The sequence below is a fragment of the Hakea prostrata genome, chromosome 2 (genome assembly GCF_041222555.1).
Source record: "Hakea prostrata isolate BN-2017 chromosome 2, UWA_Hpros_2, whole genome shotgun sequence".
Lineage (NCBI taxonomy): Eukaryota > Viridiplantae > Streptophyta > Magnoliopsida > Proteales > Proteaceae > Hakea > Hakea prostrata.
Window position 1 is genome coordinate 811883 of NC_142601.1, and position 134831 is coordinate 946713.

General features: G+C 38.1%; 3 protein-coding genes and 1 pseudogene across 17 annotated transcripts; 2 read left to right on the plus strand and 2 right to left on the minus strand.

Moving 5' to 3' along the window:
* The first annotated feature begins 3669 nt into the window (after positions 1-3669).
* On the plus strand, positions 3670-14100 carry WTF9 (Ubiquitin carboxyl-terminal hydrolase family protein). Of its 12 annotated transcripts, none has more exons than XR_016171494.1 (6): positions 3670-3946; positions 4058-5535; positions 6397-8089; positions 8202-8324; positions 9458-9545; positions 9728-14099. XR_016171494.1 is itself a non-coding variant. In XM_089143724.1 (3 exons), exon 2 carries the CDS (start codon positions 6812-6814, stop codon positions 8045-8047), a length of 1236 nt encoding a protein of 411 aa, XP_088999850.1. In that variant the 5' UTR covers positions 3670-5535; positions 6397-6811; the 3' UTR covers positions 8048-8089; positions 8202-9439. The 12 variants fall into 12 exon arrangements, 1 of the variants encoding a protein (XP_088999850.1); XR_016171488.1 differs by having other exon boundaries at positions 3670-5535; positions 9728-9815; positions 13326-14038; XR_016171495.1 differs by having other exon boundaries at positions 3670-5535; positions 9757-9815; positions 13326-14038.
* Positions 14101-18612: 4512 nt separating this feature from the next.
* LOC149023170 (protein WHAT'S THIS FACTOR 9, mitochondrial pseudogene) lies at positions 18613-20022 on the plus strand (annotated as a pseudogene).
* Positions 20023-23062: 3040 nt separating this feature from the next.
* On the minus strand, positions 23063-43700 carry LOC149023171 (Auxin efflux carrier family protein). The gene is made up of 12 exons (XM_089143725.1): positions 43386-43700; positions 43025-43106; positions 42586-42803; positions 41357-41436; positions 37104-37228; positions 36164-36285; positions 34152-34337; positions 32295-32369; positions 28838-28938; positions 23882-23934; positions 23486-23674; positions 23063-23380 (listed from the first exon to the last, which is right to left on the minus strand). Exons 3-12 carry the CDS (start codon positions 42766-42768, stop codon positions 23259-23261), a joined length of 1236 nt encoding a protein of 411 aa, XP_088999851.1. The 5' UTR covers positions 42769-42803; positions 43025-43106; positions 43386-43700; the 3' UTR covers positions 23063-23258.
* A 6127-nt stretch (positions 43701-49827) lies between these two features.
* LOC149023172 (Tetratricopeptide repeat (TPR)-like superfamily protein) lies at positions 49828-114602 on the minus strand. 4 transcript variants are annotated; one of them, XM_089143730.1, is made up of 14 exons: positions 114250-114602; positions 109513-109664; positions 98391-98532; positions 97695-97811; positions 89135-89636; positions 76826-76864; positions 74971-75092; positions 71024-71170; positions 70267-70356; positions 70045-70169; positions 56170-56390; positions 55095-55219; positions 52609-52644; positions 49956-50036 (listed from the first exon to the last, which is right to left on the minus strand). In XM_089143730.1, exons 1-13 carry the CDS (start codon positions 114460-114462, stop codon positions 52615-52617), a joined length of 2025 nt encoding a protein of 674 aa, XP_088999856.1. In that variant the 5' UTR covers positions 114463-114602; the 3' UTR covers positions 49956-50036; positions 52609-52614. The 4 variants fall into 4 exon arrangements, with proteins under 4 accessions (XP_088999853.1, XP_088999852.1, XP_088999856.1 ...); XM_089143728.1 differs by having other exon boundaries at positions 52609-52687; XM_089143727.1 differs by lacking the exon at positions 52609-52644 and having other exon boundaries at positions 49828-50036; positions 56170-56375; positions 114250-114599.
* Between the last annotated feature and the right edge of the window lie 20229 nt (positions 114603-134831).

The window sequence follows — 134831 nt, forward strand, 5'->3', positions numbered from 1 at the left end:
TTTGGTAGTGGTTGCTGAAGCAACTAAACATGTTAACTATTCTATGTTTCAATCCCCCATGCTCCAGAAAATTTATGATAATCTAGCACAGGTAGCGTCTAACAATCGTCTTGTATGTTTAGAGCTACAAACTCTAATATGTCAATATTCTTAAGTAATGCTTTTCTTTTAATCATCAAAAATATTGGTTTTCAACCTTTAAAAATATTAACGGATGGGAATTTTCTAAAGAGAACTATTACTTATACCATTTGAGAGAGTCTAAATTGACCTCTTCACTAAGAGGTGTTTGTCATTTTCAACTAAACAACCTTTGTGATGGCAATTTGCTTCTAAACCAATATGTTTTTGTGGGGTGTCATTGGTATTCCATTGCACTAAGTGCTATCCCACATTAGTATGCATGGAAGCATCAACAAAATGGAACTTTTTATTTGATAAGAGGTGGGTGTCATTCTCCTCCGAGGATATCACTCTAATAATGACATTTATTTAAGAACTAGATAAGTTGAAGAAAGAAAACAAAAAAGGCAAAAGTGTATCTTGGTCATAAAAATGTTGGTTTATCCTTAGTTGTTCTTATTTAGATAACACATAGGAGATAAGTGCAAAATATCATATTTTTCTATTGAAAATGACTTAGGTCAAATCTCAAGGGGGTCAAATGAAAATTACCATTTCTTTAATCAAAAAAAAGAAAAAGAAAATGAGAACAAAGTTGTAAAACTTATTATAAAAAAGAAGGGAGAGATTATACTCTAGAAGAGAGGAGTCAATTAAACAAGGGAGAGAGTAGAGACTCGTATTTGGCAACCGTTTAGAAGTCCTTGATTTTTCCGTTGTTGTTGTTGTTGTTGTTTAGCTTGATTGATATATATATGCCCTTTGAAAAGTATAGATTTCCTAGGTTCTAGTAGTGTCTTTATAAATCGAAAATAAAGTAAATATTACTAACTTCCCCTCGTAACTGAACAAATAGCACTTAGACCATCTCTTAATTGGATAATGTCACTTACCACCCCTCTTACCTAGCAAATATATCAAACACCTATCTCAGTTAACTTTATCGGTTAAATTTAATTTTTACCGTAAAATATTTTTTTGAAACCCCAAACTACCTTTGCTCGAAAATTTTTTTCAATTTAAACACTAAATTACGGTAACCATCCTAGCATTTAAAATACAAAATTATCCTAAATTAAAATAGTTGTTCAAAATTAAAATTTCATAGTTAAAACCCAAATTATCTTAAATTATTAAAATCCCAACCTTCTTCTTTATTTTTTATTTCATTTTATCAAACAACTAAAAAAAAATGTACTAGTTGATATCAAAGTGCAATTTCAATATAAAAAAAAAAAAAAAAAAGAGAGAAAAATTGCATTTTGACATTAAGTGTGACGTGTTTTTTTTAGTTGTTTGATAAAAAAAAAAGAAAAAAGGGTACGATGAATTTTAATAATTAAATATAATTTGAGTTTTAAGTATAATATTTCAGTTTTTAGCAATTATTTTAATCAAGGGTAATTTAATTATTTAACTACTATAATCAATATAGTATCGAAACCGTTTAACCATACCATACTATACCGTTATGTACCGAAACCATTTTTTGGAATTCGGTACTCTACGTTTTCGGTTTCAGACTGTATACCATCGATAAATACCGTATACTGTGCCGAATTACCTAACACTGAACAATACCGAATACTGGTTTTCGTACTGTTTTCATTATTTCATATAATATTTAAGGTTATTTTTGTAATTTCAGTTTAGACTTTAAACCTTAATACTCTTTAATAAATTTAGGGCTGCAACTGGGCCAGGCTGGGTCGGGCTTTTGCAATCCCAAGCCCAGCCCTATATGTTCTAATATGAGCCCATTCCCGCCCTGACCCTAGTTCAAGGCCAATGATTATTTTCCCTGGTCCTAAGCCCTACAGGGCCAAACCAAGCCCATTCCCATCCTAATTGGCCCTAATTGGGCTGGGTTGGGATGGGTTGGCCCTAGCCCTAGCCTTGACCCTGATTGGCCCTGTCCCTGGCCCTAATTGTCCCTGACCTTGATTAGCCTTGTCCTTGGCCCTGATTGACCCTATCTTGGCCCAAGCCTTAATTGGTCATATCCTTTGACCTAAAACATCAAATGTAAATTCATAAAATAATAATAATAATAATAATAATAATAATAATAATAATAATAATAATAATAATAATAATAATAATATAATATAATAATAAAATAATAATAAAATAATAATAATAATAATAATAATAATAATAATAATAATAATAATATAATAATAATAATAATAATAATAATAATAATAAATCATAAAAAACTAAAAATAAAATTCATAGAAATATAAGATGATTCAAGCTCATACAAAATGATCAAATAATTAATAAGTTGATAATGTTGTTTTAAACATAAATAAATTCATACTCCATAATTCTATATTGATCTCTAAAGTCTCTCATTGCTTTGATGATAGAAATTGAACCATTACTTTGGTGATGGAAATTGAAAACCCCTCCCATTGATATCCTTATTCAAAAAAAATAAATAAATAAATAAATAAAAAAAAAAAAATAAAATAAAAAAAATTATTGTTAACAAGTAAATCAACGATAATTTAGTATTGATATATTTTTCGTAGTTAAAGAAAATTATATTTTAGTTACAAACATAGTTATCCGTCTTTAATATATATTTTTTCCCCTTATTCAGAAATATCACATTGGAGGCAAAAGAAATATGTCAATATTCATGATAAGAAGTTGGGGTGTAGATTTGTTAGATATTAATTCTCTATATATTAGCTTTTATTATTTATAATATATTATCTCCCCTTGGTAAAAAAAAAAAAAACCAATAATTTTTTGGAACTAAAAATGACTTAGTTAAAAAAATTTTTTATTTAAAAAATAATATAAAAAGTGAATTCATAGTCTAATATGATCAAAATGATTGAAGGTCAAAGTCAAGACTTATAGTTATATTAATGTTAATGTGAAGATTATGGTAAAAATCTAATACATGATCAGGGTCAAATTAACATCAAGACTAGAGCCAAAATTAAGGTCAGAATTGGGCCAAAATCAGGTGGATGCTTACTACATTGGTAATGAAAATATAATTTATTTGTATTAATTTTTTTACAAAATATGATCATGTTTTTAAAATTTTACACGTGTCAAATATTCACCCATATGGATTATATAATTCCTCTCCATATGGATGGAGGGGGTCCAGATTCAAATCATGGCCAAAATCATGGGCCTAGATCAAGGCCAATATTAGGGCCCTGGATTAGGGCCAAGATCAGGGCCAGAATCAGGGCAAAAATCAAGGCCAGAATCAGAATCAAAATCGGGGCCAAAATTAGGGCTAGAATCATGCCAGAATAAATGCCAAAATCAGGGCCAAAATCAGGGACAAGCTGAGATGGATTGGGTGGGCCAAAGAGTAATCCGAGGCCCGCCCTTGGCCCTAGTTCAAGACTAGAATATTTTGGCCCTAACCCGCCTTAGGCCAAAATCTTCAGCCCAAGCCCTTTTTGAGTTATTCACTCAGGGCGGGTTTGGGGCGGTAAGTGCCGCCAGGCCAAACTTGCACACCTATTAATAATCCTAAATCCCGATGTTCGTTACTTCGTTCCTCTCAGGCTCTCACCTCTCTGCGACTCTTGAGCCTTCTTCAAGCTTTAGCCTTCTTCAAGCTTCAGCCTTCTTCAAGCTTCAGCAGTTCAGTCTTCATTTCGAGACTTCGAGTTCAAGCTTCAGCCTTCAGTTCGAGTTCTCTGGTCGTTCGTCTCTGGCTCTCTGTGACTGCGACTCTGCGAGTTGAAGCTTCAATAGTTAAAGCTTTAGTTCGAGATCTGATTCGTAACAATTCTCTGAAGGATCTCAAAAGCACTTGTGGATTTGTCCTATGGAATAATCGGTAGGGATCTGAATCGCAAGTTTTGGAGTTCTCTTTCCTTGTTACTTTATGTTTTTGTGAACTGTGTTACATCTCATCTCAATCACCTTTTGATTTATTTTTCTTGTACAGCCTGTGATGTTTAATTACTTGCTATGGGGAAATTAGGCGTTCTCCGGATCCTCTGTTTTAACTTTATTGACCTAGAAAGGGAAAGAGACTGAAAGAGGTTCTGTTTCTGTTAGATCCTCTGTTCCTCGATTTTTCAGTTTCTGCAACTCTTAAAACACTCACAATTCTCTTGGAAAAAGGCTGCTGCGGCACATAATTAATCTTTGAATTGACAAAGAGAAGAAGAATTATGTCAATGTTTGATTCTTGTATCCAAAATTTTCTTATTTATGAATTGAGGCAATGATCTGAGAGAACAAGGCAGAGTTTAAACAGAAACTTATTGTGCATCTTAAGAGTATCATGCTTACTGGTAGAGCTTCAATTCTGCCATTAATTTTTTGAAGCTCAACCACTGCTGCTCATAATGTGAGAAGCATAGATTAGAATTGTTTTAACAAAATTAGAATCTTTTTTCTAATTGAGTGAACTTTCTACCTATCCATAATCCATCCAACCGGCCCAAAATGCTTCAAAACCCCGTTGGAGAGTTCTGACTCTTAGTCTCTTAAGAATTGTTTTAATGAAACTCAACTATGGGTGCATTGCTTTGCTAAATCAGAGTGTATGAAACCTTTTCTCGAGCCTCTTTATCCCAATCCTGCAACTCATTAATGTTAGGTTTTTCTTCTATTTCATCTGAATTTATCTGGATATTTTAAAACGTGATTTTTATTTATTTATTATTCTAAACCAAAATCTTATCCCGAGCAAACATACCAAACACAGCAAAGTGTTTCACAATATTCAAAAGGATTACATAAGAAATAAAAGAAAAACTGTTATTTGGGCATAAATGCCCTTCTAAATTAGGATTCATTAGCAAAGTGATATGATTTTATACCGAATTCATAACATACCATATACCGAACCGTTCCATTTTTGTCGGACCGATTTCAAACCGAAATGTACTGAACCGTTTTTAAAATACGGTTTTCATACTGTACCGTAAAAATTTGGTACGGTACGGTTTTGGTTTGATGGTTTGAAATGCGGTACGGTACTATACTGTACCAAATTACTGATACCGAACCATATTGACACCCTTATTGTGCACAGTAGAGTTGTATGAGTCAACGCTAGTCATCCCACTTACCCAAGTTCGGTGTTACCCTAATAGTAAATCGTTCTCGTTCTCTAAGAGGAAAAAGAACACCAGGTCCAAAAAGAAAGCTATCATTCTTCAACCCTAACTGCTTTACCAGCGGCAAGTGCGTGCTAGCCTGGCTTGTGTATCCTCCATTAAAGCCAAAGTGTCCCTCATTTGTCTTTTCTGTCTTCTTGTTGGATTCAACCCACCAGGATCTTCTTCATCTTCTCCATCTCCTTGCATCGTTTCTTCACTTCCATTTCTTTTATGATATTTTAAATACTACTTGTCAAAGTGTTAAAAATCTCCAATAGCTGGCAAACTTTTGTTGGTGACGACAACACATGAGGTGAGGTCTTTGTTTCTCTTACCCTCTTTATCATCAAAATGTTTTTCTACTGCATTTGTTTTGGGTTAATTAATTATGGAATGGCGACTTTGTAATGATTTCCTGCTTCAAAAGTTTTAACTCATCTGCTAAAAGCCTTAAAAATTTTTGTCATTGCATCCATCTTCCCCGTCTGCTCTTGTCTAGGCAATGGGCTAGTTGAAGCAGTTATTTGTTAATTGCCAATCTTCTGTACCTATTTGTGATGTGTTTAAGAGTTATACACCGTCTCCTGCAACCTCTGATTATCTTATTCACGATGTGATTAGCTTAAAGTAAAAGGGAAAGGTTGGGCTTATTATATCTTACGAAAAGAGATTAACACACTTTTAGGTTCGCAAGGTAATTCAAGACGGCTCTGCTTAGAAGTTTAGCTTCGGCAGGTTCAACATTTAGTTATAAATATGTCAGGGGCTTCCTGACGACTTTAGCAGTGGCCGGTGACCTATCTGCTTGTTACTATTCTGGTGACCTATCTGCTTGTTTCAAATGTAGTAGGAACTTGTAGCATTTCTTTGCTTATGATCTTGCATTCACAATGTGGGATATTAGGAGATATCTAGGGATAATTGAATTCAATAGTAAAGTTGTTTTCAAAAGATTGTCACTTCAAAATAAAAGAAATTTCTTGTTCAAATCTATTGTTGGTTTTATCCTCTAGTGAATACCTGAATTTTTAACCTCTTTTAGTTCATGACACCAAAAAGACGAAGCTGAATAGATGATTAACTATTAATTTTGCAGATAATGCTATTTGGTGTATTGCATAAAATTTATGTTTTGGGGTTTACCATTCCTCTCTTTTATTTTTGTTCTTTGCAGTATTAATAAACCTTTACTGGCATTTTGCAACTTTACATAGTTGCAAAGAGCTAATCATACATAGACAAGATGACCACCTAGTTGATGTTGCCCATGCTCTTCATTGGCCTATGCAGGTTCAAGGGCACGGAGAACCCTTGCCGGGGTACTATTTCATAGTTGCAATTAACTGGGCAATACGCGGAAGAATCTATAGTGGCATTGTTAGAAGATCGTAGAGGGTAGGGTTTGGAAAGATACAGCTTGAGAGGTGAAGTGGCTGAGTGGTGGCCACATGTTTGGAAATGGGCATTGTGGATAGGGATGGTTGGGTGCATAGGGATGCATACTTTGAATCATCTGTTTAGGTGACAATTGGTTGTAGTCACTCCCAATTACTGGTGGTTCTTTGTGCGTTGTTAAAGCATCACCATCCATGGTTTTCAATCAATCACACCTCAGGAAGCTGAAAAGACTACTTTTTGCTTCTCAACGATCACTGATTCTCTATGAAGAACAAACCAGTTTCAGTTTCATCCAAAAATCCAACTACGTAGATGTGAAGATGAGGTGGAAGAAGGACACCTTTTATGACTCCATTGAAATTGTTCACAGTTCCCCAGAACTCAAACCTCTTATCACCATAAAAAACTGCATTGCTGAAGAGCCCTATCAGCAGATCCCAATCTCTGCCATCTCCAAAAGCGGATTTAAATTGGGGGTTCGAGGTAAAATTTCAAGCTTTCTCAGGCGATACCCATCTGTTTTCGAAGAATTTGCAGGACCAAATTACAATCTTCCGTGGTTTAGATTGACCCAAGAAGCCATAGATCTTGACAGAGAAGAGCGTGTGGTTTATAGAGATCAAAGGGCTAATATTATTGCCAGGCTAAAGAAGTTGTTGTTGATGAGTAAGGAGAAGAGGCTTCCAATGAATGTAATTCGAGGGCTTCAATGGTATCTTGGGGTGCCAGATGAGTTCCTGAAGAACCCAGAAGAGACTCTTGGTTCCTCTTTCAAATTAGTGGACATGGGTGATGGGCTTCAAGGGTTGAATGTCGAGCCGGATGGAGAAACGATGCTTTCTGTAATGCAGAAGAATGCCATTATGAGAGGTGAGAGTACAGAGGTGATTTCCTACCCTCTTTTCCCTTCCAAGGGGTTGAGACTGAAGAGGAAGATCTCAAACTGGTTAGACGAATTTCAGAAGCTTCCATATGTGTCTCCGTATGATGACACCTCTAATTTGAATCCAAATAGTGATATCTCTGAAAAACGAGTTGTGGGTGTCCTTCATGAATTGTTGAGCCTCTTTGTTGATCATTCTGTCCAAAGAAAGATGCTTTTTTGTCTTCGCCCATACATGTATTTGCCCCAAAAATTCTACAAGGCGTTTGAACGCCATCCCCACTTGTTTTACCTATCTTTGAGGAACAAGACTTGCACTGTGATTCTCAAGGAACCCTATAATGATGATTCAGCAATGGAAACTCATCCCGTCTTGGAAGTGAGGAAGAAGTATGCCAGATTGATGAAGGAATCTGATTTTATTTTGAAGAACAGAAGATATGAGAAGCAGTTCTTAGAGGCTGGAGATGTGAACTTACACGATGGCATGGGTTCTGATGCTAGGGAGACTAAAGTGGGACCTAAGTCCCATCTAAGAATCTAGTGGTAATCATTAATCCTCAGATGAACCTGAACCTTTGATGCTGTAAGTAGACACTTTTGAATTTGCCTTGAACAGTTTAGTGTTTCCTTTTTGTCCTTCAATGTTTTTTCCTTGGTGCACTTACACTTCTTCCATGTTCAAATTTAATGCCCAGGTGCTGGTTCTTGTTCCTTTCTGTGCTGATGTTGGACGGTGGAGTTTGGCGAAACTGCTAGATGCTTTGAGGATGAAGAAGATCAACAAGAAATGTAACTGCTGGAAGATGAAGGACAAAGAGGTGCTTCTTAGTCTTAAGAAACTGTTGTGTATGTTCTCTGATTGTTAATTTGACATAATTATATGGTTTCAGCGTCATATTTTCTTTTAGACTCCAAGCAATGATAGGATTTTGTGCTGTTTTCGTCTATCTTTTGAATGTTAGGAGTTGAATATTGCTAATATTGCTATCCTTATCTATTTACTTTCATGATTTGAAGTATCTCACTTTTGGGGCCTTATTTTTTCATGGTCGTTGTTGATTGTGGGAGGTCAGCAATGAATTAATTGAGAATGCGAAAACAGATTAAAAAACAACCAAGATAGAGAGACAAAGTATACACTGTGGTATCATCCCCTTTGTGCAATACATAACCTATTCACTGGACGTGCTTATTGCTGTAAACTGTACTCTTCTGATTTGTACGACACATGTTACAACTTACTGGCTTTAGCCTTTGGTCAAACACCTTACAAATGTTAATGCAACCATATGGAGACTGTTTTATAGCTAGTTTCTTCATTTGTGTCTTCACTTCCCTTTTTTCTCCATCAAATTTCACCACTACAATGCTCACTACAAGAAAAATGACAATTAGTGACATTTAATTAGTGGCGGTTTATAAACCGCCACTAATAATACACATTTAGCGGCAGTTTATAATCCACAAACCCCGCCCTATCCTGATGGAAGGATGAAGGAGGAATGAAAGAACTAGGATTTAGTGGCGGTTTTTGGAAACCGTCGGTAATTGTCAACATATTAGTGGCGTTTTTTCGGAAAGCGTCGGTAACGTAATTAGTGGCATTTTCCTTCGTAACGCCATTGAGTATACGGATATTTGGAGCGGTTTGTTGAGAACCGCTGGAGATAACCCTATTGTGTGTCGGTTTTGTGAAACCGCCAGCATATACCCGAACATATACCGCCACTTTTGCCCAATTTCTTCCCGCCCAACCCTGCGCGGCTGTGCCTATTTTCACCTATTTTCACTTCGATTTTGGGAAGACGAAGAGTTGAAGGAACCTATGCTTCTCTGTTTCTCTTCGGTTTTCATTTAAGCTGCTTCTTTGCTTCTCTTCGATTTTCTCTATGGTTCTTGTCTTCTGGTTATCAAGGCATTTTCGGCTTTCAATCTTCTCTACTGGTTTCAGATTGGTGAAGTATTGTCTGCAACTTTTGAGCGTTAATGGAGCTTTTGATCGTATGGTGAAGTCTTATCTCTTCGGACTCTGGAAATAGGTAATAATCTGTCTCATATTTTCACCTGATTCAATTATTTTTCCTCATTCCCTCAAGATCTGTTATCTTTCCTGCGTCTCTCTCTCTCTCTCTCTCTCTCTCTCTCTCTCTCTCTTTACTGCGTTTTCCACTTCACCATTTAAGGTTTTAATAGATCTTATGAGATGATTAGGGTCTGACAGGTACAAGTTGATTTTTTCCCCTTTCCTAGAGCGTGCTGGGGCAGAAGTTATTGAATGTGCATGCGTGATTGAACTACCAGATTTAAAGGTTCGTGTGCATCATATTCTCCTTACTCATTTTCGTTAGGTTTACAGTTTGGATTTCTGATTGCTGCTGCAACTGATCAGTCCTTGGCTGCATCATTGTCATCAATTTTTGTTTTTAAGATTTCTAGTTTCTGAAGTTGCTAAAGAGGACCAATCACCTTTGCTGGATTTATTTTAACCATGTCAATCCCCTTAAACTACATAGCACACACAGGTTTACTACACAACACTTGTGCTTTTGTTTTTCACTCAGGTTCTCTCTATGATATTAAGAGCTAAAGTCTGTTCATGTGTTAAGGTTTGTTTGTTTACATGAAGGTTTCCATTATGATACTTTGGCTTGTTTGTTTTCATGTAGTATTAGTCTTTTCTGATTCTAGATTCCAAAGATTTTGCTCTCATAATGGAAAATAATTTTATTTTCATTAGGATTTTGTAAATTTTATATAATTACTCAAAACAGTATTTGTTTCAAGGAAGTAGTGAAGTCACTATAGAAAGGCTAAGGTTAAATTCTTCTTGGGACTTCCCTTTGTTCTTTCAATTCAGTTTCATCTTGCTTGTTGCTGAATTTCTGCCTAGTTATGTAGCTTATGGTTTCAAATTAACAATATACTTGACTTCGAGATATGATATTTAACTGCAAGTATGGGTTTTTGGGCTTTGCAGCATCACTGAACAGATTTTATTGCTGGAAGGGGGTACTAGAAGAGGGAGGTGCCCCAGGTCCCCTGCCCCCTTTGCTGAGTGGAATGATGCAGATTCTCACTGAAGTAGGCTTGTTTTATTAGGAATATTCTAGGTTTGGGGTCTATAAATGTTGTGCTTCTGATTCCGTGGATTTTCTATGTAATAGGTCATTTACCTGAAGTATGCATATTAAGGTTAGCATACAGGATTAGTTAGTTTATTTCTTTCTTATGTGGTTTATTTTAGGTTGTTTATGGGTTCAGTCCCAGTTCTGTGGTGTTAAAATTCAGGTTAAAATTAATTGTTAGTTAGTGTTCCAGTGCAGCTGGATTAGCATTCTATAAGTCTAGTTGTACTTTAGGTTTGTTTCCCTTGTTATATAAGGCTCTTAGGGGTGCAAGCATTGAACATGAACTTTTATGATATAAGGGCTTTTTGCTGCTTGCTTCTAGATTTGTCTTGTGTCTGATCAAGGCCGGTGGGGTCAATGTTTAATCCGTTTGACACATTGTTGGGTGTTTTGTTTGGTTACTGTATTGCATCTTTTACAAATGTTCTTCAAATATGAAGGTTCTTATCAGCTTGCTACTGTTTAACTTGTAAGTACAAACTTTTCAACCTCCAACTAGGATCATTTCTCTTACAAGATCAAATGCAAGGTGGTTTTTGAGATCTACCAGCCATCTGATTGATATTAGTTTTTTCACCAACCTCCATTAATCCTAATTTGGGAAGTGATCCAAATTTATAGGGAGAAAATAAGGAATGCCAGATTTACATGCTTGTTTTCTCCAGATTTTTATTATCATCAACGGATTCTCATTGGTTGCCATGGTTTGGTGGAGTTGGGATCCAATAATTTTGAAATTATTCAGAAAACTTACTTTCTTAATTGGATTTTGTGGGAACTTCCATTCAAGTGTTACTGCTTTGCTACTGTAGTGACAGAGGGTGGAAGGTTGCAACAGAATCGTACCGATGAAAGTAGTTCTGGTTTTGGTTTGTAGATCAGATTGAGTAGGACTTTGAGATAATGTTGGAGAGGTGAAATTTGATTGTTTGGTGCCATCATTTGTTTTTATTATATTGAAGTTCATAGATTGAAAGTTTCATGTAATATGTTGGATGGCAGACATGCCCAGTTCTGCAGATCACTACCTTTGAGTAAGAACTCTTTCTAAATATCAAACAAGTTCTGATGCATTTTGTTGTTATACAAGTTATCCTAATATGCATTCCGCCAATAACTATTAGGTGCAAATTTTTAATTTGGGTAAAAATACACCTTTCTTGAAGAAAAAGTAATTGAGTTGGACCAAGATCTCAGTCGAGTTTTGGTATTTTTTGGGTCTTGCTCTAATCTCGACTCTACATCTTGGAAAATCATGGGTTTCATGATTGAATTAGAATCGGAGTCCATATCTGCACATATTTAACCATCAAGAAGATTTAGTTTTGAATGGAAATTTCTGAGTATTGTGAAGCTGTTATTTGCTTGTTGCTTGTGAGTTGTTTTTGGTTAAGCTTCAAGGCTGCTTGACTGGCTCTCTCCTTTTCCCCCTCTTGGCTGGCTTTAAGTCTGAGTTTGCTTTCGTGCAAGAAATATCCAACTATTCCTCCTTTCTTGTCTATTCCACCTTTTTCCTTTGTTATACCTTTCCTGTTTATATGTATGGTGGAACCCCTGTTCTTTGGTTGACTTTCTGTTACTTTAGTCTTTCAAATCTCTTACTACTGGCTGGTTCAGTTTAAGTTTGGTGGTTGGCTTTCTGTCTTCATTAAAATCTATTACTCGTTCAAGTCTAGTTGATGTAGTAGTGCTTGGTTGGGTAAATATGACCAATTTTGGAGACCTAAACCTAGATGGAACCAGTCCAACCTAGGTTGCTGGTCCATATGGAAGCTGGCTAGTTATTTATTTTGGAATTCTATTTAGTTTTAGAGCTGGTTGACAACTTGGCTTCAGTCGTAGAATCCTACATTAGAAGAGTTAAGATACAACATTGCCATCACAATAGAGGACCATATCCACGACCACCTTTTTTTTTGAAATATTTTTGCTTGAAAAAGCATGTTAGTTGGGTGATGGGCTTTGTGCTTTGGAGATATTGGACTGGCTCAATAATATGCTCTTACTAAAAAATCTCAATAATGCAACTGAGATTTCTTTTTACGTTCAATGATTAGAAAACAGGACAGATGATGTTTGGTATTAAGAACTTTAGGATGTGATGTTCATGATAAACTGGTTGAACCACCACATGATTTGCCAAAAATGAACCCAACTTGAGCTTCAAGTCACTTCCACTGAAGTTTCAACCAAATGGAAGGCTACAGGCCTAAAGGGAGCTTTGATCCTAGTGGGGGTTCATCTGCTTTCTGTTCTGTGTATGTAATTAATAAAATCTTCAGTTTTTCAGGGATATCATACTCTGTGCAATAAACCCATGTTTGACATGGAAAATCTTTATAAAAGATTGAATCATAAACCCATGTTTGACATGTAAAATCTTTATATTTTCGATCTCCTTCTTCTCTTTTGTGGCTCTTGTACTACCTGTTGCGACCGTTTTCTCTTCTCATTCTGTAGCACTGCTGCTTTACGTGAATCAGGAAAGCAAAACTAGCAGTATTTATTATCTATATGGTTGAACTAATTGGTATCTCTTACCCAGCAAATTAAGCTCCATGTTAGAAACTGCTTAGAATACTATTATCTTTGGTATGCATTTATGTATAAGATTAATGTTTGCATGAATGATATGATATGATATTGGAGTCTTTAGTGGGCTAACTTGGTTGATAAATGTTTAATGATCAGAGAGCGATAAATGAAGAGTTGGCTAATTTGCCTAAAGAGAATCGAAATGACGTTCCAGTCCTCGAAAGTATCTTCACCACTCATTTGGGACCAGATACCCATGGTCGGGTACATTTGTTAGGAGCGGGAGTAAGTCCAAAAGATTTAGGGCTAACAAAAACCCAACAAAACAAGTAGTTGGATGGTGGACTTGCAGAGTTGATTAAAAAAGAGAAGAGGAAAAGAGATAAAGAGAGGAAAGAGAAGAGGAAAAGAGACAAAGAGAAGAAGAAAGGAAATGAAATGCTCAAAAGTATGATGCATTGCAGGTTTTTGCCAAGCATGAGTTTGATTTCAGAGATACTAGTGGATGAGGGTTCCATTGGAGGATTTGGAGCTTGATTTGACTACTATTTTGAGGCAGGAATTTTATAGGATATTGATGCCTTGGTTATTAAACTCTTCATTTGATTTTTTTGTTCTTAAATGTTGTATATTTGTACATAAGTTGATTTGATTAATATGTATTTGGTATTAGTTTTCTTAAATTTTGTTCTTTAATATTTTTAGCTTTCTTGAAATTTCTTTCTATTTATGTATTTGTACTGTCTTACAGGAATAAATGCAAAAACATGGGACATTTAAAAAAAAAAAAAATTAACCTATTTGGTGGCTGTAAACACAAAACCGCCACTAATTGGGAGTAATTTACCAGCGGTTGTCACATGTAATGTCACTAAATATGACTTGGTAAAATATGTAGAATTAGTGGCGGTTCCAAACATTTTGCAACTAAATATTGATAATTAGTGATGGTTTTTGTGAGATCTGCCACTAAATAACAACAATTGTGGCAGTTAGCCGTTTTAAATATCAGACTATTAGTGGTGAGTGCTTTGTTGTATACCACCACTAAATATCACAATATTAGTGGCGGTTTTTGTATACTGCCACTAAAAACCGCCACTATTTGCTTTAGAAAACCGCCACTAAACAAATGGTGGCGGTTTTTGCCACTAAAAGTAATTTTTTTTAGTGGGTACATGCTTCATTGCTGTTTATTCAGCTAAGCTCTGTTTGAATGGGTCATAAATATTTCAGGTGTCTAGGTCATCATTGTTTTGAGACCACATTGTCTGCCTTGCAACCAGTCACTGATGATTGAGTTGTCTTCTATTGAGGTTCCATTGAGCTCTTGGATAGAAATGTCGAAAAGCAATGTCCAATCCTCTGAGTTTCATCAAGATCAACTCAGATGCTGCTAGTGATATAAATCATTATAAAGTTAATTAAAGCTGCAGTTGGATACGGAGCAATAGTTGTGAAGTACATGCTTGAGTTGCAGTATCTAAAGGATGGAGCAGACATGTTTTGAAGTGATTCTCGGCAGCTTACTTTTACATATTGCAATTATCAATGCTGAAATAAGCTCATTTGATGTTGATGTCAAATATCTCCTTAAGTTGGTAATGGACAAAAGAACAACGTTTCCTAATGCCTCGTCTGACAGGCCTTCCTCACTTCAGGTAAAGGAATTCTTATGTGTTGCCGCCTGGTTAGATGATGTTTTGCTCGAAGTGGGGAAACCCTTTCATGTACATACCCTTCAAATAAATAAAATTTCATTCTGAGAAGGAAAAAAAAAAAAAAAAAAAAAGAGTAATTGCCAAGACAGTAGAATGGATCATGTCAATGTAGGACGTTCAAGACATTCCAGAAGTCAATAAATGGAGTTTCTTTAGGGAATCCATGGTGGGATGGATTTCATACTCAACAGAAAGAGTTGGTTTGGCTTTTGAAGGGTCTTGGAGAACTTGATTTAGGCTCAATACATTCTGGCATTAGTAACATTACTCAATTCAAACAATCCGGTGGGGATACAACTAAGTGGCTGTGACTTATTTCTCTTTCAATTATAAATCCTTACGAGGTATGAGAGATTGGTTCATGGATGGTGCTTTTAGATTTGGTAATTGAGATTAATAGTGTTAATAATAGGGGTTTCTAACTAATAAATTAGGTAACTCTGGGCGACATTAATATTAGGGCGTAACTCGAGGGTGGGTGGGATTGATTGAAAATTTCCCATTATCCTATCTACATTCCTTGGAATAATTTTTGGTATAAATGAAGTCTTGTACTTAAAATTGATAGTTGTAACGAGAAAAGCAAAGCCAGGAGGAAAAACAAACAAGACGACAACAGAAGGCCCTAGGGCATGCGGTCCACGCAAGAGCAGGGAGACAGCACGACGAGATCTGGACCACATGCAACAGTGAGATTGAAAATGAACGAGACGAACCGAGACGAGACCGGCGAAGGCAAGCGCAAGACGAAGCCGACCCCAGGAGCCACCAGGTAGCAGACACAGCCCCAATCTAAGGCACGACACCAGCAACCCGCCAGGGACCAGGGACCAGCACAGATGAGAGGCAAACGGCAAAGAACCCCAAGAACGGAGGAAAACCCGAAGGAAAGAGGACCACACCCAAGCAAAACAGGGGCAGAAAGGTTGGAATACAATGAAGAAAGGAGGTGGCCGGCCAAAGCACACAACCCACGCAAGCAAAGGAAATAGAATGTCAGCGAAAGCCCGGACCACACAGGCAACGGGAAGAGAGGAAAAGGAACACCACAGGAGAAGGGAGGAAAGGGTGGGACACAGGATAACCCAAGAGAAGCCAACCGGACCACAAGCACTAGCAAGTAACGGGAAAACCAAAAGGAAACCCACAGGGTGGCAAGAGAGCCAGGGAGCCGGGGAGGACACATGAAAAAACAGCAAGAATACACCCAAAGCCAACAAGACGGGCCACGAGGGAGAGAAACAGAGGTAAAAAAGCCAAAGCCACCAAGACCCGTGGAAGGTCAAAGGACAACACGCAAACCACAGGAGCAGGAAGAGAACAGGAGACACCAACGGATCCAGAAGAAGGTGAACACCCTAGGAAAGAAAAATGATGCACAAAGGAGAAACCGCGAACAATGGAGAGTCCAAGTCAAACAGACGACGGTGCCTGAGAGATAGCAAAAACAAAGAGATAGTAGGGCACAACAGAGAAGACAACAGCACCAGTCCGACTAGATGACCCAGGGCCAAGGAAAGCCTAGACCCCATTGGCCCAGAACACGAATTGGAAAGGGGAAACAAACAGAGGACGGGCTAGGGGAGGAAACTCAACAAGGATAAATGGATAGTGAACGATGGAGGGCAAGCACGGAAGGGTCAGTGGAATAACGGACACAGTGGACTAGGGATGAAGCGGAGTGGCGGCCCGAGCTGGGAGGGGCAGCCCAAGCGACCACACGCACGTGGATCTAGCAGACGCAACCAGAGGAGGGACCAGGGAAAGCACAGAAGGGGAGGAACCAACAGCAAAGAAACCCAGCCACCAGAGTGGAAAAGAAGAGACAGAAGAGGCAAAGAGGGAACGCAGCGAAACAAAGGAGCCAATGGCTGATACAACCGGAACAACAGAAGAGGAGGAGGGGACCACGAGGGAAGCGAGCCCAAAAGTCCAAAGAACGGGGCATGGAGACAGATATGAGATACCATAACCACACCAGGAGGAGAAGAAAAAAAACCAAAGATGCCTAGAAAGGCAACAAGCAGAGAGCGAAGGAGCAGGACGCCAGAACACGATGATGGTGGGTCCTCCCCAGAGGCGCTCAGGCTCCAGGGATGCTGAAACGCACGGGGAAAATAGAAAGAAAGCGGGAACAACCGCCCCGAAACGGGCGCTGGCCAGGAGGAACCGCAGGGACGGGAAGGCGGGACAGATGGAGCATGGGATGCCAAATTGAATGAGACAGAGAGGAACCCAGGCCCCACTCAAGCCAAAAATGACAAAGGTTAAACAATATACGAAGGAGTCAGCAAGCCCCAACAAGGACGCACCGCAACGGAGAAAGGATCCAAGAGTATCCACAAAGAGAAGAAAGGGGACATAGAAGACCAGGCGAAAACGACCAGAGAAGGCCACGATAGGAGTAGAGAAGATCAAAAGCAGCACCACAAAGGTGAGGAAAGCGCACCACCAGGACGAGAGGAAGGTAAGCACGAGAGAGACCAACAGGGAGCGGGAGACCCCCCCCCAAGCAGCATAGAGACCACCAAAGAAGGATGCAGACAAGAGGTGGAAGCCAAAAGTGGGAAAAGAGAGAACCAAAGCCGCAGCGAGTGGCGCCCGGAGACCCCAAGCAAGGGAGGTGGCCGGCCAGACAAGGACCAGGAAGCAAGGGAGGAAAAACACGACCCCAAGAAGTAACAAAGGGAGCAGAGAGCCCCGGAAGAAAACAGAAAAAGGAAAGCACGGGCAAGAGCAAGAGAGAATGCAGGAGACAAGAAGAGGAAGGACGGGCAATGGAAGGAGAGAGGAAACCCAAGGGGACCCAACAATAAACGTCGCCCCAGGGGAAAAGAACACCAGGAACAAAGAAACCACCAACCCAGCACACCAGCGCAAGGGCCGCGACCCCAAAAGCCAAAGTGCCCAGCCGCCCGACAACCCACCAGGACCACCCCACCCCACGCCACCCACAGATAAAACACCAAAGGAAAACCCAAACGGCAAAACGGACGATAACACAGAGGTGAGGGCACACACAGGCGCGCAGGGAAAAACGGAAGGGACGAAGACCCAAAAGAACCACCAAAAGCCGAAACGACACACCCCCGCCCAGGCAAAAAAGCAGAAAGCCAACCGACCAAGAGGAGAGTAACCCGCCAACCCGAACACACGAGATAACAAGAAAAGGAAAGGGGCAATACACGAAAAGAGATCAACACACTGGGTCGAAGGAATCAAGAGTCCTAGGTTAGCGGCAGGTTCAACCCAAACAGGCGTAGCTATAGTAAATATGTCGGGGTCGCGCTTAGCGTGGGGGTGACCTATCTGTGTTCTTTCTACCTGTTTCAATGTGTAGGACTTGTAGCTTTTTGCTTATGATCTTGCATTCACAATGTGGGATATTAGGGGATATCTAGGAATAATTGAATTCAATAGCAACGTTGTTTTCAAAAGATTGTCACTTCAAAAATAAAAGAAATTTTTTGTTCAAATCTATTGTTGGTTTTATCCTCTAGTGAATACCTGAATTTTTAACCTCTTTGAGTTCATGATATCAAAAAGACGAAGCTGAATAGATGATTAACTATTAATTTTGCAGATAATGCTATTTGGTGTAATGCATAAAATTTATGTTTTGGGGTTTACCATTCCTCTCTTCTATTTTTGTTCTTTGCAGTAATGCATTTTGCGACCTTACACAGTTGCAAAGAGCTAATCATACAGAGACAAGATGACCACCTAGTTGATGTTGCCCATGCTCTTCATTGGCCTATGCAGGTTCAAGGGCACGGAGAACCCTTGCCGGGGTACTATTTCATAGTTGCAATCATATTACTGGGCAATACGCGGAAGAATCTATAGTGGCATTGTTAGAAGATCGTAGAGGGTAGGGTTTGGAAAGATACAGCTTGAGAGGCGAAGTGGTTGAGTGGTGGTCACATGTTTGGAAATGGGCATTGTGGATAGGGATGGTTGGGTGCATAGGGATGCATACTTTGAATCATCTGTTTAGGTGACAATTGGTTGTAGTCACTCCCAGTTACTGGTGGTTCTTCGTGCGTTGTTAAAGCATCACGTACCATCCATGGTTTTCAATCAATCACACCTAAGGAAGCTGAGAAGACTACTTTTTGCTTCTCAACGATCACTGATTCTCTATGAAGAACAAACCAGCTTCAGTTTCATCCAAAAATCCAACTACGTAGATGTGAAGATGAGGTGGAAGAAGGACACCTTCTATGACTACATTGAAATTGTTCACAAATCCCCAGAACTCAAACCTCTTATCACCATAAAAAACTGCATTGCTGAAGAGCCCTATTGGCAGATCTCAATCTCTGCCATCTCCAAAAGCGGATTTAAATTGGGGGGTTCGAGGTAAAATTTCAAGCTTCCTCAGGCGATACCCATCTGTTTTAGAAGAATTTGTAGGACCAAATTACAATCTTCCCTGGTTTAGATTGACCCAAGAAGCCATAGATCTTGACAGAGAAGAGCGTGTGGTTTATAGAGATCAAAGGGCTAATATTACTACCAGGCTAAAGAAGCTGCTATTGATGAGTAAGGAGAAAAGGCTTCCAATGAATGTAATTCAAGGGCTTCAATGGTATCTCGGGGTGCCAGATGAGTTCCTGAAGAACCCAGAAGAGACTCTTGGTTCCTCTTTCAGATTAGTGGACATGGGTGATGGGCTTCAAGGGTTGAATGTTGAGCCGGATGGAGAAACGATGCTTTCTGAAATGCAGAAGAATGCCATTATGAGAGGTGAGAGTACAGTGGTGATTTCCTACCCTCTTCTCCCCAGATGAACCTGAACCTTCGATGCTATAAGTAGACACCTTTGAATTTGCCTTGAATAGTTTAGTGGTTCTTTTTTGTCCTTCAATGTTTTTTCCTTGGTGCACTTCCACTTCTTCCATGTTCAAATTTAATGCCCAGGTGCCGGTTTTTGTTCCTTCCTGTGCTGATGTTGGACGGTGGAGTTTGGCAAAACTGCTAGATGCTTTGAAGATGAAGAAGATCAACAAGAAATGTAACTGCTGGAAGATGAAGGACAAAGAGGTGCTTCTTAGTCTTAAGCAATTGTTGTGTATGTTCTCTTGATTGTTAATTTGATATAATTATATGGTTTCAGCGTCATTTTTTTCTTTTAGCCAAACCGAACAAAACGAAAGGGGCCAACCCAAAAAGCGTCCTTATTCCCGTTGTTTGTTTGATTTAAGAAACAAACAAAAAAAAAAAAAAAACTCCAAGCAATGATAGGATTTTGTGAATATTTCTATTATTATCTATTTACTTTCATGATTTGAAGTATCTCACTTTTGGGGCCTTATTTCCTCATGGTCGTTGTTGATTGTGGGAGGTCAGCAATGAATTAATTGAGAATGCAAAAACAAATTAAAAAACAATCAAGATAGAGAGACAAAAGTATACACTATGGTATCATGTCCTTTGTGCAATACATAACCTATTCACTAGACGTGCTTATTGCTGTAAACTGTACTAATCTGATTTGTACGACACATGTTACAACTTACTGGCTTTAGCCTTTGGTCAAACACCTCACAAATGTTAATGTAACCATATGGAGATTGATTTATAGCTATTTTCTTCATTTGTGTCCTCACTTCCCTTTTTTCTCCATCAAATTTCACCACTACAATGCTCACTACAAGAAAAATGACAATTAACGACGTTTAATTAGTGGTGATTTTGTTTATAATAAACCGTCACTAATAATACACATTTATAAACCGCCACTAATTAATAAAAACTCATGAACCCCGCGCGATCTTGATGGAAGATGAAAGAAGAATGAAGGAGGAATGAAAGAACTAGGAATTTAGTGACGGTTTTTGGAAACCATCGGTAACTGTCAACATATTAGTGGCGTTTTTTCGGAAATTGTCGGTAACATTCAAGTGGCGTTTTCCTTCGTAACGCCACTGAATATACGGATATTTGGAGCAGTTTGTTGAGAACCACTGCAGATAACCCAATTGCGTGTCGGTTTTGGGAATGTAACAGTGCATTGATCACCATGAAAATATATTAGTTGGATTCCTTTTGAACGATGTTATGAAAGATATTTTAGAATAGTCGCCATATCAGACTTAATATATAAATTCAATCAGATAAGATCCCCATGCTGAATGTGCATGAGCAGCAGTTCCATAGAATTTCAGCATATCCCATTTAATGGTATTTTTGTTTTCTTTTAAGTACATACCTGACTTGCCACGGGACACTTTAGGCATGTTATCCATAGGATATACAGCCAAGGCATATGCCTATGATGGCATTCTTTTTCTTAATAATAATAATAAAATGTTTTTGTGGAGGAATTGTATATGTGCAACCAACAACTTTCAAACAAAAGAAATGTTGTTGAGTTTTTTAAGTGTCACTCATTGAAACTCTTGTTGCTTCTCTTAAGTGGAAAAAAGTACATGTAACTAACTCACTCTAATATTTCTACAAAAAAAAACTCACTCTAATATTACATGGAATTTACACATAATCCAGTTAGTCTTAGTTAAGTCCCAAAATGAAATGATTGAAGTACCCTCTTAATATTAATTTACTAAACAACCCTTGTGTCTCATCTTATACTCAACCCTTATGTGGTTGAAGGGTTCTCCCTTCATCGATATTCTTCCTACACTTGCCGAAAACTACCAAACGCCTCCCTCTGCATGTAACCAACCCTCCCTCCCGGTTAGCCGGAAATACAGAGAAAGCATTTCGTTGACACACAGAGGTTGCCACCCAATCACAAATCAAACAAAATCTAGCATACTTGCCCAATAAACACAAATATCCCCTTTATAAAACAGAACACCGAACTAAATAACACAAACCCAAGTGGTTCTTTCTACTTAGGAATATTTTTTTTTGGGTTTAAACTAAAATTTTCAATTGTGTATTTCGGGGTTTTAGGAAAATGTTTAACGGTAAAAGTAAACTTAATGAAAAAAATTAACAGAAGGGAGGTTTTTTATACCTTTGCTAGATAAGAGAGGATGTAAGTAATATTGTCCAATTAAAAGGGGTTCAAGCAATCAACTAAGAGGGGAGTAAGTGATATTTACTACTATTTTTATAAAAGATTGGAAACCATCAGTGTTCATTTTTTTTAGAGTTTGAGATAAATAGGAGTAAAATTGAGAATTTAAGAAAAACAATACATCGTGACTAGTCACTTAACCATAATTCTAAGAGTAGGTAACAGTTATTATATAGTTCAAAATAAAAGATGTATAAATGTAATAAAATAAATTTTATAGAATTTAAACATTGTTTACGAACCAGGGGTGTAAATGAAATTTACTCTCTTTTAAGTATTATATATATGTATGTTTTTTTTTTTGAAAAATATATATATATGTTTAAACATCTTTAACAGCACATATATACCAAATGATTGGTTGAAAAAAATAAAATAAATACAAAACTACTGAAGATTAAAAAAAAAAAGAATTTAGAATTTAAAATTAAAATTTTAATTTCAGCAAATCATTTGCACTATCATGATTATGATAATTTAAAGTTTAAACTAAAAAATATTTTGTAATTTGGAGTTTTTAGAAAATATTTGACAGTAAAATTTAAATTTAATCGAAAAAGTTAATGAAATGTTTTTGATATATTTATTAGGTAAGAGGGAAAATAAGTGACAATATCCACTAAAAGGAAAAATAAATGACAATATCCAACTGAAAGAAGGTCTAAGTGGTATTTATTCAGCTAAGAGGGGTGTAAATAATATTTACCCTTGAAAATATGATAATATGAACTTATAAAAAATAAAAAATAAAAAATAATATCATGAAAAATAAATTTTATTAAAAAAGAATAATTTGTCCAATGAAAATTTGCCACAAACGAAAATATGCATTTTTATATAATAGTAATATATAAAATAAAATAATTATTTTAATTTTTAACAAAATATTACTGATGATATATTCGTCCTTTTCTCTAATTCAATTTACCATCCTTACAGAAAAGACAGTTACCATTTTTAAGAAATATTTGAAGAGTGCCTGACAATTAAATATATTTTTGGGGTCTATGATTTTCACTATTTATTTAGGAGTATCCTGAAATTTTCTCCCTTTTTTTTTTTTTGGTTGTTTTTTTGTTTTTCCTGAAGTGGGGCCTCTTCAAAATTCCACTCGACATGGCTCAACAAGACAACAACACCCCTTTTCTTTTATAAAGAGTACACAGCTCAAAGCCCCTTCAGAGGCTCGCAAGTTCTACTATACAACACTGGAAGAATAAAACACCTCTGATCACCGGATTCTCAACAATGCTATCAGCATAAATTAACGTCAGACCAGAACAACAAATGCTATCCGGCGCCATTGAACCTCTTGAATCAGAATAGAATGCTCAGATACAGAACAATCCACCCAGCCATTGAGAAGACTGCAAATATGTGAACCCAAAACAGTACAGCAGCAGCTTCCTTTCCACACCCCCTTAAACTAGCAACAGCTCCTGTAAAACCATAATAACAAATAATAGGTAACTACCATTCCGATGCTATATACTGTATTTACTCAAGCGTGCTTTGTGCTAGTGTCTGGGGGATGTTTAATTTACCAGAAAGCACAGATGTTGGCATTGTATGCTGGAGGAGGAGAACAAATCGGAACATCTTATCACCAGGTGGGAGGAACCCAAGCTTATCAGCCAACATAACAATGCCTAGCCCAGCAGGAGGGACCAACACCAACCGAGCAAAAACAATGGCAGCAGTTGTTCTGAATCCAAGCTTTGAACTACCTGGTCCTACAAGAAGGAAACAACAATATGTCATTTAGGTGTGCAGCCCACTGCCAAGGTGTTTTTGATGAATTCAAGACTCCATACTGAGGCAAAACATCTCAGAAGAGGTGTCTGTATGTTGTGTCTTATACATGTCTCTGAAATCTGGTATCTCATAGATACAAAACAAAAAGTTAATAGTCATAAGAAGATGGGTAATAAAGAACATACCATCCACAAGATTACCTCCCAAAGCTAGTAAAATGCATGGTATCATTGCATCCCTGTAGCCACATGCCGAAGTGAGAGAATCAATAGAAGTTGAAATATGCTTATCTGAGCTTTAAAAGCACAAGTCACTTAAACAAATTGGGTACAGTCCACTCATATGTGTGTTTACACAGAAATGTTCAATTAAATAAGCTGATAAATGATGAATCAAAGAAATAAACAGAGAATGTGTTCCCAATGGGGCCAAAATTCCCCTCTCCTCCCTCCAACCACCGCTGCTCCACCCCCCTCTCCACCCTCTTCCTCTTGGTCTTCTGTCTTCACCTTGCCTTCCCAATCACCCAAACTTGGTTACCCTCTGCTGCATTTGATTCCCCCCTGCCATTATCGAGGGTCAGATCATCGTGTTCTTTCCAGATGGTGTAATGTAAACCCAATTTTAGGGTGCCCAGAATCTTCCAGCAAAGAGAACTAATATTCTGAGATGTTTAGGGTGGGTATTGCGGTTCTCAAGGATTTGATAGGGGTCTAGGAAGGTTCGGCCAGGTTTAGGGTAAGAGGGGAGACGGTTTTATAACTGGAGATCTTCCCGTAATGCTGATTCCAGATCTGATTTTAACAAGAGAGGTTTGAAAAATAGGGATTTACGGTTTCGGTTGGGTGGGAGAATGAGACTGTTATTGCTGTTTTTGTAATTTTAGGTTTATTCCTAATTGATTTAGAGTGTTGGTGAGGGTTTAGGCAGAGCTAGGGTTTAGGTCTAGAGGTTGAAGATGAGTTGTAGAAATTTAATGAAGAAGATGAAGTGTAGATTTTTAGAAGTGTTAGGTTGTTTGGTTTTAGATGGAATTAAGGGTAAGGATGGGAGGAGGCGTAATAATCCAAATAGGAGGGAAAGGAAGGCAAGGGGGTGGGGATTAGAGACTTAACATGGGAGAGATACTACTGCTGCCAGCTTGCTGCAGGGAAAAAGAAACAAAGAGAGAGAGAGAGAGAGAGAGAGGGCTGAGAGAGTTGGGGAAGGCAGGGTAGGAGGGCTTGTGCACAACAGGGGAGGGGCTAGGGAATGGTTAGGGTGTCATAAGGATGGAGGGGCCTGGAATGTCTACAGGGGGTGGGGAAGGCTGCTGCTAGGTCATGGCAGCAAGGGGGGAGGGGAACTAGGGTTGCACAGGGCAGGGGGTGGGGGTGAAGGGGAAGGGGTGGAGATGCCATGCATGGGTAGGCAAGAGAGGGGGAGGGCTGTGGTTGCTTTACCTACTTGGATACTTGAAGAACACTTGCCAGAAATTCAGAATGGTGCTGAAAATTGAAGAAGAGCTTTACTAAAATCCGCCGAGGCTCCCTCAACAGGAACCCAGTCCTCTAACTCAGTAAACTTTTCATTCAATAATCAAACTTCAAAATTACAATAAGCAATGAGGCATATTTATAGCCTTTACTTCAAAAGAAGAACTTGACTAAAACTCAACTAAGATTTAGAGACCAACTAAACTAGGGTTTCCCCTATAAGCTAAGAGACCAACTAATTAACAACCACCTAAATCAAAGGAATTCTTCTTGAAATAAAAGACTAACTTGTCTATAAAAGTCCTCTTTTAAGGACTCCTTACCTAAGTAAATCACAACAACTAATAAAGACAAATTCAACATAAAAAAAAAAAAAAAAAAACTCCAAAAAGATAGGAACTAGTCTTGTAGAAAAGAGTCTTATCTTAAGTTCTTAACTACAACTTAACCAATGAAACCAACTGAATCACAACTCAAATAAAGAATTTACAAGGGACAAGGACTGCTAGAATTCTGGAATTTGGATCCCAGAATTGCAAAAGGGCCTAAAATGCCCAAAATACCCTTGTACTAGGGTTCGGCCAGCTTGCTTGGGTGAGCCTCAGCGCCTACTTTAGGTTTTGCCCCTAAAATGCCCAAAATACCTCCATACTAGGATTTGGCTGGCTTGCTTGGTGGGCCTCGGGGCCTAATTTAGGTTTGTCCCTGAGAGGGGGGGGGTCGATCTATGATTGCATCATGGTGTTCTAGATGAAGAAGCCTCAAAGTGGAGCACGTCCCTTGTAGGCCACTTAGGTTCGAGACCCCCTTTCCACATTGTCAAGACCAACCTTGGTAGCTAAGGAATGGAAGCCCTCTGGCTCATTGGATACCATCCTACTCAATCAGACCTTCTTCCTATTCTAATTTTCTGATGAAGAAGACCTATATAGGGCCCTTTGAACATGGGGCATGGGTAGTCAGTAAGAGACCTCTCTTCCTCAAGAAATGGCATTGCAAGCTGCTTCTTTCTCAAGAAAGCCACATCTCCCCACTGCTTTGGGTCTCCCTCCCATGCTTACCCCTCGACTACTTGAATGCTGAGGGACTGAGTATTTGGATTCCGCCCTAGGAACCCCACTCTTCTTTGATGCCGAAACCATGTGGAAAGAAAGGCTTGCGTTTGCATGGCTGTGCATTGATGTCTCTGCTAATGCTCCTCTCCTACTTCCATCTCCATTACTGAAGACAATGGCCACTGCTTAAAACAGGTCGTGGAATTCAACTGGACACTTCCCTTGTGTTTATCCTAAAGATCCTTCGGGCACCAATCCAACTCAAAAAATTCTCAACTAGCTGTTGTTGCCCCCTTGCCTGTTCCTTGCGCTTGCTCTAGTTTGCAAAATTCTCTAGTGATGTTGATGGTGTGGCAGATTGCAGCTGTGGCATTCCAAGCTTTCCCAGTGCCGTAAAAGCATTCCCGCCCACTCTTCCGCCATCTTTCCCGGTGCTCCCCCTCCTCTCTACCTTTCACCCAAGTAACCCATCCATAGTTTTTGACATAGCCCTTTTCCCATTGAACCCCAATTGCTTTGTAACCCTTCTCCCATCGAAGATTCTGCTGCCTCTATCTTTTACCTAGTCCTCATTGCCCCCCCCCCCTCTTCCCCCTTGCCATCTCCCTACCTCCCATTGCCCCCTTCCTCTTGTCACCTCCTATTCCTATGCCCTAGCCGTCTATCCCCTTGATCATCCTCCCCTTCCTCTGTGTTCTCCCCTGACCTGTCATCTCTTTTATCTTTCCCTTGGTTGAGTCTGAGGCCATCCTTAACCATTCTCTACCTAGGCTCACCCCCATTTTACTGCCCTCCCCCTCTCTCTCCCTTAACTTTACTACCTCGTTCCATTCCATCCCACGCTTGGCTCATTCTCCTCATAGCCAGTGTTGGCGCATCTCTTGCTTTACCCATTTTCTTCCTTTCACTCCTTTAACTCAACCCTCCCCTTGGGCCCAACATCCGCCTCACCATCTCTCCTCAAACTATTCTTTCTAAGAAATGAGGGAATGCATCTAAGGACTCCTAGGTAGTTAAGTGAGACGGGGAATGGAGACCGGTAAATGAATCTGTTTTGATGAATTACCATAAAATCGTTGGAGACTAACCCACACTAGACTTTATGTAAAATGCGCTTTCCCAACCATCCCATTTTCTTCCTAGTCTGACAAAGCCATCGGGAGCCCATTAGCCTTAGTTCTTCTACCAGCCTAATCTAAGCCCCCTTAACCCCTTTGTCTCCCACCCTGTCCATCCATCTCCTTCTCTTCCCCCCTTGACCCTCTCTCCCCTCTACCCAACATGTAAGCGCCCCCCCCTTTTGGCTCCTCGTTTTCCCCTAGACCATCCATTCTTATTCCCTCGTAGGCCTCCTCAGGCTCTATTCCCAACTCCTTTTCCCAGCTTGCTTGCCTTTCTCCACTCGCAAGGTGCTCTGGTCATTGTGCTTGCCTTCTATTCCTCATGGACCTCATCAATAGAGGGGTTTGGTAAACATTAATTAAAAACTCAGGTTTAAGTTGGCTTTTTACCAGGATTTTACTTTTCCTAAAAAAGGAAAGGAGAGATTTGGGGAATAAGGATCAGAAGGGACTTGACAGAGATGTTCCCGTTCTTTTTTCTTCTCTTGTTTGTCTTCTGATATCAATTGCTAACAGTGAACATTTTACTTGAGTGTCTAATATCTAATCTAATATCAAGATATTTTAACGGCTGGATTATTATGGGTTAAATTTTCATACCTAACGGATGAATCAGATAATGGGTTCGTTCAAGTGGGTCGATTAAGGCTAGGGGCTATATCCAAACCACATTCATCATTCCATACTTCTAATTATGGGTAATCTATTCTAAGGTGGGAGACGGAAGCTGAGAACTGAGGCTTGAATTTGACACCTCCTAGCAGGGTGGGCTTTTTACACACCCTACAAATTGCCGTCCCCATTTGTTCTCCCACCATTCCATCCTGTTTAGTGGCAGTCAATAACAAAGCACCAAGTGTAACTCAACAACAGGAGGCCCAAAATATCAGCTAATCACCTGGCCAATATTTGAATCCAATAAACCCAAGGTAAATCCAATATTTGAGCACACTGCAAACCAGTAGTGAAAGGAAAAGTACCCATCTTGAGGCCCCAAATAATCCAAAACTATAGATCTATGCTCATTATATGTACAATGTACCCCTTTGGAGCTTTTTAGCATACTCTGCTTCCACCACTAGACAGAAGCTTTTCTCTTCCCAGAATCCCACCTGTGACTGCTACTGGGATCCCCACGTTCCCTTGCCAGCCACTTACCAAAATCAATTGAAGTTGTCCTTCCAGCCTTGCCATATGTAGAGATAAGGGAGGAGGAAGAAAGAGTTAGAAAAAACCATTCCACCCACACTTCTGCTCCCCTCTACAGGTGCACATCAAACCCCCCCACCCCCACGCCAAACAACAGCCACCCGGAAAAAAAAAAAAAAAAAAAAAAAAAAAAAAAAAAAAAAAAAAAAAAAAAAAAAAAGGGAAAAAAAGGGGAAGAAGAAGAAGAGAGGAAAACCCGAAGAAAGCAATTGCCCTTAAGTTAGTGTTACGGGACTAATCACAAAAGTAATAGTCATTAGCACCAAGAGAATACAACATACCCCAGAATAATGCAGCTGTCTGTGAAGAAGAAGAGTGGTGCATCATCAGTAAGGATCAAATGCTTCAAGAATGGTATGGTACCCATTATCATTGCAAAGATCTGCACCAAAGGACAAAAATTGCTTGAACCTTCTCAGCGGGGAAAAAAAGTAAGTTATCTGTATATTATATTAACAATTATATAAGGATATCTCTCAGGTAAAAACTTACTACCACAAAAAGATAAGTGTAAAAAGGCATCTGAGTGGTATGGTCATTCATTCACATAATAATAAGCTGTCTAATCAGTAAGTTGGTCCACTACATGGCTGTTTTCGGCAATTCTTTTGGACATTTGGGTTTATCTGTCAAGGAAGTAAAATCAGGAAATTCCATGAATCATACCGAAACAAGACAATACCAGCTATAAGATGTGGTTCGATTGGAACTGCCCCACTCTCCTCTCTCCATCTCTTCTTTTTTTTTTTTTTAGGGGGGTGGGGGTTGTGGGTTTGATCTGGACATGTAACTGCCTAAAATGAATGAAATCAATCTAGGCACTTTTCCCCAACCAGGCAGTAGTTTGAAACACTCAAACACTAACTATTTTTCCTTTTTCCTGATTTTAATAACTATTAATCCTTCTTTCAAAACAATTGCTTGATCAGTCAAAATCAGCTCCTTAATTTTTTGATATAGCTCTGGTGGTTGTATAAGCTTCGCTAAGAGTTTTTAACAAATTAACCAAGCCTCTCTGTCTCTTGGCTCCAAGCCTAGTGCTTAGAACAAAATTTTCTCCAACGGGAACATTCTGAAAGAATTTAGGAAACATATGATCCAGTAAGCATAAGCAACTTGCTTTAATTAATTTTTTAAGGTAAGATGATTCAAAAAGCATGGTCCAAACGCTGAATATGACAAGCAAACATTACCCCCCTTGAGCAGGACACATCCCTTGGAAGAAGAGTTTTTTTGTTTTCTTTTTTAAATTTTTTTAGGGATAATTACCATGGTCCCCCTGTACTATAGCTTAATTACTAATTTATCCCTTGTACTTTTTGAAATTACTAATTCAACCTTCAACATTGCTTCTAATTACTATTCCCCCCTTACTGTTCAACTTCGTTAGTTAAATGATGACATGGCATATTTTATTTATTTTAAAATCCCAAATTAACCCTATAGTATTATCTTACTTATTTATACTTTATCAAATGACATTACTATCCTCAGTAATTAGGGAAAACTTCAACCTAATTAAACAATCTTCTTTTCTAGTCAAAAGAAAGAGAGAAAATCAAGGGAAACTCATTTTCAAATTTATATATGTACTTTTCAATTTGGTAATAAGAAATTAGTAATTCCTAATTTTTTTTTTAACTTTCTAATTTAATGTTATCAATTTAAGAAGTTTCTACTTCCAATAGATTGTTATTTATTTATTTATTGTCTAATTTGACATTAACAATTTTAGAAAGTCCCACTACCAATAGGGTGTTTATTTTTTTATTTCTTTTAATTTAAAATAATTAAAATACACATGTAAAATTATTTCATATGAGTTTTTTCTAAATGAAGATAACATTTTCTTTGGTATTCTTAATTATAAAAGGGCAAAATAGACATTAAACATTCAACCTTAATGCTCACTTAACACTATTAGAACTGAGGGGGGCAACAGTAATTTCATAAAGAGTAGGGTTCTTTTTAGTAAAAAAGCCATAATACAGGGGGCAACAGTAATTATCCCTTTTTTATATTTTTTTTCTGCTTTTTGTTTTTTATGTGTTTGTGGGGAGGGATTTGGAATGGTTCATTTTTTAAGTCAAGTTGACCCCGTGGTTCAATAAATGGGGCCCAAATTTAAGCTCCCAATGGGTTACGGGTCATAGGCAAAGTAATTCCGAGTTTTTAGATAACTGGGCCATCCTATAAGCCCCATATTATGGATTTATTGGCTACATGAGACTAAGCAGTTTTTCTAAAGCTTCCCCCAGCCCCTCCTCATGAATGGACACCTGACATAACTTCTTTCATCTATATCTATCTGTGATGTTTGGATTTCTCAAAACCCCTGAACATGCAGAAGAGAAATGGTATTCCAATTTCCAACACAGACAGAGACAAATAATACCAATGGTCATTGTTCCGTGTAATGAGTTGGTGACAGGGAGAATGTTATTGAAGCCTGTATGATAAAAGAGAAGCCAGTCTGATAAGAGAAAGAAGTATTAGTCAGACACTTTTGAGAGTATATTGGTGAACTAATTTGGCTTTATGTTAGGTAGATTCATGGCAAAAGCTATTTACTTATTGAATAGGCTCATGGAAAGGTATAAAGATAGCAGGATCTACATATGGTCTTTATTGACCTACATAAAGCCTATGGTTGAGTGCCTAAAGATTTGCTCCACCATGTTCTAGTGGAAAGGGGTATCAAACAATATGTGGATGTAATTTATGTGATGTATGAGGTCGCGAAGACTTCTGTGGCGTCTATTGGTCAGGTTATGCAACAACGTACAAACGGTTCCTTGATGTTGGCCAGGTAAATTTTGAAACCTTGCCTTGGGAGTAAAAGGGATCTATAACCTCCTAATTGATCCCTTTTTATGGTATATGAAATGGGGTACTTCTCTAACTGCAACCAAGAGCTTTCAAGACGAGATTCCATGATGCGTGTTCTTTGCTGATGATACCATTTTGGTGGATGAGACAAGCAAATGTTGACACTAAACCAAAGCTATGGATGTCAACCTTGGAACTAAGAGACTTTAAAATCAGTTGAGTGAAGATAAAATTTAAGATGTTTAATTTAGTCACACTATAAAGGACACAAAAACATGGGGTGGGTTGAGGAAAAAGAGAAACAACAAGGTGCATCCTTTAGATATCTGACATTAATCATGAATTGAAAGAAAGACAACATAGAAGACGAAGTTACATAGAGGATTGAAGTGATACAAATGAAGTGAAGAAGTGCATGATCGAAATATTGCTTCACAGATTAAATAAAATTCTATAGGAAAGCCATACAATCGAATGTATAGCCAGTGTATTAGGCAGTTAGGAGGTTTCATATTGAGAAGCCACATGTAGAGGCGTTAAAATAGACGTGAGGAAAACTAGGAAGGAAACTAGGGGATGATATTAGAGCTGGTTCGAGAGTCACACCCAATCCACAATAAGCTTCTAGAGAGTGGATTGAGTGGAAGGGTCGTCTCCATGCCTCAAATTTTGTTAGAGTAACAGAGTAAAATTGATGGAGACTACCGTCATGTGGTGAAATAACTCTATTTGCATGAAAATGCCAATGCAGATTACTGTCATACCATTCACAGCTGAAACAAAAAATTACAACCACAGGAGCAGGAGCAGCAACAAGAAACCACCATTCTCAAATATACCCAAAAAAAAAAAAAAAGATCTATTCCCTAAAAAATTGGTCATATTGTCAAATTAAAACTTTAAACTTACAGAAGCAATGATAGGTGGCTGAAGAATTTGTTTGAGCTTCAACTTTTCATATAGGAAACACAAGAACTTTTTAATCTGCATAAAAAAGCACAGCATGTCAATCAATAGATTTCACTGTAGTGTTAACTGTTAAGTGGTCACAAGTTTAAAAAGAAATATGGCAAATCCATAGTTCAAATCATCCAAAAGTTGACCAATCATGTGTCCAGATAAGCATATGCGCAAAGTATAAACTTATAGGCCATTATTTGAAATAGAGATTTTCATTCTCACCCTCTCCCCCCACTCCCACCCCAAAAAAAAAAAAAGAAAAAAAAAAGGGAGAAAAGAGAGAGGATATCCATGTGCTATCTCATGGAATTGTGAAATACTGGAAGGAATACAAGTTCAATGACTACACCTCATTACTCATTACTCATTAGTTGAATTGCATTACAAAACAAAAGACAAGCAAAGAGACCATAACCTCATTCAGACATCTGCTTTATTGGTCTAATTGCATCATAACATAAAAGATGAGCAAGAGAACGTAATTTCAATCAGGTATCTGGTTTATTAGTCGAATTGCATCTTCACATAAAAGATAAGCAAGAGCCCATAATTAAATCAAGTGTTTCAAATTGCGGAAATGATGATCGAAAGCACGGGATGCCTTGATCTGCAAGTGATCCTAGTCCACTAAACCTATGGTGCAGTCACAGGGATGGCTGGCTGTAGCTGACTATTGTTCAGTGCAACAACAACCAAGAGGATTATTAGAGCCACTCCCCATACCAGAGAGACTATGGGAGAGTGGCTCCACGGACTTCATCACTGCCCTACCCAAGTAGAAGGATGGGGGTAGATAATGGTGGTTGTTGACAGATTTTCAGTGATGGGGGAAGGGATGTAGACGCTTTGTCTTTTTCAGTCGTTTTAGTAGTTAATGAAAATCATTATCAGAATAAAAGGAAGTCAGCCAGCCAGGGGCTACCTCGTCATGGATTCAGAAATTTCTACCTGAGGGGTATCAGCCCTTACACAGTTCTACCAACCAAAAGAGAAGTGTATGAAAGAAAAGGGAGAGAGAACACCCCGGGGGGGGGTCTACACGCGCACGTGCACACTCTTTTATCTTTTCTCTCTAAGGTTTAAAATTTTGACTTGTTTCGGTGTTTCAATCCTATTGTGATGACTGGAAATATAAAAAATTTGTGAGATCCCGCTAAAATTAGTATTTATCTGCCAAGATTCACTGGGTCATTTCAGTTGGTTTAAGGCCAAAATAATAAGTTATATTAACACATTCAAATGGCTAACAAGACTTTATCCCCAAAAAAGAATACTAACAAAACTCTAATTACTTGCCACCTAATCTAGACAACAAAATTTAACTTCATAAAATAAGCCTTATCTAGAAGGAATTTTGTAATTAGATTCCAACTAGGGTTTCCGCAAGACTAGGACTCTCACATAATTAGACTTTGACTCAACTAAACAAGGAAAGAAGATAAACCCCTACGAGGCAAATGGAAAATTATCAAAATACCCCGAGGGCCTTCGGCCAGCTGTTGCTGCTGCATGGGCTCAATTTGTGGGCTTCGCTAGGCCTTTACTGGTGGTTCTTGGCAGGGCTGGGCCTGATTACATCATAGACTCACTTCAACTATTCTAAGAATACATTACACATGCTCGTAGTTCATATTACAAAGTTCAAATGATAATCCAATCATCAAAAATTATAGCTTGAGAGTTGAGACTTGAGATTCTATGCCAAGCACATTGTCTTGTTTCGAAGATTTTGAGGGATATTCTACCATGCACACTTCAAAAAATATGAGATGATGGAAGATAATGAATCAAAATGTTGTTCCATACCGTTCCTTTATTCAAGCCACTTGAATCTGTTGACTCAGGCTCCCGTGCCAGCAAGGGAATTTGCTCAGGTGTGCCATTCTTTGGAGGTCCCTTGATAGGGAGATTTCTGTCCTCAATGTCAAAAGTACCTTCAGGTGGAGGTGCAAGCATATTGAATACATATGTGTATAAGACAATAGCACCAACCTAAAAAGACATCATTTCCAAGTCAAGTCATCAAAAATCAACATTAAACTACATGAAATCAATAAAAAAACAACATTAAGTTACATCAAGTCGTCAAAAATAAAAATCAGACCAAAATCATCAAAACTCAATATTAAGCCACATTAGGTCAACAAAAAAACAACAGAACTAGGAAAAAGCAATGATGCAAAACCAAGTTATTGGAAGTTTGGAACAATATAAAATTCATTTAGCTTATATTGATCTTGGAATTGGTCGCTGCCCCTGTATACATAACCTCACAGTTGGTTTATTATGTTCTTAGACAAATGATTATCATCTATAACTAAACTGCTGTTGATCTAGAGAAATGTTTTGCTTTTTAAAGAATGTTGACTAGTCAAATGACTTTATTTTACAAGACCTATTTTGGTACCTAGATTCTAGAAGACCACAAAATCAAATTTCCAACAAATCCAAGATTGCTTTGACTGATCCATATTGAAGGATTTATGTTCTGGTCAACCTTTATTTGGTGTATGCAAATGCTGTGAAAATCACTCAAAAATGTTAACACTTTTGCATTATCAAACCAAATGAATTTTACCATCCTTTGGCTTTTATCAAAGTTTGCCGATGAACTTTTATAGCTTTTTCCTCTTGAATTGGGGATTGCCCATCCTTGTGGATGATCTTTTACCTACTTTTTGGGATCCAAATAGCAGAATGTTTTCCAGTGCATAGTAATATCTTGTGTAAATCAAATAACAAATGCAAAAACATTTGCTTAAATGTTATTTGGATTAAAAAGGATCAAACCTCAGTCAATACCACTAAAGCAACCATCGTTTATACATATCTGCTTGGGCCCCGTACATTGACACCTATGCAGTGCCGTATCACATATGATTAAGACCCTCTCCTTTGACCCCACTGTAGTAGGAGTCTTGTGCATGGCTATGCCCTTTTTGGAGTTGTATAAGGGATCAGCTTTAAGCTCATATATTTTTGCACTTATAATAGCTGATTTAACCAAAGACATTCAGATGAGGTATTGTTGCTTGGACTTTGGAGTACCAATAAGGCTGCATTAGCTTCAGCACTCATATCATATCTTTTTGGGTTCACAAAGTCATCCAGTTAGGCAACATAGAAATTCAACTCAATATGGAAGAGCAATAGAAAGTTCTACAAAGTCTATGAAATATCACCAGACTTGAGGAGACCTGAGCTTTTTGTCCATTGGAAACCCAAACTATTTTTATCATTCTCGCATTCAAAGAGTTAGGAGCAAGCTTCATGCAATTCTAATCTAAGAAGAGAAAAGGGAGTTCTAGAACATAGATCAGCTATAACTCTACCATCAGAAATGGGGTATCTACTCTCTCCCTATTTTCTTCAACTTAGTTCCCTTGAGTTTTTGGATCTAAACCTTTATCTCTTAGTTTTTGTTGTCATGTAACAGCGCATTAGGAAGTTCATTCCAGCCACAAATGAAACCCAACAGGCTCCCAACACATTCTTTTGAGATAATTGAATTTTTTTCTGATTTTCTCCGCTTGTAGCTCCAGTATTGAGTAATCTGTGGCAAGAGAAAAGAAAAGGAGCAGCAGATAATATTGGGGGGGGGGGACAAATTGCTTCTTAAATGAACACCATCCAAACTATTAACCTCAGAAGCATGTTCCTCAAAAGTATCACCATAAAGGGTATAACCTAAACTGATAGGTGAGGAATAACAGAGATTTATGTATGATAAATCATTTAATAATTAAAGCAATACAAAAAAGTGAAACCAAATGTAAGTAATGAACTAAAGGAGTGTATGAGAATGATTTAAGACCTACCCATTGGCCAAAAGAAATATAGGCATTCCCATCTTGGGTACATTTGGTTGAGTCTCCAAATGGGTTTGATTTATCTCTACATAAAGCAGCAATCAGGACAAGCGGCACATTTCCAATGTTCCCTGAATTTAAGTTGGAGTTATCAATAACAATATCTTGATTACATATACATGGTTAACTACAAATTATCATAAGGTGGAGACTAAAGCAGCACACACTGTTCTACAGGAAATTAGGCCACACCAGAACTTTGTTTTGTGACTTAGTAAAGTCTATGAGGTATCTCATGTAGAAAACAAATGCAACTTAAGATATGAGATCTCCTTCCTGATATGAGAATGCACCACAACTCACAACTTCTACTAAATAAAGAAGCAACTCATAAAAAGCAAAACTAAAAAATAAATAAATAAATAAATTTCATGAGGCTGTAAAGAAAATAGTGCAGTAAGATGTGTCAAAAAAAGAATTAGTTATTCAAATCACCTTCTTATGTCAATAGATTTAAATACGTTTACATGCTGCTGCCACCGTAATCCCCATGCCCCACGTTTACATACAGTGAAATCCTTATTTATCATCCTATTTTGATCACCTCATTCCAATCTAATGTTTTGCTAATCCGTATCCTAAACCACTTCATCTTTTTCAGCCCGAAACTTAACCACTCATTATATAAGTTTTATCTTTAATAACCTCAACAGATCCCTAATCCCTAAGATGGATAAAAGCCAAACTTGAATATAGAGCTAAACCAATAAGAAGATAAAGAAAATTAATGGTAAGATCTTTCAGTCAAAACTTTCAAGATTACAAGAACTTTGAATCATAAGAAAAGCACTGGGGACAGAGAAAATTTCTAAATACTTGAAATGTTGAACAACAAAACTTCAGGGCATAATTCAAATTGACAACACTTGCATTTCCACAATAGACTTACCAATTCCAATGTGTATAATAGTAAACTTGAAATAAGGGTATGGTGGCCGGATGATTGATGCAACTACTAAACCAATTAGTGAACCTGATATGGTAGCTAAAACTACATTGACAGGGATAAACCACCTGCAATAGAAAAATATAATCATGTGTGTCACATTATTCAACACACAGTAATAATGAACTGAAAGATAGTATTTGCCAAAACTGGAGACTAAAATAAATAAATTACTAGAAACTACTAAAAGAATGGCAAAGAAGGCCATGCTTGGCTTATTGCACTTGACCGCTTTGTTACTGGTTCACATGCTGGAAACAGGGGGATGGCTGCATACAAAGTTGACTGACCCTGCTAAACGTGAGAGCCTCATGCACTGGGTACAGCCTTCTAGAAGAAGAATGGAAATGCAAAGACACCTCCTGTACCCCCACAACAACCACCTCTCTTCTCGCCCACCCCCCCCCCCCCCCCCAAAAAAAAAAAAAAAAAAAAAACAGAAGGAAAAATAAATCAAATAACAGCACTGTCCTCCAGTACAAAACACTGCCAGAATGTGCTGGGCACTCAACTATGCTTAAGAACTGCAAGTATAGCCACCAACTTATGTGCATAAATCCTAGGCAATCTATTGTGGCATGGTATTACCAAAGTAACCCAGGATGTGATCAACAGAAAATAAAGAAAAGATCAATGAAGCAGTAAGAAAATCACATATAATTACACTTCTAATACATCATTCCGATTACAACAGTTGGCATGAAAAAGGTATGTCTGCTTAAGCAACAAGATAAGCTTTTGTACATTTACTTGATAAGTTAAAGCAGGCAGGGTACAACAAAAACAAGAAGAAGAAGAAGCCTTGTCCCAACTAAATGGAGTCGGCTACATGGATCTTTACCTTCCAATCAGCTCTGTTAGAGCCTTATTGGATATAAGGCCTAAGCTATGCATATCCTTTCTCACCACTTCACATAAGGTTATCTTAGGCCTTCCCCTAGTTCTAATTCCTCAATCTGGATTAAATCACTTCTCTGTACAAGGACATTTAAAGGCCTCCGTTGAGCTTTACAGGAATACACTGATCACACGAGACCTTGGATGCACCTCTCCTCTTCATTCACCCTATTTTAATTCTTTAGGATACACCATCCTCTATATCATCTTTTTTTATTTATGATATGATTGAGCCAACATATCTAAAATACTTGCTTTGTGGAATCTCCTTCCCATCAAGTTTCACCACCTTATCATCCATCTAATTACAGGAAAAAATTACACACTAGATATTCCCTCTACGTTCTAGTTAGTTTAAATCCTTTTGATACCAAAGTTAAAAGCCAAAGAAACAACTCACTAGCAATTTCGGTAGAGCTCATAAACTAGTATCTTTTGTCTGCATCAATAGCCTACTCTGTCTTTCTAAAAAAAGAAAGAGGTCAGAAATTTAATTCTGTCAGCCAAAATTTGGTCTCCAGATAACCCAAATCTTCAAGCTAACACTTTACATCACTGTTCACACAAATAGTGCTAGGGTCATTTTAGTCCCCCTGTTATGTTTGTTAATGAAACATATATGTGTATATATATATAGGGAGGGGCCCGCAGATACCTAGTTAACTCTAGCCACAACCAATCTCCATGATATTAGCTGGTTGGTCTAATTGCAGATACTTAGATTTGTAACATGGTATTTAAAGGTGTCAATCGGTACGGTTTCCGTACGGTACCAACTTTGAATACCAAAAATCAGAACCGTACCGTACCAAATTTACACAATATGGTACGATTTTGGTATTTGCAAAAACAGCTTCAGTATTAAATCAGTGCGGAAAAACGGTTTAAACACGGTATCTAGTGCGGTAAACTTTTGGTACGAACAAACCCATACCACTTTTGTTATTAGTTCATTAAGATTCTAATGAAACTACAACCAAACAATTGATATAATTTGATATTAATAGAGACAAAGCAAATAAATCTAAGAAGAGGAGTGAAGGACGAAACGAAAAACTGAAATAGGGAATTATGGATAGGGTAAAGGTAAAGTGTTTTCATTGTAAAATTACATTTATATCCCTTAATTTGGCATTGTACCAATTTGGTACGGTTTTGATACATACCGACGGTATGAGTACCTAAAACAAGAACCGTACCGAAGGAAGGGATCTCTACAAAAAGGCCAGTATTGACTCTATTATTTGTATAAAGGGATCTCTACAAAAACAAAAGGCAAAGTTGTAATATTGAGGTGAAAATGGAAACACAATGAGGAATTAAAATTGAAGGAAGGGAGGGTAAACTTGGAATGAGTAAGTGCTAGCCTTCCTCAAAATTCTTGCTAACCAAATGAGCTACACCAACATCCCTATCCCTTAGGTATGATGCTAATACCTGAAAGCAATTAGAAAGATCTGACTTTAAGTGCCAGCTGTAGAATAAAAAAGAACGAAGGGAAAATTTGAAAGTAAAAAAAAACTCTGAAATAGAGAAAAGAGGTACTGTGAGTTACCAAGTCCCTATCCGGATTGTCCTACTCCTACAGAAAGCAGCAGACTTCAATTGGAGTTGGGAACCGAAGGAGAAAGAACGAATGAGCATTGAGGATGGAAATGGAATACTCAGATGGGGCATGAAAGTTGTACTCTGATCTTCAACCAATCGCAGGTGCCTAAGCTTTTCACCTTTAGAACCCTTCGCAGCCTTGGATCTCCAACTCCCAATTGACAAACCAGAACTTACAAACACACACAAGGAATTACTCAAAGTGCTTCTTTATTCAATATTCAAATCTCTCTTCTAACCATAAAGTGGAGGGGTCTATTTATGCATAATACGCTAGAGTCTTAAGCTGATTTGCACTCCAAGTTGGTCTTTAACTCGAAATCGGAAACTAAATCAATTACACTGGGACACTTTAAACTAAAATAAGAGCATACAGAAAAGACAATTATGCCTTTATAACATATGTTGGACAGGATTTACATTATTGGATCAGTTAAATTAATTAATTAACCTCCTTTCGTACTTAGCCTGGATACTAAATTTGTGGGTCCATAAAATAGGACCATGACCACATAAACATAATAAAGAAAAAACCAATACCCAGATCTTTCAACCCTAGGTTGATTCCAAAGGACAATAGGCTAAATCGGTGTTAGATCTGCATCAATTAAAGTAGATTGATGACATAGAACCTGGGTAGGACTGAACCACCTTCAATTGGACAAATTGGACCAGGTCAAATCATCCTATCTGGTGTTCTAGAAGGGCCAGAAATATTGAGCATGTGAACTGTAACTGTAACATGAACAATAACAAACCCTTTTTTGGCCTTGGGGGAATATTATTTAAAGATTTTCATAAGGCCTAGCTTAAGAATTGGAGTACACTCTTTTAGAGTTGAAGATTTTATTTGTTTCTATTTTCATTGAGTTCTAGTTGCCATTAAGTTGTTTCCTTTTTTTAGAGCTGAGATTTGAGAACCAGTTGCAGTTCTCAACAAATTTAGTTTCTGTTATAGAATTTATAGAATTAGTAGTTTCAATTTTTCTACATAACCTGGAGAGCAAGTACTAGGGCTCTACAAATATGCATGGTTGTACTCAGCCCCCTTATCAATGATGATTTGAACATTTATTAGAAAATCTTTGTTTTGAGTATGTTATCTTCTTTTCCAACTTGTGTTATTAGAAGGGCTAGAGCCTTGCTGTCACAGATAAGCTCCTATGCGTGATGTATATGCTCCAGCCAGAGGGCAGTGTAAGTTTAGGAGTGTTTTAAGGGGACTTTTGGTCTTATGGCTGATGGCGCCATTCACATCACTGTTCGAGTGAACAGTGTCGTGAATGTAAATGTGAACAGTGTTAGGGATAATTTTGTTCTCATGCTATGTTTATCAATAAAGATGTATAAATATGGAGGAGGGACCTGCAATTAGGTAATTAATTCCAGCTGCAGCCAACCTCCATGTCCATGATATTGGCTGCTCTCTCTTTTCTCTTCCCTTCCTTTTATATTTCCTTCGGTTTGATTGCAGGAAACTGGTTTCGTAACAGTATCCATACAAATATGTGTCCCCAAGAACACCATCAAGGTAAGAGCAAAATTTGCATTATACACAATAAAAATAAGCTTTAACACTATACACAAAATATAAATTTCACAAAAATAATGTTCAAGAAAGTTACAGTCACAATATGGGCTAGCTTTACTTTAATATAAAGAAATATGAGTAGAAAAGGACAGACTCTTACCACTCCAGCATCTTCTGTAAAGAGATGGCCCGTCCAAGTTGAGAGAATATCAAACATGGAAGCAAAAGTGAGAAGACCAACTGCATTGTACATTAAAAAGATGCTGTTAATTGTAAACATTATAATAAAAACCTAAAAGAGGCTATTCAGACGTTGTCAGACCTCAAAAAAAAAAAATTTTGTGGGGGCGGGGGGGGGGGGGTGAATTAAACACTGTTTTACTGTGTGCTAACAACTACCTAGTCATGTTTAAGCTACAAGTACCCGAAGCCACTATCAGCTTTGCACCTTTCTCTTAGTTGCTTACTGCTCATGTAAGTACTAGAAAAGTTACTAAAACAAGCATTTCCATAAAAATACTATGAATCCTATCTTCAATTCACCAGTTTGGGTGGTTAAACTCAACAGAAGAGAAAGCTAATCTACTCCCCTATTCTGTTTCTTTCGCTTGATAATCACCAGGACTGATTGGAGAAATCAATGATGGCTAGATTGTTTGATTCCTTTCTCACATTTTCATTCTATATGAGAGAAACTCTGAGAACCTTAAAATTTTTCACCGTAAATGAAATTGAATGGAACATAGATATAATATATAAGTATAAAAAAGAAAAAACATGCAGCTATTTTTTTTCCCCATATGCAAACCCCCTTCTCTCTTTCCTTCATGGTAAGACAATCTCAACAAACATTCTCTAAGAGTTTTTTTTATCCCATTTACCAGAAAATCACCAGGGCCGTTTGGAGAAATCAATGAATACTGAAGAGTTTTGATCCCTATCTCATGTTTTCAAACTATAGAAGAGAAAACTCTGGAAGCTTTAAAAAAATTTCTCCGTAAATGAAATTAAATGGAAAATGTCAGTATAAAAAAGGAAAAACACGATGCAGCTTTTCTTTTCTAACTTCCACACCGTTCTCTCTTTCCTTCCCAAGATACAGACGATAATTCTCGAAGAATTCACAATCCCATTTACCACTTTCTTTTATTCTTCTTTGTTGGAGGAGAGCCTCTGATCTATTATGTACAGAAGGTTTTTTTTCACACTACTGATTCATTTTTGTGAACGACAAATTCACTCTGCTGTTTTAACAAACTAGATCATAGTAGATATCAACTTTGAGTTTGCTCTGCTTTCAGTCATCCCCCGCCCCCCACCAAAAAAAGTAAAAAAGAAAGACAAGAAAATAAACACGAAACAGAACAAGAAAGAGCTCATCCTGCTTACCGCATTAAGAAGCTTTCGGCCGCTAGCAGGTAGGATGTTAACATATTTTGAAGCCATAAGAAATCCCATAAAACACATAGTGAAAACCTTTGCAATGGGCAGTACTGCAAACTTCATTGTTGTAAACACCGATTGTCCTCCAGACTGGCCTGCTTCCAGGACGGTCGACAAAATGCTCTCCATGGTTTCTTCCGACCCAATTTCAGAGTAGACGAAATCTGAAGACATCCATCGAAATTAAATCGAATAAGCAGGATTTTTCCTCCTCCTAAAATTGAATCATTCTCTTCTCTCACAAATATAATATAAAGAATATTAAAGGTACCACGAGCCATCAATAATAATTTGCATAGGAGAATATAAGTTGAGAACAATTCTTCAAAGCCAGATAGAAGTCAGTAATAACTAGTACGACGTTTCAAAAGTTGGAGATACTCACGGTCCCAACTACTCTGCGGTTTGTAATCGGAAATTCAAAGCTTCAATAGACCAGATTGCAGTCGACCCGCAATGAGAGAAATCTAGATAACATGTAGAGAGAGAAAGCCAATTATGAAAAATGTAAAGCAAATCTAATAGTTTGTTAAAGTTCAAAGAGAAGAAACGGAGTGAATAAATAAGCGAGTGATTGTATTAAATTCTTAAAAGACACGGAGAAGACACGGAAGAGATTCTAAGTATGGTCCATCAAAATCTACCCTAATTTGAAGCACAAGCAACGAAACTTCACATGAAAAAACTGAAAGAGACAATGGAAAATATGCGAAAACAGATGAAGCACAGGAGTTTCAGTTTCCGACCATTCAGGAGGTGAGGGGCTCGTCTGGCGAAGAAAATAAGAAAATGTCAAACACCAGGTCCTCTCCGGTTTTCTGGTCGCCGTTTGTGTTTTCCGTTTAGCCAGCCCCCTCTGTGGCTCTGTAGATCTGATGGCAAATGAAACGTTAAATGCTGCAATGAGCGAGCGGGGAAATTCCCTCCACGAAGCTGTTGGCTTCCACCGAACCTTCAAACTTTAAAAAAGGGTCCGGACTCCGAAGGAAATCAAGAAACGCAACAAATGTCAAGCCAAAGTACCATTAATGCCCTTTACGACTGATAAGAACAAGAAGAGACTTGATTCCTCCCTCATAAATAAATGAATACATACCCTTCTTGGGTCGAGAAATATCGGATGTAACCAACAAAATCGTTTTCCGGTTGACTGCATCGATTTGTGGGTCTGGCTGGCTTGTCAGTTGTCACACTTGTGACTGAGAAACGATCTCGTTGTGTGGGCCCTTGATTTTGGGAAGTCTCAGGAATTGCAGAATTGGAGAAGCCTTATAAATGACTAATGTACCCTTGATGATGCAGACATTCTTCGAAATCGAAATGGTTGTTATCAGCAGAATCACAACCTCAACCAATCCCACCCGTCTCAGATCCGTGATTGAATGCAGATCTGAAAGGAACAACCTAGAAATACAATATGGGGTTGTTTGGATAAAGAGAGCGAATATACCAGTCAGTCAGTCAGTCGGTGTGCGTTCGAGTGTTTTTTTTTTTTTCTTAATATTTTTTCTTTTATTAGTTAAATAAAATATAAAAATAAATATAGATAGATAGAGATAGAGAGAGATAAATAATGAATTATTGCAGGTTGCATCGATTCCCATGAAATGCATGACCCTTGCATTGCATGAGGGCGACAATGATCGATTCGGAAATCGGAAGTTGGAATTCTTGGGAAGGAAGATGCTTTTCTGGATGATGAGATGGATTCCCCAGCGGCCCCATAAAAGGGCACCTGTATAGCAGGCAATTGGCTAAATTCATCATCGAGACACGCGGCAATGCCTAGCTTCTCTCTCCCTAATAAATGTTGGATCCGTCACTTTCTCTCTAGTCCTTAACTTTGTGATTCTTCGAGGAAGCTACCATAGTACTATCTGTGCCGACGTGCCGTATATCGTTATCGTTACATAAAAAAATAATACCATCCATACAGTACTGATTCAAGCCACGGCAGTGCTAGCAGTGCCTAGTTTAATTGGTTCGGTCGACGAAGGAATCTCTTTTTTCTGTGTCTTTTTTCTTCGTTTGAGGTTGTCAAAACGAAACATGTGAAAGGGAACTTTACTTTGTCTATACATACTGTTGTTCTTTACCTCATTAATTTCTGTTTTGGGATAAGGTGGCACTAATTACTTGAGAGACCAAAATGAAAAACCTCTTCCTCAGTTCCTCATCATCTGTTCATCTGCTCCTTAGATGACCAAGTACACCTCAGGGTCTCCTCTCCTGTACCAGCTCTTTGTAATAGGAAAGAACGGATTGAATAGTAAAATGCGAAGGGGTGGTGGATCCAACGATCCAAAAGATGCCAGCCTATATTCAATTCCACTGTCAACAGTGCTTGTAGTATTGGACATTCATCTGATTTTCATTTGCCAAAGCGCCTGCAATCTGCCGTCGGCTATTGCAATTGTGCCACGCGTACTAAATTAGATCCGATGGTGTTAAATAAACTGATAAATTTACACATGTAAATAATAACAACAATGACGACAATTACCCCCTGAGGTAGGGTGGTAAGATCGATCTTCTCAGTAGAGATGTTATGGGTTCAACTCTCCTTATAGACACGACAAAGCTCTCCCTGAAAATATAATCGAGATGTGCACAAGCTGACTGATGAACATCGGATATCAAAAAGAAAAACATTATTTTCCCTACAATATAAAGGAAAAGAAAAGTTAAAATGCTAAAATACTAATTTTATCAACTTTGCCAATAAACGACAAAATGAAAGCCTTGCAAAGTCAAAAAAGAAGAAAAGAAAATAACTTTATTACATGATGACGATGAAATAAAATTTAAACATGATAAGACAATTAGTTTGGGCTTAAATAATGAGAAATTGTAAATTCTTCTCTTGAATACATTATTATTTTGTATGTTTGAGTTTTTCTTGTTTACCGATGATTTTAAGTTTCACAATGGCCTAGAAGGTATGAATACTGGATGTTGAAAGCCGTGATCCAAGGGAATGGTATTCTTCTATCACCTGCAAAAAAAAATTATGTTTTTGAGAATATATACAAGCAAAACTGAAAACATCTTTCATGCAAAATTGTATCAAATTATGTGGGCAGAAGAAGTCTCATAACTTAGCTCAGATTCCTTGTACCAAATTTCTCCAATCATTCACCTGAAGCGTCTAGATAAGGAGTTCTTTGTCTGTCAAGCTTTAACAACTTCTCAGACTTACATCTAATGATTTTCTTAGTCAATAACCTCTCATCTGACCAACTAATCCATCCTATATTTTGTTTTGAATTATATATATGGAAAGAAAAAAGACATTAATTAATTTAGATTCAAAACATGCCATTTGAGTCACAACAGGATTCAGGCTCGGTTCGTGTCGCACAAATTAATAATACATGGGCCCTTACTATATATAAACCATATAATCAAATCCTCTCAACCCGATGTGGGACTAAATAAAACCATGGATAAAAGACACGATTTAAACAAATATTTATATAAAATAACTTTAATAAGCTTTAAACATATTTACAACAACAATCTCCCACAATGGTTAAAACTTCAAATACAAAGGTTGAAGACGCAAGCAATAGTGAACACATTAGACACAGTAGGACACTTCGTTGTAGATGTCTTTCGGACTTGAATCTACACTAGATTTGATAAAGCACGCTACAGAGTACCGGTGAAGTCTGACTTCTTGAACCTATCCTCTTCAGTGTAGCTGGCTACTTCACCATTCATATCCAATTGGTCGACCTTCTTAACAACCCCTTTATAAAGAAAAATAGACATTTTTATCGGCCTTGTCTCGAATCTTGGTCTCACAGATATTTAAGGAACTTTACCTGTGTGAATATTTTCAACTGAAGGCGGCCTCACCCTCTATATCTGTTTAGGTCAGCATTATGTGTGCACCACATCTGACACACCCCCACATTTCGTGAGCTACGCTTGATTAAGAGTCAGTTACTCATCCTATCAACAATATTGTGGTACTACTTTACTATAATTATTCAGAATGGGTATAGTAGTACAAACAGGTCATCTAGTGACTTTGTTGCTTACCCTTTGAACCTAATTTAGGATTTAATATCTTCACATAGGTTGGGTGTCCGTCACATGACCTATGTCACAGGTCTTGATCCCATTCCCATAAGTGCTTCATTAAAAGCTCTTGTAGGCATAGCTTTAGTGAACATATCAGCTAAATTCTCCTCTGATTTCACGTAATCAATTGCAATTGTTCCTTCATCAATATATTGCCTTACAAGATTATGTCGAAGACGTATGTGTCTTCTTTTGCCATTATATACTCGATTCTTGGCTCTTCCTATAGCTGCTTTATTGTCACAGTGCAGGGATATAGGTGGAATTGGTTTGGGCCATAGAGGTATATCTGCAATCATGTTTCTAAGCCATTCAGCTTCACTTGCAGCCTTTTCCAAAGCTACGAATTATGCTTCCATTGTAGAAAATGCTTCGCATGATTGCTTAACTGACTTCCATGAGACTGCTCCTCCACCTAGCATAAACACATATCCACTTGTAGCTAGTGTTTCTCTTGAATTTGAGATCCAATTAGCATCACAGTGTCCATCCAAAATAGAGGGATTTCCACTATAGTGAAGTCCATAATGCATAGTACCCTTAAGATACTAAAGTAATCGTTCAATTCCAAGCCAGTGCTCTTTACTAGGATTATGAGTATGCTAGCTCAATTTTCCAACTGTTAGAGCAATATCGCCCCTAGTACAGTTCATCAAATAAATGTGTCAGATAATAGCAATACTTGCAGAATCTCATTATCTCCAATAAAACAAGACTTACAATTTATTGAAGAAGAAATGAAACTCTAATACCTATTAGACATGAGCAATAATTCCAAATGAGAAAATGATAAAATCAAGCAATTGAACATAAACGGAGACCAATAAGCTATTTATATACAAATTAGAAAAGAAAAGTCTAGCCCATCAAGAGTTAAAATCCAATAAAAGAAACAAATTGAACATCAAGAGAAAATCACTTGCAACCTAAAATGTCCCACCATAAAACGAAGAAGAAGAGGAGGAGAAACATGAGGAGAGATTATATTGTTTAAGTTACTTGGGAAATTTTGGAAATCGTTGCAGAATCAGCAAGTGAATAGTATTCCCAAAACTGAGTGCATACCTGTGAAAGACAAACCTATTGTGTATGGACAAAAAATGGGGATTGAGGAGGAGAGGAGAAGAGATCTGATTTGGGGTTCAAAGGCTCGGTTTTGTTCAAGATTTTGTTTTGTTTTGGTTTTTTTTTTTTTTTGGAATTGAAGTTCATCCAGGCCAGCTTGTGCGCACCACGATTTACTTACTCAGGAGGGAGCTTTTATATTTACTTCCTCGGTTTCGTCAAAGATTTGATTGTTCTTGTTTTTCAACTGTTCCATATGCAAGGATTATCAAGACAACGAGATGTGTGTTGCTGACTCCCTGTAGTGCATGTCAAAATAACAAAAACTGAATGCAATTGCATCGATTAATTACATTTCCCATTAAAATGGTCCACTTCAACTACTTTTTAGTTTCAGATTGCATGTGTGGAATCTAATGTGAAGATTGATTAAAAATAATTCATTAGCAGATGCAGAACAAGGGAAGATGCGAAAATGTAGATTTTTTTATTTATTTTTGGTAAAAGAAAATGTAGATTTCATGCTGCTATAAAACGGGAAGAGAAAATAACTTGCCAGATGACAATTCATGGACATGATGATTGCAGTCACAATCGACTAAAATTATAAGAATGAAGACTCAGCCACCCGTAACCACTTGGAGTGAAGAACGGAGCTAGAGGTAGAGACTAAAAACATCCAAGCATACCCGTTAGCCTTCACTAATATTGCTTTGTGCCAAAAACGATCAAAAGGTGTTAGGGTTCCAAACCAGAGAATGAAAGGAGGTTGATAAAGATGCGAAAATGTAGATTTTTTAATTTATTGTTTGAGTCATGAAGAAAATGTAGATTTCATCTGCTATAAAACGGGAATGAAAATAACTTGCCAGATGACAATTCATGGACATGTTGATTGCAGTCACAATCGACTAAAATTATAAGAATGAAGACTCAGCCATCCCGTAACCACTTGGAGTGAAGAACGGGCAGAGGTAGAGCTAAAACATCCAAGCATCCCGTTAGCCTTCACTAATATTTATTTGTACCAAAAACGATCAAAAGGTGTTAGGGTTCCAAACCAGAGAATGAAAGGAGGTTGATAAAACGCTTACAGTAAGAGTTTTTTTTGTTCTCGTTGAGAAAAGGATAGGATTATAAACCGGTGTTCGACCCACATCGCACCACATCGCACACCTGCCTGTAGTGGGTGAGTCTCCTAACAGGAATTTTTCGCATCCACAAGGATTCGATACCAGAACCTTGCTTAAGGTAACCAAGCTGATTACCACTTGGACCAACCTCTATTGATTATTTTTATTTTTTATATAGGTAATTAATTAGTATCTAAAATGTCAAGAACATCGAGACAAAGGCATTTCAAACCAGAGAGAGCGATATCCTAATAAGTCAGGTCCACGAGAGATTGCAGTAACCTCATCCCCTGCCTCCATTAAGACAACCAGCTGCGAGGTTAGTCCATTCTCTAAGATACATTATGCACGTTTACAAGGAAATGCACCCCATCCATCCATCCATCTAACTATGGGACCTACCCAATATATTTTTAACAAGGTGTCTGGGAAAGGTCACAAGTACCTCAATTAAAACTCAACCCCACCAATCCCTCCCAGCAACACGAGATGGCTACTTCCAATCCTGTTTGAACATGCCGCTCTACATGAGACCACCGCAGCTACTGAGAAGTGAGAACAAATTTTTAAGGCACAAACTGAATGGTTCAACCGAGTGTATTGGTATGTTGGTCAACAAGAGCACCACTACGTTCCTCCCCAGTTCCACATTGACAATCAGCAAGGTCGCCATCTTTCATAGAGAAGGATCAAAACCAGGAGATTCCAAAGAATCTCAACTACAAGAACTGTAAAACTTGGAAGGAGAGATGATAAATGGCAATCAAAGTCTTTTTTTTTTTTTCTTTTCCCCTATAATTATCTTACATTCCTATACAAAGACAAAATAAATCATGTTGTAGCAAGCATAATATACCACTTCCTTCCACGAATTTACATCAATGCTAGCACCATCAGTGTATCACCTATTTGTGTTTTCTATTTTCTCCTCTTACCATGCCTTCTTATATCCATTTCTACAAGCTTAGAGGATGAAGGAGCAGGTGATGGAGCTGATAGACCCACAGATTCTGGGATGTCAAGATTGAACCTCGTTGATAAGCCCGCATTAGTTGAATGCTTAGTGTCAAGCTCATGATTTTGTTGAACACTAACCCTTGCTTTGTCAATCTGCATTAGACATATAAAAGAGCCAGTATTAGCAGATCAATGGTTGATGCCAAAACTGAAATATACAGTCTATAGAAAAGTTTTTTTTGGGGTGAATAATATTGAAAAGCTTCATCATACCCAATAATGGACCTAGTTAAGAAATTGATACATTTTTATTTATTGATTTTGGGGCAGAGAATTGCACTCTACTATGAAACACACCCCAGTAGACATAATGGATTGGTATCACCTGATCAACATGAGGCTCATAAAAATACATCTTATTCAGAAAGGGCTGCAAATCTGCAAGGAGAAGGGACTTTGGATGGTTCCATCAGGTCAGACTCCAAATTGGCTAATGATATAATCGAAGGAAATATTCCCAACCTAAAGTACAAGCTTTAAAAGAAAAATCCAGCAGCTGGAAGCTCTTCTTCAGGACAAGGAATTTATGCTCGTGTGAGAGCACAATCTGGCCAGCAGATTACATGGCAGGTGTACAGCTGGGGCAAGCCCAGGTGGTGCGGGCACAACCAGTCTTTCCAGGAGAGCTCGTGGAGCTGATCCAGAAGACTGCTGAAGTTCATGTCTACTCCAATGTGATTAGGTTTTTATTCCTGTTTGGGATCCTAGTTAGGAAGGAATGCCCTTTTTATTGGGGTTCTTGTATTTCCTCCTTTTCTAATCCATATTGATTACTTATCCCCCACAAAATAATTAAAAGAAAAAGCCTAGCTGTAAAGGCTTAACTACTTGTCATAATGGGCCACTCAGACTACTAATAGACCATAGGAAAAAAAGACAAAGAAGAAGAGAGCAATCATAAAACTTTTTTAATACTGTAAAGCCTAATACTCATTATAATTGGGCACTCTTGGACTACTCATAACAACAATCATGGTAAGTTTGACTGAAATTTGATGCTGGTGGGAGAACTTCTCGTCTATTAATATGAAGCCCAGATGAAGTTTACCCCATGAGGCTCACCGATTAATTTGAATTCCGGAAGATTCATCAGAATCTCCATCTTGAATTTGGCCTTGTAATGAACACCCCCAAAACACCTTGAATTTGGCCTAACATGACTTGCAATAATACCAAGCACTGGTTTGACAGGGTACTGATATCCTCCTGCCTTTTCTTTGGATGCACAGGCAGCTAAGTTCTGCATTCCCAAAGGCTGTCAATCTCTAATTACTTATTTAACATAATATAGATTCTACTAATTACATGTCATTAAATCCTATGGCAACCTTAATAAACTTAGAAAATAATACAATGTTAACTTGCAGGATCCACATCCCAATGGTAACCTCCAATATGTATACTGTCCTACCAGGTGTCTGTGCAATGCTTCAACTCGTATATGCAACTGCCGGACCCAATTGGCTAAAGTAACTTAATAACATGACCATTTATGGGCCAAGAAGCCAAACAAAGCCCTTAGAACCCCCACTATAAGCACTTCATGAGCTGCATTCAGATTCAATATTCACTCCAAATTAGACACCCTGCTCTAGAGGTGAGAGAAGTCTAGAGGAAGATTTACCTGCATGCACTCAGTGCCTTTTTGAGTATTTCCACTACCAGTAATTCTACATTCTTGTTATGAGTTATAATTATTTGGCAATCTGTAAATTTCTGCCCAAGTAAACCTAAGTAGTCTTGATCTTGTAACTGGAGGTATAATCCCCAAATTGATTCATCTATTGAGTTGCAATCAACTCATTTAACCTAGGTCAACTGGTTTTCAACTTGGAAATAGCATAATGAAACTGTGCATGTAAACTCCAACCAAAACCCTTCTTTTCAGCTGCAGCAGCACCGACTGCAACATGCTTTATTCTTTGTTTTGGCCAGTTTCAGCAAGTGCAGGCTATAGACTTGAATACACATACTAAATCTATATTTAATGTAGCCTTGATTGAATGAGAGCAAAATAACCAATGCCTTTGCCCCATAGTCACATCCCTTCCCCCCCTCCCCCAACCCAAAAAATAAAAAAATAAAAAAAAATAAAGAAAAGAAGAAAAAAAATTTACCAACCCCCTTGCCCGCTTTATTTGGATAGATACATGTCTCTTGCTTTGCTCAAGAATGGTTGGGGACTGTTAGACATGTTGGTAAATTCTATTTGTGACAGTATTGGGAAACTGGTATTTGAGGCTTCAGTCTCCCATCTTTGGATGGTGGAATCTTAGAAGACTGTCCAACTCCAGGCCTTTGGACTTGATTTGGAAAGCTACCTGTTTGATGTTAATTCCCATGTTAGGATGTTACCCACCCCCAACTTCACCCCCCCCCCCCCAACAATGCTATTCATGTTGGTTTGAAAATGTACATTGTTATTGGATACATGCTACAAGCCAAAACAAGCACTCGGTAATCCCAAATATCATATACTTAGGATATTAATCATAAATGAGCAAGATAATAATTCCATGATCAAGCAGACACAGGGTACATGGACCTGGACAACAAATTCATTAGCAGACTGATTAATCAGGAGATCCTCAAACAGAAGCATAAAGTAACAAAGACCAGAGTAGAATAGGCAGGAGAAACTGACAAGGATAAGACTTGGAATTACCACGAATCATGCCCAGTAAATCACCACAGCAGGAATCTATTGAATCATCACAATAGAGGATCTGAATCACCACAGAATACTAGCAGAAGAGCCAACTTTATCATTCATCAAATCACGGGGCTCTTTTAGCATAACAATATCTTAAACAGAATATGCGTAACTAGAATCATAAAGACATTAGGAATTCCCATTAGTCAATATGAAATAAACCTACCAAAGAAAATACAATGAAAGAAACTAAATAAAGCAGACATGAAGGAATAGGACTCCTAAACCAGAGCTAGGAAGTTTTGAGTGCTGTTACACAAACTTGGACTGCTCTTCCCCAGCCTTTTGAAGAAAGCGGGTGTGAGTACGGGATTATGAAAGTGGGATTGATGCTTATCTAATAAACGAGGTAGTCTCACTACGAGAATCCATCGAAGACAGGGAAAACCATGCTCAACTCATCAACCAAAATCTCATATCAATTAGAGAGTTAGCACATGCAGTAGTTTAATTGCTCCAGAGCCCCCACTCGAGTAAGGCCTGAGAAGATGTTGCACATTAGTGCATGCATGTCTTCTTGCTAGCTGGGAATAATTCAAGAAAGAGAAGGGGAAGAAGAGGGGTAGAGGAATTAGTCAACTCATCAGGCCCATGACCTGAAGCCTGCAAGCTCGAATCCTGTCCTGTCCAATCACCTAGTTACAGGATAGGAGATACTTGTAACTAACTAAGATAAGGCATCTAGGACAATAAGAAGGTTTGCGATTAGGCTGACTGATCTCTTGCTATATGAGAGTTGCAATCAAAAGCATGAAGTACTTGACAATGATTCTACCCTTGCTTCAAAGCATAGATTGAGAACATGCTGATATCCAGGTAGTTTCTACCTTTCTTGGGATTGCAACATGAGGTGGGATATAGGTTAATATGTCACGCCCCCCAAAAGCTAGGGCCAGGTGGGCCCACAACATCCATGCCACATTGGGTAGCATGGCAGTTAAAGCTCTTCCATTTCTTTTAATCACAAAATAATTCAAAGTCTTAAACAAATAAAACATTATTTTTCACTCATTCAATCACCAACAACTATAATCAGAAATTCACCACAAACTGTGGGGTGCCGACCAAAACTGAGTACTCCGACCATGCTTGGAAGGCCACTGAAGGCCAACCTATAGGGTTGCTGTCAAGGCCTGGGACTTGGTAAATAATTAGCTTCAGAGACCTGACAGTCACGATCAAAATTAAGTTTTATGCCAAAGAAGGTGTATAGGAAGTAAGATCCTCATGGTTTTGCCCCAGGTTGACTCCCTTGATAATTTTTATCAGAGAATGGAGACACTAACCAGCCTATGAGCTTGGAGCAAAGGCCAGGGACATGATAAATTTTGGCATCAAAGAGTTTACCGTCAAACAATCTCAAAATCAGATTTTGCATCTAAATCTTAGGTGTAAACCCAGTGCGGCAAGGGGTTTTACTTGAGAATACCCCCTAACCCCCATTATAACAATTTTATTAAAAAAGGAAAAACATTAGACTACTCAAAATTTAACACCTAAATGTTGTCAACGCACACAAGATAGCTCCTAATTAGCCATTGATTCCTGCCCTTAATCAGTATTTGTAAAAAACACAATAGGAGTGTTTACCCATGCGTCCAAGCTTCAAAATGGCAGGATCAAAAGCGAACCTAATGCGGGGAGGCCACAACAAGCCGGGAGAGAAGTGATCTTGTCGAGCATGTATAAACTTGAGAAGACCCACAAAGGCAAAGAGCTCATAAAATACAGCTGTGAAGATCAACCAACCCAGTTACTAAGGGGTTGTAAGTGTTGCGATAACCAAGTAGAAGCTTGGGGAGCAAGTCTTGATGAGTTGGTGTTCTAGAAACAAGATTTTGGAAACTTGGAGTGCAAGCTGTCTCAAAATAGAACATGCTGGCTTGGAGGAAAAGTTGTTACAGAATTGGAAAGTTCTGAGCATTTTGCAAAAAATTAGAAAGTTACATATTTCCTAGTAGATTTAGTTTGATATTATCTTTCCTTTCTGGGAACTTTCTTTAGGGTCTTAGAAAGTCAGTTTTCACTTTTGGAATGTACTCTAAATTAGTAAGTGAGTAGGGCTGTAATTTTCATTCCATAAATAAAGCATCAGGGGCAGAGACGCAGGTTACTGGAGCTGGTCTCTACCCCCTTGCATCTTCTCTTCAATCTCTTTTCTTCTTCTTCTTCTTCAGCTTCTTTTCATTCAGCTGCACCTCAGTAGAGGTTCTGGTTTGTTATAGTAAAATTTTTTTTCGGTATTCCACGTTTGTAACTTTTAGCTAAACCACGTAGTTGGATTGGATTGGATTAGATTGAGGAATAACCTTTTAAGGTGGGCCGACTCTGTGGTATTTGTATGTATTCTACCTCGATGTACTTCTTCCATGAATAAAAGTCGATATCCAAGAGTAAAAATGTAAGACAAATTGGTAGTGGTAAAATTTGTGACTTACCAGTTCAATGTGATGTATGGATGACTGAGCATCAGCCAGCCTCTTATGTAGATCATCCACCTTTTTCTTCTCGTATTCAGAGTTCGCCATTTCATTTCCCCTCTCACCCAGTTCTTGATACAAAGCTACAACACACATAGTTAGTTCATTCATCCACTATGTTTTTGTGTATGAGAGGAAGACAGTACCGAATATAAACATATAACAATGTGACTTGTTAAGAACCTAAACCAATAATTATGCACCTAATAACTAATCTTAAAGTGGTACTTAGAATGGACTGGAATGAGCCTTTGGAACACCAAATCTGCACCAAGGTTTCATGACCTGAAATTCAAACATTTATATGGGACAATGGACAACATATGTTTATCCTAAAATATTAGGTTTAGGTTCAATGACCGAAGCCTGAATATATTTTTACCAAAATTTAAAATCGGGACCTGAAATGCTCTATTTTCCTTTTTTACTGTGTCATTGAAGCATGTCCAAAGTTCAAGATACATCCCATTTTGAAAATTAGTCATATATAAGATTATTTTAGGTATTGTCCCTATTTATGCAGCAAGGCTTCAAATATCAATGTCAACCAAAACAAAGCAACAGATATTTCCAAGACACTGAAGGAATTCTACAGATCAATAGACTAACTTTCCTCACATCACAGACTCAGCCAACCAGGTTCCTACAAGATTAGACTGCCAAACTTTCTTCTAACAGTTATTGAAACTTACTATATGTTAAACTGAATTTCTTTTGTGTGCCAAATTGTAGAACTCATAGATTCTGACTATTCAAAACATAAGATGGAATGTATGCTAAAATTTCGATTTCTTTATTTCCAGGTCATTGAAACTCTAGTTTCGAAATCAAGGGACTTTTTTTCAGTCATCATGAACCCAGTCAAGACTGGACACCCATAGGCAAGAGGGGGGGGGGTGCAGAGGGGATGGGGAAGGTGTGGAAATCAAGGGACTCACCAACCTGACGTCTGTCATAAGAACCTAGGCCACTGCTAGTACCCTTCCAAACCATGGCAAAAAACATTAGAATTTCCAAAAGGGAAGATGTCTACCTGTCAAAACTGAAAGCACCCATACTTGAGTAGGAATGTCATAAAGTGTTTTTGCCAATGTCAAAGAAGACTTTAGAATCTCTCTGGCTTGTCCAGTGTCATGCAGGGCTAATGCCAAACTTCCAAGGATTGTCAAATACTGTGAAACAAGTTGAATGTTCCCCAAATGCTGATGTGTGAGCCTCAGACCACTAGCCAGCCGGATTCTGCATTTCATAGTTCTGTGGAGTAAGAATGATCATACTCACTGAGATGATAAAATCTTTGATAAATCAAACATGTGGCAGTTTTTCTAATGCTTAGAAATCCACAATGCAACAGTATCATTGTGTGAGGACAGTCTATTCTAGAGTTCAGACATCCAGAGCAAGAGCCTTACCATGTGACACATACACTAGTACTTGGCTCATGTTGGCAAGCTGCATTGTATGTTTTAATTGAAATAAGATCCTCTTCAGAAAAATAGTTTTGTAGATCCTTCTTCCTTTTGAATTGTTTATATCAAAACATATTAAAATTCCTAACAAAGAGTAATCAAATCTTTGGAATTCTATCCGACAACAGAGTAATTCATTTGGGATTTTTTCGTAGTGTTTGTATTTTCTCATTTCCTAGGAAGACCGTGAAGGAATGTCCTCCTCAAAAAAATGTTCATTTGCTTGCCTTTCCCAGAAAAGGAAAAGCAACTACAGAGATGGTAATGAAATATGTTAACCTACAACATGTGCCAAACAAAAAAGACAGGAACTGATGCAGAACACAAAACTGGACACTATTTTCAGCTATATGGCCACATAAAATTCAACAAGTCACTCATAAAGTAGATGGTTTGTGAGACAAATTAATCTTCTAACCGTAATAAGGTTCCAGCCAAAGGATACACCATGTCGCATGAGCCTTTGGACTTCTAACCGCAAGATTAAATGTTTATTTTAAGCACGAAACTGTAATTGAAAGTAATATCTAGGGGCCTATGCAGCTAACATGAATATTGAACCTTGATATTTGACTAAGTGTTATACATTAACTCCATATGGCCTCATACGGTGATTGCTGGCAGTCCAAATGTACAATGGGGTTAAAACTGACTTTTCGGATAGTTGAATTATGGGCATTGTTCAAAATTTCATAAAATATCGCGAAATTTCGGCGATAAGAGATGAAGTATAAGCCCGAAACAGAATTCACAGTTTCATCAAAATATTGTATTTCAGAGGGGACCCTTTGTAAATTTCAGCTCTTAAAACACCATTTTGAACCAGAGTTCACACATTCCATGCGAAATTTTGTTAGACTGAGACTAAGAGTGCAGTTTCAACCCCCATTTTTCAGCACTTCATTTCTTCAAATCTTCACCATTTCCACTCATACTTTGCTCAAATCATAAGGTTTTCACCTCAATCTTGCCAGCAAACGTGGAGAGGAGGTGGATTCAGCTTGATTTCATCAACATTTGGGTATATCTTCACATTAAGGCATAACCTTATTCCCTAAACTTCTTCTTTCTTTCTTTCTTCCTTCTTCTTCTTCCTTTTTTTTTGGTTTTGGGGGGGGGGAGGCGGGTTGTGTAAAATGCATGTTCAATAGTAGTTCAATGTCGATGAAAAAAATATATGTTGAACAGTCGGTCGATCTATTAACTCACAGTTACACCCTAAACCTGTTCAGGAAGAATGCAGTGGACAGTGTGACCCAGAACCACAAGATTTGTGATAAATTACGTTGCTGTTGGGAGTATTGGGAGAAAGAAATCTGGGCTGAGATTGATGATTGCATCTGAGGATTGGTTTCAGCGAAGAGGGTCTAACATTCAAGGTGGTTGGCAGGCACAGGCATCAGATGACTTTTGAAGACAATTGGAGCATCTACTGAAGTCGATGGACCTAGTGATAAAGGTCCTACAAATGGTGGACCAATCTATTTTAAAGGGGCCCACTATGCTCCATCTGTATGCTGCCATTGAAGTGATGAGGGATGATGTATATGTAATAAGTCCAAGAGGAAACAGACATTCCTGAAGATCATCGGCGATCGATGGATGGCATATCTCATGCATTAACTGCATAAAGCCAGTAAGTAATAGTTATTTATGCAATAGGATAGTAACAGTTATTTTCATCTTAAGTTCATAACTTAGAGTTGTGAATTTTAAATTGTGCAGCTTACTATCTAAACCCCAAGCACCAATACCGTAAAAGACTTGGGTTAGATACAGATTGATGGAAGCAATGAAGTAGGTGGTTGCCAAGTTGGAACAAGATACCATCTTGCAATCCCATTAGTAACACTGAGGTGAAATAAATAGGACTCACGGGTTCCACTTCCATCTAAAGTTAGTAATGTCAATAACTCCTAAACATTATTTTGAATAATTGTATATCAAGACTTTCAGGGATGGATTCGAGCCACTTGGATCAGATGCCACAGTGCGAGCCCAGACACGCAATGATCTTGATTAGATCAATAACTTCTAAAATTATAACAATTTACAAATGATTAAATTATCTAATAAGTAATAAATTGATCTTCTTGTTATTATGCAACAGAGTAGTGGGTCCTACGTGGCAAGAGTGCAGAGAACCTGAGACGAGTGGCAATCAAGGTCCTCTCAGAGACTTGCTTTGAATCCAGATGTGAAAATAACTGGAGCACCTTCACCTTGATTCACTCAAAGAGGCATAACAGATTGGGTTCTGAATGTCTTAATGACTTGGTCTATGTGAACTACAACATGGTTCAAGCTCCATAACATACGAATAGGCTTAAAGGGCAATGGGACGAGGGATACCATCGATCTTGCTAATGTCTTCCAAGTGAGTCTAATGATAAAGACCTTATAGGGGATTGGGCGAGGGACAAAAGTGAGCTGTTGTTGGATCAAACTGAAGGAAGGCTGCCCAGTAATACCTCAGGAGGCCGGCAATGATGTAGATGAGTCCATGGTTGATGAGGCTCAGGTACATGCTCATGAGACAGCAAGTGTACCTTTCATGGCATTAGGTGGAGCTAGTGTAGATGATGCAGATGGGTCCATGGACCTGGGTGGTGGTGATGGTGATGAGGCTCAGCCTTCTACAGTTGGACAAGATCTTACAAGGGCTAACATACTAGTCAAGCAGGACTCGTGTTGGGGATGATGGTGGAGACACCTACTACGGAGTTGAGATTAGCAGTGTTGGAGGCATTGATGGTGGTGGATTTCGAAAGCAATATGTCATACCAGTGCCAGAGTCATCCTACCTCCTAGTCAAGTGGGACTCATGTTGGGGATGATGGTGGAGACACCTACTACTGGAGCTAAGACTAGCAATGTTGGAGGCAATGACGGTGGTGGTGGATTTTGAAAGCACTATGTGATACCAGTGCCAGAGTCATTGAAACCCATTGGATTCACTATGGAGACACAGTATACACATGCCACCCAAGACACGGACTATGGTGGCATACCTCATCGCAAGAGTAGGCCCTCCTCATCCACTGAGACTAAGGGCTGCTTGAGAGGGCCCGTGGCTAGTTCCACCCACCTGGACCAACATACAGACATTAATAGCTTATCAGGCTCTACATGTGACATGAGTAATAGGACTATTTGTGGGAGTTTATCTTGGCAAGGCTCAAAGTAGAGTGCGTCATACTTTAACCCATATGGTCAGATGTTTGAGATGGGGATGCCCACTTCATTTTATTCTAGTGTCAACTATGGCTCCTCCTACTCACAGTCACAGTCCGAGTCACAGTATAGCAGCATGGGGTCTCCATTGAGAGATGTTCTCCTATCCTATCCTTGTCCTAGCACACCGACCAGCATACCTGTACTTGACGCCGCTGGCACCATATGAACCTTAGGATAGGTAAGAGGGTAGATAGTCAGCAGTACATCGCAGACTTCACAATATGGTGACCCATATCCTAGGATGGTTACCTTCAATATGATAATGAAGGCACATTGTGGAAATAATTGAATCCCTTGGATGATCAATGTGACCCCCGAGCCTCTTATTTATAATAATGTGAAATATATAAAATTACATGATTTCCCTCACTAAACAACTAAATAATAAAACCTGAACTATAACTTATAATTAGACCAACCCACAAATAGACCAAACCAACCAACACACATATATGGAGTTGATCCAATAATGTTTGATATTCTCAACTTCTATGTCATGGGATGCATGTGGCACAAAGTGAGCTTCGGGTCTAATGGACATATAGTGGTATCAACCCATGCCGACATAACAGCTTTTATTAACCTAGATCTCGCTGAGTACTGAGTTTCCAACCATCATTATGTCTTCTTGTATTATTGTTCTTGCATTTTAATGAAAATTTTAATGTTATTTTGTATATTCATGTTTACATATGCAAAAATACATGATCCAGTTTTGTTTGCAAACAGTTGGGCACGTGCAAATCAAGAAGACCACTTTGCCTTAGGTTTTGGTCAAGAATAACATTGTCATTGTGTTTATTGGCCTCAAATTAGACTATACACAAAAAATCAGACCCAAACCACCTAAAACCCACCGAAACATGTTACAATGGTGCACCATCTTTTGTCAAGATTTTGGTCGAAATTCCAAACTATGATTATAGGTTGGGTCCTAAATTTTTTTGGTATCATTTTAATGGGGCTAATTTACAAACCCATAAAGTTGGGATAAATTTCGTACACAGAACTAGTGGTTTGCATAATTGAGTTAGATAAGAATATTTAATAGCTAGATAGAGTTTTGCTTTGCATATTTACTTCCCAAGCATGTTGTTATGCAAGTATTCTCCCAAATTACTTCTCCTCAACTGTACTCTGATCCAAACTTAACTTCAAAAGCTTGTTTTATACCAACCGTGAAGCGTTCAAATGTCTCAATGCTCAAAAGAAATAGAATTTCATTCCATTATCAAGCCTACACCCACAATGGGGTTATAAGCATACATAAAGAAAAATACAAGACTCCTAGAATTAGGAATCTAATGCAACAGGGAAACTTGAAATTGTAAATTATCCCCTAGAATCTAATTCTACCAAAAGCTCCATTATTAAAAACTACAAAGAATTCAAAATTTAAATTAAATAAAATCCTAAAGTATCCTGCCAACCCATATCCTAATTTATGTCAGGTTCTTAGTCTGGATGGCTTAGACTAGTCAAGCAGGTTCAGCCATGAATCTGCATTAAAAAAGTTATAGTTAATTGTAGTAACAATTTCTGCATCCTAAAACGTTCTCACCTGCTACATATGTTTATTTTGAGCTTAATGGTTAACGAATTGCATTAACAGAAAAAGAAGGTAGTGTCAACAGTACAGCCAAAGGAAGAGCTGAAATGACCAAAAGTAGAGGAAGATTGCTCTAGTGCAGGCCAGCAAGTAATGGTGAAGTTGTTTGGTTTGGGGGGGGGGCGATAATTGAAATCAGTGAAGCAGCAAGAGACTACTGCAGTGATGGATATTCTACATGCTGAATTTGTTATTCCCTATATATTTCAAGATAAGGAAAACCATTAATTTTCTTTCATCTCCCAAAGTTTATACATGGTACTGTGTCCCATGTATGAATCATTTTCTCTGTTTCTGTACTAATATGAAATTAGGGGACAAAATTATTATGGGGGAATTACTACACCCCCATGCTTTGGTTAAATTACTGTTTTGCAATTTACTGAAATACTAACAGACCCCTCTGACTGAGACTGGTAGTCTTCTGTTAATAGTATATGTGAAAGGCAATCATACCCTTACACTAAACACCATGAAGCAAATTACTATCATAGTTGTCACGACGGTGATGCATGCAAGGTGGTTTAGGCTGGTTGGAGCACCTAGGCAATGTGGCAGCACCAAGGCAGATAAGGTGCTTTAAGTGACATTTTAAGTGTATATCCTGTACACTCCTCTTGTTTATCATAAATATATCATATCTTATACAGTTAAAATACTACCATTAAGCCACCTTAAGTCATACCAAAGACATAAAAGGATATTAATTCACTAGGTTCTAGATAAGTCACAAGTACTAAGTAATTTCAAAAAATAAAAAGAAATGACAATAATTTATAAAGTATCCCCAACTATCAATCGAAGATATTAATAAAATGAGATCAACGATAAATGTATGGCATATCTTCAATAAGATGTCAACAACATTGCCTTTTCTGCCAGAGAAGTATATAATAGAAGCAAATGCTGGTTGATGAAAAACAAAACAAACAAATAAACAAAAATACATTGAGTGAAACAGAGGGAGGAGAAAAAAAATTGTCGGAGAAGAAGTTGGCAGAGAAGAAACAAAAAGGAGCAAATTCTTAAGACACATTGTTAACTAAAAGGAAAAGAGAAAAGAACAAGAAACGAGTTAGCACCCAATGAAATAGAGAATGGAGGGGGGACAAAGATAAAAAAGAAGTCGTCATCGGAGAAGGATGAGCTTGGAAAAAAAGAGAGGAAACCATGTCATTTTGATGCATTTGATTAATTAAATACTTGGGCAAAAAAATTTAAAAAGAAATAAATAAATAAAAATAAAAAAGCCCACAACAATGTCAAATAGAAACAGGGGGAAAAAAAAAAACCTGATCATGACATTGCTTGGGAAGAATGTCACCCTGGAGCTTGGTGCCAGCACTACTGTGATTAGCGAACTTGAGATCTAAGCTCCTCATGAAAAACCTTAAGAGTCTAAGACTCGTTTGACGACTTTAGAGTCTAAAGAAAGCCAAACTCTATTTGATCCTATGTACCATATATGCATTTTGGTTTGTGTACATAATAACCACAATTAGTAAGTGGAATCTCACTAGAATCCATTATTCTTTTTAAAAGAAAACCCACCCAAATACATGTCACATACTAAAGAGTATGCGGCACATGAGGCATTGTAAGGTGGACTAAGGCATCGTGAGGTGGCAAGAAGCAACTGCCATTTAAGGGTTACATATGGCATAACCATGAAATAAATTTCCACAAAAACTGTTGAAATGCTTGCATTTTTGGAAATCGAGATGAAATTGCATTTTTTTGTGTTGAAGTACAAAATTTTGATAGAAACGAGACAAAATTTCAATCAATATGAGACGAAATTTCAGTACTAACTGAAACAACACATTCCCTGTTATAGAACTTAACCTTTTCGAGTGGAACCTATGAAATTAGTTCCACCAGTGCAATTTCGACCCTTTTCCATCATTTTCTCTGATTTCTTTTGGTTTCTACCCTCATTTGAACTGATTTTAACAACTCCTTTACATTCCAACTCCACTCTTGCTCCTTCACTATTGAGTTTTTGAGAATCATATAAAGTGAGTTAACAGAGTTCCCTATTTTTTTATTTCTGTTCTGTTTATGCCTCAATATGTATATTCCTAAAATACACATGTATACACATATATGAGCTTCAAATTGATGAATGTGAGACACCAACACTTGATCTATGCTATGATGGTGCTCAATCAGATTTTTTTTGTTAATTATTAATTTTAATTGTTCGAAAAAAATTAAAATATTTTTACAATTTATTTAAATATTATAAAATACTAATTAATTTTTGTTATATATCTAAGAATAGGAGATTATTTATAGAAGCATGTATGTAATTTTTTGAGCTTATTGTAATTCTTTTTAAGATACTCAGTGTGTATTTCTTGTATCTGGCACTCTCTTTAAAAGATGTCAAACATAGTTTGGCAACATGGGAGGCCACTGACAGCCGATAAGAAGAAGAGTGAGTGCAATTATTTCAAGAAACCAATAGGAGGAGGTGGGGCCACTAGATTGAAGGTGCATCTAGCTGCAAGAAGTAGGGATGCAACAGAATGCGAAAAGATGCCCGCAAAGATCAAGAAGGCAATGACCTCATACTTGGCTCGGGGAAAGCAAAAGAGGAAATAGAAGAGAATACAGAGGGAGGAGTTCGAGGATGCATGCCTAGATGACCTTCCAAAGTTAGAAGAGCGGGATTTTGATCTAGAGGAGCCAGGAGAGTATGGATGTGAGCCTGACTTAGATTCCACACAAATGAGAAGGTCGATGATGATGAGTAGGGAGTAGGAGAGGATTGATGAGATGAGGAGGTAGATGAGGGCTATGGGTTGTGGGTCTTCTAGAGAGCCAACAGATGGGAGGCATAAGCAGCTCCCATGTCCTAATGAGGAGGAGTCAGAGTGTGAGGGGGAGATTCCTATCCCACGAGTCCCAACATAGGGCCGAGCATCATCAACATATGCTACAGATTCAGATCTTGAGATTCTTCGCAATGATCCAGCCCTATTTAGGAGGCTAGAGCAAAAGTAAAGGATGTTGAAGCACTTGTGAGGGAGTGTGAAGGAAAAAGTGGAGATGGCTTTCTCTAAAGAGTTATGTACCATAGTATTCCAGCACATACAACCCAAGGGCCCTACTACAGGGATATGATTGAGGAGATAGCTAGGGTTGGGTCCATTGGGAGTGGTGTACAGGGGCCCACCCCACATAAGGTATATAATGTGTACTTGCCTAAGCATAAATAAGACTTGAATGAGTACGTTGATGGATTGAAGCCCATGTGGGCTCATTATGAGTGACTATGATGGCTGATGGTTGCACTGGTCCCACTAGACAATCCATCATCAATTTCATGTTGAATTGTGATAGGAGGACAATGTTTCCCAAGCCAATAGATGCATCCAGTGAGAAGAAGGATGCAAAATACATCTACAAAGTGTTGAAGTACTCATGAAGGAGGTTGGAGTGGAGAATGTGGTCCAAATTGTTGGATAATGGCTTCAACTACAAGAAAGTTGGGTCGAAGATGGAGAACCCCAGGTATCAAAACATGCTTATACTTCTAGTACTAATTTTAATTTTAAAATATATATAACATATACTCTTTATGACTTTATGTTGATGACTTGATGGTTTGGTAAATCATTACTAATTTGGACATTCTTATCTAGATAGATATAGGCTCTTTTGGACTCCATGTGCTGCTCACTACATTAACCTAATGCTAAAGGATATGGGGAAGGTCAAGATTGTGAAGAAGACCGTGAAGCAAGCCCGACAAGTTAGCATCTTCATCTATAACCACACCTGTGCACTAAGGATGATGAGGGATTAGTGAGGCTAGGCATAACTAGATTTGCAATCAATTGGATTGCACAGCAGATCTTTAAGAGTAGGAAGAGGGCCTTAGGACCATGTTTGCATCAGAGCAGTGGTTTAACCAATCTGTGCATGACAACTTCTGGCTTTTTGAATCAATCTGCTTCCTTTTTTTCCCCCCTCTTTTTTCTGTCTAGGTCATGATGGATATGCTACCTCATTCTGCAATCAATGTTGATGCTGCTGAAACTTTGAGGGATTATTGCATTACCTGGAAGGAAGCTCATTCACAAGCTGGGAAGTTTCTGGTGGTTTGGTTACCACATCTTATTGCCCTCTTTTCTTCAGGCAAAGATTGTTTTTCTAGGATTTTCTGGTTCATGACTTGTTGCATCATTTTATTTTCTTGATTCTCAAAATATTGAGACGATATTGTTGGTTGTTGCAATAACAAGCCTCAAACCTCAATACCAAAGTATTGTCGCCTCCTTCCTTGGTTTTTGGTAACTAAGGTTGAAAGTCACCTTCTATTTTTCTATTTTCCTTCAAAAACCTCTACTTTGTTTTTCCTTTCCTTCAGCAGAATGTTTGCTTTCTTGATTGAAGGTTGAATATTATCAAATTACTTACTTGTTTTATCTAATTTCAGCTTCTCTTTACTCAACTACCATAAATTCTCTTCCTTTATTCCATATTCCTTTCATATCCATCATTTTTTTATTTACCAATAGGCCCTTAAAAATGTGGTTTATTAAAGAATTGCCATTGGGCTTATATGTTAACCATTTTTTTGGGCAGACTCCTATTACATCAGCTTGTGAATCCAACTTTTGAAGCTTGGCACATGCATGCATCTTATAATATACCATGAGGAAAGTATTTATTGGACTCAAACTTGCTAGAAGAATGAAGATTATATCTACCATAAAGGGGCACATTGGAAATTCTTGCTTGGAATCTTCTTATATTGGATATTGGTTGTTATTAATTGTCCACGTGAGAGGGAAATGGAAACGCTTTCTCTATCTACTCAGGATTCGTTGAAGAATATTATTGATAAGATTTTTGTTCTCTTAAGATGGTATTCTACAACAATACTTAACTAGCTACTTGGTCTATAGTACTTATACTACATTTACCTACCAACTTGGTCTGTAGTAGCTTATACTACATTTACCTACCTACTTGGTCTGTAGTAACCTATACCACATTTACCTACCTACTTGGTCCAAAGTAACTCATACTGCCTTACCTTCTTGGTCAGCAGTAGCCTATATTGCCTTTTACCTACCTACTTGGTCCACATTAACCCATATTGTCCTTTTACCTACCCATACTACCTACCTACTTGGTCCACATTAACCCATATTGTCCTTTTACCTAACCATACTACCTACCTACTTGGTCTGTAGTATCCTATACTACCTTTACCTACTTACTTGGTCCATAGTAACCCATACTACTTTACCTACTTGGTCCGCAGTAACCTATATTGCCTTTTACCTACCTACTTGGTCCATAGTAACCCATAATGTCCTTTTACCTACCGATACCTTCGCCTACTACTTTGCCTTCATGCAATAGGCCATGTGTGGACACTGGAGCTACAATTTTTATCTATTAGTATGGAGATTCCTCCCCACTATTGGCATTATTTGGATAGTGCTTTTGATGTTGCTATACTAATAGGTTTGTTGATTGTTTTGACTATTTGATGGTTCTTTTGACATGAAGAATTAAAATTTTTTTAAGTTGATGTTGATTATCTCTTGGGTGAAGTTCTCCAAGTGTTTATCGGGATCTGTTATTGCTACATGGTTCAAGTCTTGGTTATGCCTTTCAAGTTTATTCTTATTTGTCCAAACTAGAGTTTTTTTAGTATACACTCCAGCTTGAGGGGGAGTGTTGAGATTTACGCAGGTTATAGCTGCCTTGGTGCTCAAGTTTTGAAGCTGCAACCTAGAGTATCCCTTTTGGATACTTTCTATTTTTCTTTTGTTTATATTTTAGTACTTTCTATTTCTATTTTTCTATTTTGGACAGAATCCTCTATTAGTTGATTCTGTCCTTTTCATTTACTAGCTGTTTCCTTTTTTTAGAGCACAACCTGCTGTTCTTCTTCTCTTCTTCTTCTTCTTTCTGAATTTACTTTCAGTCCCTAGGCTAATTGCAGGTGCTGAAATTCAAACAAAGACTTTGTCCTGTGAGACGATTTACTGCTGCTTGATCAGTTTTATTGGTGAATAATACACTGTTTTGTGGCTGCTACTTTTCCTTCTTGGATTTCTTTGTGCTCTCACTTTGAGATGTTGGTAATTGATCATTATTATTTGTCCATGTGTAATGCTACACATGAGGGGGAGATTGGAGACTCTTTCTATATCTACTCAGAATTTGTTGAAGAGTATTATTGGTAAAGATCCTTATCCTCCTAAGATGGTATTCTACAACACCACCTAACTACTTGGTTGCCTTTTGTCTATCTACTTGGTTTGCAATAACCCATATTGTCTTTTATCTACCTATTTGGTCTGCAATAACCTATATTGTCTTCTACCTACCTACTTGGTTAGCAGCATCCCATACTGTCGTTTGTCTACCTACTTGGTCTGCAATAACCCATATTGTGTTTTGTCTACCTACTCAGTCTACAGTAATCCATGCTGCCTTTCACCTACCTACTTGGTCCGCATTAACATATATAGTATTTTACCTATCTACTTGGTCCGCACTAACCTATACTATCTCGTACCTACCCATACTTTTCCCTAACACTTGCCTTTTTTTATGAAGAGATTATATGTGACTTTTGGCTACATAACTTATCTTCTTGTGTGGAGATTCCTCCCTACTACTGGCATTATTTGGATAGTTTCCTTGATGTAATTGTTTACTAACGCCTATTATTCTTGTTGTTGGATGGTTCATTGGACATGAAGATTGTCCACATAAGTTGTTGATTATCTACTGGGTAAATCACTTTTGGTGTCTATCGGCATCTATTATTGCTACATATGCTCAAGTGCAATGAACTTCCTTGATATGTTCTTGTTATTCCAGGCTGAAGCCTTTAGTAAATTTGGGAGACTATGCAAAACATAATTTTCCTTTTCGTTGTATCACAGTTTAAGAAACTTTCCTAAACTAAGACTTGATTTTACATTATAAACAAAGCACGAGAGGAGAACCAAAAGATGTATGTGATAAGCATGCATTTACCATTATTTATTTGATTTAATTCCCCATACTTATTTAATTAAAGAGAGCTAATTGAGTATTTTTGTGTATTTTTCAGGAATAAGGTGATTTTGGATATTAGAGATAATATGGAGTAAAGTTGGCAAATATATTAGATATTGGTGGATTTTAAATCATGGCATTCAATCTTGCTGCCCAAGAAATCATGAAAAGTGAGATCTTAGCCAAATTGGAAACAGGTGGAGGTCTAAGGAACAAAATTGGTAATAAATCTGAAAATCGGGTAAACAGACCTACCTTCAGTATTTTGGGCATATCTCTCTCGTACGATCTTGGATTGCAGTGATTCAAGATGCTATGGAACGATATTGAAAATATCTACAACTTTCCAGTTTTGAGTTTTTCCAAAATCCGAAAAAATAAAGGTCAAATCGACGGGTAAAGAGAAGGGATTCATTGTGTGCGGGAGACATAAAAGAGAAGCCAACCACAGAGAAGGGAAGACGGCAAATGCGGCTCTCATCTCTCTCATTCCTGAAGAAGAAGACCACATCTCTCTCTCTCTCTCCTATGTTTCATCTTTATTTTTCTTATGAACTTTGTGATAATGAGTAGCTAGTTCCTTTTCTTTGGGATGTAGATGAACCATGCTTATTTCATTAATTTGATTGTTCTATCTTTGAGTTTGGCCAAAGATGTTTTATAGCTCAGCGAACTAAGCGTGCCAAGCTTCCGCGAAGGACGATAGTCTTGCGAAGATAGGGCATACCTAGGAAGACCATCCCTATTTTACTTTGAAGTGTAGAGTTATATCGGTTAAGGAAAAGCATTGGGGATTCGAAATCCCAAATATCTTCACATATTCATAGTTTAAGTTTTTGCATTAATTAGTAGATTTAGTTTAAATTAGTTTTTTTGAATTCAATCTTAGTAACTTAGCCTTTTAGTTCCCCATAGTTCGACCCCGTACTTTCTGCTTGCTAGATTAGTATAGGATTTTATTTTTTGATTGGTTAGCGACACAATCAGTATGCACAAGCTCTTTCCCTTTTCTCCTTCAATCCTCTTCTATACTTCTTCTTCTTTCTGAATTTCCTCAGTCCCTAGGCTGATTACACTCTCCAAGCAATTGAGGATAATACGAGTAAAGAAAAAACTTTCTAAATTTCTTTTTCAAGAGTTTTGGGTCTTGTAGAGCAGTCATATGGGATTGGTATCCTGAATCTCTTTTCTTCTCTTCCCCTCTCTCCATCCTCCCTAGAAGATCAGTTTCATCTCTTTTCCCTCCCCTTCCATTGAACTGATTTCTCCTTTAATAGCACAGTTGCACCATTTATCTTAGAATTTGATATGGCTTAATTGCCTAGAGATCCATAATCTGAATGATCAGATTGCATCAGCCAATCCAAAAGGTCTCATTCTAATGGACATTTCAGAGTAGCAACATCATCTAGTTACAGTTATGCACTCTCACAGCAACCTCAGTAAAATATAGCAAGTCACTTGCAAAGAAATTTAGGCAATTCTTTAAAAGAGTGAACCGCAGACACACAGTTCTAATGGGAGGAAGGATTAACAAAGAATTGACAAGTCGTACCGTGCCTCTTGTAGGTTATGTTGCTTCATCAATAGAAGACCATAAGCAAAAAGAACAGCAGTTTTCTCTCGTACTCCTACGAAAGAATCCATTATGTTGTAAACTGGTCCAATTAAATCCAGCGCCTGAAAAAGCAAGATTACATTCATCATAATAACTGTAGAGATTAGGAAACAAATCAAAAGGAAGTTACAAACAGCACAAGAATCCTATGAATCTCACCTGTGAAGAGGATTCAGCATCACCCATGCAGATATATGAGACACCTGCATAGACTTTGAACATAGCTTGCATGGATTTGCTCTCGGTTAGCTGAAAACAAATATCCCTCATTACAAAACCATATATCTAAGATCACAATTGGGAAGAATCCTAATTCTGAGGACTCTCAATATGGAGCAAATACAAGAATTACAATCCTAGTTGAAATTCCAAGGATTGGAGAGCAGGTGAATGCACAAAAATAATTATTGATTTCTTTCTCCAGGACTGCCCCCAATTGACCATTGCACTGCAATTGTGCTACTGATCCAGATTCAAAAAAGGCCCACATCGTTATTTCACCCCAAGATAAACCCAATTTCTTCAGCCCCAATAGAACTAACATGCCAGGTATAGAGAATTTGCAGAAACCATATTTGTCAAGGTATCTAGGTGAAATTTTTAGGGTTTGGGAAGCTGTTGCCTTAGTGGTACCTACAAAAACAAACTCTGGGTCTCTGGCTACTGAAATATTATAGAATTGGTAATTTGGCATTGAAAATAAAAATAAAAATAATAATAATAATTGAAAGAAGAAAAAAAAGAGAGAGAGAGAGAGAGAGAGAGAAAGAGTAAACAATAAAAGAACTGATTTGAGTTAATCATCTAGGCTCTACCATACATTCAGTGCCTGTATTCTAAAAAACATATGCAAGCTATTAAAACTAAAATTCATAGCTTAGGCAACAAAAATACAAGAAGACCTAGGACAACATACCTTTAGTGCTTCAGTGAAATGAAAAGCTGCTTCGCTAAAGCAACCCAGGGAATGAGCATACTGTCCCCTAAGCATCTCAAAAATGCCCTCGCATCCCTGTAAGATTGTTGGAAAGCTAACTAGCCAATTTTTCATCTCCACCAATGCCTGCAACATATGCAGAGCACCTTTACCTGTATTAGTCATAAGAATGTATAATACAAAAGATGGTGCTCATGCATGAGGCAACAGATTGGCGACTCAAATGTTAGGTTGGGATTTTACAAAATTTCTGGTTGTCTGATTAATTTCAAAGCTGAATCAACAAAAATTTAAACAAGTAAAAACAAAGTCATTTATCATATTGGAAGAATTTAACAAAAAGTGATCTACTGAACCTCAACCCTCAATATTGCAGTTGAATTGGCGACTGGGAAATGCAGCATGCCTAGAGAAACCACATCAGTATATAAGAGTAGGAAGGGCAGATAACAGTTTTGTTGGAGGGCATTTTGGGAACAAAAAATACAGCTCAAGATTTAGCGCCATATTTGAGTCCATATTGGAATCTTCTTTCCTTTCTTGAGATCGATAGTAGGTGAAGCCTTATTATAAATGTAGCATATGGAGATCCTCATATTGATTCAGGCTCCTCTCAATCCCTTTCGTCTCTCTCTTCTCTCTCCATTTTCCCCACTTAGATTATTTCATCTTCTTACTCTCAATCTCTTTGTTTCTCTGATTTTACCATATTTCATATGGCATCAGAGCCATTTTAATGGATTCCTGCAAATCCTTATGCAAGAAATCAGAGGCTTATATCTTCCTATCTTCTTGCAACAGTGTGGTGAAGACTTTGATATTTGGTTTGGAGTCTTCCACAGCTACTTTTGACTTGAGGCAGCACTTCGTGCAGGTTTTTGTTTGGGTATTAGTTTTAGGAGATGACATGACAGACTGATTCTTCATCAAATTCAAAGCATCAAGTCGTTGGTGTTGGGATGAAAATTCTTTGGAAGTCTCAATTCTGTCCAGGTATGTCTCGCAATTACTTTTAAGGTTTCCTGTTGAAGCCTGGCCCTAAAATTCTGCTGTGGTAGATGGTTTAGACTTGGATTGTATAGTTTGGTTGAGCTAGCACTTCTTTTCAGATCTTATTGGCTGGATGCTGGACTGATATTGTTTCGGTTGTGTTCTACTTGATCTGTAATTTTAAGTATTGTTGAGTCCTGGCCCTTATTCTTTGCCGCTACTTTGTTCTTGCCTCTTGGAAATCTGTTAAAATCTGGCTCTGATCATTGTTTTGGTGGAACAATTTTACTGTCAACAACTTCTGTGGGGATTACTCTTCAAGAACTGCTGCTGTGAAGAGTGTATCTGTTGATAAGAACTGCTGTGGGGATTGATCTGGGTAAAGGATAGTCCAGCATCTTGTTTTGGGAATTATTTGTATTTCACATTGTGTTTCAGGCTTTCAGCCTCAGATCTGTGATGAATAATTACTCCTTAAGACATTCTAGTTGTTGCCACCATAATGTGAAATTTCGGCAAAACATGTTGTTTCACCACCCGGCAAAACTACCAAAATTTCATAATGTTTTGGTAAATTTTCGACCCTCAATTTCAAGGGGTATTTGGGGTCATTTTGGCTTGGTTTTTTGAGTCTAGCCTGATTCAAGACCAATAAACACATTGCGAGTATTGATTTTTCCTAAAACCTAGCCTAAAGTGGTGTTCTTGATTGGCACATGCCCAGCTGTATGCAAGAGAAATTGGAAGTCTGGAATATCAATTTAAACCAATGTAAATATGCAAATGATGCAAGAGAACACAGAGATCTTCATTAAATTGCAAGAAAAAAGAATAGCTAAAATTCATTATACAAGTAGTCAAGTATATATAATGTACAACTATACAAGTGTAGGCAAGTACACAATGATCCCATCATCTCAATACCAACTATCGTGCCTCGGTCAAGGTTGAAATTTTGCCCAAACGTGGCAAAATGCCAACCTAGTTCTACCTTTTATAGGTGATTTCTTGGCAATCTTGAAATTAACACAGGAGCGATATTTCGCCCAACGGTCGATATTGTATTGCCGATATTTCAGCAATTTTTGCAGTTTATCATTTTCAACCACAATTTCGATTCGCTCCTTACCGGAACACTGAAATTTCGGCAGTATTTCATACTATGGTTGCCACCATGTTTTAGATTTGATATGTTTTCAATGAAGCAATTTTGGGCCTTGAATTTGGAGTATTGCTAGCAGCCGCCTACTTGCTTATAATTAGTGTCTCTTGTTTAGACATAAGAAAATTTAGGTCATTATTTATATCTATAGAGGAATCTGGGTTTGACCTTGAGAGTACCATTACTAAAATAATGTCATCCACATCCCATCGTATTTCTGAACAAAAACTTTAAGGGACTATCAATTTCTGTCATTAGAAGAAGATAATCAAGGTTGTGGGCAGCAAGACCATCTCACTAAGTCCACTGGGAATGGTACATGGAAGACCATAGATGCCCAAATCTTAAGAGAGATGTGGAATTCCATGGAGAGAATATATTGTTGACTTAGTTACACATATTGACAAAGTTAAGGATTCATGGGATTACTTAAATATCTTCTATTCAGGATAGAATAACCTTTCCCATATCTATTAGGTTTCACAAGAATCCTATAGCGCCGATAGGAAGGGCAGACCTTCAACCCAATATTTTGCAGACTATAAGCAAATGTATGAAGAGTTGAATTCTATTATAACCAATTCATTAGATGTTATTGAGATGCAAAATCAAAGGGAACAAATTGCAATTATGGGTTTTCTGGAAGGACTTGGGAAGAAATTTGACTCAGTTATAGCACAGATTTTAGGGGAAGACAAGGTACCCTCATTGTTTAAAACATTTTTCCATGTAGTTCATGTGTCCAAAGAAAACACACAAGTCCTATTTAACCAACAATTCTTCATAGGCATCCTTTACTCCAAACTATGGCTCTAGTGGTGGGTCAGGTTTGGAAGGTACTCGTGTGTGTGGGAATGGAGGATCAAGTAGAAACCCTAACACCTTAGGGATCCACTAACACTATTGGGAAAGTCAAAACTTGCCATCATTGTTGTCGACCATGAGATATAAAAAGATTTTATTGGAAGCTTCATGGCAAGCCACCTCAGGTGCTAATATTGTGTCACTAGAGTCATCCATTACTGCCACTTCAACTTGTGTTTCAACCTCACGTCCCCAGATCACTGACTTAGTGGCATCTGATCATATGACTAGTGTCTCAGCAACTTTTTATCTTTTCGCCCATTCTCTTCCAATGTGACCCTCGCTAATGGTTCCATGCCATTGTTAAGGTATAGGAACTATTAATCTCACCCCCACCTTATCCATGTCATCTGTTTTATACTTACATGAGTTTCCTTTAAACTTTTTGTTGTTCATAAACTAACCACCCACTTACAAATATTATGACTTCCTTTCCTAGTTATTATGTGTTTCAAGATCTTAAGACAAAGAGGACACATGGTAAAGGGCATAAGTCGGGAGGGCTGTACTTGTTTAACGACATTTCAGAACTTTCCTTTTTCAGTACTTTCTATTCTGGACAGATTTTAGGAGTTAGTTTTACTAGAAAATTCTGTCCATAAGCTGACTTTTTATTTTCTTTTTTAGAGGGCAAGATGGTTTGCTTCTCAAGTTGTAATCTAGACTATTGATATCTATAAATAATATTTCGATTCTAGGAGTAAAATAGCTAGAATCGCAAGCTTATGTGATTCCTATCAATTCTTCTTCTTTCTTCTTCTCTTCTTCTTCTTTTTTTTTCTTCTTCTCATAAGTTCTTCTTGTTATTGCACTGTTTTGGTTGATTAAAGTTTATTTTCTAACAATGATAAATGATAAACCACATGCAAGAGAAGTGCAAAGCTATCAGCATCTGCAAGCACATTCGTACCTCTTGGGCTTCAACAAATTCTGACCGTGTCAGAGACATAGCAACTTTGTTTTCGAGGAATTGCATTAGAATCATCAAATACACACCAGCCATCCAGATGGCTGTGTTTTGCAAATCCACCTCTGCAAAACGGAAGAATTTTAAGAAGCATGTAATCATTCCCAATATAGTCAAGCATACTGCTTACAAGACATCAGAAAGACCAGAATAAGCCAAGGAGTCCAATTTGCAACAAAAAATAAAGTCTTGGTTGGGGTAGAAGAACCTCACAGAACAGAATTACAAAAAATATAATAAGTCTCTTCTTTTTTTTTTTTTTTTGGGGGGGGGGGGGGTTCAAAAGAAGATTATTAATTAGTGATGCAGCATACAGGAGAACGAGGTTAAAAAGGCTGATTTATTCTGTGAATTGGGGCCTATCACGGTATGTTTCTGTAGCACCAGTTCTAGAGATATCAAAGAGCTTAAGAGCCACAGCTTAGCATTACAGTTTAGAGTTTCTATTTTCTGGGCTTGTAATGTGATCGACTTTATTAGCCAGTGTTAACAAGTCCATGAAGCCGTCAGCTTATTTTCTAAAAGGTTCTAAGTTAGTTTTCGTTTTGTACCATTCTCAGTTTTTGGAAAGTCCATAATTGTTACCCAAGCAAATGGGCTATCCCACCTAAAGCATAAATAGGGATCCACCCCTACTGTTGGTAGCATGTGTTCAGTTACAATGCGATTGATGTTTGCCGCCAAGATGTATGGTTTCCCTGGCCTCTATGGAGTGCATCTCCTCCAATTGGGTGGATTCACTAGATCATAAGGAGGGTATCTACTATATTGTGCTGCTATGTTTTCAAGTTCCCATTCAGTTTACCCATTACAAGGGTCAACTATCTTTGAGCCGTGCTGCCACCCCTCCCCCCCCCCCCAAAAAAAAAAAAATTAGTTTCCAACAATTTCTCTACATTGAGGATGCTGTATTCGTGCAATCTGCAACAGACCATAGTTCAATATGACCAACTCTGTTTGTCTTCAAATTTCATCCTTAACCATCACAATAAACCGTGACAACCCTCAACTGGACCCTTATTCCAATGCCTAAAAACCAAGCAGTCTACACCCACACTACCAATGTCCTGAGCTTCTGGCTGAAGAAGCTCTTCCAAGGACATAAGCCAAACAGCCGTATACTACGCAACCGATGCGGAACTAAACCCCGCTCTCATTCTTGCACATGTGCATCAACACTTCCAACTTCGGGCACACAGGGCTTAACCAGGATAGTGCACAACCAAACTGCTCTAATACCATTTGACGGCATCCAACACAAAAGCCCAAGCTTCAAGGTGGACAGAAAATTCCAAGGTCATAAATCAAATTGCAGTACACTACCCAACCGATGTGGAGTAATCTCTCCTCCCATTCCTGGCCATGGAGCACTCTCATCACATCACATACCCTGCAGGTATTCTCAGATCTCATCACTGCTGTTTAGTGAGTGAGTTTTCCCTTCAACTTCTGAGCACCAAATAAATTCAAGCACCAGCCTACTCAACCCTAATTTGACCTCATTCAAGCCCTAACTTAAGAAGGTCAATTTTCTCCCATCAACCCTATTTCAGCCTCTGTTTCTGTTGAATTTGCTTCTGTTATATAAAATGAAACAAAGTTCATCTCTATCAATCAACTTTGGTTCCGAATTTCAAAGCCTAGACGGAAACCTGACCTTCCTCTTTAGCTGCCAGCATTTTGAACTTAAAACCTTCCGGTAAGGGATTCAATATCGCCACCAATTAGGTAGGTCATAATTGCAGATCAACAGAACTTCAAATAGCAAGATTTAAAAGGAAGATAAAAAACAACTCACCAGTCACACCATCAGTGATCCCAAGTTGCAACAGCTCCACTGCATGAAACACAGATGGTCAGATTCTGTGGAGGAGATTTTAAACTTGATTCAGTTCCTAATACCATTGCCAAGATGAAGCAAATCTGATCTTATTTTCAACACATACCTAACTGATTTACAAATCAAACAAACCAGAGAAGCAAAATCGATTCCCAAAGAGGTCACAACAAGAATATTTCCCAGAAGAAGACTTGATACAACAGTCAATAGATGATGTTAACCAAATAGACTGATGATCTTTCCGCGAATAATAATAAAACCAAGTATTGAATAGAAAGGTAAACGAATCCAGAGGACTAAATCATCAAAGAAAACGATAATACAGTGGATACACCCATATCGAATATATTTACGGGTGTATGAGGGCATTTCCAGCACTGGATACCCAAAGAATGGTCTGGACTAGCCATATAACAAATTTCAGCCTCAAATCCAATCATTTACCTACCCACATGTGTTCCTGGATTTTCAACGCTTTGCATTGCTACACTGCCAACTCTACTTGCTTGAAACTTGATATATGTGAGCATGGCACTTGAGATCTGGCTGTCCAGAAAAATTAAGCACAATCTGACCAAACATGTGTTAGGTTTCAATCCAGGTACATGGTTCAAGATCTTGATCTCGAGACCCATCTCACCAACTCAAAAAAAGAGTTGACTCAAGATCTCAGCCGAGTAGGCGGAATTTTTCCTTTTTCCCAAACTCAAGGCTCCACTTAAGGAGTATTAAGGGTCATTTGAGGTTGAAACTTGCCATTTAGCCTATCTCAGCCTTTCTCACACACTTGTGACCTCAGACTTATGAATAAAAGAATAATAGATACGTGAGTTTTACTTTGAGCCCCAAGTCGGAAACGAGTCAAACAACTACATTGATACTAAATTTTCAAAATGCAAACAAGTTGAATAGATTAAACATGTTCAAAGTCCAAAATTCAAATTGCAAAGTTTAATGACAATCCAATCATCAAAGTTACAACTCAACCACATGTGCAAAGCACATTGTCTTGTATCGCTAAATGGAATAAGAGAGAGATCTCGCTAGATGCCAGCAAGGACTCGAGATTTCTCCTACAAATCTTAACTCTTTTATGGGTGTGCACAACTATAAATCCTGCAGCTACCTAACATTTTTCCCTACAAGATGCATTAGGTCTGATCCATCAAATGAAAAGCACCCTCTGCCTTATGCCACTGACATGCTATCTTTAAGGCCTGCATTGGCTCAAATGATACATTCAATTTATGCTCAAATTATCCACTAGGCAAAATGAAGCCCACAAATGAAACATCCTACAAGATGAATTGTGATGAGAAAACATGTATTTTGAAACACGAAACCTGTTGGAAGTTTCACATCATCAAGTGAATATTTTGGATAAAAATAATTCTCAAGTATGAGAAATAAAATATCTAAGTCTCATTGGTGTGATTTATATTTGTATTTGTTACCTATTTTGACAAATTATTTGGGACAATAAAATATGGTCTACAAATTATAAGCATTCGGTCACCATCTTTATAATATATTTAATAATTAGAAATAAGTTTGGTATGTCTAAGTGCATAATTTATTACGGAAAATAGATATTTGAAATGCAATGTGGCCCCTGTGCATAGACAATTAGAGACCTAAAATTATCCCAATGGACTTTGAAAATCCATCCTGTCGATGCTTCAATAAGCAACCCCTTTGTGTTCGCATTAATAGAGAGGTTTGACTACCTTTTAATGAACCCTCTTCCATATATTATCCTCAAACCTTTTTATAGATACCGTCTTCCATATATTCTCCTAAAACATTTTTAGTATCTACAAACTGACCCACTGGGTTCTATTTTTGGATGCGTGTGTTATGCCAAAATCACAGCCCACTAGAGTAAGCTAGCACCCCGCAGCCTACGCTACATATTTCTGGGGTATTTAGCTACTCAGAAGGAGTACAAATGTTAGCATTCTCCTTTCAAGAAAACCATTGTGTCCATGGATGTAATTTTTAATGAGTCTTACACTTAACTATACACCTCTCCAGGAGAGAGTCCTAAAGGAGAGGTGTTCTTTCTAACTCTAGACTTTCCTACTAGACATAGAGACTCCCACACACCACCACAAGACAACTTAGGAGTTCAAGAAAAGTTTCCTGACCAGGGCGTTCGGCCAGTATACTCAAGGACTCCAATTCTCCCCCTCCTTTTTCTAAACCTTGTGAGGAACCTGGCTAGGGGGAGACCACTCCTGTTGGGCACATTATTGAGGTCTTTCAAAACAAGATTGACCAGAATAAGGAGGTGCAGAATTATCAGAGGAAAAATTACATCAACCTAAGCAAGTGGAGAAAGTTCAGACGTTACCACTTCAGTCTCTTGCTACAAAATCAAATTCTACTGTTCCCCCTGAGATATCTCATTCTGATCTTCTTAGTGCTATTAGAAAAAGAGTTAGATCTTGTACTCAACATCCCATAACGAAATATGTTTCTTATGACTCTTTTGTCTGACTCTTACCAAGCTTTTATATCCTCTCTATCATTTGTTATTGTTCCTAAAAGTTGGCAGGAGGCATATGTGGATAAGAGATAGAAAGCAGCTATGGCAAAAAAAATGCAAGCAATGGAGAAAAATGATACCTAAGAGCAGGTGACAATTCCTCTAGGAAAAAAACCCATAGGTTGTAAGTGAGTGTTTATGGTTAAACAGAATATGGATGGATCGGTCAATAGGTTGAAGGCTAGACTAGTTGCAAAGGGGTTTACCTAGACCTATGGGATTCATTATTAGGAGACTTTTGCCCCTCTTGCAAAACTAAACATTGTCAGAGTTCTGTTGTTTATAACTATGAACAAATATTGGAACTTGCATCAATTAGATATAAAGAATGCCTTCTTGCATGGGGAATTGGAGGAAGAAATCTATATAGAGATCCCATATGGTTTCTTTTGAAGACAATACTAAAAGGAAAGTTTGTCAGTTAACGAGGTCAATTTATGAGTTGAAGTAGTCTCCTAGGTGTTGGTTTGGACACCTCCAAAAGGCAGTGACCTCTATTGGGTACAAGCAAAGCAAAGCTAATCATACATTGTTTATCAAGAAGTCAAGTACGAAAATCACACTTCTCATTGTTTATGTGGATGATATTATCATCACAGGGAATGACGGTGAGGAAATACTGAGGTTGAAGGACTTTCTTGCCAAGGAGTTTGAGATTCAAGATCTAAGGAAATTACAGTACTTCCTAGAAATTGAGGTGGCTAGATCAAAGAAGGGTATATATATATATACATCCCAAGGAAGTATGCTATAGATTTATTATCTGAAGTGGGAATGTTGGGGTGTAAAGTAGTTGATACCTCTATCAAAGCTGGAGCTAAACTTAAGGCGAAAGAGGGACAACCAATGGACAAAGGAAGATATCAAAGGTTGGTAACATGGTGAGAGATCTCACGAGATATCTCGGTTTTCCCACTTAACGAGACAAGATGGGAGGCGAGATTGGAGAGATTCCATATCTCGCCACGAGATCTCGCTTTTAGATCTCGTGAGATGGGGAAAGCTAGTCTTTTTTTGTCCAACCACATGGTTCAAAGCCTTTAAACTCACTTACCTCGATCGAGAGAGGGCTTCTCTCACCTCTCTCTCACCCATCTCTCGTCTCTCTCTCTCTCTCTCTCTCTCTCTCTCTCTGGATCGCACCGAGATCCCGAGAAAACACCATTTTTGCCAGAATTTTTTGGGGATTTAGCTGGATTTCAAGTTGCAACCTTCTTTAGCACATGTACAACATCAAATTACCATCATTCAATCTCATTTCAACTAGATCTTCAACAAGGGTAAGATTTTTCCCCAAATTTAAAATTTTTAAATAGCAGATCACAATCAGTGTGTGAGTGTAGTGTAAACATATGTTGATTTACTAACTTCAATCTACACTTTCATGGAAACAAATTTAATTTTCTGTTATCAATTTATTTTTTTAATTTTCCACACTTAAAAAATATAATTTCAAAAAAAATAAAAATAAAAGAATATAGCAAAATACTTATGATATGACTGTGATTCTAACTTATATTGGACTACACTAAGAGGGCTACAACTTCATGCAGTCATATTTTGATTATCATGCTTCTTGTAGTTTTTTTATTTATTTCACATTTAAATAATTATAAAAATTAATATATATACACTTTATTTTTTAATGATGATTATGTTATACAGTTCTTTTTTAAATACAAACATGTCTGTTTAAGCATTGTATGTATGTTATCTTAGAACAAAGTGTGTGTTTTGTTGTTTTATAAATTGTTTTTACGTGTTTTTAATTATCTAAAAATTATTCTAATGATTATTTGGAACATTCATGTTTGAGTGTTGTAGCTTAAATGACAACTAGTGTGAGTGGCACTGCAGTGGGGCCTAGGACTGCCAACAAGAAAAAGTCCCAAAGCAAGTATTGCCTTAAGAACTTGAATTATGGTTGTTCAACTAGATTAAAGCAACACTGGCTGGTGGCTACAAGATGTTACCAAGTGTCTCAAGGTTCCTTATGAAGTGTAACAAGCAATTGCAACAACTTTAAAAGGAGGGATACAAAGAAAGGATGATCGGGCACAAAAGCAAAGGGAATTTGAGGATACAGTGCCACAGAGACCCTTTGTTGACAATGATGAGGAGTCAAACAACGATGAGGGGAGCAGAAGGACTATGGGTGTTAAGTCACAGTCCGAATGGAGACAGATGAAGGTTGCAATGGAAGCTAGTAGACAATCTTTACATTTTGAGAATGTAAGGCAGTATGAACAGACAAGGGGAGCAGGTGGTTCAGGGTTAGAGGCATCCATGCCACCTAGACATAGTTTTCACAAAAATAGGGGAAGTGAAAGGACTGAAAGGAAAAGGAAGATTGCACATTACGATGCCACATTTGACCAAGACCCCACCCTCTTCAAGCATTAAGACACCTATCAAAGAAGTATCCTATATATGTTTGTTAGGTTGGCAATCAGCAAATTCATACTCTACAACAACATTGCAGCCAATGTAGCCAACACACCATACTACTAGAGGATGATCAATGCAATTGCTAGGGCATGTGTAGGGGTTAAAGGCCCAATAGCTTGGGAAGTGACAAATAAATATTTACCAAGGCGAAGGAGGTGGAGGAATACATTGGTTCATTGAAGGAACGATGGGCAACATATGGTGTTGATGTGATGGTTGATGGATGGACTGGTCCTACTAGACAGTCCATCATCAATTTCATGGTAAACTGTAATGGAAAGACAGCCTTCTTAAAGTCAGTGGGTGCCTCAGATAAAATCAGAGATGCTAACTACCTTTACAAGCTTCTTAGGCAAGTGGTCCTCGAGGTAGGCCAAAAAACGTTGTCCAAATTATCATGGATAACGGTGTTAACTTCAAGAAAGCTGGTGAAATGTTAATGAAGAAAAAGAACAACAGGATCCACCTCTTTTGGACACCATGTGCAGCACACTTGATTGGTTTCAAGTTGAAGGACTTCAAGAAGAGGAGTCGATCAATGGTGTGGTTGAGGGGGCGAGAAGGGTCAATAATTTTATTTATAATCATGGCTACGTGCTGAAGATAATGAGAAACTAAGGTAAGGGTGATCTAATCAAACCTGGATTGATAAATTCACCACCAACTATGTGACTTTAAAAAGCTTCAAGAAGAAAGTGGTGGGTCTTCGGCACATGTTTGCAAGTGAGGAGTGGTTTAGTTGGCATGGATATAGCCATCCTGATGCAGTAGCAGTCCAACAAACCATTGCTGATGATTCCTTTTGGAGGGAGCTGAATAGGACAGTGGGAATTTTCGAGCCTATTATGCTTGTTTTAAGGATGGTGTATTCAGAGAAGCAATCCACAATGGCCCACATATATGTTGCCCTCAAGTAAACGAAGGAGTTGGTTAAAGCTGCTGCCCCTAGCTCCTAAAAATCCTACAAGTGGATCATCGATGATAGATGGGAGTTGCACTTGATTCATCTTTTGCACTTGGGTGGTGAGTTAAAGTCTTTATGTTTTTGTTGTATACTTAAATTTACGTTGTTATAAACAAGTAAACAACTAAGTCACCAACCAGTTTTTTTATTTCCACAATACAAGCTTACTTAACCCAAAGTATCGCTACAAGGATGATCTAGGGCTAAATGAAAGGTTGATGAATGCGGTGCAAGACGTGGTGGAGAAGCCCATGCCAGATCACGTCATGCAAGGGACAATTAATGGAGAGGTGAGAACTTATTCAATTGTTTCTTTAACTTCTTGCATATACAGTACAATAATTGAACAGTTAGTGTACAAATTAGGGAGTTCGGGGATGCCTCTAAGAGTTTTGGAAAGCCTTCAATGGTTGCTACTAGGCATAAAACTGATCCTGGTAAGTAGTCCATTACTATAAGTGTTAAGTAAGATTTACAAGCCTAGCGCATTCTTATATTTGGTTATACAGCTTACTAGTCGGTGTTCTATGGATCTAGTTCACCAAATCTCAGGGATGTAGCAATTAAGGTCCCCACAGACTTATTCATCCCTGGTTGCGAGAGGAATTAGAGCACCTTCTCACTCATCCATAATAAGGTACGAAATAGATTGAGGAGTAAGAGGCTCAAGGACTTAGTATATGTGCATTACAACATGAAGTTGAAAGTAAGGTACATGCAAGATGATATGGATGATGAAGGTCGGGAACCAATTGAGTTGACTGATATATTCCACGAGCCCCTCGTAGCGGATGAGGAGGATCATGTCATATATCATTGGGTCAAGGATCGAGGTGGCTTAGTGCGAGATGGGCTAGGAGGGCAGCTAGATCCTTTATATTGTTGTTGCAATGGGCCCAGATGCTGTGGCTGAGCACATGTCTTTTGATGAAGGTCACATTGTTGTAGTTGCGGCAGTAGGACTAAGAGTACCATTTGTGGAGTCACTTGGTCGACTTAAACAGCTAGGTTGAGGTCTAGTAGTGGAAGCACAGACGATGTCGATGATACCATCCCTCCCAGTCAGCCTTCGAGTCTTGGAGGCATTCTAGTTGATGGTGTTGCTGGAAGAAGTCTAACTAGTGAGCAAAGGGGGTCATCTCCACTAGGTTTGAGTCATCTGACAGTCCAACACAGGGGGACAGGATACAGGTCACGATTCCCCATCCACCTGGACTTATACTAAGAGTAAGAAGATCAAATCGAACTAGGGACAGAGGAATGATGAAGTGAGCATGCAGGATCTTGTATCGAACATGGGCATGAGCATAAATCATACTCACAGTGTTTCACAATAGTAGAGTTAGGCCAGTTGGTAGTCATCAGGGTACCTATACGGGGATCACACCACCAAGTCCGATTACACTGGGTACTCTTCTTATGGAGGTCATGCTACTCCTCAAGACCCTGCACCTAGAGAGTATGCATATGGGAGTGAAGGTGGGTTGTTGACTGAATGGTTTAGAAACCCCTACTCATTTATTCAGCAGCAGCACGAACAGTGAGAGTAGCAATGGCTCTTTCACCCACCCACGATTTATGGTTACCCAAGTGTGCTATTCCTCCAATATTCCGACATGGAAACATAACGGAGCCACATTAACCGATATATGACATACTATAGTGATGAGTTGACTAGGAAGTTGTATATGGGCATTGTTCAAAATCAATTGATGGAGAATGCTGAAGAGATACCAACTAGTAAACCAATCAAGGTTTCAATATTCAAACTTTAGACTTTTACATGTGCAATTGTGTTACTTGTGTACAACTAATTTAGTACTCTTAAGTCCTTCCATTGATTTCAATTGAATATGTGATGTGGCTTTATATTTCTATTTATAGGCATAAAGGACAATGATGTTGTGCGGCGACATGACGTCCCTGCAGATCCACGAGGCCAAAGGATCACATGCAACTACTGCAGAAGAGCCCTTAATGGAGGAAAATGTCGATTCAAGCAACACTTGGCTGGTGAGAATATATGGTAGCTAGCTCATGGAGATGGAGGGCCGACGAGTAGCTATTGGCATACGTCATGGTCGTCGTGTTGCTGGAGCTGGTGGTGGAGAGCTTGGAGTTGGTGGTGGAGCTAAGGATTTTGACTGAACTTTTATGATTTGATCCCAAATTCCCATTCCATGATTCTCTTGTACTCTTGTGAACTTTATGACTTATGGATTACGACTTATGACTTACTAAAACTTCTAATGGTTACAAAATTTTGAAGACGTTATAGTTCTATGAGGTATTTGATAGTTGATTCACTAGCTTTTCATTTATATGCTTTAAATGTTCTACGTTATATGTTGTCTAACCTTGCCACCTTGCATTCCTCAATCCCACAGCATTTCGGTTTCACACTTAGGGTCGACTTAGAAGACATATGTAGGGTTATTTTCTCACAAATTCAAGGCCATCAGTGTGTTCAAAAGGCCTTAAATAGGTTAAATACCAAGTTTTAGCCCAATTGGGACCCTAAAACCCACTGAAATGGGTTGCCAAAAAAACACCACATCTTAACCGAGGTCTCGCCATCTTGGTCAAGATCTCGCTTTTTCAGGGTGGCAAGATCTTGCTCGAGAGTGACATCTTCTACCATGGCTAGTAGGGAAGCTTATATATTTGTCCCACACCAGGCTAAACATTGCTTATACCTTGGAGATAGTGAACCAATTCATGCATGATCCATATTCAGCTCATATGAAAGCTATTACCAAAATACTGCAGTATTTGAAGGGAACTCTTGAAAAATAAATGCTTTTGTCACCCACTGATAATCTAAGGGTAGAAGCATATATTGATGCAGACTGGGCTAGGTCTCTTGGCAGAAAGTCAATTTCAGGTTGTTGTACCTTTGTTGAGGGTAATCTAGTTACTTGGAGGAGTAAGAAACAGAATGTGGTAGCTTTATCCAGTACAGAAGCTAAATATAGAGCTATGGTTTTGTGTAGTTTGTGAGTTACTATGGTTGGAAGGCCTACTAGAAGATATTGGAGTTCAAATTCCAAAACCCTATGATGTTGTATTGTGACAACAAAGCTGCCATTAGCATTACCAATAGTCATGTGCAACATGATCGAACTAGGCATATTGAAATTGACAGATTTTTTGTCAAAGGAAAGCTAGAACAATGGATGATCTGCTTGCCTTTTGTGAGGTATGGAGACCAAGTGGCAGATATGTTCACTAAAGGCTTGAAAGAACAAGATTTTCTTCCTATTGTAGGCAAGTTGGGATGACTAATATCTATGCCTCAACTTGGGGGGGGGGGTTAGTTTATGTAATTTGCTATTTATTGTTGCCCAAGTAAGGGTATTTATGTAATAGTGCTCTTTTCACTTCATTATAAATAAAGGGTTTTGGATCAAACTCATAAATTCAAGCCATTCTTCCCTAATCGACTTTCTCAGCAGCTTTTTTTCATACCAACTATAAAGAATTTCCAATTTTTTTCTTCAATCTGCTTCAGCTATTAAGGTTGCATTATGAACTGCATATTCAACCTGGTTCTGCTCTTAAGATTGACTGCTGGACAGCATACTCGATCCAAGTACGCCTCTGTATTTTTTTGTTTCTAAATCTGGTTTAACTTAAGATGATTACATCAAAATCTACACCAGGGCCTTCACCCACTATCTGAACATTCTGAGGGAAAGAATGACTACCAGCCCCTTGCTCCTCTACTTACAACCCCGGATGGAACTAATTACGTAATATGACCTAGATCAGCCAATATTATGATCACTGGACATGGCCTTTTAAGCCATATCACAGGCACAAATGTGAAGACAATTAGACCTGGACCACTTCAGGATTGATGGCTTGAACATGACTCCCTAGTGGTGGCGTTCCTAATTCACTCCATGAAATCAGAATAACATCAAACTATTTCAATATTGGACCTGCTGCTAGCATTTGGACTGCTGCCAAACAGACTTATGGTAAGGTTGGAAAGTAAGCTTAGATAAGCTTCGCAAGCAAGTTCATGAAACCCATTCCATCTCTGAATATTACAACACCCTATTGCACTATGACAGAAGACTGATCACCGTACCTTTGCGAGCCTCTCCTAAATCCTAATACTGCAGGAGCACCCACATCTGAGTCCTATTTTTGCTGACACTGGCATCTCAGTCATTGGTAGGTGTGCATCAGCATTACCCTTTCTTGGATAATCAATTCTGGTTCCACTTCCACAGACCATATGACTGGTTCATCCACACTTTTCTTTCAGTATTTACCTTCATCTAGTTGTGACGAAGTTAGAATAGCTGATGGATCTCTTTCTTCTGTTTCTGGGAAGGGTTCACTTCATTGTTCTCCTAGTTTGTCTTTATCTTCAGTTCTTCATGTTCCAAAAATTTACTTTTACCCTACTTTCAGTCAGCAGTCTTACCTCCTCTCTAAATTGCAGAGTAACCTTTTCCCCTACATATCATGTTTTTCAGGACCTGGTCATAGGAAGAACCATTGGCTCTAGTAGGATGCATGGGAGGTTGTACCTGTAAGATAATGAGATTTTATCTTCCTCTTCTACATCCACATCTGGATAGGCTTATCATCTACATCCTCGGATGCTGCATTATCTGAGATCAATCAATGGCACACACATTTGAGGCATCCTCCTTTAGGGACTTTATCTGGTGCATTACCTACTTTGTTTCAGCAGTGTAGCCCTGAAAACTTGTTATATTATGCTTGTGTTTCAGCATCATAACCCTGAAAAAATTGTCCTGTTAGTAATCAGAGAGGTCTTCATCCTCTTCTATGATGCACTTGCTTCCCAATTCTGGTTTTAAGTGGTTCTTTACTTCTGTCGATTGTTATTCTCCTACCACTGGGATATATTTATTGCACACTAAGAAGGAAGTTTTCTCTTGTAAAATCAGCCACCTGACAAGTGACAAGGAGTTCTTCTTCCCCCAGATGACCATATGAGGATGGAGGATTATATAGATGCCAACTGCCTAGGCTACCCTACTGATTGTAAATCTACTATAAGGTACAGAACATTTGCTGGTTGCAATTTTGTCACGTGGCTTAGCAAAAAACAGCATGCAGCGGCTTTATCAAGTATAGAGGCAATGTACCGCACCATGGCGTAGGGAGTCTGAAAGAATTACCATGATTCAAGAATCTCCTCCAGGAAATCAGCTATCGCTATTGCTCACAATTCAGTACATGACCAAACAAAGCACATCAAAATCAACATTTCATCAAGGAGAATTCATATGGCAAGACAATATATGTTCCATTCGTCTGGGAGATCAAGGGGCAGCCATCTTTACAAAAGGACTGAGTGGAAATGCCCTTTATGTCACACTAAGCAAGCTGGGCATTATCAATATCTATGCACCAACTTGACGGGGAGTGTAGGAAATAGTAGTCTGAGCAACCTTTTACTATAATATCAATTGAGGTTCTGAAGACTTAGAGACAAGGTTTGAGATTTCATTTCTTCAGTGTTTTGACTTGAGTTACTGTCGGCGAAACATGGTAGAATAACATATGTTTCAGAAGACGGTCTCGGTGGGTTTTAGGTGGCTTTCTCACCTGGTTTCTTGTGCAGCCTAATTTAAAGACAATAAACACAATGGCAACATTATTTTTTACTAAGCCTAACACAAACTGGTCCTATAGATCCGCACATGCCCACCTATATGCGGCAAAGCTGGATCATGTTTTTCACAAATCTAAACATGAATATACAAGAAAATATTGAAACTTTCATAAAAATGTAAGAACAAATATTGAGTACTAGTCAAATCTCAACTACAATTATAACCCCTTGATATTCTGGAGTTTCACTATAAATTTTGAGCAAATACTGAGAGCTAATCAAATCTCAACTACAATTATAATCCCTTGATATTCTGGAGTGTCACTAAAATTTTTGAAATTTCACCAAAATTTCAACGAAATTCAGTCAACTGAATAAATTTCTGAGTCGGACCATATTTCGTTTCTACAGGCTCACCGCTCAAGACGACAAGTCATTCTCCTATTCCCAAATCCAAATAAGGTTATATAAAAGCACAGCATGGCCAGCAAACAAAGCTGATTGAAAGTTAAGAATCCATGTAGCAGACCCCATTTAGTTAGGACAAGGCTTTTTACTGCTGTTGTTGCTGTTGTTGTTGTATAAGCACAAGTCTACTTAAAAACTTTAGCTCTGCATTTATATAAAAATCAAATCAACAAGTGAAGCAATTTACATGAAATCACATTGATTACAGTGCAAAAGAAAATGTTCTAAAGAACAAACCATGGATAACATGTAGTCCAGATTGTATCCGCCTTGCACACTCCTTGAATGATCCTTTAGGACGCCCAGAAATGACAACCATCAGATCAACTAGAGCATATACGGCACTTTTAGGTAGCCATTCACCATCTATTGGAGGTGGAGCCAGTGCTAGTTTATCTTCCCAGGCCCTTCTCGCATTTCCAAAATATGATGGTTCCAAAGAAACTTTTCCAATTGAACGGTACCTAATAACATGATTCAGCTGCTCCTGCAGTTGAGCTTGTTTTTGGCATAGTGCTGATCTTTCTTTGTGATGCAATCCAGAGCGGGACAAACTCAGATTTATGGCATTAAGTTCTCCAGTCAATTCCTCAGCACGTTGCACCTGCAACAATTCTTCCTTCATAGCAGCATCCAATTTGTCAACATGGTGTGATGCATTTTTGTAGTCACATATCCTGAGTCGATAGAAAGTATGTAGAAGCTCATTATAAAAGAACAACCCAATGCACTGCTGTTTCTGTTTAGAAGTTGAAGCACAGAAATGATCAGTATTGCAATTTCAGTATAATAATAAAACACACACACACACACAAAATTAGAGTATACAAACTTCATACAACTTATAAGCTCCCATTTTCCATGTTTGTCCTTACTAGCTCTATTTACCCAATGAGCATCACAAACTATGAAAATTAGTGAAGGTGTATACTTCTGCCCTATGTTCTCAAATGATGTTTAAAAGACATCCTATGTAGGTTGGAGGCCTTAAAGATTAATATAGGAACCCAGACCATTACCAGGCTCTAAGAATATGTATTGGTAAATGGCAATGGATAATTGATCACTTCCCACTGAAGGATCCCGTATGGAGTAAGCATAAGTTCAATGTTGCCAATAGATCTGTCACTAGCACATTACACAAACAACATTGGGTCCAACGGATACCAATATCATTAAACAAGCAACAGCAATCCCAAAGGCATATTTTATTCATTCATGCAGAGGTTGGCCACACCAGCACATGGTCCCCTCCGAGTGACTTGGTTTCAACTTGAACCAAATTACTAAATGCAACTTGCCAATGACATTTAGAGATTTACCATTTCACCACTAAAGGCCCTTGAGTTTATAAATTTCCTAATTCTTGGATTTTATTTTAAAATCAGCCTAGCCATTAAACTGTGGTCATATTGTTCGATTTTCCGTAGGAATTCACAACTCCTGCACAGTAACCCTGTGTTTTGTGTTTGTGCATGTGTTTGGAGGAGCCTTTAGTGTCGTTCAGGTAAAAGTTTGAATTACAAATTGCATGTCATTTCAGTTTCTAAGTCCATTCAGGAGTCTTTGTTTTGTTTCTTTAGATACCAGCATTGTAATAAACAAAGAACATAGAGACGGATATGCAGGCGAACGATTTTTGGATATTGGGAAAAAAAATGTTCTTGTTAGGTACTTAACTGATACACAAAAAGCTCTACACTAACGGAAAGTGTTAAATCAAGCCCTTCAACCTTTCTCATACTAGGCTGGCTCAGTCTAGTGCCCATGTTCTAGATCCAGCTCCATTAGACACACAACGGTTCACTATGAAGACACATGGCTCTATGATGAAGCACTAGCAACCACAGGTATTGAAACCCAGGTTGGATGGTGGTGAAGCAAGATCATGTCCCCTTTAATGACCCCCAGTCAGGGAAGACTTTTTACTCCTCACAAGTGTTGATAATAACAAACACATAAGTAAATGCACTAACAAGTTACTCACATGAAAGATTAAGAAAGTCAAATCCATAGAAAAATTTTGATCGAAACCTGACAAATTTTGTTGATACCAGAGTTTCTAGCTGAACCAAGATGAACCCCAAGAAATATAGAAGTTACAGGTTTTATCATTTGGGTTGAAACTTCGACTGAAACAGACCAACTGTAACGGTTGAAACATGAGGCTTTAAGACTTTTATTTTCTGTTTCAACTCCTCTCCGCCATTTCGACCAAAATTCATCATTTTCTCTGCAAATCTTCTTACTTCTTCATCATTCAACCTCCCATCACATGCATATGTGCATCCATCATCCTCTTGCAGTTACAGTGACCCATTCTCTAGATTGGATACCTCTTTTATGTTGATGATGGGACCTACAGACGGGCACTTATGGACTACCAAACAGTTGGGTGATGTAAGCAGCCCTAGTCAGCCCCCAAAGAAGGCCCAAGCCCATCCAAGGGGAGCCAAATCTGTCCAGGAGTAGAATGGTCATTTTTCTACCCCTGGATAAAGCTATATTAGGTTGACCGAGTCACTTTAGTCTAGAAAAATTAATTCTGTTTTATTTTCAATTTTGGAGTCTTAGATGTTGGATTAATTTGGGTATTTGCTTGTTAGTAGGGAGTGTTAGTTGGTTAGAAGAAGGGGCCCCTAATTTTAGGAACCTTATCCTAAACTAGTTCTATTTTTAATCAAGTCCCATATTAGTAAGTATTTGGATCCCAATTTGGTAGAGATTCATTAGTTGAGTCTAGGAAGGATTGTGAAGGCTATAAATAGCCTAGTCTTTCATGTAATTCTTCAGTCTTGATTATGGAATGAATTTCATTTGAGAATTGGCTTTGGTATAAGTCGTGGGATCCTTCTTGGACACCCTGCGGCTGGGATTTGTGATTTACTTCTTCAATTCAAGGCTGCCATCAACCACTCCACGCATTCAACTTCATACCTCAGCCAGTTTCTTCAACCAAGTAAGCCATTCCCCACCCAAACCCTAGCCACCATAGCCTCTCCCTCTCAGCAATACCCTATCCTACCCCATTTAGGAAGCCCTCAACCCCAGCCCCTTTCAGCCCCTTTTCAGCCCCTCTAGGACCCGCATAAGCCTAAGGAACCCATCCGTACCCTTAATGCTGCAAATACAGCCCATTTCCCTAACTTCTGAAAAACCTGCACTTCAGCTTATTCCTTGAAATTTCAGAAATTTCAGAATTTTTGAGAAACCTGAATTTTATCGAGTTTTATCAATTAGACCCTATTCTAGTTGAGGGAACCACAATAAAAGACAGTCTAATCTGCAGAACCAGCAAGTTTAAACCCCTATTCTAACCCTGCCGAAACACCCTGGAAACCCTAATTGTGTGTTGATTCCTTCCTAGAAGATCCTATCTAACCCAAAACCTAGTTACCTAGGTTGGGCCAACAGCATGTCATGGGATGTATATGTTGCACATTCAAAGGAGAGGCAGAGCAGATACAGTGGTATGCAGCTTGTGGGATGGACCCACCAAGGAACTCATCATTGAATTAAGGCCCGTGGAATGAAGTGGAGATCCCAGCAATCATTTCTTTTGCTTCTTTAGTTTATGGCTAACATCATTTTGTTTGTCGTGGGATCTTGGTTGTACTAGACATTTTTAAAGTACAATATATTTGAACTCTTTATATTTGTAGTTAATTGATTATGTCTATAAGCTAATAGGATATGAATTTTATTTTTTTCAATGATTTTTCATACAAAATAGATAATTTTGTTATGTTTAATACCCTTTAAATACAATGTATACAAAAAACTAGGTGAAAAAAAACTTGAAATAGGGCCGAAACTAGCTGTCAAATTTCGAGAGGAAAATCCCTAGTTTTGGCCAGGTTCCCAAAATTTCAGCCAAATCTTGATTTCTGGCTGGCCAAAAACAGGTCTTGAAACCAAGATTCTGAACCTTGGTCATATCAACATGATGCATGAGGGGGTGTAAAAGCAAACGTATCCAGAGAACATACCATGCACTAAACCAATCCATATGAAGTTCTAGACTACATTCATTGGACTATCACATACGTGGATACACTTCGGGTGCTGAAGAATGAAGAAGAATCAAGTGACCAAGACCACGCACATAGAGTAGGACAAGTAGCACCATGTAATTGCTAAATCTGCAAATTCATATTTTTGGAAACTACAAGCATGTGCATGAAGAACAACTGGGTCAAAGAGTAGTTGACCAACTTCCGTAATAAATTCTGGTAAGCCCTAAAATCTTGAAGGTCAAAGCGCCAGTCGACCGTCAGGCAATTAAGCATGGGACAGGCAGCATCATAGTGGTTGTTGGGTGCAACCAACTGAGCTACTAGTCGACCAGCAACCTGATGGTTGAAGTATGGGTCAACCATCAAGACACCTATTGCTCCAATGGCTATATACTAACGGCTACTTTCTACGGAGGTAAGGCGGGGGCGGCGGTTTTTTTTTTTTTTTAATTTTTTTTTAAAAAAAACCCAAAAAAAAAAAAAAAACCTCTTGGTCAACGAAAAGTCTGAAAATATGACTGTTTTCTATCTGTTAGGACCCAATTCAAACCCCATTTTTGGTTAAAAGTAGGAGTCCTAATGACACCCTTAATCATGGTGAGAGATCTCGCGAGATATCTCGCTATTTTGAGATAGCGAGACGAGAGGAGAGGCGAGATCTGCGAGATGGGAGATCTCGCCACATCTCACCGAGATCTCGCCATATCTTGCCTCTCTCTCACTGCACCATAAAAACTTGCCAGAAACTTGATTTTTTGCCGGAATTTGTTGGGGATTCAACTTCTAAACATATTTAAGACATCTACACCATCAAATTATCATCATTCAAGCTTATTTCAACTAGATTTTCAACGAAAGTAAGATTTTCCCCCAAATTTGAATTTTTTTCAAATAGAATGCTCTACAATGGGTGTGTAAGTCTAATGTAAATATATGTTGATCCACAAACTTTGATCTACACTTTCATGGAAACCAATTTAATGTGACATTTAAACCGATATGTGACATACTACAGTGATGAGTTGACTTGGGAGTCATATGTGGCCACCGTTCCGGGGAATCCAGTTGATGCGAGAATCTTTGAGTGATACTCTTGCTGTCTTGAAGTCTTGTAATCTTATTACTCACATACTCTTGTGATTGTGAAATTATGGATTATGATTTATGACTTACTTGAAGTCTAAAACTTCTTATGGTTATAAAATTTTGAAGACATTTAAGTTCTTTGATAGTTTGATGTGTAATGTATTTGATACTTTATAGTTGATAACATGAATTACTTGATATCTCTACATTACATGTTGTCTAACCTTGCATTTCACAGCATTTTGATTTTACACATAGGGTCGACTTAGAAGACATACTTAAGGTTATTTTCTCACAAATCTAAGGCCACCAGTGTGTTCAAAAGGCCTTAAATAGGCTAAATACCAAATTTCAGCCCAACCGGGGCCCTAAAACCCAACAAGATGGGCCACCGAGATTATGCCAAAATTTTGGTAGATCTCGACCGAGATCTCACTATTTTGGAGTGGCGAGATCTCGCTCAAGAGCGAGATCTCTCACGATGCCCTTAATCATATCTATCAAAACACAATCGGCCTACTATTTGTGATCAAAGCCTGATCTCCTTGAATCCAGATCCCCTTTGGAGTTCCTTTGCTTTTCAATTAGAGCTTGAAATTCTTGAACTCAAGAAGGTCCTCCTCAAGCACCATCAAGGGGAAAAAAGTAAGGAAACAAATCAAGCATCCACTCACATTCCTTGCATTCATAGTTTCATACAACTATACAAGGGTGTGTGCGACACCCTTAGCCAATACCTTTTTCTTATCTTTCTTATCAATTGTAATAGAAGTTTATATACCAAAGATAAAGGTACAAGGATACTACTGTTCAAATAAGATTGGGTACTCTTGCTTGGGATCAAGAATTTTGTAAAGGTACTCTTGCCTGATCAAGATTGTTGCAAAGGTGTTATATGACTATGTCCCCACCTACTGTACAGAAAGGGACCCACTAGTGGAATCAATCTAAGGTTAGAGTGGAGTGGACATAGACTTAGTTGAGTCAAACCACTATAAAATCCTTGTGTGTCTTGCCTTGTTTTATTTCCACTACAAAAATTCTTAAATTTGTACTTATTTGTTTTTACAAGGCATTCTCCACTAGTACAACCTATTCACACACCCCTCCACCAGGTTGACTTTCACTCCTTTTTTCTTCCATCTTCTCGCTTTTAGTTTTTGTTTTATTACACCGGGAACTACCATTAACTACAGGTTCACCATCTTCTTCCATCATTATTCTTTCTATTTGCATATATGGCAGAGACACTTGTCAATCCACTGACTGGATCTGCGAACGACAACAAACATCAGCGTCATGGATTCAAGCAAAGCGAAATAGGGGAATCTAAGTCTAAACGAAAATATTTAATGGTGGGAATGGGCCGATAGATGCTAGTTGGAGAAAAAGAATTAATGTTGCTTGCATTAAAATAACTTGATGGAAGGATCATAAAGCCCCGGGGCTGATGAATTCATTCATTCAATCCAAGGAAAGTGGAAAGCGAGATTTGGAGATACTAGCCATCAAGCTGATGCTAGAAAATGAGGTTATTCACATAGTGAGTGCGTACCATAGTTGTCACGGCGATGAGGCGATGCAAGGCGGTTTAGGCTAATTGAGGCGATGAGTCGACGAGGCGCCCTCCGAGGCGCTTTTGAGGTGGTTGAGGCGTTTTAAGTGAAATTTTTAGTGTGCATCTCATTCACTCTAAATCTATCATATCTTATATAATAAAAAAACTAATATCAGACTACCTCAAGTCATCCAACATACTACAAACCACACATAATAGGTCCTAAATAAAAAGTCGCAAGAAGAAAGGAAGATAAGAAGTTGTTTGTCGCTGGCCACTTCTTGCCGGAGTGTCATCGCGGGAATGGAAGAGAAGAAGAGAGGATGAGAGTGAGAGTGTGAGACTTGAGTCAAGAACTTATTCTCTTTCGATTTTGTTTGTTTGTATTTTTATTTTAACATTTGATCACATGTAGCGTCATTATACATATGCATATAGGTTCAAACAATAGATACTTTACAATCGGAATCTAATAAGTATTTCAATATATGCCTTCGATTAGGCATCTTTCTTGTGATTTAAAAAAGGAGAGAAAAAGAAAGAAAAAAAAGCGGACGCCTTATTGCCTATAAATAAGGCGACGCCAATTTGAGGCGCTCCGAAGGAGCCCAGACGCTAAGGCGACGCCTTGACAACTATGGTGCATACGCATCCAAGGAGACAATGCCCCCCTATTAAGTAATATCCGAGGGAGCAAGCAAACATTCAAATTAGCAGAAAGGCTTGAAGTGAAAAATCATAGGGTCCCTTGTGCCCACTTGGGCTGCTTTGTTATTATTATTAGTAGTAGTAGTAGTAGCAGTAGTACTACTACAACTACTCATAAAAAACATCAAAAGAAAGTAATTAACATCAACTATGCCACCTAAACTGGACAGTACTTAAATTGAATCAACAGGTTTATATTCATATAAGCATGGTGGGAGATCTCGCGAGATCTCGCCAAGATCTCGCGAGATATCTCGGTTTTTTCATAAACCGAGACGAGATCAAGGGCGAGATCTGCGAGATGGGATATCTCGCTCGAGATCTCGCCATATCTCGCCATATCTCGCTATATCTCGCCATATCTCGCCATATCTCGCCATATCTCGCCATATCTCGCCCCAAATCTTGCCATATCTCGCTGGAACTCTCATTTTTTACCAAATTTTTTGTAGATTTCAGCCAAAGTTTCACTTGCAACAACTTTTAGCACATCTACAACATCAAAGAAAGCTCAATCATCCTCTACTTGTCTTATGAACTTATACGTTAATGACTTATATAAAACTTCTAACGGTTGTATACTTTTATCATTCTATTCTCGAAAGTTAAGATTGTAATACTCATATGAATGTTATCTTGATGACATTGAAGTTATTTGATGTATTTGATACACATGATTTTCATTTATATGCCTTAAGGTTTTATATTACATGTCATATAACCTTGCATTCTCTAATCCTATAGCATTAATGGTTTTATATTATATGTTATATAACATTGCATTCTCTAATCATAGAGCATTTCGGTTTCACAATATGGGTAGACTTAGAAATCATACTTAGGGCTGTTTTCTCACAAATCCAAGGCCACTAGTGTGTTCAAAAGGCATCAAATAGGCTAAATACCAAGTTTTAGCCTAACTGGGACCCTGAAACCCACCGAGATGGGATACCGAGTTGACGCCCAAAAAATGGCATATCTCGACCGAGATCTCGCCGAGATGGTCGAGATCTCGATTTTTCATGGTAGCGAGATCTCGCTAGATCTCCCACCATGCATATAAAGACACACGGAATTTAAATCAAAACGACCTAACACAAAATAGCAGCTTCTAGGCAGCAGCTGCCTTCTTTCTCTCTCTGAATACACCTTCAGATCTGCATCACTGGGCAGTTGCCTAGTCGGGACTTCCCCTTGAAGACAATCAAACAGCAGAACCTAATGAATTAGTAATTAATTTGAACTAGGAAATCCTAAAACAGACAGTTCAGGGTCATAGGCAAAACAATTATCTTCAAATGAATGTTCTGACTAAATCTGTCCAAAACTATTGTCAAAACCCATAAACATATTCCAACTCACATCAGTACAATTACATGAATAAAAATAAAGAGAAGGATTGATAAAGAAAATACTACTCAGTACTCACTTTATCTGGATGGATAAACTCCCAGACCTCATCACATTTTTCAACAGCTCTTTCAACCAAATTTACATCATCCCATTGCATGAAACGCACATGCAAAATGGAAGTTGCAAAAAACATCTGTCATCCAAAACCGCTATTATCAGATAAAGCAATCTAAAAGTGAGAAGGTCAAACTATTAGCATGTCTATACATGACCTAGGGTTAGGAGCCATCAATTGCTAAGCCCCACCAAACTTAACCCGATCAGAGATCCTGACCATTCTCTTACCAGAATGTAGATTAGAGGCGGTAAATCCACCAGAGGTGCAAGATCTTTATCAAACAAAGCAGATAAACTATCCACCCAAGTAGATACTTTTCCATCATGTTTGCATATTGATTATACCAATTTGCCAAGCAGATGACAGGATCTGCAAAGAAGTGGATCTACTTTCCAGTAAATGCTGCCACAAGCCTAAGGAAAAATATATGACTTCAAAAATACAGGTTAGGATCATCCAATTAGGTTGAGAATGGCTAGATGGTCTAATGGCCAGTGCCCATCAAATTACGAATCCAACACCACCAAACATGTGCAGCATTTATGAAAAAGATGGTGAGAAAGCTTCTCCTCATCTATGCCTGAAGCAAGTATAAAAGTAAAATAAAGAATAATAATCCACAAGTAGATAAATCTTACAATCACCCACACAAACCTGAAGCTCTGGATAATGCAATTCTGTGGCACACTCATATCCACGCTCCAAAGAAGACACTGAACTCTGATAATCACCTTCAATTATGAAAGCATTTGCAAGCTGTGAATTGAAATTACATGACCATAATTTCACCATGAACCTTCAAGCAACAAACCGAAGTATTATTGTAATATCGATTCCAAACATGGTGATGCAAAAAATCACCGAATACTGCATATCATGGAAATACATTCCAACCACAAAGTGGCACAGATAGCAGCAATAAAAGAGTTCCTGGAAAGTGTATTCCTCGTACTTGCAAGAAACAAGCAACAAGCACAAACATAAACTGAATTCCAATAGTACCAGTACAACAATAAGCAAGCATGGTTCAAATTCCATCCTTGTAACCTTTAAACAGGGTTCTAAATGGTTAAAAACTTCAAAAATATTTTACCAAATTCTTACTGAAATTTTGGATTGAAGATAAACAACCCGAAATTTACACCTACAAGCACAACACAGTCATCAAATAAAGAAAGCTCAAGGAATCTATGAACCCCTCTGCCCCCCCCCCCCCCCAACCCCCACAAAAAAAAAAAGAGGCAAAAACTCAAAATCAATTGTAGTTCAATCCAATCCCCATAAGAAATCATATGAACTACAGATGGATGTCTACACATTAACAAAAAGATGGACTCGAAAGATGGCATTCAAACAGCTAGGTTCTAAACTTCAGTTTCGAGGCCTATTTCTACAAGGACAAACCAAGATTTCTAAGGATTGGCAGTTTTCTGGCCAACCTCGAAACCAGCAAAACTATGGAAGGGGTAGAAACTCGAAATTTTTTGTTGCAAATCAGTAATTTTTGGTTGGAACTACCAAAAATTTTCAAAAATAGTCTAAACCTGATAAAATAAATTTCGAATTGGCTGTTAAAACAGTAAGTTTCGACCAAATTTGCATGTGCAAAAGAGAAAATCCCACTTTCTTTCTTTTTTCAAAAACTTGGCATTCCAACTTAGAATGATAGAACCCCTCCGGAAACCTCCACAGCAACCACCCTACAAGAAGTGTCACCACAAGGAGAAACAAGAGAGGAGAAGAGGAGATGAGTACAATAACAAAAAATTTCCAAACTAAATGGGGTCTGCACATAGTTGTCAAGGCAACACCTTGGCGCCGTGGCTATTTTTTGGGTCAAGGCGACCGGGTGTCGCCTAGGCAACGCCTCAACACCTTGCTTGGTGTCGCCTGATTTACATTGTCCTCTATCGCCTCGCCTTGTCGCCATGACAAGTATGGGTCCGCAACATGGATCCTTGCTTTCCAATCAACTATTTGAGGCCATACCAAATACAAGGCCTAAACTATGCATATCATTTCTCAACACTTCTCCTAAATATTATTTTAGGTCTAACCCTAATAATTCTTAATTTCTTATTCCCTCAATGTGGATTAAATCACTTCTACTAAGGGGGCACCTCAATTAACTTTCTCATAGCTTATCATATATAAGAGCTACTCCCAGCTCTGCTCTAATATGATCATCCCTTACCTTATCTTTCTAGTGTCACTCTCATCCATCTTAGCATCAACAATTCTACTGCACTAAGTTTATCATATGATAAGGAAGAAAATTCGACCGAAACATGAATTTCGACCTTGCAAAAGGCCGAATTCGATGTTTCGGTCGAAATTTTGGTCGAAACTAGACATTTTTTTTTGAAAATTGGAACTTCAATTTCGGGCTTCATATGGACTCAAAATGATTTGGATTCTTGCATACAACCTATTTCAAGCACAATAAACACAATGGAACTAGTATTTTGCCAAAAAAAAACCACTGAAAAATTATCATTCAAGTATACTAACAAATGACTGGTTCCAACAAGTGCAAATTGTATTGCATACAAGCATAGAATCATCAACATACATGAATTGTTTGGTCGAATGGTTACATATACAACAAGCCAACAAAATAAAATGACCGACTAGATCAAGTGATGGTGATGGTGTCTCACATATATTAAGTTGAAGCCTATATATCATATATACATAAAATAAAAATACATAATTTTAGAAAATAATTATTAAAATCAGACAATGAAAAAAAGGTAGCAAATAATAAAAAGATAAATTTAGCAAAACATAATCATAGATCATAGTCCTAGGCTAGACATATATTAATTTCAAGGCAATACAAGATCATTTAAAGCATGAACAAAACAAAAATAATAAAAAAACAAAAGTTTGGAACTGTTGGGTATGCCTCATGCTTCACATTCTATTGTTGCCGGAGTTTCCTTTGTAGATGTTGTAGCTTAATAGGTGTTTGGAGGCAAAAAAAAGAGCAAAAGAGGTGTTTGAAGGAGAAGGAGTCATGGAAAATAGGTAAAAATGGGATAAAAATCAACAAAAACTAGGGAAAAACAAGTTGGAATGTTGAAATGGTCGAAATTTCGGTCGAAATGGTCGAAATGGTCGAAACATCCAAAATTTCGGTTGAAATTTGACACTTTTCCGAAATAACTAGAATTTCGTTTCATTTTTGAAAAATGCAGACATTTCGACCGAAATTTCGACAATTTCGGTCAAATTTTCTTCTGTCATATGATGCTTCTTATGAGCCCAACACTTTGCTCCATACATCATAGCTGATCATATGATGACGCTATAGAATTTTCCTTTGAGATTTAAAGGAATATATCAATCAGCCAAGACCACAGACGCACCTCTCCACTTCATCCACCCCTTTTTAATTCTCTAGAAAGCATCATTCTCTATATCACCTTTTTTATTTATGACTAAGCAAAATGTACCCAAAAAAACTGCTCTGCGGAATCTTCTTCTCATCAAATTCCACCTCATCATCCGTCCAATCATGACACTTGAGAAATGTTTCTTCCACTCACTCAAGTCCCTCCCTCCCTAACTTTTAGTGCTTCATTGTCACCAAATGACCAACACTCAATCACCAATTTCCACTCCTTACAAGAATTTAGCCCATGGACTCATCCCTAAGAACCACAAATGAAAACTTTTTTACAGACAAAAATATCATCTAACAGGGCTCTTTCAATTAACTAACCTACCAAGACAGCACCCTTCCCCTACCTTTCAGCCATAGTTGTCAAAGTGGAAAGGGGACCAATGCAATTGGGGCTCTGCCTAGGCAATTAAGCGACAAAGCAGCACCTAGGCGGCAATAAGGCGACCAAAGCGGTTGGGTCAAAAATTTTCAATATAACTACTTTTTAATACAACTACTTTCTATAATAAGCTAAACAAATATTCAATAGTCACATTCATCCCAAAAAAAAGGCATTCAAGAATCATAATTATGAAAAATTATTCAAAAAAAGAACACAAACATAAGTTCATCTCATCAAACCATGGTTGTCAAAGCGTTTGCCTAGGCATTTATTGATTCATTGATTCTTGATGTTGAATATGGCTTATGCTTCACATTCTGTTGCCAACGGGTAGTGCCCCCAAAGCAAAAAATAGGTTATATGTCACTTGGGCCTTGGAGTTCCTTTGCAGATTGGTCGTCAATTAAGCGGTTCAAAAGAAAGTGGTTGAAAAACCGCTTTGCCGCCTAGGTAGACGCTTTGACAACTATGCTTTCAGCAACCAACCTATAAATGACTAATCGGATACAGATGCAAATACCATAATTCTGATCTGGATATATTATTCAATCTATTTAGAAATCCAATGGAAAATATCTTTAGCAAAAGGATATATGTAATAACAAATAAGACTAAGCACACCCCTCGCTCCACCTTCACACAGACCTCTCTCTTTCTGACATAGAAGATCCTTCAAAACTAAAACATCTACAATTTCTTTGCCATAAAGGGGTTTCAGTTTTCCAAGACGCCTTTAAAAGTAGCATTGATGTATCCTCCAAATCCCTTCTCATAAATGAAATTTTCCTCTCCTTCCAAGTAGCCAGAAGTCAAGCCCATGTCCTCATTGTCATGGTGGGAGATCTCGCAAGATATATCGTTTTTTCGAAAAAGCGAGACGAGATGGAGATCGAGAGCAGAGAGTTGGCATATCTCACTCGAGATCTCGCCATATCTCTTTATATCTCACCATGGATCTCAACATGTCTCGTTGGAACTCTCAATTTTCACTGATTTTTTTGCAGATTTCAGCTGGATTTTCACTTGCAACTACTCTTAGCACACCTACAATATCGAAGGAACATCAATCATTCTCTGCTTGTCTTATGAACTTATGATTTAATGACTTACATAAAACTTATAATGGTTGTATAATTTTATTATTCTATTATTGAAAATTGAGATTGTGATACTCATATGGATGGAATTTTGATGACATTTAGGTTATTTGATGCATTTGATACACTTGCTTTTCATTTATATGCCTTAAACATTCTATATTACATGTTGCATAACCTTGCATTCCCTAATCCTACAACATTTCAGTTTCACACTATGGGTAGACTTAGAAATCATACTTAGGGTTGCTTTCTGACAAATGCAAGGCCACCAATGTGTTCCAAAAAATACCAAGTTTCAGTCCAATTGGGACCCTAAAACCCACCGAGATGGGCCACCGAGTTAATGCCAAAAAATCACATATCTCGACCGAGATCTCGCCGAGATGGTCAAGATCTCAATTTTTCAAGGTGGTGAGATCTCACTCGAGGGCGAGATCTCGCTCGAGAGCGAGATCTTCTACCATGCTCATTGTGGCCAGACAAATTGCCATAGCTATACATGAATCTAACAAAGTTTATAGACCTTACTAAGGAACCTCATGGATATGTGGTATTGTAGCCTAGATTGCTTATACTTTGATTGTTAGTCATTTCCTAGTTGTAGGTGGGAGGAAAAAGAGAGACTTATATGAAGCTAAGAAATTTGTTTTGTGAAACACCAACCAAATTGACTCAGGAAAACCAATGGAAGCTCAGCATGAAAACCACTAGAATGTAAGCTTTAGAGTATTTTGAGTTTGTATGCAATTCTGGTCAGTTACAGGTCCTACTTGGAAGTTCCAGAACATTTCTTATTATAAAAAGATGACTGTACTCAGTTCTTACAAGAATCAAAGAGAGAAAATTCCCAAATTGACCCTAACCTAACCCTACCTCTAACCTACCCTCCAAATCACCACCTCCATCCTCTCAGTTTTTCCCCTAAGTAGTGTCTCCCTCCTTAAATCTGTTGATCAGCATTTACCTTTCTCACACCCTTTCTCCTATAACGAAGTCCTAAACCACCAAGGGTCATCTTTTACTCTAGGTGTTTCAGACATCTACAAAAAAAAAATATGATCTACTAAGAGACCCATTCATGAAGGGCGGGCCTGGCGCAATGGTGGAGTCTCTCTATTGTGCGTTGGAGGTCACGGGTTCGAATCAGCCTCTCTGCAAAAAAAGCAGGGGTAAGGCTGCCTAGAAAGTCCCTTCCCCAGACCCCACAGTGTGGGAGCTTCGGCACTGGGTACGCCCTTTTTTAAGAGACCCATTCATGAAGAATCTTTCCATGTGTATTTTCAAAGATTTGGTTTTCCTTTTTAGGGATAGCCTACTTTTTCGGATGTTTATGTTCTTAATCATGACTTTGAGGCTTGAATCATCTTCATTGGACCTTGTTCCTTCTTGTTGATCTCTGTTTGCCCATTTTCAACACCTTATCTTTCTTCTCCATCCTTTTTTCTAATATACATTTCTTTTTCACCCAAAAAGCATGAGCGGAGACCGTAGTGATATCTCTAGTTTTAAGGGAACGGGCTACAACATTTACAGCAAGTCCACCACATTCCCTACTAGCTCCATATATTGGATGGAATCAACTATTTACTATGGTCTCGTTCTAGTTGTGTCACGCATCGTATGAGATCTCACTTGAGATCTCTCTTTTATGGCCTAGCGAGACAATATCCCAGGGTGAGTCCCGAAAGTTAGAAAACTCGACCGAGATCTTAGTCCAACCACCCTTTTAAGTCCCACAACTCAACCAAGACATGTTAAGATCTCGCCGACAGCTTCCCACGTTCATTTTTTGTCGGATTGTCACGTCCTCTCAAGTCTCACCTCCCATTTCTATTTATAGGTTGATAAACGATGAAGGACAATGATATTGCTTGGCAACACGCAGTCCCCATGGAATCATGACAACAAACTATCAGTTGTGACTACTACGGCAAAGTCTTCATCGGAGGCAAACATAGGTTCAAGAACACTTGGCTGGAAACTATAAGGATAGACCCAGGCAAGGTTTAAAGTATCGATATCGAGTATCGTAACGGTCATGTGTTTTTAAGAGACATATCATCTCATATTGTCTCATACTCGCCAATGTATTTTAATGCAATCCAATAGAGAGACATAACGATATGTATCGTATCGGTTGATCCAATATGGATACATATCAGCTAGTATCATATTATATCATGGGATAGTTCATAGTTCAAACCTTGCACCCAAGTGCCCTGCTGTCCCAAATTCTGTGAGGGATGATATCCTAGACCACCTCCTCGAATTGGCTGAGCATCGTAGAGTTGTTCGTAGAGGACATGGTCTTGGTTGTGGTGCTCATGTCGAAGTTGGGTCTTGATTCATTTGATCTCACCTTCTTCTCTTATGAACAAGGTATTAAATTTTGTGAAATCTTGCAAAATTTCGCCAAGATTTCGGTGTTTCGGTTCGGGGTGTAAATGGATAACCGAAATATGCTTCCGAATTCGCATCCGTTTAGGGTTATCCGAATCCGTCTGACCACTAATAGGATGCGGATATGGTATAGCCCTTTCTTACCGATTATTATCCGTCCGATAAAATTATCCGATTAAGTTACTTATTTATATTTATTTTTCTTATTTTATAATTTTTTTACCTGTGATATGTGACTATTTTTCTAGATTTTCTACTAAAATAACTACCAAAGTTGCTAAATTCTTAAATTTCAAAGCTAGCCCTCACAAATAAAATGGTAGAGATGTAAATAGGTAGTCGAAAACTTGTATTCAATTATGTCCATTTAGAAGAATCTACTTAACAAAATAACTATCCGATTATCATCCGGATCCAACTGAATTCGTCCGAAAACCGATAGGATATTATCCGAATCCGTCCAAAAATAATAGGATGCGGATATGGTATTACCACTATCCAATCAAAATCCGGTCCGTTTACACCCCTAGTTTCAATACACAACTAAACGAAATATGGGTCGAAATGGAGAAGTTTGAAATATGGGTCGATATTTCAAATTTTTTATATCTCGCCGAAATTTCACAGTAGTCCTCACCCTTATAACACTTTCTTTAAGATGGGTTGGTTGTTTTATAAGGATTATGCTACCTACAGAAGGGCAATGTTTGACTATATAGAGCACTACATGGGTTGAGTATGTCCACCGTTCGCAGAGGCAAGCCTACAAAGTTAAGACAATGGAGCCACCACGGCACAACAGTTAGTATTAGGTTATTCATAGGTGTGACATATATTGTAAATTTGTAATTTGTAATTCATTCATAAGTTATTATGTTATACACTAATATTGTTTTAACCATGTACTACTAACTACTGACTTCTACACTTGACTACTTGTATATTCAATTTTAGTAGTTGCCTTTTTTGTTGCATTTTAATGAAGATCCTAATGTTCTCTTGCATCATATCCATATTTACAATGGTTAAAATTCACATTCCAGACTTCTAGTTTCACCCGTATACAATCGGGCATGTGCCGATCAAGAACACCACTTTGGATTAGGTTTAGGCAAAAACTAACACTCTCATTGTGTTTATTGGCCTCAAATTAGGTTGGACAACAAAAACCATGCCAGGATGACTCCAAAAACCCATTAAAACTTAAGGTCGAAATCTACATAAAAGATTCCAAAATTTCGCTCCTTGGTTATGAACTTATGATGGTTGTATTATTGTATTCTCAATAGTCGAGAATGTGATGCTCTATTGTACTTGGTATTTAAGTTATCTGATGTATCTTGTCACTTGGTTTTCATTTATATGTCCTAATGGTTCTATATTTAATGTTTTATAACCTTGCATGTTTATTATTGCACCATTTTGGTTTCAAACTTAGGGTCAAGTTAGAACTCATACTTAGGGTTGTTTCCTCACAAATCTAAGGGCACCAGTGTGTTTAGAAAGCTTAGAATAGGCTAAATACCAACTTCAAGCCCAACCTAACCCACGAAGATGGGCCCTTGAGTTCACTCGAGTTGGCCTAAGAAAAAAATACCAAATCTCGAGCGATATCTCGCTTTTTCTCAAGGGCAAGATTGCTCTCAAGAGCGAGATCTAGTATCTTACTGTCTCAATTACAGCTTGTGGTCTCACCAAAAATATTTTTGACACCATGAAATAGCCTATAGCGGCCAATGCTCCTTCAGAGAAGAAGTTGGCTAATGACAACCTTATTATTGTTTTCCCACTCAACTTTTTGCAGCCCAGCCTTGCCCAAGGAAACTTACTGTAGACTACAGAGAAGAGGGAGGCTACAAAAACAACCAATTCTGAAGTTGAAAATTCAGCTCTTGAGTTTGATTTGAGCATGTAGCAAAACCACCCAATGCGAGCCATCTTTGTACCAGCACTACATTGGGCTACAAACTTAATTGTAGGATCCAATGTTGTCAAAGCGTCCGCCTAGGCAGCAAAGCGGTTTTTCAACCACCTTGTTTTGAACCGGTCAATTGATGGGTTGTTTTTTTGCCGCTTTTTCACCTAAGTACTACCACTTTGTTGCCTAGTGCACCTTATTGCCGCCTAGACGCTAAAGCAACCGTTTTTTTGACATTTTGTAAATATTATATTTTTCTCAATTTTTTTTTTAAATCAAAATTTATTCTACAAAGCTGTATTTAAATTGAATAGCTTAATCATTTCAGAATCAAGACCCAAATTGCAAAGGAACTCCAAGGCCCAAAGTGACATAGGACCTCCGTGCCTGTCAGCAACAAAATGTGAAGCATGAGCCATACTCAACATCGAGAATCAATGAATCATTAAATGGACAATGACTTGGAAATCAGAATAATGATATATATTAAATTATCGTGTTGGCCCTGCATCGTCATTGTTATGATGCTTGATGAGATGAAATTATGTTTGTGTTCTTTTTTTAGATAATTTTTCATAATTATGATTCTTGAATGCTTTCTTTTATGGATGAATGTGACTACTGAATGTTTTGTTAGCTTATTATAGAAAGTAGTTGTATTGAAAAAAAATTACCCAATTGCTTTGGTCGCCTAATTGCCGCCTAGGCGCCGCTTTGTCGCCTAGGTAGAGCCCCAGCCGGTTTAGTCGCCTTGGCAGGATCTTGACTCCTATAAGACCTTCCACCCCATATATGCTACTGATGCGTTTGGGTTCAAGAAGCATTAGAAAGAGAATCAGACCTATGATTTCCTAGCTGGTCTGAATATGGAGTATGATCAGAGCAAACCTTAGGTCCTAAGCCACACTGCTTCCTATGTTAAAACAATCTTACGCTTTTGTTCATCTTGAGAAGTGTCGACGAATTGTCATGCTTCAAACCCCAATACTAAATCATGTTCAATTTGCAACAAGAAGTAGGGGTCTTTTGATATAATCACTAAATAAAGAACCTCTCTCTCTCTCTCTCTCTCTCTCTCTTCCCTTTTCTTTTTTTTTTTTTTTTTTTTTTTGGGGGGGGGGGGGTTTGCAAAGTCAGTCCCCTTTCTTTCCCACCTCTTCTCTACTTATATTATCTTCAACCACAAGGTAAAAAAGGTAATCTTACACCATACAATGTAATTTGGAAATTAAAAGAGTTGGTCTAAGCACACTAATGGCCTGGGTCTGTTTGCAGCATAATATAAACTATAGGGAGGTTCGCATAATTGTTGAAACCACAACTAAGGAAGAGCGATTTTCCCAAATAAATAAACAAAACCTTCTCTAAGGCTCTATTTTGCATAATTTATTTTTATGCCTATGATCTGTTTATGAATATCAATTATGGTAACAGGTTATGGGTTATAAAGAATAATCATTAGGTAACTTACTACTAACATCTAGCAAACAAAAAGTTTGGTATAGTTGGGCCAATAGTATATTTATGTATTATAGGTTTGATTTTAAGTTTTTTTTATGTACCTTGCAAATATACTAGAGTTTGGTCAGGTGTTATTGGTTTGGACTAGTTTTAATAACCTTAATATATATATTATAAAATAGAAGATAGGAACAAGGTGGCGGTTGGAGAGTTAAAAAAGTAAAGTTTTATTTTTAGTTTATGATAATTTTACAATTTTACCCCTACTTAAGAAGCAATTCTGCACATGTTCATTAATGGTACCTACATAAATAAACATTAACAGTTTATGGTGATAAAGCATAAACAGCCCTTCATCTGTTTATGAATGTATGCTCAAATCGATTTATTTAATGAGAAATGGGGGTTGTAAATCATACCAAAGACATTTATTTCTGTGTATATGTCAAATAATAATACATCTAAACTGTAACAAAGACAGCTTAAACCTTGGTTTTAGGTATTGAGATTTGAGGATGCACGAAGAAAGTTGGAAGTGGACCGTACATGAGCTTGGGGAAAAAAAGCTGAATCGGATCACAGACAAAAAGATGAACAAGAAAAATTGTATTTGGACCGGATGGTAACCAACTACCCATTAAAGAAAATAAATTTGAATTTGGACCGGATGCTAACCAAATACCCATAAAGAAAAGAAATTTGAATTCAAAAGGTGATATTCAATTATTTCAATATATGGCAGCATTGGCAGGTGTCCAAATCAAAGTTGCATATCAGTTAGGAAAATCAAAGTCCAACACAGATACGCAATAGTCTGTACAACTAATAGCTTTATGCCACAATTAAAACAGCTATACAAAGTGATCATGGAAAACTGGAAAATATGAAAGCCAAAAGACACTGGACATTAATATGATTGAATGGTAACATACACATACAATATTGAATATATGCTAACAAGAAGGGGGGGGATACCCATTGATTTGGCATGTTGCAAGAAATTAGAGCAATACACACGCTAAAACATGGTACAGAAAACCATGAGGTAACACAATAATCAAGATATTACACGAAGTAGTAACATACTAGCTAAAAAATTTGCATACCCATCTCCAGATGCCGATGTCAGCTCTAGACCCTTGTTTAAGATCTGTTTTTGTGGAGGGATGGCACCCACAAGATGATAGCACTGGCTTAACAAGCTATACGCTCTACACTTCAGTTCAAAGCATGAAGGAATTGACTTCAAAAGTAATTGCTAAACAAGTATGACATCAGTTAGTACAAGCCACAGCATGAAGGAATTGACTTCAAAAGTAATTGCTAAACAAGTATGACATCAGTTAGTACAAGCCACACAAAAATCATTTAAAATACAAATATATACTGAACATGAATCACTCTAGTAACCAATGGGAAGACAGAATTGGATTCAGAGTAAAACTAAAGCCACACAAAAATCATCTAAAATACAAATATATACTGAACATGAATCACTCTAGTAACCAATGGGAAGACAGAATTGGATTCAGAGTAAAACTCTCTAGGCTCTCATATAAGTACATAAGGTGAAATAATGATAAATCTAAATTTCAACTTTAAATAAATATAAACAACCCATAGTGGAGCAAATTTTGAGGGTCAAGTGGAGGAAAAGGGAGTATAAGTTGCTGTTCAAAATAGAGGAAACTTTTAGAGACAGATTCTCCAATTAGGCAATAATCAGGCACTATGTAGATCATACCCTTCCTCAAAAATATTTTTACAATCAAGTCAAGATAACCCGTGACCAACGACCCAAAAATAATAATTTATTCTTTCCCAATGTAGAGCCTTTCACAGTATATCCACGATGTAAAATTAAAAAGTGACAATTATGACTCGAATGACAATTAAATAAATAAATTAATATTAGAATTAATTGATTCATAATACTCACATATTCCCAATAACAATCGTCCCAAGATTTCTGATTGGCCCCTGATTACACAAGTCTACACTTGTGGGGCCAAAAAGGGTGCTAGCAGTTAGGCCAGCATATGCAGTATAAATAAGAGACTCAATAAAGAAAATAAATACAGAGATAAACAAAGTAATGCAACACTTACTGGGACACGAGTATGGCAAGCATTGAAGGAGAGACAACTCAGTTGGAGGGATTCGGGTGCTGTTTTGAGGCTGACTTGGGCACTCGGGGAAGACAAGGAAGAAGCCAGCAGTATTCACGTGCAGTAGCAGGGCTGCTACAGGGGAGTGCTGGACTCTAGGTAATCCAGATTGCCATTTCTTTCTACTTTAATTTTCTGCTATCTCCAATTCCATTGCAACACGTGTGAGAACCCATCAAATTGGTATCAGAGCACGTCAACCCCAGGGCAATGGTGAGTTCAAGAGTGGACAGGAGAGTGAAAGATTTACCGTGGGACGTAACTTCAGGGAATTGCACACTAGCTCTCAGGACTTGAGGGTACAAGTCACAGCATTAGATTCCAACGTTGCGTCACTTGTACATCAAGTCCAAATGATCCGACCAGTCAGCAGGGAGGGATTTTTAGGAGCTTTGTGTGACCCCGTTGAAACAATTCCTCCAAGAATAAACTCATTTTAAGTCAAATATGAGGCTGTTAAACACTGTTCAGGTCCACTATTCACCTTAACAGTCTTTTTGGCCTCTTCTCTTCATGCTTTGTCCTACTGCAGCATGATGTGAACAAGATCTAGGATTTAGTTGACTAGAATGTGGCCCTAGAACCAAGCTCACTCCGGGATCCTCTTCCCTGAGAATCAGCAGTCTTCTAGGGCTGAAAATACCTTTGGTGCATGGCCTTTTGATAGATTTAGGGTTCATAATGGTTAGGCTAGGGACAGGGTAGTTTCGACCAGGCTTAGGGCTCTAGGATTTTAGGTTTTCAATCCATAAACCTTTGTGTAATTGCAGTTTCAGATCTGTAACTGAAGTTAGGGTTTAGGTAAATTAAGGAATGACGGATTCTAGGGTTAGGGTTTCCTAAAATTGAAGATAAGTTGCAGAATTTTAGGGTTTACGTGTGGTAAGGGACTGGAGTTTAGGATTGAAGGTAGGGGAAGGGTTTATGCCTAAGGAATAGGACTCTATTTGTAACACTAAGCTGCTGCACTTAGGGTTTTGTAAATTCTGGAAAATTCCCAAACTGCCGAAGGTTAGAGAAGAAGAAGAAAGGCGAGGGGGAAGGGCTGTAACTATAGTTTAGGGTTAGGGGAGGGATGAGGTTAGCTAACAGTGAAGGGGGGAGGGATCTCAAGGTTGCTGCACGAGTTGGGAGGGGGCTAGGATTGTCTGTGATGGACAGAAGGACTCGGGTTCTAAAGATGAGGATTGGGCTGGGGTTGGTAGAGGAGAAGCAGAAAAGAAGGGCAGGGATGGGCTGTGGGTAATTTGTACTTACTTGACGACGAAATATGGCTGCTGGACTTGAAGAAGTTTGCTGAAATTGAAGAAACACTGCAGAATTTGTTCTCTTGAAGCTGCCACAGGCTTCCCTTAGGAAATCCACGACTTCTCTAGCCTTCAACACTCAATCGATTTTATTAATTCAACTCAACTTACTGATTACAAGGTATAAAGTCTTATCTATAGCGTCTAGAAAGAAAACATAATAAGACTCAACTTTTGAAAGAAAACAAGCTAGGACTCTAACTTGTAATCCAATTCTAACTAGAACTCCTAATACTTTAACTCACACAAGGAACCTCCATAACTTACTCTAGAGAGTTCCACTTTGAATTCTAATCATAGATATATATTCCTTGGAAGGAGTGAGACAACTCTATGGAACTCCTACACAAACTAAGAATCCCACTGTAATTAAGATTCTTCAATAACATTCAAAACAAGGACTCAAGTTTAAAAACAAAAGTAGATCTAGGATCCCGCTAACATGATGGAACCAATGACACCCTAACTCGGAGTCAAAGAAATTTTTCAAAAATGACCAGTAAGCCTGGTGGAATTAGGGGCCGTAAAGTTTGGGGAAGCAACCCTAGGCCCAGTGCTGCATACCCCTGGAAATGGTTTACATCTCAGCTGTCCAAATTGACTGGTCAAAATTGGCAAGGGATCTTCTAATTGGACCAGCTGGCTGGTTAAAGCTGGACTGCATTGCTCATTCGAATTGGTCCTAGCAGGTTCATTCCTTGGCTGGTTTTAATTTTTGAAGGTTCTATATCAATGGGTTTGTCCAAGAACACCACCAGCTTTTCATGCCACTGGTCAAAAACCTGAATAAAGGAAGGTTGATGCATCAGGTCAGCAATCATAGATCTGGTCTAGGCCCAGCCCTTGGTCTGGACTTCCAAAGTGGATCAAGTCAGTCCAGAGGCAAAGGCAGTGCACCAACAAGAGCTGCAGGGCAGTGTTTGATTGGTTAACCAAGCATGACAGGGAATTTCTTCCACCCCTTTTATCAATTTTCCTTTCAGATCTTGAAGGCACTAAACCCTCCCACTGATCCACAATTGCGGCATCCATAAAATTCAAACCAGCAATCAGGATTGGCTAAGATTTGACTCACACATCCACCCCATTAGGTAGTAGATTCAATCCAAATTACAGCCTCTAAGTCCCTCTCAGAATATTTTGACCTAAGACTCCTGGCTTCACTCAACCACCCCAAAGTCTAGGCAAACTCCTAAAAGTCCTCTCCAACCAGCTACTCCTTGCAAAGCTCAGCCTAATCACCAGCTTTGAGTTTCAGACTTAGGGTTGGGTTTTGGAATTTTGAGCAGGGGACGACTTAAGGAGTAGGAGCTAGGAGTAAGCTTAAAATGAAAGTAAGTGAAGTAATATGAGGAAAGATGTGCATAATTTAGGCTTAATACCTAATATCACTACAAGTAGAGCTGATTGGGGGAAAATGATCTATGAAATCAATCCTAAATGGCGGGGGTAAAGCTGCGTTGTGAATTGAACTGAATTCTAAATTGTTTGTAAAGGTACTCTAGTATAGAAAGGTGAATTGATCAAAATTGAAGGAGCTAAAGGAGCTAGGAGTAGACCTAAAATGAAAGTAAGTGAAGTAATGAGGAAAGATACGCATCATTATGATATATGGAGCTGACAGTCTGATAGTAAAGAAACACCATTTAAACAAGTTTAGTGTAGTTGAAATGAGAGTATTGCGGAATATGACTACGAGTAAAGCTGATTGGAGGAAAACGATCCATGAAACCAATCCTACTTGGTTGGGGTAAAGCTGAGTTACTAGTCGAACTGTACTCTTAATTGTTTATAAAAGTAATGCTTCGTGCATGAACTGAACCCTTCATCCGTCAAATAACTAAAATTCGCTGCACATACCTTCACCAATCCTGCAAGAATGTCCTTTCAGTTCAACAGCTTCACACCAGCTTTTGGTCATCAACTCTGCCCTAACAGAAACACCCCCCCCCCTTTCCGATTCCAAGAAAACATAATTTAATTTTGTGGATAGACTCTCAACTCCTTTAGCACCAAGGCTCTAATCGGGAACCATCCAGCTGTTCGAGCTGTGGAACACCTTACTGTTCCACAGCAGGCATATTATGGAAATCAACTATTGACACCACTATTACTGATGTACGTGTTCGTTTTAGGTGCAATAGAATTGGTACAGTAGCCAGCTTCCACCAATGTTGAATTCATAGTTAGATGAATAAATTTGCACTTGTATAGCTAATAAAAAAGAGAAGGAAGAAGGGCAAAAAAAAAATTCAGAAGGAAACACCGAACCTAAGGCTAACACTTTGTATGGAGCCAGATCAACAGCAAATTTTAAGCTCATCAACGAAAGCTAACATGAGAGGACGAAGCAAGGGGAAAAACTGACCGAACGCTCGAGATGAGATTTAGCGTGGTTAACATTGTTGGTGTGCTTCAAAAGAAGCGTCGCGATGCGGAGGCGAGTCTTAATTTCGACGATGGGCAAGAACGACACTTGGCTCTGGCAAATGGCTTCGAGGCACTTCACTGCCTTCCCAATCTCCCCTTTGTTCTCGTGATAATCGGCAAGACCCCAAAGTCCCTCGGCCAGAGCCTCCATTACTAGCCGGGAATGAGCTTTTCCGGCTACCGTTTCGAAAGAGTACCGGCCATTTGCGAAGAATCCAAATACTTCAGCAGTTCAGCGTTCGATGAAAATCCTCAGTTCTGCACGTCTCTTGCCTGCGTATAGCAGTGCATCACCGCAATACGTCATGTGAAAAATACCAAATGAACGATTGAGATTAAAACACCCGTCAGCTGTATAATACAGTGCACAACCACAAGACATGTGAAAAATACCAAATCAGTGACCGAGATTAAAACCCTATTCTAAATTAAATCGAAATGGATCTAATACAGGAATACCCCGTTGAAAAATTCAATTCAATGCCACTGGCAGGTTAGTTGAGTAGTTAACAGTCCAAATTCCCTTTAATTGGCCTTGGGTTCGCACCCAACCGGCACCACTTATTCTAACCTATACCTCCCACAATACAAACTTACAGTCTAAACAACGTGGTCCTCCACGTTCTGCACTTAGGTTTAATTTTAAAATTAGTGTGGTTGGGATGTCTGAATTCATCCAAAATTTATTTGTCGCATGATTTACGAAGTTTTTGAAATGTAAAAAAAAAAAAAAAAAACGATGAGAATCCCTTCATTATTTAAATTGATTTTACAAATTCTTTCATGTGTAAACTATTTCTTAACTACATTTGGCACATTGACTTTTGAGGCTTAAATCATTGGAATATAATTGGTAATATTGCTCATTAATTTTGAAGATTTTGCTGTAAAAGTCTTCCTAATTTGAATTATTTCTATAAATTATTCTACGTAGATTCTTCTCCCTAACCATATTTGACACATTGCATTTTGAATATTGAATCATTGGGATAGAATTGGCAAGATTGTCCATTGACCCTAAAGATTCCGCAACAGAATCGCGAGAGGAATTGCCTAAAAATAGCAAAAAATTGACATTTTGTCTATATCAATCGATTCGGCGATATATCACGAAATTTCAGCGATATTTTGCAATCTTGAATATTGTCGCGTGTTTTGTTTCACTTGTTCACCCAAATAGTGTTGGCAAATTTCGGTGAAAAGTTGTTTCATGCATTCACCTCCTTCTATTTCTCTGTCAAGTGAAACTGAATTTATCACACCCCACTGTTAAGAAAACCTAACCTAATATGCAGCAGATTAACAAAGAAAGGAAAGAGAAGAAAGATATCAGAGCAAGACACAGGGTTTTACTTGGTTCGGTCCTGAGACCTACGTCCAAGGATAAGTTGAGCACTCACCAAGCTCATGGAATCATCAAATAACAGAGAAGGATTACAGCCCTATGATCAGTGAGAGAATTCTATACAAGGACAAGAAAGATAATAAACCAAGACTAGGAACAACCACACCTGTAATCACAGATGAACCCTAGCTTCAATCCTTCCTTCAGCGCACAACCAAGAGCATAACAGAGACACCTTCACGCTCCAACAGCAAGAGTTATTAAACCACCTCCACAAGAGTCAATCACACAGCCAAGATCACCAACCGAAGCCTCTTGCTCGCAGGAAGAACGAGAACTAGAGAAACAGAGAACGAGAGAAAGAGAGGAGAGAGAGTGTTTCGATCCAACTGAAACCAAAAACCCCAAACCCCAATTACATACCATGAAACAAAAGGACTGAAATTACACACTTGCCCCTCTAACTAGTACATAAGACATAATCTCCTAAATACAAGTAGAAATACCAAAATGCCCCATGTTACATATATTACATTCTCCACCTTAAATCTGTTATTTTGCCGATGCATAAACCTGAGAGTAAACACAACTCATCAAATAAATATAAAAAACAATGTAAAGCAAACTATAGGGATAATAATTTCAACAAGTTTAAAATAGACTTAAACTTATCAACAGATACAACTTTAGTCATAATATCTGTAGGGTTAATAGAAGTATCTATTTTACATATATCAATTAAACTCTTAGCAATTATATCTCTAATGAAATACAACTTTACATCAACATGCTTTGTTCTTTCATGAAACACACTGTTCCTAGCAAGACACAAAGCACTCTGGGAATCACAATAAACAAGAGAATGCAAGTCATGAAAACCAAGCCCCCTAGAAGCCCCTTAAGCTACATGCATTCCTTAACAGTCTCAGACAATGCAATGTACTCAGCCTCAGTGGTTGAAAGTGCCACCACATGTTGGAGTGTGGACTTCCAACTCACCAGATTCACACCAATAGTAAACAAGTATCCAGTTATGGATCTTCTCTTATCCAAGTCAGAAGCAAAATCAGAGTCACATTATCCAATAATGCCTAGTTTATTAACACAAGAATTATCATAAACAATTTTATAAGATGCAAAATTTTTCAGATATCTCAACAACTACATAATTGCATCCCAATGTGAATGACAAGGCCTACTCATGTATCTACAAACAAGAGCAACAGAGTATGCTATATTAGGTCTACACCAAACCATAGAATACATGAGACTACCAACACATTCTTGATATGATCTATCAGTTACATCAGCATTAGAATCCATTATAAGCTTGAAATGAGCATCGAGAAGAGTATTAACAGTTCTAATATTATCATGTCCATACTTGTTAACAAGTTTATGAATATAACCACCAACCTGAGACAAGGTCAAAACACCACTAAGCCTATCCCTATGAATATCAATGCCAATAATCCTTTTAGCAGCCCCTAAATCTTTCATTTCAAATTCAGATTTTAACATAGACTTAAGTTCACAAATCTGAGATTTATCCTTTGATGCAATAAGCATGTCATCAACATAAAGCAAGAGATAAATGAAAGAATTAGAACTAAACTCACAATAATAAACACAATTATCATAAGAGCTTCTCTTGTGACTATTATTGAGCATGAATTCATCAAATCTTTTATATCATTGTCTAGATGATTGTTTTAAGCCATACAATGACCTTAACAACAAACAGACATTAGTCTCACTCCCTTTCACAACAAAGCCCTCAGGCTAAATCATATATATTTGTTCATCTAACTTATCATTCAAGAATGCAGTTTTAACATCCAATTGTTCAAGTTCAAGATCAAAGAGAACAGCAAAGGCAAGAAGAACTCTAATAGAAGCATGTTTCACAACAGGTGAAAACACTTCATTACAATCTATTCCCTCAACTTGAGAATGACCCTTAGCTACTAATCTTGCCTTATACCTTGGTTGTTTTACACCAGGAATACCAGTCTTAAATTTATAAACCCACTTACAACCAATTAGTTTATTTCCTTTGGGTCTATCAACAAGAGTCCAAGTCTGATTTTTCATCAAAGATTCCATTTTATCTTCCATGGCAACAAGCCAATGCTTGCTGTCCCCACATTCAAGAGACTCTTTATAGGTTTTAGGCTCACATCCCTCAAGCTGGTCAACCACATTAAGAGCATAAGAAATCAGATTTGGACTAGAATTAGATTCATACATATTAGCATATCTATAAGGCCTCTTAATCTCTCTTTTAGACCTATCTCTAGCCAATAAATAACCATCTAAAGGATCCTCATCTTTAAGCTCTTCTTTAACCTCTAAAGAACCACTACCAGCTTCTAGATCATCATCCTCAACCTTAGGATCAGATTCACCAATCTCAGTCTCAGATTTATCCCCTAACTCCACCTCAAATATGGTCTTATCTAGATCATGGGAGTTAGATCTAACATTAGATGAATTAACTTTCAGAAATTCAAGTTCATTGAATTTAACATCTCTACTAATTACAATCTTCTTTTCTTGTAAACACCAAAGCCTATATCCTTTAACACCTAAAGGATACCCTATGAAGACACACTTCCTACCCCTAGGCTCTAGCTTATCCTTGTTTTGATGAACAAAACAAACACAACCAAAGGGTTTTAACACATTGTAATCAGTATGTACTTTACTCCACCTAATCAATCAATAGAGGAACAAGGAGATTGGTTAATGACATAACAAGCTGTACTAGCAACTTCAGTCCAAAATTTCTTACTTAGGTCAGATTCAATCAACATGCATCTAACTCTATCCATGATTGTCCTATTCATCCTCTCAGCCACTCCATTATGCTGAGGAGTATAAGTGCATGTTCTATGTCTAGTAATTCCATGTTCCTTACAAAAAATCAGAAACTTTTCATTCACAAATTGAAGACCATTATCAATTCTAATTTTCTTGATTTTCTTTTCAGTTTGATTTTCAACCGAGACTTTCCACTCTAGAAATTTATCAAAGACAATTGATTTATCTCTAAGAAAATAGAGCCAAGTCTTTCTAGAGTAATCATCAATAATAGACAAAAAATATTGGGCACTTGAAAGAGACAAGGGTACATTTGGACTTCCCCACAAATCAAAATGTATATATTCAAGCACATGAGAGGTCTTATATGAAGAATGAGGGAATTTAGTCTTATAAAACTAACCGATAGCACACACGTCACAAAAAGTCAAAGGGCTAAATTTCTTAAGGCTTATCTGGCCACTTCTACATAAGTGTCCAAGCCCCTTACTACTTATATGACCCAATCTTCTATGCCAAAGCTCCACCTCACTAAAAACCCCACTAGAGACTGATGCAGCCCCTAAAACCACACTTCCATTTAAGAAGTATAAACCATTCTTCAAATCAACAGTTAGAATTACACTACTACCCCTCATAACCCTAAGAGAACCATCCCTAGAGGTGTAATGAAAACCCCTAGTATCAATCCTGACTCAAGGACAGCAGGTTTCTCCTAAGTCCAGGTGCATGTCTTACCTTTTCTAGATCTCTAACAGTCCCATCATTCAATTTTAGTCTAATTGATCCAATCCCCACAACATCATGATAACTCTATGAAATAGAGTTAAGATTGATAACTTTTATACTTGAGATGGCTTGATTTAGGAGTATTTTGTCTTTGTTTTAGTGATAGTATTCATTAGGTGTTGTCTTATTTAGTCTTAACATGTTGCATTTTGTTTAGTTCATTACTGTCACCATTACATGAATTTCCTTTCTTTTTATGGATGAATTTGACTGTTTCTCTTTCTCTTGAAAATGTAGGTGAAGATTCATAATAGAAGAATCTGTCCTCTAACTTTGTTGTAGAGTTGTTGCTGCATTGCTACAACAACGGAGCAGAATATTCTCAGATCCAATTCAAATGGAATTGACCAAAAAGGGCTAACTTAAGTGGACAAAATTATTGTAAATACATGATGGTTTTCAGCCCTTGATCTCAGGAGGAAAGTTCTAATCCTATGGCCATAATCTAACCTAATGATTGAAGACATTTATGGAAGAAAGAGAAGAGAGGCAAAGAGGAGAGGAAAAGAGGAGAAAAGAGGAGACTCGGCTAAGGCAAGGAGAGAAGAGAGAACAAATGCTGGAGCTCTTGTGGAAGCAAGGAGCTGCTGGAGTTGCTGATTTGCTGGAGAAGAAAGCTGGAGCTCATGTGGAAGCATTGAAGCCTTAATTTCTTCTTGTTTTTATAACTCTATCTTCTTACTTTCTAGTCTCATGTCAATTATACTTGGTTTTATGCATTTGAATTCTGTTATGGGCTAAATCTTAGCTGTGTTGGGATGATAGTAGTACCTAAACCTGAATTTTGATATGTAACTAATCATGTGTTATTTAGTTTTATTGCAATCCACTTTATTGTTAATGAATTCAGCATGTTATATTGACTAATTTCAGTTCTTGAATGATCTTTCTTGAATGAATGTTCTGATTTCATTAATTGGAAAATAAATGAAGTCTAGGTGTTTGTTGAATTGTGTGAGTTAGCATAATCTTTAATTAGGTCGTGTTAATTAGTAGGTTGGGTAGGAATACCCAATTACCTCACATTACCATTGATTGGATTGGGTTTAAATTGCATTCTTAATTCAATTCTTCATAGGAATCTACAGATGTTGATTTAGGATGCTTGCTTTATGTGTATTGAAAAATACCATATTGCCATACATTCCAAGTTCTTGATTTATCTTGGGGTTGTAGTATTGCTTTAGTATTTGTGTTATAAAATTCAGGGGAAGGGAAACTTGATTCTTGACACACTTGTCACTCATTAAGTTTCTTCCATTGCTTAATCTACATTTTAGTTCCTTAGTTTTCTTTACCTGTCATTTGGTTATTTAGTTAGTCAATCACCAATCAACCTTGTTAATTTCATTTAAATCAATTTTACTTTTACATTGAAAGTTAGGGATATAATTCTCCGTGGGATCGATACTTTACTTATCATTATTACTAGATTGCGATACGTATACTTGCGTAATATCTTGAGATACAAGCAACACATCACATGCATGATCATTACCCATTAACACTTTACCACCTCTAATGGACTCAAAAGTGATAAACCACTCCCTTCTAGGAGTCATATGAAAGGTACAACATGAATCTAAGATCCAAGCATCATGATCACTACAAGGGGAAACCACTAGTGAATCACTAGTCACATCAACTACATGTGTAGCTTCCATTCTCTCATTTTCATTCTCATTTTGTATCTTTTGAAGCCTCTCTCTACAATACTTTCTAATATGTCATTCTTTCTTACAATAATAACAAATCATTTTATTGTTATTAAACTTTCCATTAAAATTCTGATTTGTACTTGCATTACCATTCTTTGCAACAAACTTCTTCTTTTTCTTATTATTATTATTGAACTTTTCTTAGTTTCATACACGCTTCTATTGTCAGAATTAACATACAAACCCTCACTTACATGCTTTACCTTCCTCTCAGTTTTCAATTCTATATCCTTAATTTTCAATGCTTCCATCACATCATTAAGGGTTATAGACTTTCTACCATATTGTATAGCATTCTTAACACCAACATGAGAATCAGGCAAAATTTTCAATAATAGGACATCAAGGGTATTATCAGATAACTCTTCATCTAAATCAGCCAAATCACATGACGATTTATAAAAGTCCTCTACATTATCAGTTAGAGACTTAGAAGCATCCATTTTGAAACTAAATAGTTGTTCTTTCAATAAGGTAACATTTGGTATAGATGCAGCCATATAAAGTTGTTCAAGTTTAAGCCAAACCTGAGCTGCAGTCTTACAATCTCTTACCATTCTCATCACGGTGTTACTCAGGTGCAAAATTATAATGCTATAGCACATATCTTGCATATCTTCCTTTTCTTCTTCAGTCATGGTCAAGGAGACCTCTTTATCAGTCTTTAAAGCCTTATGGCATCTATTTTGAACTATAATGACATGCATTCTGTCATTCCATACCATATAGTCTCCCTTCCCATCAAATTTCTCCAACTCATACCGGATTGGGGCCATGACAAAAGAATACAGTCAGATTATATCTAACTTATTAAAACCAATAACACGCTTGATATTATATACTAGACAAGTTTCAGAATTTAACTAAACAGTTTCTGAAATATATAGTAAGATAATATCAGATTTGAAATAAGAGAATAAGTAACAAATTCTAAAACTATAACAGATTATTACTCAATAACTTAAAACTGACAACTTAACTTTAACCATGACTACAACCCAAGTACAAGTCATAAACTTTAATTATTGTGCATTATTCAAACTTGGTATTTTATGCTTCATTTATTCAAGTTTCTAATCCAAGTTTTATATTATTCACTTCTAAGAAAGATTTAAGTCACTTCTGGATCTATGACTCAAGGATGCCCCTACTATATCACATGGAGTTAGGACTTGTATGAACCAAGGCTCTGATACCACCTCTGTCACACCCCACCCAGCCGGATTTGGCCATACCCGAATACCCGTGGGGGTGATATACTGCAGGACCTAGGTTCAGTGACAATTCCATACAACATAAAATATAGCATAATTAAAAGGACAAGTATAAATCAAGTTCAAGTATAAAGTTATCAAACTTGATTGATCAAAAGGTTACAATCATCCATTATCTAAAGTTAATCAAAATGGACAATAGAGTTTGAATGAAACATAGTTTGTTGCACTAAACTGATTCCCTAATGGAATCTAACCTCATAAGAATAGTTTTTGCATGGGCATGAAGCTCCATGCAAGTCTACATCTTCTTCAGTCACTCCTTCAAGAAAGCCTGCCGACGACGAATCCTCCACTTGGAAGGAGTCTTCATGACCTGCAGAATATTCTAATAGAAACATACATATAAAAAGGAATGAGTTCAACATAACTCAATGAGGTCAACTCAACATCTTATCATACATTCGTCCACAAGATTCCACATCATATCATGCATTTGTACACAAGATTCCACATCATACCATGCATTCATACACAAGATCCCACACCACACATATAGCTTGAGTATTGATAATGTAATTAATAATAGTGACATGATGTATGAATGATTATGATATTATGCTCCTAACTCTATCATGAGGTCTCTATGGTAGACACGCATTAAGTTTGTACACCAATCTCCTTTGGGCGGTCTCAGCCACTCTCCCTCAACAAGAGATGTCTATTGGGTTCTCCGCGGTTGTTGGGTAAAGTCATGTCAAGCCATGGTTGGGGTATAGGTCACCACTCTCTCACATCACCATTTGGTATGAGATTGACGCGTGTCAAGGATAATGCTAGCATAGTGCAAAGTCATACGGTCTCGTACTACATATGGTCCGGATATCTCCCCTCATGCTTAGTGCCCTTTTGGTTCAATACATTTCCACCTATGAATGGAATATTCAACGGGAGGCATTTGTTGGACCCCATTCCTTAACCCAGTGGTCATCCACATATAATGGACATGATGCTCTCCATGTCCTCTCACGGATCATTTCACCGGTCTTGAGCGCCCAAGAGCCCTTATCTATTATATGCAACCCTACCTCTCTATGATGATAGTGGGCATGCTTGACGCTCAGGACCGAGCCACTAACATCATTGGTTAACCGGCTTCAATACCCCTACCGGAAGGGTAGTAGTACTCATGAGGTTACCTAGCCAAACACTTCTAGACACTTAGCATTCATGTACTTAAGTCTAGATGCATATTCATGTAAGTTCACTAGGGTAATGGGCGAACCCACAACCCTAGTTTGAAACATAAAATAAAAAGAGTAATTTAATTCAACATCATCCATATATCTTCATATCAATAATTTAGAATTTTAAAATAAAATAAAGCACTCAATCTCATCCATCTAATACATTTTCATATTGTTTTCAAGGAATATTGAAAATAGAAGCAAAGATACTTGCTTACCTTTCATTCGTGCAAAGTCCCACACATAATCACAAGATAATAAATATTAAAGCAAGGCAATATATCAATAATGAAATTTAATTTCATAATTAAACATGCAAAATAAGGTTGAGTATATTCCTCAACTTTTTAGTTAGCATAAGCTCTCCAAAGTTCCACAAAGTCACACTTACGAGTTGGTGATTATAATCAAAATAAACATAATCATGTAAGATGATCATTAGACATAAATTAGAAGTCAATTGGATTTTAATAAAGTTCCCAAAATCACCCAACAAAAGCCTAATCTGCCAACTAGTTTCGAACCCACATTTTTCAACCTAGTTTCGGCGAAAATCAATATTTCACCATCGATTCGAAGTCGAATCGAAACAAAACTTTGGGAATGTCTAATTGGCAGCAATAGGGTCCTGAGTATACCTTCAATTTGATCTAATTCCATCTCAATCAAAAAGCCCCAATTTTGGGCTCTCGCGAGTGCTCTCGGCTGGGTCTGAGAGCCAAAATGTAAAATAGTTTGCAACGACTCGCACAAACCACTCACAAACAAAAGGGAAACATAAATGAAACTATTTGCAAGCATTCAAAACACCTATCATGTTACAACTACTCAAATCCAACATTTATAGCGAAGAACTACTCCTAAAACAAAGTCCAAATAAGAGGGTTTGATGATTCTTACCTTTCCTAACGTTTCCGCAATGATCCGAGTGTCGACACGCGTCCGAACGGTTAGGAACCTTCCTCTCCCTTGCTTTCTCCTCCTCCTTGAGCCTCAGCCTCATACTAGCAACATAAAATGCGAGTATGAGTGAAAGAAAGCTTCAAAATAGGGTTTTAAAGGGTAAAACCCGATTCTGCCCCGAACTGGGTTGTGGGCAGTCGACCGGCCGTTCAACCGGTCCGACCGACCGGTCCTATTTGAGGGGCCAAATGATATCCAAATTGGGAGATCTTTGGCTTGATGGAAAGGTCTTTCAACGCTCTTCGTTTTGATACCTTATTCGCGTCAATCGGATTCTCCATCACCGATCTATGGCCGTTCCAAGATCACCCTTTTTACACCATAATGATTAATCTTATCTCTTCAATTAAACCCAAAGGAGTGTTGATGAGTTATCACAAGGGTCATCCACCAACATTGGTTCCATTTCCAATCCTTCGGGCTCCACTTGAATGGCCCTGTTTGCCGTCAACTCAAGGCCCGATTTTCTTGATTTTGAAGCCACGGGTTAAAGGGGTAGAAATTCGGGGGATTTCATACTTGGACGGATCTGGCTCAGAAGAGAAGAACTTGCATCGGTATCTCAATTTCAATCCAAACATGAGTTTGATTCGCACACTATGTTCTGAGAAATACTTACCATCCGTAAAAAGAAGGGGGAAACGGAGTCTTCATCTAAAGAAATGCGTTGAGAAACGGAAGATGAATAGAATTTTTCAACGAGATAGGGTTTTTTCAAATCTCTCGAGATGGAGTCTGTTCCAAACATATATGCCGCGGTTCCTTGCTTCGACAAGGCGAGAATATCTGAATTTCACCCTTTTAGATACTTTTTTCGGACCTATTGCCGATACTGAGTAGCTACCACAAATTTTTATATATTCTTCGTGATGATATTATGCATGGATAAAATTGTGTCTTCTATAGTGGAATATGATAAGTGAGATTTCGAGTAACTGTTTCCATAATCTTCTTCTGTCCGAAAAATTGATTCCTTGAAATAAGGAGTCACCCGTTCCGTCGATACGGACGCATCTGCGATCACCAAATGCTAGGGAGTTCTTCTATTCAATCCCATTCCTTCTTCTTGTTGCTTGACATCTCGTTCGTAAACATTTTCTCATTGTTTCCCGATCCAGTATTTAGACATTGTATCTAGAATAACTGGAAAAGTAGAAACAAGGCCAGATATAATAACATTGTATCTAGAGTAACTGGAAAAAGTAGAAACAAGGCTAGATATAATAACATTGTATCTAGAGTAACTGGAAAAGTAGAAACAAGGCCAGATATAATTTGATCGCTATGAGCAGATCCTTTACCAATCAGTAGTAATAATGCCAGGCCCTTTAATCTAGCATGCATATATACGAAAACCTAATGAATTAATATTGCCCTTTAATCTAGCATGCATATTCTTTCTTTCGCCGGATTTTCTAAAGTTCTGAGTTTGGAACAAACAACCCATGTCCCCAAGTCCCAAGTCCCATATAGATTGTATACACCATCTGGGGAACGTTAAGCATAGATTATTTATCCCATCACATTCGGTGAATGCGATGCTGTTATGGTGAAGCATTCAACATCGGATTTTGAAGGGCATTTTGGTGTTTCTGGGTACTTCCTCGTTTTCCCATGTGGAGGGGTGGAGATTTGCCAATATGGGGATCCTTGCAGGTAGTTCTGCCCGTAACGGTCGCACTGCCGCGATCGACGCTGAATTCGGAGCCAGGACGGGCGAGTTACGGGTCGCCTAATCATGGAGGGCAATTTGGTCCTTTTTTGGGACACTTACGGCTTCCTACATGGGACGGCGGAGATTTGCCGGCACCAAAGAACTTTATTTGTAGAGCGGATCGCCACGGACGCACTGCCGCAATCGGACCTCGAATCGGAGTTGAAACGGAGTGCCCGTGGTTAAGATTCCGTTTCGGGCCCTGTGATGGGTTTGGAGCACCGAAGTATTGCTACGCGGTCGTGCAGCCAGAAAAATTTCGAGCGGTTCAGATTACTCGTTATTTCAGATGCTCTTTTCGTGGCTGGGATCGTGAGCGTTCTACAGTGTAGCGCCGCGTAGGGCTTTGCCGTCGTTTGGATTCCGATCGTGGGAAGCAAGTTTCCTTAGATGAACAGATTAGAATCAACGGTTCAGATTGAGGATCAAGGCGGATCACCGTGGTCCCTGATTCGGCGCACCGCCAGCCTAGTGAAACGACAAAAGATCCGGCCGTTGGATTCCTGGAACGAGTAACTATTCTAATCTAGCGTCTAAAACTACTCCTATCCGTGCACCGGCGATGCGCGGAATCATAGTGTTACAGTGTATCGCCGCGCAGGCTTACCATCTCGAGATTCTCATCGGACGCTTGATAATGGTCAAACGGGTATCGCGAGATTCTTTTCTGACGCCTCCGGATGGGCAAACTTTGAGCGGCGATATCTTGCGCTACGGAGCTCGTTTCAGGGTGTTCTTTTTTTTCATCGTGGGTGTTTTTTCGAGATCTATCTAAAGGTAAACCCCGATGGGTGATTGTAGATAAGGGTACCGCGATAAGCGTTCCAATCTCAAGTCGGAAGTTGTAAAGCTTGATCTACGGTTTGAGATGATCCACGATTTTAACGACAGCACTACATGGGTATTTCTATCGTGCTGCTGAGCAATTAGGACCCAGAGAGTGCTGAAGACGATCATTCAATACAGCGTGAGGGGGAGAAATTCTCGTGCACACCGATTATAAATCGTCGTGTAGTCGAAGATGTGATGCACTTGTCCCCCGCCCCCGGGGGGGGGGTTACCCTAGGTTTACTGATTTTGTTTTGTCCTACCTCAAGAGTCGAGACCAACTAGACATAAACAAGTTCGTGCCACATTTCGCTAAAGTAATTCATACACTTTCATCGGCGTATGGGAAGGAAGAAAAAAAAAAAAAAAAAAAAAAGAGAGAGCAAAACTGTTTGTCTGAATTATTTGACATTGCTTTATGCAAAATAGTACCTTTTATCCCCCCCCCCCCCCCCGAGGTGGATAATTTTGCACTCAGCTCGGACTAAAATGGAGATGTTATGGGTGGCCCTTTGTTTGTTCTATACGAGCTTCTTCTTCTTTCGTTGTTGTTGTTTTTAATCGCCGGGAATTGAACGGCATTTTGGGCTACTTTCCACCTTCCGTCGTAAGCAATGTACGCTATGTCGTTCACAGGCGACACGAAATCTGTAGTCGAAACGGCATCAACTAAAATTCGGCGAAAGCCAAATCAGTAGTAATAATGCCAGGCCCTTTAATCTAGCATGCATATTCTTTCTTTCGCCGGATTTTCTAAAGTTCTGAGTTTGGAACAAACAACCCATGTCCCCAAGTCCCAAGTCCCATATAGATTGTATACACCATCTGGGGGGAAACAAAAATATGGGGGAAGGGGGGGGGGGGGGGGGGGGGGAAACCCCGCCACAAAAAAAACAAAACATCCCCCCCCCCCCGGGGGGGGGGGGTTTTGGGGGGGGGGGGGGCGCCAACAAACGGGGGGGGGGGGGGGGGGATGACATTCCTCTAGATCTCTAAGTCGAGGCCAATCACAATGACAGTATCCTGAATTTTCTTGAGCAAAGTCCCTGAAATCTGAATGCGTTGAGTCGATTATGGGGAGTGACAAAAAGTGAAAACCAATTGAGAAATCAGACCCTTTATAGTTCTATTTCACTCTAACTTTCGTTGCTCCTCTTGTCTTTGAAAATTTTATTTGAATATCATGCATTTTCATGTATTTTCTTGTCTCTTTGATTTTGTCTTCCTTCTCTCTCAAATGAACTCCCTTTGTTTTCTCTTTAATCCTCTTTCTCTCTTCTTTCTCTGCTCCTCTTTTTTTTTTCAAAATTTTCTCTACACAAAAACCCCGACTCTATGATCTATATAAGAAATTATGCCCTACAAATGGAGAGATTCATTCATATTTATAAGGATTGTAAACCGACTAATACAAATAAAATTACAATTTTTTTCTTCAAACTTCTACTTTCAATTATTATTATATCTATATTTTTCTAATAATTACTCCTCTCTTAGCTTTGACACCTCTTCTCACACTTATCCCTTATTCATTTTTTCTTTATTTATTTTCTCTCTTGTTGATAGCTAAGTTTACTATTCACACCCTCCTTGCTAGGTGTCAACACACTACACCTCTTCTCCTATATTTATTACTTTATCACTTTGTTAATGATAATTAGGTGACACTTCTCACTCTTTTCTCTCTCATTCCTTCCCTTGTGACATCTTTCTATTTTGTTGATACCTCAATTTCTATCTATTTTCATGGTGACACCTATCCTTGGTAGGTTTAATCATCATAGCCCTCCAATTTCAATCTCACACCACTCTTCTACACCCTATTCTCTTGCCACATTTAATCATTTAAACCATTGGTCAATATAAATAATATCATTTATATGAAATTAGAATATGGGCTAAGTTAGAGAGTTGCGGGCCCACCTCATGGTCTATCCATTTGGTCTACTTTGAGGTTAACCTTTTAGTACCTTCGGGTACAAAAAATTATGATGGTCATTGAGTTCAGTTTAATTCACTGTATGAGAGATTGACAGACGAATACATTTTGACCCAGTTCTAAACCAAGGGTCCAAATGTCACTATTAATCTATGGTATTCGAGCATACCAACACAATATTTAAATAATAATATAATGATATAACGGGCATCACCCAACGGACTCTGAATCACACTCCACCCACAACTTGTGCAATCCCATCCTAGCGGCATGGGAAACACCACGAGTAAAGGCTTCAAACTCTACTTCTGCATTCGTCTTTACTCCCAAGAAATATCGAAAATGAGAAACAACATGAGCCTTGGAATTTCTAAAAACACCCCCACCCCAGAGTTATCAGGATTCCAATTACACTCCCATCAAAATTTAATTTGAACTAGCACAATGACTTGTACTGAAATTCACAATGTCCTTGAGAGCAGCATCTCCCTCTGGGAAAATCCCCTTGATTGCACCTATACACATCTTGCTGAATCTCCAATAGGACTTGGTTATTACACTACCACCATGGCCAACAACCAACATAAAATATCCTTGCTTTTCGCTTGTTCCAAATAAAAAAAGTAATGAGAGCCACACCCTTTACCCAAGCTGCCCTTAGCACCATTTTACGATCCGACCCAACTGTACCCATTCCTTTACAAAGGATGCTGTTTCTTTTTAATTTGTAACAAAAATTATTTACCTAAGAGAAAAGCATTCTTTTTTCTTTTTTTTTTCTTTTCGGGGGGGGGGGGGGGTTGTGTAAGTAGACAAGAGCACTTATGCATAGAAGTCTAGGTAGAAAAGGGGGTTTATGACACCTAAGTTGAAACTTTGCAAAGCCTATGACAAAATGGAATGGGACTTCATTCGAGACCCTACACTCCTTGTTCTTTAACCTTTGATAGATGCAATGGGTGATGCAATGTATAACTACAGTAGAGTACCATATCAAAATCAATGGGCAAATACAAGGAAGGACAACGCCAACTAGAGGTTTGTGTCAAGGATGCCTCCTCGGTCTATATATTTTTATTCACTGCCATGAGGTCTTGTCTAGGAGACTATCTTCAATGGGGAGTATCCCAAGATTCCCTGGGATTAAGAGAGCAAGATCCGTCTCGAAATTAATCATATTTTCTTTGCAAATGACTGCATGCTTTTCTCGCCTGTTTAAGCTGGGAACGCTATCATAATAGGGCAAATTCTCCAATAGTATATGGAAGCATCTGGCCAACATATAAACCTATCCAAATCCTCTGTCTTGTTTAGTAAAGGGGTCTCTCCCCCGACAAAGAGTTGCATTGCTCAACTTCTAAACATCAATGAGGTCTCATCTCATGAAACTTATCTGAGGCTACCCTCCACTCTAGGGAGGTCCAAAACCCAGATTTTCTCATACATATTAGAGAAGCTGGATAGGAAACTACTGGATTAGAAGAAGAAAACGTTGTCTTTTGCAGGGAAAGAGATTCTTATAAAGGTAGTGGCCACAACCCTTCCTAGTTATGCTATGTCTACATTCTTACTCCCAAAAGACCTGACTTTAAAAACTTAACCAAAAAATTAGGTCCTTTTGGTGGTAGAACAACAACAACAAGACAGGAATAGACTGGGTTAGTTGGAAAAAAATTTGTCTTCACAAATACAATGGTGGCCTTGGTTTTAGGGATTTTCACCAGTTCAACAAAGCCTTGCTGGCCCCTAGGGGTGGAGACTTCTTTCACAACCTTATTCTCTTTGAGCAAGAACTCTTAAAGCGAAATATTTTTCTAATTGATATTTTCTTTAGGCAAATCTTCCCAAAGATGCTTCTTGGGGGTGGAGAAGTATCCTAGCTGGTAGGGATAATTTAGCTCTAGGTCATCAATGAAGGGTACGCAATGGTAGGACCACTCATATATATGTAGACCCCTAGATTCCAGGTAGCCCACCCCTTGTCTGTAGAAACTCTCCTTTTGAGCCCCAATTTTTTTTCATAATCTTGTGAACATCCTGGGATGTTTCATTACTTAGAGCCTGGTTATTCTACAAGAGATTCTTGCCATTCAGACATTGCCCATTATTCCTAGGAATCTAAGGATGAGTGAATATAGAAGGCGTAAAAAACTGGCCAAGTTCAGTGTCAAATATACCTACTACTTTCAAAACTCTCTTAATTGACCGGGCCCTCTAACTTTAACCCCCCCCAAGGGACCATCCTTTTGGAAGATTATATGGAATATCGATCTGAACTCTCCCAACAATAAAGAATCTTGTTTGAAGAGCTGCCTGTGACGGCCTTGCTACAAGTAAGAACCTTTTTCATAGAATAGTGCCTTTTCTCCTATGTGTTTCCTATGCGTGACTCATGTCGAATCTTTACCTCATGTGTTATTTCATTGTGATCATGCATTAGCCTGTTGGAAAGATTCAGTTCTAAGGTTGAACAATAGGGAGTTTACAGCGGAAAAAATTAAAGAGTGGGTTGATTTCATCACCACTTCAATTGGAATTGACACACTCCATTTGGAGTGCCTTGATTTGGGTTCTTTGGACTGACAGAAACCATTATTTATTTAATGGGAGTTATCCTACATTGCATACTTCCAGGTTTAGATTGTCTAGCATAATAGAAGATGTTAATGTTTGTAATGCAACTCTCTTGCAGGAAAACCCAAGTCAATCAATACTGAGGACCAAGCTAGACACATTTGGCTACGATTGTGCCACAAGATCCATTGCGATGGAGCTTGGGATGGAGAGACTAAATCGGGAGGGCGGGGAAGCACTTTTTGGGACCCTGGAGGTGGGTTAATTTGTTATTGCACGATCAGTTGCATGCTTTGGTTTTTCAACTTTAGCCTTAGAGTGTTAAGGTAATTTGGGACTCCCTATTACTAGCTGGTTCTTTTAATCTCTCTCACATCGTTATTTACTCTGATAGTGTAGTTGTTGTTAATGCCCTTAATGGGTGTGCCCAAGGTCTAGATTGGGCAAGTGAAGGTATTGTGACAGATGTAATAAATTTAAAAACTTGTTTCAGGTGGGGTCTTTTTGTTATGTACATAGGTTCAATAATGGTCATGCAGATCTTCTACCTAGAGGAGTTAGGAAGTTCAAGTTGAGTTGTTATTTGTAAAGGGTATTTTTGTCTTTTGGTTTAGATTAGGACTGGGAGGTCTTATGTAAATGTTTCTAAGGGCAGCTTGGTCTTTACACAAGGATGTATGTGTTATATCTATTTGGGTTGAGGAGAGAGGTAGCATTCGGTTCATTCATCTCATTTGCGATTTCTGAGTTGCCTTCTTTTTCTTGATTAGTTCATGCTTGGGGTTCTTGTTGGGTAGATTGATTAGGCTGTAACCTCCTTCTCTACCTATTGGATGATTGCATGATTTGATGAGTTGTTAACTCATCCTTGGACGTAGGTCTATTGACCGAACCAAGTAAAAATACTTGTGTCTTGTCTCTTTCTTTCTTTCCTTGTTTCTTTGTATCTGTTCCGCTGCGTAGTTAGGTTGATAATACTTAACAGTTTTGGCATCAGAGCCATTTACGTTCCTTGCCTGAGTCTGTTAACTCTTGGTTAACCTATATTACTTTGTGATTTGTGTTTCTGGTTAACATTGAATAATATATGCTAGTTTTTCTTATGATTCTTGAACCTCTCTTGTTTCAATTACAATTTTTTGTTAAACCCTAGTTCTTGACCGAAACCCTAATCTAGGGTTTTACCTAAATTAGGTTAGGGCTTTGTTGTAATTGATCAATTGAAGTTGTTTGCACAAGATTTCCCTTCTCAATTCACTGAAATCGTTTTTCAATTTGGCAATATAACCTGTATTTTGGTTTGGCCTTGGGGGTTTCTTGAAATTGAGTTAGGGCTTTGCCTTGACTACCTGTCTGGACTGGTTTGCATATTAGATCTCAAGATTATTGTTGAAATTAGAATCTAATTTAGTTGATTAACTTGAATAAGTGATTCGGCTGCTTGGGTTCTTTGAAAATAATTTGGGGGTTTTATGCTAAATAGATAGCATATATCAAATTAATGTTTTAGTTGTGTTTATAATCTGAAATTCAACATGTTTTGATATTCTGATTATAGTTGCATATAAATTCTGAAATTTGATTTTCTGTTAACTAATTACTGTTAACATTTCTTGGTTATTATTATTGGAGTTTTTTATTTGTAAAACATTAGCATTTGTTACCTGATTCTCTTGATTCAATTATAATATTATCTTTTATTTCAGATCTTGTTTGACTAAATTCTGAAATCTGTTAAGAGATAATATCTTGTGTGTTACTGATATAACTAGTTAGATAAATTTGGACTGAGTATTCTTTAATTCTTTTGTCATGGCTCCTACCCGGTATGAGTTGGAGAAGTTTGATGGTAAGGGAGACTATATGGTGTGGAAGAATATGATGCATGCTATTCTTGTACAAAACAAGTGTCATAAGGCTTTAAAGACTGATAAAGAACTTCCCTTGTCCATGACTGATGAAGAAAAGGAAGATATGCAAGATATGTGCTATAGCACTATTATTTTGCACCTAAGTAACACCGTAATGAGAAGGGTAAGAGAGTGTAAGATGGCTGCTCAGGTTTGGCTTAAACTTGAACAATTATATATGGCTGCTTCTATTCCTAGTGTTACATTATTGAAAGAACAATTGTTTAGTTTCAAGATGGATGCTTCTAAGTCTTTAACTGATAATGTAGAAAACTTTTATAAATTATCATGTGATTTGGCTGATTTGGATGAAGAGTTATCTGATAATACCCTTGTTGTCCTATTGTTGAAATCTTTGCCTGATTCTCATGTTGGTGTCAAAAATGCTATTAAGTATGGTAGACAATCTATAACCCTTGATGATGTGATGGAAGCATTGAAAATTAGGGATATAGAATTGAAAACTGAGAGGAAGGTAAAGCATGTTAGTGATGGCTTGTTTGTTAACTCTGATAATAAAACCATGCATGAAACTAAGAAGAAGTTCAACAATAATAATAAGAAAAAGAAGAAGTTTGTTGCAAAGAACACTAATGTTAATACAAATCAGAATTTTAATGGAAAGTCTTATAATAACAAGAGGGTTTGTTATTATTGTAAGAAAGAGGGACACATAAGAAAGTATTATAGAGAGAGACTTCAAAAGTTGCAAAGTGAGAATGGAAATGAGAGAATGGAGGCCACACATGTGGCTGATGTTACTAGTGATGCACTAGTGGTTTCATCTTGTAGTGATCATGATGCCTGGATCTTAGATTCAGGCTGTACCTTTCATATGACTCCTAGAAGGGAGTGGTTTATCACTTTTCAGTTGTTAGAGGTGGTAAAGTATTAATGGGTAATGATCATACTTGTGATGTTATGGGGATTGGATCAATAAGACTTAAATTGAATGATGGGATTGTTAGAGACTTAAAGGAGGTGAGACATGTACCTGGACTTAGGAGAAACCTGCTGTCCCTGAGTCAGCTTGATACTAGGGGTTTTCATTATACCTCTAGGGATGGTTCTCTTAGGGTTATGAGGGGTAGCAGTGTAATTCTAACTGCTGATTTGAAGAATGGTTTATACTTCTTAAATGGAAGTGTGGTTTTAGGGGCTGCATCAGTCTCTAGTGGGGTTCTTAGTGAGGTGGAGCTATGGCATAGGAGATTGGGTCATATAAGTAGTAAGGGGCTTGGACACTTGTATAAAAGTGGCCAGATAAGTCTTAAGAAATTTAGCTCTTTGACTTTTTGTGATGTGTGTGCCATGGGTAAGCTCCATAAGACTAAATTCCCTCATTCTTCATATAAAACCTCTCATGTGCTTGAATATATACATTCTGATTTGTGGGGAAGTCCACATGTACCTTTATCTATTTCTGGTGGCCAATATTTCTTGTCTATTATTGATG

Coding starts and splice junctions, on each gene's coding strand:
- WTF9 (XM_089143724.1), top strand. CDS start 6,812: ATGGTTTTCAATCAATCACACCTCAGGAAGCTGAAAAGACTACTTTTT.
- LOC149023172 (XM_089143726.1), bottom strand. CDS start 114,462: ATGGAGGCTCTGGCCGAGGGACTTTGGGGTCTTGCCGATTATCACGAG. Junction 89,637..97,694: donor AGTTTATCCATCCAGATAAA/GTGAGTACTGAG, acceptor ACTTCTAAACAG/AAACAGCAGTGCATTGGGTT. Junction 70,357..71,023: donor ATTTCACTGAAGCACTAAAG/GTATGTTGTCCT, acceptor ATTTGTTTTCAG/CTAACCGAGAGCAAATCCAT.
- LOC149023171 (XM_089143725.1), bottom strand. CDS start 42,768: ATGGAGAGCATTTTGTCGACCGTCCTGGAAGCAGGCCAGTCTGGAGGA. Junction 23,935..28,837: donor GACAGCTGCATTATTCTGGG/GTATGTTGTATT, acceptor ATGTGGCTACAG/GGATGCAATGATACCATGCA. Junction 23,675..23,881: donor GGGAGGTAATCTTGTGGATG/GTATGTTCTTTA, acceptor TCCTTCTTGTAG/GACCAGGTAGTTCAAAGCTT.